Source organism: Chlorocebus sabaeus, chromosome 11 (assembly GCF_047675955.1).
Source record: "Chlorocebus sabaeus isolate Y175 chromosome 11, mChlSab1.0.hap1, whole genome shotgun sequence".
Classification (NCBI taxonomy): Eukaryota; Metazoa; Chordata; class Mammalia; order Primates; family Cercopithecidae; genus Chlorocebus; species Chlorocebus sabaeus.
Genome location: NC_132914.1, coordinates 51,835,184 through 51,971,747, shown reverse-complemented (window position 1 = coordinate 51,971,747; position 136,564 = coordinate 51,835,184). Strand labels below are relative to the sequence as shown.

The 136,564-nt window shown below is 46.8% G+C and overlaps 4 protein-coding genes across 14 annotated transcripts in view; 3 read left to right on the top strand and 1 right to left on the bottom strand.

Annotated features, from left to right (window-relative positions):
- Positions 1-16,781: 16,781 nt before the first annotated feature.
- Positions 16,782-25,680, top strand: NFE2 (nuclear factor, erythroid 2). 3 transcript variants are annotated; one of them, XM_073020837.1, is made up of 4 exons: positions 16,782-16,997; positions 19,292-19,503; positions 22,459-22,628; positions 24,406-25,680. In XM_073020837.1, the coding sequence occupies exons 3-4, from the start codon at positions 22,515-22,517 to the stop codon at positions 25,411-25,413; spliced, it is 1,122 nt and encodes a 373-aa protein (XP_072876938.1). In that variant the 5' UTR covers positions 16,782-16,997; positions 19,292-19,503; positions 22,459-22,514; the 3' UTR covers positions 25,414-25,680. The 3 variants fall into 3 exon arrangements, with proteins under 3 accessions (XP_072876938.1, XP_008001701.1, XP_008001702.1); XM_008003510.3 differs by lacking the exon at positions 19,292-19,503; XM_008003511.3 differs by lacking the exons at positions 16,782-16,997; positions 19,292-19,503 and adding an exon at positions 21,391-22,215.
- A 5,427-nt stretch (positions 25,681-31,107) lies between these two features.
- HNRNPA1 (heterogeneous nuclear ribonucleoprotein A1) lies at positions 31,108-37,554 on the bottom strand. 4 transcript variants are annotated; one of them, XR_012094506.1, is made up of 12 exons: positions 37,426-37,554; positions 36,745-36,861; positions 36,312-36,458; positions 35,931-36,141; positions 35,751-35,843; positions 35,572-35,664; positions 35,363-35,437; positions 35,002-35,157; positions 34,265-34,420; positions 33,906-33,965; positions 31,485-31,555; positions 31,108-31,259 (listed from the first exon to the last, which is right to left on the bottom strand). XR_012094506.1 is itself a non-coding variant. In XM_073020838.1 (11 exons), the coding sequence occupies exons 1-10, from the start codon at positions 37,438-37,440 to the stop codon at positions 33,910-33,912; spliced, it is 1,119 nt and encodes a 372-aa protein (XP_072876939.1). In that variant the 5' UTR covers positions 37,441-37,554; the 3' UTR covers positions 32,966-33,674; positions 33,906-33,909. The 4 variants fall into 4 exon arrangements, 2 of the variants coding, with proteins under 2 accessions (XP_072876939.1, XP_072876940.1); XR_012094507.1 differs by lacking the exon at positions 35,002-35,157; XM_073020838.1 differs by lacking the exons at positions 31,108-31,259; positions 31,485-31,555 and adding an exon at positions 32,966-33,674.
- Positions 37,555-38,102: 548 nt separating this feature from the next.
- CBX5 (chromobox 5) lies at positions 38,103-81,750 on the top strand. 4 transcript variants are annotated; one of them, XM_008003506.3, is made up of 5 exons: positions 38,103-38,243; positions 63,617-63,795; positions 71,862-72,048; positions 77,459-77,559; positions 81,464-81,750. In XM_008003506.3, exons 2-5 carry the CDS (start codon positions 63,659-63,661, stop codon positions 81,612-81,614), a joined length of 576 nt encoding a protein of 191 aa, XP_008001697.1. In that variant the 5' UTR covers positions 38,103-38,243; positions 63,617-63,658; the 3' UTR covers positions 81,615-81,750. The 4 variants fall into 4 exon arrangements, with proteins under 4 accessions (XP_008001697.1, XP_008001698.1, XP_008001700.1 ...); XM_008003507.3 differs by lacking the exon at positions 38,103-38,243 and adding an exon at positions 61,704-61,807; XM_008003509.3 differs by lacking the exon at positions 38,103-38,243 and adding an exon at positions 62,026-62,046.
- A 53,672-nt stretch (positions 81,751-135,422) lies between these two features.
- The window catches only part of SMUG1 (single-strand-selective monofunctional uracil-DNA glycosylase 1), a 9,316-nt gene continuing 8,174 nt past the window's right edge, over positions 135,423-136,564 (top strand). For 2 of the 3 annotated variants that reach the window (XM_008003500.3, XM_008003497.3), the window contains exon 1: positions 135,423-135,491. The gene's annotated coding sequence lies outside the window, so the exon portion shown is untranslated. Of the gene's footprint in view, positions 135,492-136,024 lie in introns of those variants that run through there. The other variant, XM_008003498.3, reaches the window with a different exon arrangement.

Sequence of the window (136,564 nt, the reverse complement as noted above, 5' to 3'; positions counted from 1 at the left end):
GAAAATAAAATAAAATAAAATAAAATTTCTTTGTAGAGATGGACTCTTGCTTTGTTGCCCAGGATGATCTTGAAATCCTGATCTCAAGTGATCCTCCTTCCTTGGGCTTCCAAGCACTGGGATCACAGGCGTGAGCCACTGCACCAGGCCCTGTGTTTAACTTCTTGAGGAACTACCAAATTATTTTCCACAGTGGCTGCACCATTTTACATTCCCAACAACAATGTTTGAGGATTCTGATTTCTCCTCTCCACATCCTCACCAACACATGGTATTTTCTGAGTTTTTTGGTTTTGTATTTTCTTTACGACCATCCTAGTGGTGTTTGTAAACCATGATGTCTCATGGTTTTGATTTGCATTTCCCTAAGGACCAGTGATTTTTTTTTTCGCTCTGTCCTCCAGGCTGGAGTGCAGTGGCATGATCTCGGCCCACTGCAAGCTCCGCCTCCCGGGTTCACGCCATTCTCCTGCTTCAGCCTCCGGAGTAGCTGGGACTACAGGCGCCCGCCACCACTCCTGGCTAATTTTTTGTATTTTTAGTAGAGATGGGGTTTCACCGTGTTAGCCAGGATGGTCTTGATCTCCTGACCTCGTGACCCACTCACCTCGGCCTCCCAAAGTGCTGGGATTACAGGTGTGAGCCACCGCGCCTAGCTCCCTAATGACTAATGATTTGCACATCTTTTCATATGTTTGCCTATTTGCATATCTTTTTTTTTTTTTTGCGACGGAGTTTTGTTCTTGTTGCCCAGGCTGGAGTGCAATGGTGCAATCTTGGCTCACGGCAACCTCCGCCTCCCAGATTCAAGCAATTCTCCTGCCTCAGCCTTCCGAGTAGCTAGGATTACAGGCATGCACCACCATGCCTGGCTAATTTTGTATTTTTAGTAGAGGTGGAGTTTCACCATGTTGGTAAGGCTGGTCTCGAACTCCCGACCTCAGGTGATCTGCCCACCTCAGGTGATCTGCCCACCTCGGCCTCCCAAAGTGCTGGGATTACAGGCATGAGCCACCGCGCCCGGGCTTTTTTTTGTTTTTTGGTTTTTTTTTTGAGACAGAGTCTCACCCTGTTGCCAGGCTGGAGTACAGTGGCACAATCTCAGCTCACTGCAACCTCCGACTCCCTGGTTCAAGCAATTCTCCTGCCTCAGCCTCTCCAGTAGCTCGGATTACAGGCACGTGCCACCATGCCCAGCTAACTTTTGTATTTTAGTAGAGACGGGATTTCACCTTGTTGGCCAGGATGGTCTTGATCTCTTGACCTTGTGATCTGCCCACATTGGCCTCCCAAAGTGCTGGGATTATAGGCATGAGCCACCATGCCCAGCCTTGTATATCTTTTTTTGAGAAATGTCTATTCAAGTCCTTTATTCACTTTTAAGTAGATTATTGTAGTTTTAAGAGTTCTTTGTATATTCTGGATACTGGATCCTTATCAGGTACAAAAATTGCAATTATTTTCTTCTATTCTGTAGGTTTATGGAAGCAATTTTTAAATGATTAATTTGACAGCTGTGTGTGCAGAAAGGATTTGAAAAGACAGAAAGCAGAAAGACCAACTAGGAATTCATTGCAGTTCTTCAGGTTACAATGGACACAAAACAGTAACAGTAAGAAAACGTCCCCCAAAGATTGTGCGCAAGTGAAATTAGGAAAAATCAGCTGAGCATGGTGGTATGTACCTGCAGTCCCAGTTTCTTGGGAGGCTGAAGTCGAAGGATCACTTGAGCCTGGGAGTTAAAGTCTTCAGTGAGCCATGATCATGACACTGCACTGCAGCCTGGGCAACAGAATGAGGCCCTATCTCAAAAAAAAAAAAAACAAAAAATTGGAAAACTCAAAGTATAACAGATGGTTTTGTACTTTGTAGAAGTAGCAAATAATCTGGTGTAGTTTCAGGAAAGCATAATTCTATCAACATATCTAAAGTTCTAGCAACCTAATCACTCAAAGTAAAATGGCTGGAGGCCTAACACAATTAAATTCTAACCCAATCAATTATAATAACATGACTGAAGGGAATATAAACAGAATCAATTATGTTAACTTGGCTAGAGCTGAAACCCAATCAATTGAATTGTACCTTGTCTTCATAGAAAGGGGAGTAAGGAAGTACTCTGCAAAGAATTCCCACCCCTAAAATTGTCATTATTTCTCCAGTGACATTTAGGAAAGAAGATTACCCATTTGTCCAACACAAATGAATGTCTTATATCTGTATAAAGAAGATGTATGTTTATTAGTCATTAAAATTATCCAACTAGGGTGAGCTCAGTGGCTCATGCCTGTAATCCTAGCACTTTGGGAGGCCGAGGAGGGTGGATTACCTGAGGTCAGGAGTTCGAGACCAGCCTGGCCAACATGGCAAAACCCTGTCTCTACCAAAAATACAAAAATTAACCAAGAGTGGTGGCAGGCGCCTATAATCCCAGCTACTTGGAAGGCTGAGGCAGGAGAATCGCTTGAACCTGAGAGGTGGAGGTTACAGTGAACCAAGATCACACCACTGCACTCCAGCCTGGGTGACAGCAAAACTCCATCTCAAAAAAATAAAATAAAATTATCCAACTAATTCCACTTGTTCACTAAGCAGCCTTCTAATGATCAAACTTGTCTTCCAAAATAGTCAACCATTTTGATTAGCCAATAAGATTGTCTAGGCCACTGGAAGTTTTTTTTCTCTATTTCTTAATAACAAAATTTAAAAGTGGTACAGATGGCTGGGTGTGGTGGCTCACGCCTGTAATCCCAGCACTTTGGGAGGCCAAGGCGAGTGAACCATGAGGTCAGGAGATCGAGACCATCCTGGCTAACATGGTGAAATCCCGTCTCTACTAAAAATACAAAAAATTAGCTGGGTGTGGTGGCATGTGCTTGTAATCCCAGCTACTCAGGAGGCTGAGGCAGGAGAATCGCTTGAACCCGGGAGGTGGAGGTAACAGTGAGCTGAGATCACGCCACTGCACTCCAGCCTGGGCAACAGAGCGAGACTCCATCTCAAAAAAAGAAAAAAAAGTGGTACAGAGAGGTTGTTTGGTTCCTCTTTCTTTCTCTCTCTTCTTTCCTTTCTTTCTTTCTCTTTCTTTCTTTCTTTCTTTCTTTCTTTCTTTCTTTCTTTCTTTCTTTCTTTCTTTCTTTCTTTTTCTTTCTTTCCTTCCTTCCTTCCTTCGTTTCCTTCTTTCTTTCTTTCCTCCCTCCCTTTCTTTTTCTTTCTTTCCTTCCTTCCTCTCTTTCTTTCTCTCTCTCTGCCCCACCCTCTCTCTTTTTGAGACAGAGTCTCTCGCTGTCTGTCACCCAGACTGGAGTGCGGTGGTGCAATCACAGCTCACTGCAACCTCAGCCTCCCAGGTTCAAGTGATTTTCAGTTTGAAAATAGATAAATATTTCCTAAGTAGCTAAGACTACAGGTATGCACCACCATGCACAGCTAATTTTTGTATTTTTAGTAGAGACAAAGTTTCACCATGTTGCCTGGACTGGTCTCAAACTCCCAGCCTCAAGTGATCCACCTGCCTTGGCCTCCCAAACTGCTGTTATTACAGGCCCGAACCACCGTGCCCAGCCAGGCCACTGGAAGTTTTATGTAGAAATATGTAAATTAACCATGTGGCTTATATGTTACACTCTTCTAAGTTTGGTCAGCATAAGTGAGTTCTTCCAAGATGAATTAATTGACCAAAATTGACATGTGCATTCAAGCCAAAGCTTGAATGTTTTCTTTTCTTTCTTTCTTTCTTTTTTTTTTGAGACAGGGTTTTACTCTGTTGCCCAGGCTGGAGTGCAGTGATGCGATCTCGGCTCACTGCAACCTCGACCGCCTTGATTCAAGGGATTCTTCCACCTCAGCCTCCCTACTAGCTAGGACTATAGGCACACACCACCGCATCTGGCCAATTTTAGTATTTTTTGGTAGAGATGGGGTTTCACCATGTTGGCCAGGTTGATCTCAAAGTCCTGATCTCAGGTGATCCATCCACCTCGGCCTCCCAAAGTGCTGGGATTACAGGCGTAAGCCAGCATGCCCAGCCTGAATGGTCTTAGAAAAAAAAAAAACTTAGCAATGTTTCTTTTTTCTTTTTTCTTTTTTTTGAGACAGAGTCTCGCTCTGTCACCCAGGCTGGAGTGCAGTGGCACAATCTCGGCTCACTGCAAACTCTGCCTCCCAGGTTCGCACCATTCTCCTGCCTCAGCCTCCTCAGTAGCTGGGACTACAGACGCCCGCCACCACGCCCGGCTAATTTTTTCATATTTTTAGTAGAGACAGGGTTTCACCATGTTAGCCAGGATGGTCTCAATCTCCTGACCTCGTGATCCACCCGCCTCGACCTCCAAAAGTGCTGGGATTACAGGCGTAAGCCACTGCGCCTGGCCTAAAGTTAGCAATGTTTCTATCCTTGATAGTGTAATCAACCCAGGTGTGGAAGGAACCTTGTTTCATATGCTCAGAAGAGACAGTGAGAGGAATTTTTTGTTTGGTTTTTCCATTCTGCAGTGGAAGCAGACTCAGAAAAGCAATGCAAATTGCCTAGGGCCACACAATTCAATTAGATAAGGCTCTAAACACTAACTCCCAACCCAGGGCTTGCTTTGGCTCTTACTATAGCAATCATAGATTGCTTCTACTCCAGCCACTGCGTAATAGGAAACAGCACAGTGGTCATCACAGCAGAGTTGGGGCAACTACAGCTGTTGACCTGGAGATGTGGGCGAATCCTCTCCACAAAATCAGGTCTTGGGGAGACAAGAGAAGGGTGACATCGTGTTTTTTTTTTTTTTTTTTTTGAGACTGAGTTTTGCTCTTGTTGCTCAGGCTCGAGTGCAATGGTGCAATCTCGGCTCACTGCAACCACTGCCTCCTGGGTTCAAACGATTCTCCTGCCTCAACCTCCTGAGTAGCTGGGATTACAGGCATGTGCCACCATGCCAGGCTAATTTTGTATTTTTAGTAGAGACGGGGTTTCTCCATGTTGGTCAGGCTGGTCTCAAACTCCCAATCTCAGGTGATCGCCCACCTTGGCCTCCCAAAGTGCTGGGATTACAGGCGTAAGCCACCATGCCCAGCATCTTTTTTTTTTTTTTTTTTTCTAAGACAAAAACACCTCTGTTGTCTAGGCTGGAGTGCAGCCTCAACCTCCTGGGCTCAAGTGATCCTCGCACTTCAGCCTCTAAGTAGCTGGGACTATAGGTGTGCGCCACCACAGATGGCTAATTTTTAAATTTTTTTGTAGAGACAAGGTCTCACTATGTTTCCCAAGTTGGTCTCAAACTCTTGGCCTCAAGCAATTCTTTTGCCTCAGCCTCCCAAAGTGCTAGGATTACAGGCGTAAGCCACCACACCCAGTCGTGGCATCTAACTTAACAACGGTCTGGTTTTGTCTCTGAGGTGTAGGAGGTATCTCCCCAACATATGACTGTGATGAAAATTAAGACCACAAAAAGGAAGATTCCTAGGGTTATGTAGTTGCAACCTTCATCCAGTAGGTTGGAGTGCTACCTGGATGAACTATTTAGACTGCCACCTAAAGATCCACCTCTACCTCTTAATTACTTTATCAACCTTCCTTAGGACTACATCAAACATAGTAACCTGCATAGAGAACATTGCTGGGGGCAGAATTGAATGTTAGCTATGCACTCAGAGGAATCCAATTTTTTTCATCCCTTCACAGAGCTGTGAGAGGATGACTTTCCTTAGGAAGAGGGATATTTCTTTCTTTCTTTCTTTCTTTCTTTCTTTTTTTTTTTTTTTTGAGAGAGGGTCTCATTCTGTCGCCCAGGCTGGAGTGCAGTGGCAAGATCTCAGCTCACTGCAATCTCTGCCTCCCAAGTTCAAGTGATTCTCCTGCTTCAGACTCCTGAGTAGCTGGGATTACAGGCGTACACCACCACGCCTGGCTCATTTTTGTATTTTTAGTAGACACAGGGTTTCACCATGTTGACCAGGCTGGTGTCGAACTCTTGACCTCAGGTGAGCCACCCGCCTAGGCCTCTCAAAGTGCTGGGATTACAGACGTGAGCCACTGTGCCCGGCTGCCTTCTTTCACCTTGATAAGGTAGAAGACCACACATGTGGGAATAGATACAAGTAAACTGGTGGATTTGGTATTCTAAAAAATGAGGCAGTCTCATCTAATTGCATCTATTTTATCAATGAAACACGAAGCAAGATCATCTGCTGAGAGTGAAGTGGAGGTGGTATTGGAGATGTTAGAAGAGAGAAGGTGTGAAACAATCATTATGCAGGGTAGAAAAGATAATTTACCAGGGAAATATAGAATTATTTGGGAGTGTTGAGTTTTAGGGGTATTATTTTTTATTTATTATTTATTTATTTATTTATTTTTGAGACAGAGTCTTGCTCTGTCACCCAAACTGGAGTGCAGTGGCACAATCTCGGCTCACTGCATCCTCTGCTTCCCAGGTTCACGCTATTATCCTGCCTCAGCCTCCCAAATAGCTGGGATTATGGGCACGCGCCACCACGCCCAGCTAATTTTTGTATTTTTAGTAGAGACGGGGTTTCACCATGTTTTCCAAGCTGGTCTCTAACTCCTGATCTCAAGTGATCTGCCTGCCTCAGCCTCCCAAATTGCTGGGATTACAGGCGTGAGCCACCGCACCCATTAAATTTAAAGTGATGCTAGTTAGCCAGATTCTGAGATTTTCTCCTTCAATATTCAGCTACCTAGGTATATATATGGAGAAGCTGAATTGTTGGATTTAACTAGAATTGGATTTTTTTCCAGAAGTTCTATGGAGGGCAAGAGGGACAAAGAAGTTAACAATGTCTGCAAGTTTATAGTTCTGGATGTGAAGGGGAGTGAGTGGATTATTTAAAAAATAAAAGGCCAGGCACAGTGACTCACACCTGTAATCCCAACATTTTGGAAGGCCAGGGTTGGGGGATTGCTTGAGTCTGGGAGTCTGAGGCCAGCCTGGGCATCATAGTGAAGCCTGGTGTGGTGGCACGCACTTGTAGTCTCAGCTACTTGGGAGGCTGGGGTGGGAAGATCACTTGAGCCCAAGAGTTTGAGGTTGTAGTGAGCTATGATAGCACTACTACATTCCAGCTTAGGAGTCAAACCCAGACTCTAAAAAAAATAAAAAAACTGGGGCCAGCCTCGGTGGCTCACACCTGTAATCCCAGCACTTTGGGAGGCTGAGGCGGGAGCATCACCTGAGGTCGGGAGTTTGAGACTAGCCTGGCCAACATGGTAAAACCCCGTCTCTACTAAAAATAGAGAAAAATTAGCCAGGCATGGTGAGGGGCACCTGTAATCCCAACTACTCGGGAGGCTGAGGCAGGAGAATCGCTTGAACCCAGGAGATGGAGGTTGCTGTGAGCCAAGATCATGCCATTGTACTCGAGACTGGGCAACAAGAGTGAAACTCCATCTCAAAATATAATAATAATAAGCCGGGCACGGTGGCTCACACCTGTAATCCCAGCACTTTGGGAAACCGAGGAGGGCAGATCATACGAGGTCAGGAGATCAAGACCATCCTGGCTAACACGGTGAAACAACGTCTCTACTAAAAATACAAAAATGTAGCTGGGCGTGGTGGCGGGCGCCTGTAGTCCCAGCTACTCTGGAGGCTGAGGCAGGAGAATGGCATGAAGCCGGGAGGCGGAGCTTTCAGTAAGCCGAGATCACACTACTGCACTCCAGCCTGGGGGACAGAGTGAGACTTCATCTCAAATAATAATAATAATAATAAAATAATAATAATAATAATAATTTATTATTTTTTTTTATACAGGGTCTCTCTCTGTTGCCCAGTCTGGAGTGCAGCGGCATGATCACAGCTTACTACAACCTTGACCTCCTAGGCTCAAACAATCCTCCCACTGCAGCCTTCTGAGTAGCTGGGACTACAGTTGCATGCAGCCACACCTAGCTAATTAAAAAGAATTTTTTTTTTTTTTTGTAGAAGAACCCTTTTGTAGAAGGGTCCCACGATATTTCACAGGCTGGTCTCAACTACTGAGCTCAAGAGATCCTCCTGCCTTGACCTCTCAAAGTGCTGGGATTACAGGCATGGGCCACCCTACCTGGCCTCAACTTTTATTTAAATTCAGAGGGTACAGGTTTGTCATATGGGTATATGGCATGACACTGAAGTTTGGGGTATGAATGATCCTGTCACCTAGGTAATGAGGATAGTACCCAATAGGTAGTTTTTCAGCCCTCCCTGCCATCAGTGGTCCTGAGTGTCCATTGTTCCCATCTTCAGAGCCAAGATTTGAGTGCTGGCATTTCTGACTCTGAAACTCATGCTCTTAGCCATTGTACTATGGTGCCTGAGACAAATTTTGTTCAATATCGTTTTTACCAGTGGCATGATTTCGGCTCACTGCAACCTCTCTCTTCCCGGTTCAAGCGATTCTTCCGCCTCAGCCTCCTGAGTAGCTGGTATTACAGGTGCGTGCCACTACACCCGGCTAATTTTTGTATTTTTAGTAGAGACAGGGTTTCCCCATGTTGGCCAGGCTGGTCTCAAACTCCTGACCTCAAGTGATCCGCTCACCTCAGCCTCCCAAAGTGCTGGGATTACAGGTGTGAGCCAATGTGCCTGGCCTATTTTATTTTTTTGAATAAAAAAAAAAAATTTTACCGTTTTATCGTTATACTATTATAGGATGGTATAATGAAACACAAAATCATGTGGTCCAAATAGAAAAATATTTAAATGAGGCTATTAATTCTCTGGTACATATAATTGCAGAATAACTTAGAAAAGAGGAATATGGCCAGGTGTGGTGGCTCACGCCTGTAATCCCAGCACTTTGGGAGGCCAAGGCAGGTAGATCACCTGAGGTCAGGAGTTTGAGACCAGCCTGGCCAACGTGGTGAAACCCCGTCTCTACAAAAATTGATCGGGCACGGTGGCTCACTCCTGTAATCCCAGCACTTTGGGAGGCCGAGGCAGGTGAATCACAAGGTCAGGAGTTCAAGACCAGCCTGGCCAAGATGGTGAAACCCCCTCTCTACTAAAAATACAAAAAATTAGCCAGGCATGGTGGTGGGTGCCTGTAATCCCAGCTACTCAGGCGGCTGAGGCGGAGAATTGCTTGAACCCAGGAGGCAGAGGTTGCAGTGAGTTAAGATTACGCCACTGCACTCCAGCCTGGACGACAAGAGTGATACTGTGTCTCAAAAAAAAAAAAAAGAGAGAGAGAGAGAGAAAGAAATTAAAGAGGACTATGTGTATGTGCGAAAGTAGCCAGAAAGAGTGTTGTAGACCTAGAGCTTGAAATGAACTCTCCTTGGAGAGTAGATTATAAGAAGGGAACCAACATTAATGTATTTCCTGTATAAGCACTGTATGTGCATTGCTTCATCTGATCCCTTTCACAACCTGTGATGGAAACTCTGTTCTCCCTCATTACCAAGGGGAAACTGAGGTTCAAAGGAGGTTAGATAATTTGCCCAGGTCCACAGTGCTAGGTTCTGAGCTGAGACTCAAACCCAGATCTCTCGTCTACTCCATACTGCCTTAGATTGGTAGAAAGGGCCAAGGAAGGCATTCCAGGTAGAGGGGAGCAGCAGGGGCAAAGATGGAGGTCTGGAATGAGAAGAATGCCTGTGAAAAGAAGTTAGTAAACGGCCAGGGATCTGGCCTTCCATCCTCTAAGGAGGAGCAAAGGGTGGGAGGACTTCCTAGGCAGTTCCACCCACTTTAGAGGGTTGCAACAGTGTGAGGTGGGGCGGAGGTTCTGGGGTTCCTGGAAGGTGACTGAAGCCCATAAGCCTGGCACTGCGCCCATGGCGTGGCTGGAACTAGCCCCGCCCAGTAGTGCTGGGATGGGAGAGCCATGGCCTGCAGGCTAGTTCCTGGAAGTCTAGCCCCCATTCCTCCCCACCAACACTGGTGCAGCCTAGCTCTTGCTCTCCCCCACAATCAGGCTCTTCTCTGGCTTCAGTTTGTCCCAAGCATCTCTCTACCAGAGTCTGACCTCCAGATAGGGCATTCGAAGTTCCTCAAGCCCTTGGGTCACTCTGGCCTCCAGGTATCTAAGCTTTCATCTAATAAGTAACAGACTAATTTTTGTATTTATCCCATTTTATTTTCCTAACAACTTCACTAAGTTGGCATTCTCATCATTGTCTCCATTTTCCAAGTGAGGAAATAAAGCTCAGAAGCTTTGGGTTGGCCGGACTTGGTGGCCCACACCTGTAATCCCTGCACTTTGGGAGGCTGAGGCGGGTGGCTCACCTGAGGTCAGGTGTTAGAGACCAGCCTGATAAATATGATAAAACCGCATCTCTACTAAAAAAAATACAGAAAATTATTTGGGCATGTTGGTGCGCACCTATAATCCCAGCTACTCAGGAGGCTGAGGCAGGAGAATCGCTTGAACCCAGGAGGTGGAGGTTGCAGTGAGCTGAGATCAGCCATTGCACTCCAGCCTGGCAGCAAGAGCAAAACTCTGTCTAAAACAAACAAACAAACAAACAAACAAAAAAAAAACCAGAAAGATTGGGTTACCCAAGTCTATACAGCCAGTAAATACCAGGACCCAAGCCCAAGTTTGTTTGTTTGTTTGTTTGTTTGTTTGTTTAGAGATAGGGTCTTGCTCTGTCACCTAGGCTGGAGTACAGTGGTTGGAGTACAGTTCACTGTAACCTCAAACTCCTGGGCTCAAGTGATCCTCCTGGCTCAGCCTCCTGAGTACCTGGCACTACAGGTTCAAGCCACCACACTCCACACGAAGCCCAAGCCTTTTTTTTGTTTTGTTTTGTTTTTGAGACAGAGTCTTGCTCTGTTGCCCAGGTTGGAGTGCAGTCGCACTATCTCGGCTCACTGCAACCTCCATCTCTTGGGTTCAAGCAATTCTCCTGCCTCAGCCTCCCAAGTAGCTGGGACCACAGGTGCCCACCACCACATCCAGCCAATTTTTGTATTTTTATTAGAGACAGGGTTTCGCCATGTTGGCCAGGTTGGTCTCAAACTCCTGACTTCAAGTTATCCACCTGCCTCGGCCTCCCAAAGTGCTGAGATTACAGGCATGAACCACCATGCCCAGTCCCCAAGTCTTTTTATTTCTTTTCTTTTTTTTTTTTTTTTTTTTCTTGAGGCGGAGTCTCACTCTGTCTCCCAGGCTGGAGTGCAGTGGCACGATCTCAGCTCACTGCAAGCTCCCCCTTCCGGGTTCATGCCATTCTCCTGCCTCAGTCTCCTCAGTAGCTGGGACTACAGGCGCCCGCCACTATGCCCGGCTATTTTTTTTGTATTTTTAATAGAGACAGGGTTCCACCGTGTTAGCCAGAATGGTCTCGATCTCCTGACCTCGTGATCTGCCCACCTCGGCCTCCCAAAATGCTGGGATTACAGGCGTAAGCCACTGCGCCCGGCCTTTTTATTTCATTTTATTTATTTATTTATGAAATGAAATATTGCTCTGTCACCCAGGCTGGAGCGCAGTGGCACGATCTCGGCTCACTGCAACCTCTGTCTTCCTGGTTGAAGCTATTCTGCCTCAGCCTTCTGAGTAGCTGGTATTACAGGTGCGTGCCACTACACCCGGCTAATTTTTGTATTTTTAGTAGAGATGGGGTTTCACCATGTTGGCCAGGCTGGTCTCAAACTCCTGACCTCAAGTGATCCGCTCACCTCAGCCTCCCAAAGTGCTGGGATTACAGGTGTGAGCCAACACGCCCGGCCTATTTTATTTTTTTGAGACGAGGTTTTGCTCCATCACCCAGGCTGGAGTGCACTGGCACAATCACAGCTCACTGCAGCCTCAACCTCCCGGGCTCAAGCCATCCTTTCACCTCAGCCTCCTGAGTAGCTAGGAGTACAGGTGCACGCCATCATGCCCGGCTAATTTTTTTTTTTTTTTTTGAGACAGAGTCTTGCTCTGTCCCCCTGGCTGGAGTGCAGTGGCACTATCTCGACTCACTGCAAGCTCCACCTCCCGGGATCATGCCATTCTCCTGCCTCAGCCTCCCGAGTAGCTGGGACTACAGGTCGGCTAATTTTTTAAAATTTTTTGTAGAACCAAGGTCCCACTATGTTGCCCAGGCTAGTCTCAAACTCCTAGGCTCAAGTGATTCTCCTGCCTCAGCCTCCCAAACTGCTGGGATTAGAGGTGTGAGCCACCGTGCCCAGCCTCAAGCCCATGTGTTAAGACTCAAGATCTATTATGTACCACAAAACTACTTCTCTTTCTAGATTTAGAATTAAGCCCCAGGCCAACATGGTGAAACCCCGTCTCTACTAAAAATACAAAAATTAGCTGGGCGTGGTGGCAGGTGCCTGTAATCCCAGCTACTTGGGAAGCTGAGGCAGGAGAATCGCTTGAAACTGGGAGACAGAGGCTGTAGTGAGCCGAGATCGCGCCATTGCACTTCAGCCTGGGTGACAGAGTGAGACTCCATCTCAAAATAATAATAATAATGATAATAATAATAAATAAAGTAGAATGAAGCCCCAGGGATTATTTCTTCTGGACTATGCTAGGCTTATCTATCAGCCTTCATCCATTTTGGTGTTAGTACTAGGCTCTGCTAAAGGGCATAACTCTTAGATGCCAGGGTATGGGAACCTCAGTCACATCCAACTCCCTTGAAAGCCCCAAACCCTTTTGTCCTGAGAATGGGCTTCAGTCTCCCCTTAATTCCTGAGTCAGTTGTCTAAAAATTCTTATCTGAGGAAAGAAACCTCCTCAAAGACTTTTTAAAATCCTGTCCTTACCCAAACTGGAACACAAGGAACAATGAGTTAGATGCTTTAGGAAATCTAGTCCACCATCTGAGCCTCGGTGTATAACAGGGCCCTCCGCTACTTTAGTAAGAGGGGCCTCATTATTCCCTTGGTCCCAGACCCCTCCACCACCACCACCAACCACTGGGGTAACCGCCCGGCTCTGCTGCCTAGGATAACGCCCAGCCCTCCCCTTGCCCCCTGTGGCTGCCTCCCCTTTCCGTCTGTTGAGAGAGGAAGCCAGGGGGTGGTGGGTGCAACCCTGCAGGGCACTGATAAAGGGCCAGCCCTGCCCCCGCCCTCTGGGGCCACTGCGGTCAGACCAGCAGGCAAGCAGGCAAGGCAGCCAGCTCCCTCTGGGACCCATGGCCCTCCCCTGGTTCCACCTCTACACACCCCGCCCTTCTCGGGAAGCTGGTTGCATAACTCAGTGGGGTGTTTGGCAACATTGCTTGTGGCTTGACCTGCTGCTGCTGGTGGTGTACACACACGTTATGAGGGTGAGGGTAGGGGTCGGTTGACCAGGTGTGACAAGAAGTCAATCTTTTAGGGAGTTAGTTAGCAGTATACGTGGAGAATGATAAAATAGTAAAGATATGTGGCCATGGTTTTCTCCATATCGTATTCCATCTCTGCTACCTTTGATGAAGTGGGAGAGTCTTGATAGGAAAACCTTAGACATCCCTGCTTTAACAAGTCATAGGCACTGTCCAACCCATTCAGGCTGGCTCCTAATGCTTTGCAATTTGTAAATCAAAGGAGACTTGAGGTAGAAGGGTGTTTGGTCTGGATTTCACGAATCTGAGAGGAAGGGGCTAAGGAACCATCCCTTCCTTTGAAGCCTGTAAAGGGTGTTCTGAGGCAGGACACAGCCTGAGAACCACAGTGAAGTCCCCTTTTTCTGTAGGAGAGGAGTGAGGGTGAGATGGGAGAGACATCTCCACCTAGCCAGTCCCCTTAGTAAAGGAAGGCTGTCTCTTCACTTAGAACACCCTACTTGACTATGTCTGTCCCCTCAAATAAGTAGTAGATGACCTCAAACACTTCTATGAATCCCTATTGTTTATAGGATAAAGTATACTCTCCCTAGATTGACTCTCAAGACATTGTATAATTTAGCCCCTGTCAAATTTTCCAGGCTTATCTTCTCCTACTTCCCATCTCATACGCCAACCTAGTAAACCCAAAGTATTGCTCTGTATTTTATGCCTCCATGCCTTCACATCTTTGCTTGGAATACTCTTTTCCCCTTCTGTGCCTGGAAAATTCTTAGCTTTTCTCCACAGCCTAACTTAATTGTCATCTCCTCTGTAAAGCCCTCCTTGAATTTCACTTGGCAGAATTTATTTCCTCTTCTGCTCCATAGCACTGTATATACACCTTTATTTTTTTAATTCAATTTTTTTTTTTTTTTTTTTTTAGCTAGAGTTTCGCTCTGTCACCCAGGTTGGAGTGCAGTGGCACGATCTCAGCTCACTGCAACCTCTGCCTCCTGGGTTCAAGCGATTCTCTTGTCTCAGCCTCCTGAGTAGCTGGAATTACAAGCACATGCTACCACACCTGGCTAATTTTTGTATTTTTAGTAGAGATGGGGTTTCACCATGTTGGTTAGACTGGTCTTGAACTCCTGACCTCAGGTGATCTGCCTGCCTCGGCCTCCCAAAGTGTTGGTATTATAGGCGTGAGCCACCGCATCTGGCCTATTTTATTTTATTATATACACCTTATTAATGTAATTCCCTGACTAGACTTGACTGAGGATACAGACTCTCTTGCTCATCTTTGTGTTCCTGGGATGTGAAACATAGTAGACACTCAACAAATATTTGTTGAATGAATGAATGATGAGCCTTGTGTTATCCATAATTGTCTATGCAACACCAGTATCCTGAACTGATAATTCTTTTTTTTTTTTTTTTTTTTTTTGAGACGGAGTCTTGCTCTGTCGCCCAGGCTGGGGTGCAGTGGCCGGATCTCAGCTCACTGCAAGCTCCGCCTCCTGGGTTTACACCATTCTCCTGCCTCAGCCTCCCTAGTAGCTGGGACTACAGGCGCCCGCCACCTCGCCCGGCTAGTTTTTTGTATTTTTTAGTAGAGATGGGATTTCACCGTGTTAGCCAGGATGGTCTCGAACTCCTGACCTCGTGATCCACCCATCTCGGCCTCCCAAAGTGCTGGGATTACAGGCTTGAGCCACCACGCCCGGCCTCTGAACTGATAATTCTTATTCAGTAAATGTTTGTTGACTATCTGTAACCTGATATCATTATATAGTCAGCCACAAATGTGACTGTTACCATTCTTCATCCCCTCCAAGTGGCCCAAATAAGTATGCAAATGAGAGAATTATATCTGAGAGCCTACCTATGTGACCCAGATTCATGCCCAAGTCTCAAGAGATTCTGAACCCACATGTAACATGCAATGAAGTCATTGGATTGCCTCCTGTCCTACCTTGATCATGCATGTGCAGTCATGATCTACTGGAATAGGGATGGAATTCAGAGCATTTAACCACAGGTTTGGCATGGGCATTGGCCAATTCCAGCACAAGCAGGCAGCACAGGAGACTCCTTATGGTACTAGCATTGCCTCTGTACTTCCATGGTTGTGTTGCTGGGTTGTTGGGGATCTTAGAGGAGAACTAGGCTACTGGTGGAGTCGTGGGGGACACTTAGAGGGCTCACAGCAGCTGCCCTTTATCAAGTAGGACAGAACATTTTCATTATTTTAACAGTAAACGCAATTCCATCAGAGCATGCTTGTTGAATGCCAGTCCTGCCTCAGAGTGGCACCTATCCGCTTCCCCAGTCTTCAGATGTTTCTAATTTAACTTGAACACCGTAAGAAGAAAAAATGTAAGCTGCAGATGTCAGCATTGAAGCCAGACATATAGAGCTGAAAGCCATTACAAATCAGGAGGAAGAAAGGCTCTTTTCTCATAGTCTCTGAAGAAAGATGGGTTTGACCTGGGGCTTTGGTTGTGTAGCTTGGAGGCAAAAAGATGAATAAGTGGGCTGGGTGAGGTGGCTCATGCCTGTAATCCTAGCACTTTGGGAGGCCAAGGTGGGAGGATTGCTTGAGCCCAAGAATTCAACACCAGCCAAGGCAATATAGTGAGACACCACTTCTACAAAAAAAAAAAAAAAAGAAAAAAAAATTAGCTGGGCACGGTGGCACTGACCTATAGAACCAGCTACTTGGGAGGCTGAGGTGGGAGGATTGCTTAAGCCTGGGAGTTTGAGACTGTAGTAAAACATGTTCACACCACTACACTCCAGCCTGGGAGACAGAGTGAGCTCCTTTCTGGGGAAAAAAAAAAAAAAGATAAGGGTACTTACTGGCCTAACAGAGTTGGGTGCCATGTGGCTGGGGTGCTTTGCCTGGGAGAAAGGAGGACAAAGGACATCTGGGGTCCCCTTTAAGGGAGGTGAATAATCTCCTTGCTGGGCGGCCCCCCACCTAACTCCCCTCACACACTGACAAAAACCTGGCCAAGAAAGAGGCCTTTGTCCTAGGACATCTGAGGCTGAGGGGGGAGGGGAGAAGGCTACAGGTGAAAGGACACATCAAAGCAGCCAGCTGCCCCTCCTCCTCCAAATAGTTCCCCTGCCCTTGTTCCCAGAGTCCAGGTTTTCCTTAAATGAAGGCTATGCCCTAAACGTCCACCTGCCTAGACAGCTGGTAAGCTAGACACCTGGTCCTTACCTTCAGTTGCCTTCCACCTTGATATGACTCAGTTTCCCCGTCCCTAGGAAAGCCATGAGGACACAAGGCGACGACAACCTGTATAAAGTTTAAAAGTCACGTTCGAGGGGATCATCAAGTTGGAATTCATCAAACGCATGGGAGAAACACAGACCTGGCTGGACTCCTGGGCTGAAAACAGGGCTGTGAGAGGCTTGGAGCCATGTGTGCCCCCGCTGGCCAGGAGCAAGGTGGGGGCGGGGTGTGGGCAGAAACCACATCAGGCTCAAGTTTCCTCTCTTGGCCGAAAGGGGCAGGAGGAGAGGACAGCCACGGGGAAAGGGGAGGGTTGGAGGAAGGACTGAGAACTCAGGCCGAGGGTTTCAGACGCTGGTGCGCCTGCTTGGGGCTCCTGTGCTCAGCCCAGCCTGAGCCTCCATACTCAAGGCTCAGCAATGGCCCGGGGGCGGGGCGCGGTCCTCGCAAATTCTCAAAGGTAGCCGGGATCCTCGTCCAGCAGTGTCAGCTCAGGCTCAGCCTCCCCAGAGACAACACCGGGAGCCTCATCTCTCTCCTCACTCCGCTGGGACTCTGCCACAGGTGCCTGAAAGGCAGGGTGGGTGGGGAGGATTCCAGTGGTATCTGAGGGGCAGGCTGGGGGGGTGAAGGAGGTGAGGGGGGAAAATAACCAACTTTCAGTATGTTCTTAGGAGACCTCAGACTTTTAGATCGCCCCTGGTTTAGGAATCTGATATATTTGGGAGCTCCTCTAGGAGAAGACCTAAATGGTTTCTTGGGTGCTCTGGGATCCTTGGGGTGGAGGCTGTGAATGGGGACCAGAGAGTGGTCTCCCGAGGCAAGGCACCGCTGAGGGACTGGGAAGTAGCCAGGAGGAATCCTTCAACTGGTGGGCTACCCTGGGGGAACCAACAGACTACCCTTTCCCCAACTCCATTCCATTACTCTGCCCTGTCTAGGCAGCTGAGAAGGTTTGGGGAAAGCTGAGGAATTGGAAACACTGGATATCTGTACCTCTGAGAAGCATTGCAAGGTGGGGCGGTTGGATGGGAGATTGCCTCTGGGTTCTTGCCTCCCTTGCCATTTCTCTTCTCTGTGCCCAGGGGCAGTAGAGATCAGCTGGACCTGGAGGGAGAAGGAAGGCATCCCAACCCCAGCATAGTTGCTTCTAACTGGAACTCTTGGCTGCTTGGGAAATAGGGGCTTGGGAAGCAGTGGAAGAGAAGAGAGGAGGTATCAGAACTGCTGGGGTTGGGCTCCCCTAGACATCGGCACCAAAGGACTGGAGTTTGGGGTCCAGGGATGAAGTGACAGGATAGCAGAAACTTGTCCCCCTCTCCTTTGTTCTCACACATTTGTTTGAGTCATGCATGTCCCCAGGGCACTGAGCTCACTATACTCAAATCTCTCTCCCTCCTTTTTTTCCCCTTCATTCTGTCTCACCTCTGTGTGCGTCTCTCTCTTTGGGAGTTCTCCCTAATCTTTCTAATAAGTTGCTTACCTGCCAACCCATATCCCATGTTTTACTAATCCCTCCTCATCCTTTCACTGCACCTATTGACACATGGAGAGGTGAGGTGGTCAAATAAGCCTCCGAAAAGGGATCCTGACGCAAGCCCCCTCTCATTGTTCCCCCTTGTTAAGGAAGTTAAGAGCCCTGGGGCAGCAGCCAAGGCCAAATGTATTCCTCTCTCCATTATCCCTCTCCAAATGGTCCTCACTCTGTATTCCTAAGCATGAATCTCCAATATCATTCTGTGAGTACTTAGGGATTGTGATAAAAATCTTTCTGGGTAGGACCACCAGGATAAGAGTAAGGAGGATGGACTTCAGTCCCTGGTGACAACCCCATTTCTACCTAATCCACAATGTTGGGGAGTAAGAGAAGGAACAGACAACCCAGTGGGAGTAAGATGGTTGTGTGACCTCAAAATGAAAGCTGAACTAAAGTGGGAGCTTCTTATTGTAAAAGAAAGGGAACACAGGGAAGCCCACTTCACTTTCCCAGTATCTCCTCAGTTTCTATACCCTCTATGGTGTTCTCTTTGATCCATCTCCCTGATCTATCCCACTGCCTGCCAGCTCTGCTGTCCTCTGAAAGGTAGGCTCTGGAGACCCAGAGGGACCTATGTCTGGTGTATAGAACACCACCCGTTCTTGAGTGTCTAGGGAAAAGCATCCTGTTCCACCTGCCACCTGGTACAAACTTGCTACTGCACCCAAAAGCTGGTTGGAATGGATCCAGAGGTTCTCCTCAACTCTCTCCCCTCCAAACTCCTGCCTCTCCTTGCTCCCCCATCCTTTTTTTTTTTTTTTTTTTTTTTTTTTTGAGACAGAGTCTTACGCTGTTGCCCAGGCTGGAGTGTAGTGGCATGATCTCAGCTCATCGTAACTTCTACCTCCCGGGTTTAAGCAATTCTCATGCTTCAGCCTCCTGAATAGCTAGGATTACAGGTGTGCACCACCAGACCTGGATAATTTTGTATTTTTAGTAGAGATGGGATTTTGCCATGTTGGCCAGGCTAGTCTCAAATTCCTGACCTCAGGTGATCCACCCACCTCGGCCTCCCAAAATGCTAAGATTACAGGCGTGAGCCACCACACCCGGTCACTAAGGCACTTTAAAATGCTGATTCCTGGGTCAATGAATTAAATTCAGTAGATTTGAAGTGGCTTTCAGGAATCTGTGTTTTTACATGTAGCCCAGGTGAATGTGGCACACAATGAAGTTTGTGACTCCCTGAGCTAGATGCAACCTACAGCCTTTCACAGCAATTGGTTTCTAGTCCTGTCTCCATTTAGGGAAGGGACTGAATGAGAAGCAATTTGCCCAAGGTCATGTATCCTTTTTTTTTTTTTTTTTTTTTTTGTTTCAGAGTTTCACTCTTGTTGGCCAGGCTGGAGTGCAATGGCATGATCTCGGCTCACCGTAAAACCTTGCCTCCCTGGTTCAAGTGATTCTCCTGCCTCAGCCTCCCAAGTAGCTGGGATTACAGGCATATACCACCATGCCCGGCTAATTTTGTATTTTTAGTAGAGACAGGGTTTATCCATGTTGGTCAGGCTGGTCTTGAACTCCCTACCTCAGGTAATCCTCCCACCTCCTCCCAAAGTACTGGGATTACAGGCGTGAGCCACCTGGCAAGGTCATGTATCTCAAGTGCCAGAGAACCTAGGTCTCCTGCCTCCTAGGGCAGGACCTTTGTACTGCACCTTAGAGTCAGATCCAAGAAGATAAAAGGAGAGACAATTGCGGGGTGGGGTGGGGTGAGTGAAGAACTATGAAGCAAGAGTCATTGTCTCTGCCCCCTAAACCCCTTCTCCATTCACTTTGCCTTTGGGCAATTTCCGCCAGAACCTGGGTGGAGGAGGGTGGGGTTCCGGTGTTGAAATGGCATCCTGGACAGACATAAACACCCCACCCACTCTGCCCACTGGCAGAGTTGCCTACACCAACTCCCATCTCTGGGGATGGCAATAAAACAAGCGGATGGAGGCAAGGCAAGAGCTAGGGGAGATACTCTTTTAAAAGCATCATTTGTAGTTCCTACTAATTTTGTCGTAAGTTGAAGATTCCAAATTAAATTGCTGTGCTGGGCCACCCTTGTGGTGAGTGGTCTAAGGTCATGCAATTTGAGATCATACAATCCTATCCTCTGTCCTTCTTTTTCTTTTCTTTTTTTTTTTTGAGACAGAGTCTTGCTCTGTCGCCCAGGCTGGAGTGCAGTGGTGCGATCTCAGCTCACTGCAACCTCCACCTCCCGTGTTCCAGCAATTCTCCTTGTCTCAGCCTCCCAAGTAACTGGGATTACAGATGCCCACCAACATGCCTGACCAATATTTGTATTTTTAGGAGAGATGGGGGTTTCACCATGTTGGCCAGGCTTGTCTCAAACTCCTGACCTCAGGTGATCCACCTGCCTCGGCCTCCCAATGTGCTAGGATTAGAGGTGTGAGCCACCGCACCTGGCCTTTTTTTTTTTTTTTTTTTTGAGACAGGGTCTTGCTCTGTCACCCAGGCTCGAGTGTGGTGGCACAATCATGGCTCACTGCAGCCTTGACCTTTCAGGTTCGAGTGATCCTCTCACCTCAGCCTCCTGAGTAGCTGGGACCACAGACGTGTGCCACTATGCCTAGCTAATTTCTGCATTTTTAGTGGAGATGGGTTTTTACCATGTTTCTCAGGCTGATCTCAAACTCCTGGGCTCAGGCGATGCTCCCACCTCGGCCTCCCAAAGTGCTTCCCCTCTCCCACGTCTCCTTCATCCTAGCCTGCTTCCCTTTAATAATATGGCAGGGTATGTCTGTGTGCGTGCACATACACACAACGTGTGACCGTAGAGATCAGGAAGACCTTGCCAAATCTACTTGGAGTCTCTTGCTGACGGCAGGGAAAACAGATGCAAGGAAGGTGGGTGTCAGGGAATAGGGAGGTAGCATGAGGAGAGGGACTGACAGAGAGAAGATAAGGACATGGGTGAGGGTGTGCTGAGAATTCTAAGCTATCCAAGCAGAAAGAGACCTCCAAGGTCAATTTGTCCAACTCCCTGGTTTTACAAATGAGGAAACAGAGGCCCAGAGAAGTGAGATGGCTTGCTCAACATCACACTGCTGCTTTGTGGCAGAGCTGCAACTAGAACCCAGGTCAAAAGAAAAGGGACTGGATGGCAGTGTGTATTCAAGGCTCTAGAGGGACATTGCCCAGAAGGAGAAAGAGAGACTGACACTCCACAGAAAGAACTGATGAATGTAGATTTCCAATAGAGGTTTGGAGTATGAAGATACAGGGGCAGGAGGGGAAGGTGCCTAGAAGAAATTATAGTCAAGTGGAGTCAGGTTCTAGACCTCATCCTGCTATTATTTATCAGTTTCGGTCTCAGCTTCTGATGTACCTTTAGAATCTTTGTGAAAACCAGTCTTTTTTTTTTTTTTTTTTTTTTTTTGAGACAGAATCTAACTCTGTCACCCAGGCTGGAGTGCAGTGGCGCGATCTCAGCTCACTGCAACCTCCACCTCCTGGGTTCAAGTGATTCCCCTGCCTCAGCCTCCTAAGTAGCTGGGACTACAGACATGTACCACCCCATCACACCTAGCTAATTTTTGTATTTTTAGTAGAGACGGGGTTTCACTATGTTGGCCAGGCTGGTCTCGAACTCCTGACCTCAGGTGATTGCCTGCCTTGGCCTCCCAAAGTGCTGGGATTAGAGGCCTGAGCCACTGCACCTGGTGAAAACCAATCTTATAAACTAAACTTGCAACATCAAGCTTAGTTCTTAACAAGTGCTTACTAAGGTTGTTGTATTACCTCAGAAGAGGAAAGACTTCTAGTTGTATGGGTTAAGGTATGGCCCAAATGACCCTGTGAGGACACAGGACAGAGGTCCAGTGTCTCCAGAGCCCATTCCTTCTGTGCCTCTGCCGCCTGCAGCTGATAAACCTCTTATCTTGCCCAGGCAGGGAAGCCCAGGGCCAGGATAGGAGGAGAGGGCAGAGCTGCTATCAACCACCAGGCCTGGGCCATATCTTCGAGAGGAGGAGGGGCTGTCTGCTTGGCTCTTTCCACAACATGCTCTTGAGGATCCTGAAGCATATACTGTCATCATCTTGGAAAGAAAAGGCTGAGAACTTAAAACTGAGGACAGAGGAGGAAAGCAGGGTGACCCCTGATGTTGCCCTAGAAAATGAAAAACAAAATACAGGAAAACAGAGAAACAGAAGATCTGACTCTGCCCTTAGCCAGGAAAACAGTTTGGGGGAGTGAAAAGTAGGGGAAAGAGTGGGCATTTTGCCTGGAAAAAAGGTAAAGACCTTCTGTGCTACCAAAGGAACTGACTGTAGCCATAGTTGGCAAGGTGGAGATCACACCACAGGAAAAGATTTTCCGTCTTAAGGGATTGGTTGATGAGTCCAGCATGAGTGAGGATGGGGAGGAGGCAGTCTCTCCTTCCCTCAGGGGAAGCTGGAGGGAGCCCCTCCAAGGAGGTAGTGCAAACTTGCTGATCCTAGCAGGTGTAGCTCTAACACCTCTTTTCCTTTGACACAGGTTTCCAGAGCCATCTGGGCTTTCCAGGAACCTGGACCAGACTCTGGCCCAGTAGGATGTCCCCGTGTCCTCCCCAGCAGAGCAGGAACAGGGTGATACAGCTGTCCACTTCAGAGCTAGGAGAGATGGAACTGACTTGGCAAGAGATCATGTCCATCACTGAGCTGCAGGTGAGTAAGGGCGGGATAGGGTGGGGAGAGCGTGTGTCAGACAAGAGAGAAGCAGGGAGTTGACCTGGACTGAGGCAGAGGGCGGGAGCAAGCAGGGCTCAGGGCTGCTCATGCTTCAGGCACTGGGAAAGGAAGAACTGGGAAAGATCTGGATGGAAGACACTGAGGAACACTGAGGAGGAGGAGTGGAGGAGCAGTGGTGGGGAGGGAATGATCTGATAGGGAGTGTATGCTCTCTCAGCAGCCACTTGACTCACATCTCTCTCTATCCCACCTCCTGCTCTCCTTCCCTTGCTCACCTTCTTCTCTTCTGACATGCCTCTCAGATCCTGCCATCTTCTTCCGTCATTACCTCTGCCTGCCCTTGGCAACTGGGTCCGTTTACTCCAGGTAGCAGAGCAGTAGTTCAGGGGCCTCAGGAAGGGGAGTTGGACTATGCCAGGGTCCTCTCCTCCTGCTACTTGGACAAAGGGGTGTCTGTTGGCTTAACAATGATGCCTTTGTCCCCACCTGGGCTGGAGCAGGGTGGCTCCCCGATGTGGGTTGGGGGCCTTGTTTCTAGCACGTTCTCTACTTCTCACTGCACCTGGGCAGGGACAGAGGGACTGAAGAGGAGACGGCAGAGTTTGTGCTCTTAGTCCCCAGTCCACCCCCTTTTACTGCCCTGCTACCATGCCTAGCACCCTCAGGATCTGCCCTAGGCCCTCTTCCCACACAGCAGCTCCCTCTGCTGGGCATCCGGGGCATGACCAGGATCTGAACTTGACCCTTTGACCCTAGATAACTGCAGCAGGAAAGGGTTCTGAGGGGTCATCTTGAATAACAAGGCTTTGACTTCCTGAAGGAAATAAAGGAACATGAGCCATTTCTTTTTTTTTTTTTTTTTTTTTTTTTTTTTGAGATGGAGTCTCGCTCTGGCGCCCAGGCTGGAGTACAGTGGCACGATCTTGGCTTACTGCGAGCTCTGCCTCCCAGGTCATTCTCCTGCCTCAGCCTCCCGAGTAGCTGGGACTACAGGCACCTGCCACCACACCCGGCTAATTTTTTTGTATTTTTAGTAGAGACAGCGGGTTTCATTGTGTTAGCCAGGATGGGCTCCATCTGACCTCGTGATCTGCCCGCGTTGACCTCCCAAAATGCTGGGATTATAGGCCTGAGCCACCACGCCTGGACGAACATGAGCCATTTCCACCCAGTAAGAGCTTTTCCAAGGAGAGTTCATAATTGTTCCAGTGTTAGGTAGACTTTTCTGCAGTCCAACCTCAGTGACTTCCATTCTTGCTAAAGCTGCGTTTTTCATTTTTTCTTTTTTTGAGATGGAGTCTTGCTCTGTCGCCTAGGCTGGAGTATAGTGGCACCATCTTGGCTCACTTAAATCTCCATCTCCAGGGTTCAAGCAGTTCTCCTGCCTCAGCCTCCCAAGTAGCTGGGATTACAGGCGTTCACCACCATGCCCGGCTAATTTTTGTAGTTTTAGCAGAGATGGGGTTTCACCATGTTGTCCAGGCTGGTCTCGAACTCCTGACCTCAGGTGATCTGCCACCTTGGCCTCCCATAGTGTTGGGATTACAGGCGTGAGCCACCGCTCCTGGCCTTAAGCTGCATTATTCTTGGAACAACCGTATCAGAACTTTGCAAGAAGCTTCCAATGATTATGGCAACTTTGTTTCCTTGTTACTATCTCACTGGGTCTTTCAGAAGAATCCAGCTTGGTCCTGAGAGAGTGTTGGTTTTTCTTCCTTAGTCTGTCTCCAAATCTCTGTGTCTTTCCTTGCAGGGTCTAAATGCTCCAAGTGAGCCATCGTTTGAGCCCCAAGCCCCAGCCTCATACCTTGGACCTCCACCACACACAACTTACTGCCCCTGCTCAATCCACCCAGATGCTGGCTTCCCACTTCCTCCACCACCTTATGAGCTCCCAGCATCTACATCCCATGTCCCAGATGCCCCATACTCCTATGGCAACATGGCCATACCAGTCTCCAAGCCACTGAGCCTCTCAGGCCTGCTCAGTGAGCCACTCCAAGATCCCTTAGCTCTCCTGGACATTGGGCTGCCAGTGGGGCCACCTAAGCCCCAAGAAGACCCAGAATCCGACTCAGGATTATCCCTCAACTATAGTGATGCTGAATCTCTTGAGCTGGAGGGGACAGAGGCTGGTCGGCGGCGCAGCGAGTATGTGGAGATGTACCCGGTGGAGTACCCCTACTCACTCATGCCCAACTCCTTGGCCCACTCCAACTATACCTTGCCAGCTGCTGAGACCCCCTTGGCCTTAGAGCCTGCCTCAGGCCCTGTGCGGGCTAAGCCGACTGCACGGGGGGAGGCAGGGAGTCGGGATGAACGTCGGGCCTTGGCCATGAAGATTCCTTTTCCTACGGACAAGATCGTCAACTTGCCGGTAGATGATTTTAATGAGCTATTGGCGAGGTACCCGCTGACAGAGAGCCAGCTGGCGCTAGTCCGGGACATCCGACGACGGGGCAAAAACAAGGTGGCAGCCCAGAACTGCCGCAAGAGGAAGCTGGAAACCATCGTGCAGCTGGAGCGGGAGCTGGAGCGGCTAAGCAATGAACGGGAGCGGCTTCTCAGGGCCCGCGGGGAGGCAGACCGGACCCTGGAGGTCATGCGCCAACAGCTGACAGAGCTGTATCGTGACATTTTCCAGCACCTTCGGGATGAATCAGGCAACAGCTACTCTCCTGAAGAGTACGCGCTGCAACAGGCTGCCGATGGGACCATCTTCCTGGTGCCCCGGGGGACCAAGATGGAGGCCACAGACTGAGCTGGCCTAGAGGGGTGGAACTGGTGATGGGATTTCCTTCATTCCCTTCTGATAAAGGTACTCCCCAACCCTGAGACCCAGAAGGAGCTGAGTTCTCTAGACCAGAAGAGGATGACAATGGGAACGGGTGTTTGGAAGTTCCAAGGTGTGTTCAAAGAGGCTTGCTTTGACGAAGGGCTGGCATCTGTCTTCCCTGACTCAGCTTCTCAGGTCTTCAGCCTCCACCTCGTCTAAGCTTTGGTCTATAAAGTGCGCTACAGAAATAGCCTTTTACTGTGTCTTCCTTCTTGAGGGAGGGTGATGAAGCTGAGATAACTATCTGTTTGAATCTTACCACGTTCATTTCATTCCCCCCAGAGCTCTGTATGAGAGGTACCATAAAATTTGGGCTTGAGGCTGGGCGTGGTGGCTCACGCCTGTAATCCCAGCACTTTGGGAGGCCGAGGTGGGCAGATCACTCCTCGTGAGGTCAGGAGTTCAAGACCAGCCTGGCCAACATGGTGAAACCCCATCTCTACTAAAAATACAAAAATTAGCTGGGCATGGTGGCGCACGCCTGTAATCCCAGCCACTCAGGAGGCTGAGGCAGGAGAATCACTAGAATTCGGGAGGCAGAGGTTGCAGTGAGCCGAGATTGTGCCACTGAACTCCAGCCTGGGCGACAGAGCAAGACTCCATCTAAAAAAAAAAAAAAAAAAAAAAAAAATATTGGGCTTGAGCAGTACGGGGATCTACCACCTTCACCTCCTTTTCAGAGTAAGGGGCCATGGATGATCTGAAGAACCCCACACTCCCTGGTGGTGCCTTATTTGTAGAGCTTGGAGAGCTGCCCAAACTGGCTAAACACCCTATGCAAAGGTTCCTGATGTTTACATCTCTTTTCTCTCAATCCTCCCAGCACAAAAAAGCCCAGAATGCCCATAGGCCTTTCTTTTTTTCTTCCCCTCCTGCTTGCCTCTCAGCCTGGGTCCTAATATGCCAGAGTTCTCTCAGAAGATTGAATGGGCTATTCTTGGCTGGAATTTATACATCAAAATTTCAGAAGATTTCACACCCAAGCTTTGGTAAAAGTCACTCCACAGTGGAGTAAAATATTCATTCTTGTGAAACGTTTTCTCTGGTTATGTTAGACAAATACTACCCAGATCTTTTCCTTTTTGAGAGACAGTTTCACTCTTGTCGCCCAGGCTGGAGTGCAATGGCGCGATCTCCGCTCACTGCAACCTCCGCCTCCCAGGTTCAAGCGATTCTCCTGCCTCAGCCTCCCGAGTAGCTGGAATTACAGGCATGTGCCACCATGCCCGTCTAATTTTGTATTTTTAGTAGAGATGGGGGTTTCTGCATGTTGGTCAGGCTGGTCTTGAACTCCTGACCTCAGGTGATCTGCCCGCCTCAGCCTCCTAAAGTGCTGGGATTACAGGAGTGAGCCACTGCACCCAGCCAACACTACCCAATTCCTGTTTTGGGGCCCTCCTTTTCTAGATCCTTAAAGATCTTGTTTGTTTGCTTTCTTTGAGATGGAGTTATGCTCTTGTTGCCCATGCTGGAGTGCAATGGTGTGATCTCAGCTCATCACAACCTCTGCCTCCCGGGTTCAAGTGATTCTCCTGCCTCAGTCTCCCAAGTAGCTGGGATTACAGGCATCCACCACCACACCCAGCTAATTTTGCATTTTTAGTAGAGACAGGGTTTCTCCATGTTGGTCAAGCTGGTTTTGAATTCCTGACCTCAGGTGTTCTGCCTGCCTCGGCCTTCCAAAGTGCTGAGATTACAGGCGTGAGCCACCGTGCTTGGGTTTTTTGTTTTTTTTGAGACAGAGTCTCACTCTGTCGCCCAGATTAGAATGCAGTGCTGCGATCTCGGCTCACTGCAACCTCAATCTCCACCTTCTTTGCCTCAGCCTCCCGAGTAGCTGGGATTACAGGTGTCTGCTACCATGCCTGGCTATTGTTTGTATTTTTAGTAGAGATGGGGTTTCACCCTGTTGGCCAGGCTAGTCTCGAACTCCTGACCTCAAATTATCCACCTGCCTTGGCCTCCCAAAGTGTTGGGATTACAGGCATGAGCCACCATGCGTGGCCTAGATATTTTTTATTAGTCTATTTTGTTTCTTCTTGAAACAGAATATAATTGACTAAGTTTCAGATTCCTTAGCCATATCAGTTAAAGTCCAGTCAAACCTCCCTGATATGACACAATCTCCTTGCTTGGAGTTGTATGGTCTCCAATATTCCCAGTCACTGAGTTACACAGCTAGCTTCTTCAGAATATTTTACGTTTACTTTTTATTCAATTTTACTAGCTCCATTCCAACATTAAAACCTTACATCCAAGTTCTGATCTAGACACCACAGGCTGAGGTGGGAGGACTGCTTGAGCCCAGGAGCTTGAGACTAGCCTGGACAACATAGGGAGACCCTACAAAAGAAAAAAATAATAAAAAATAAAAATTAGTGGGTGGGTACAGTGGCATATGCCTGTGGTCCCAGCTATGTTGGAAGCTGAGGTGAGAGGATTGCTTGAGCCTGAGAGTTTGAAGCTACAGTGAGCCATGATGATGCCACCGTACTCCAGCCTGGGCAACCGAGTGAGACTGTCTCAAACCAAAATGGGCACCACAGATACTGAGACCTAAAAGCAGCACAGTGATTAGGGAGATATGGAACGTGGTCTCTAGCCTAAGTTTAGGGAATGAAAACAACTTGAAGCGCTTCCTATTTTTTTTATTTTTTATTTTTTGAGATGGAATCTCACTCTGTTGCCCAGGCTTGAGTGCAGTGGGCTGATCTCGGCCCACTGTAACCTCAACCTCCCAGGCTCAATCAGTCTTCCCGCCTCAGCCTTCTGAGTAGCTAGGACTAAAGGTACATGCCACCACGCCTGGCAAATATTTGTATTTTTAGTAGGGACGGGGTTTCGCCATGTTGGTCAGGCTGGTCTTGAACTCCTGGGCTTAAGCAATCTGCACACCTCAGCCTTCCAAAGTGCTATCACAGTCACGAGCCATCCAATGTTTCCACATTGTTTTTCTCTTGTTTTTTGTTTTGTTTTTTGAGACAGCGTCTTTCGCTCTGTTGCCCAGGCTGGAGGGCAGCAGCAGGATCTTGGCTGACTGCAACCTCCACCTCCCAGGTTCAAGCGATTCTCTTGCCTCAGCCTCCCAAATAGCTGGGATTACAGGCACCTGCCACCACGCCCAGCTAATTTTTGCATTTTTAGTAGAGATGGTTTTCACCATGTTGGCCAGGCTGGTTTCGAACTCCTGACCTCAAGTGACCCTCCCGCCTAGGCCTCCCCAAGTGCTGGGATTACAGATGTGAGCCACTGCGCCTGGCAATGTTTCCACATTTCTTTTTTTTTTTTTTTGAGACGGAGTCTCGCTCTGTTGCCCAGGCTAGAGTGTAGTGGCATGATCTCAGCTCACTGCAACGTCTGCCTCCCAGGTTCAAGTGATTCTCCTGCAGCCTCCAGAGTAGCTGGGATTACAGGCGCGCGCCACCACGCCCTGCTAATCTTTGTATTTTTTGGGGGGTGGGGGGACAGTCTCACTCTGTCACCCAGGCTGGAGGGCAGTAGTGTGATCTCGGCTCACTGCAACCTCCAACTCACCGGTTCAAGCAATTCTTCTGCCTCAGCCTCCTGAGTAGCTGAGACTACAGGCACGCGCCGCCACACCCGGCTAATTTTTTTTGTATTTTTTAGTACAGACGGGGTTTCACCATGTTGCCCAGGTTGGTTTTGAACTCCTGAGCTCAGGCAATCTGCCCGCCTTGGCCTCCCAAAGTGTTAGGATTACAGGCATGAGCCACTGTGCTCGGCCAATTTTTGTATTTTTAGTAGAGATGGGGTTTCACTATGTTGGCCAGGCTGGTCTCAAACTCCTGACATCGTGATCCACCCGCCTCGGCCTCCCGAAGTGTTGGGATTACAGGCATGAGCCACTGCACCCAGCCATTTTGTCTCCCCATTTCAAGTTGCAAAGGACAGGGGCTTGGGCTAGCTGTTCAGAAATTTAATTAGTTCACCTAAGAGATGTCAGGTACAGACAATCCCCGTGCTCTCATGAAAATCACTAGTTAAGACCATCTCATACACACGCGCACACACACGTTTGGTATGCTGACCTAAACAAGGTGGAACATAAGTTTGAAAATAGAGCAGCCTGGGTTACATGGTCAAGTGGTTGCAGGAACTTGGGACAGGATTTTACCTTGAGCCTATTTCCTGATTCAGAAAATATGGAATTTACTTTTCACAATCCCATATAATGAAGTATGTAGCAAAGCACATGGAATGAAACAATGTTTCTCTTCAATAGGCATGCTTTTAGGAAACTACTACCCTCCAGTTGCCCTTTCCCTTCAAGGAAATCTGATTGTCCACAATAAAACCTCTAGTAAATGCCAAGTCACAAACTGAGACCCTGACATTACTTCCAAGTACCACAAGGCTGATGGAACTTAGTCCCACATAGTTATTTCAAAACAGCATGGGTGTTAAGAGGCAAAAATTTCCCAATAATTCAACCTCCACTTTTGTTAGGTTCAAAACTGAGGCTGGATAAACTTTCCTTGAAAATATCAGAAAAATGCCGGGCGCGGTGGTTCAAGCCTGTAATCCCAGCACTTTGGGAGGCCGAGACGGGCGGATCACGAGGTCAGAAGATCGAGACCATCCTGGCTAAACCGGTGAAACCCCGTCTCTACTAAAAAAAAATATGAAAAACTAGCCGGGCAAGATGGCAGGCACCTGTAGTCCCAGCTACTCGGGAGGCTGAGGCAGGAGAATGGCGTAAACCCAGGAGATCCGGCCACTGCACTCCAGCCGGGGCGACAGAGCGAGACTCCGTCTCAAAAAAAAAAAAAAAAAAAAAAAAAAAAAAGTATCAGAAAAATTTAAGTGGCCAGGCACAGTGGCTCACAGTTCTAATCTCAGCACTTTAGGAGGCTGAGGTGGGCGGATCACCTAAGGCCAGGAGTTCAAGACCAGCCTGGGCAACATGGTGAAACGCTGTCTGTTAAAAATACAATTAGCTGGGCACCTCTAGTCCCACCTACATGGGAAGTTGAGTCAGAATTGCTTTAACCCAGGAGGCAGAGGTTGCAGTGAGCAAAGATTGTCACTGTACTCCAGTCTGGGTGACAGAGGGACACTTCATCTCAAACACACACACAGAAAAACCTAAGCATTTGCTAGAGGATACAATTATTGCTTCCAAAATAGCCCTTACATTTTTAGGCTCACTATCTTTGAGAGGCTAAGTCTTGCCTCCCATTCAGTTTACTTTCTTACTCCTGGCTTGATAATTCTACTTTAGTATGAGACAGCTGGCCAATAAACCCAACTTGTTTGCCAAAGATGAAATCCATTATGTCCTTCTGCAACAGATGGTGAGCATAAGTCCCAATAGAGACCTACTGAGCTCAATGGCAGTGCTACAACTTGATTTTCCCTTGCCAGGGGAGCTAGAAAAAGGACATGCTCAATTGGATCAACAGTAAAGTTTACTTATTATGATGAGCCAAAAATTACTCCAGCAGTGAAAACCCATTTCTATTTTCATTAAACCATAAAGCTGAATGGGATGAATCTAAATATAGCAATTCACATTGTAATCAACCATATCCTCTCTAACCTGAATTTCAACATGTTATTAACCATAGATATCACAAAGGAGGACAAAACAAGCAGAAATAAGTTAAATACAGTTTATTTAAAAAAAAACACAAAACACAAAAAACCCCATTTACAAAATGGAATTTGAGCTGTAGAACAGCTCATGTCAACTGCATGGCAGTGATTAACGAAGCACAGTGGCTCAGATAAAGGTCTTCACAAGGACGTTCCTGCAAAAGGCAAAAGAGGTTATAAAGTATTTATATAAACAGAGGTGAATGACTACACAATTATATCCATTGTCACTACTGGGAATACCTGGTTGTACCAGTAACTTTTTGCAATTGGATGAGATTACAAAATGTTTTGTTTTGAGGTACAGCTTGTCCTTCTCCCTTTTTACTTTGGGAACGCAGGGCATTCTTTTGCTGACCACTAACTTGTAAAAAACTTACCTTTCTGCCACGAACTTGGACAGGTGAGTTTCTGTTTTTAAGAGCTGATAAGACTAGTAGCAGACTCCTCCCTAGAAAAGTAAACAGCCTTTAGAAGTAGCTCTCTTCTAAGACCAAGTCCCATCTCAAGCTAAACCCCCCATACCTCCCATTAATAGCCCACCCATCCCCCCACCATATGGGGAAGAGTCTATTACTTTGAGCCGTTACTTTAAGGAAATGGGTCAAAGGAAGATAAATAAAAGGGTAAAAATTTATATTCACAGTACAAATAATGTGCTCACTTCCTTCAACTGGGAGCCACCAATAGGGTGTCAATTTAAAATAATTCATCTCCAGAAAAACCAAGTTCAGCTTAACTGGACTAGTTTTGGCTCAATATATTAAGAAAAATGTTTAACAGAAAACTGGACTTTAAGCAACTATATGGATGTAAGTAAAATCTGTTCTTACCTACCCGCATAGCAATAAAACCTTTCCTCCTGGTTCTGACTGCTAGTCCTAAGAGTCAGGTGTGCCTTACTCTTGTCTGCCTCCTTCCTTGCGATGATCACTGAAATTTCACTCCCTCCTAGCTTTCATGGAGCGTGCCGTGGCCTGCCCCTGGCTTATCTGTACTCCACATACCACAAGTGTCTACTCTCAGCTGTAGAGTGTCTGAGCTCGGAGCCATTCGCGCTATACTTGCTAGCAGTTCCTAGTAGCTGAACATCTCTCCTGGATCTTTAAAGGCATTGTCACGAATCCTGAGGTATCTGCAAACTCCCTCAATAGTTAAGGTTCCACCTGCTATTGCAAACTCAGCCAGTATCATGGACTATCACCCATGCTTTCCCACCCACCACCACCTCCCACCCACCTCCCACCACCCTCCTCCCCAAACTTCCAACACACCCATGGGATGGAATGAATATACAGTACTATTGATAAACAAATCTCTATGCTACTAGGTACAATAGCACTGAAATTGAGAGCACCAAAGGTAAGGCTCAAAAGAATCTATGTACAAATAACACATTATTGGATATTAACTGTTAAAGGTTTAGAAATCATTTTCTATACAATTAACATTTTAGGTAGATTGTGTGACCTTGTGCCATAAGGGAAACTGCAGTTAACATGAAATTACGTAGAAAAATTTAGTTTCTATCGGTATGGTTTTCATCTCCAAATTAGTATAGTTAACTGATAAAACCTCTGAAGGCCCACCCAACCAGAACCCAGTCAAACTGCAGTTTTCCTTTAATGTAAGCCTATCTTTATGTTCATTAAAATACTTTCTGATATTGCTTATTTTTAAAAGGCCTCCCAAACACTTCAAATCTGTGGATTTATGGAGCGGCATTAGCCAGCAGCTAGTTTCTATTCCCTGGCAGAGCTTTGAACTTGAATTGTGATAGAAGCATTCAACATCATCAAGGGGAGTGGGTAGGGAAAGTCCAAATCTCTGCCAGTCCCAAATCCATACAGTTGTCATTTCATTCAAGAGAATTAAATCGTTTATTGATTACACATGATAATGGATGATACACAAGCTTCATTCCCATCTATAATTTTATCTGGTACCATTATTCAATTTAGATATATTGCATAGGATGTGCCAACAATCACTTTTATAACCAATAATTCCATGATTTTGCTTGGGTAATCCCTTTTAACGGTGAACTTCAGGTCACAACAGTAACTATCAGTTCAACTACACCAAGGTTTCCGAAGACAATGGCTTCTCCACCCAAGCAGGTTGTATATAAATTCCAAATAGAACCTGGCATCACCCTGAAGGAATTCTAACTTCACACTGTTGGGGAAGTTTACCAAGATGGCTTCAGAGTAGACTAACTTTACACAGCACATTAAAAAAAAGACATTTATTCAGCGTCACGATCAGACTATTACATTTAGCAATCAACAGCATGGGTGCAAAAAAAAAAAAAAAATCTACATTAAAACCCTTTGTTGGAATGCTTTACACTTTCCACAGAACAGAAACTAAAATAACCTGTTATACAATTAGTCACAAATACAGTCCTCGAGTTTTTTGCCCATACACATGAGTATTTGTCTAAAACATGTCTTCTTTGTAGCAGCTAGGCCCTGCCACCACTGTGCTTGGCTGAGTTCACAAATCTGTTGTAACCTGTAGCTTCCCTGTCACTTCTCTGGCTCTCCTCTCCTGCTAAGCTTTGTTTCCTGTTGAACAATATGGAATAAAGTTGTTAATCTAAACATATTAAGACTCAAGGCTACAATCCAATATCAAGTTTGCTTCCCACAAATTTTGCTGATCTGAATATTAACTTTATATCCACAATTACTGCAATTATAATGTTAACTATGTTGCACTGCTCAGCTACATTAGGGTTATTGGGTTCATCAGCAATTTAAAAAATTATGTCCACACACAAAAAGGTGCTTACTTACCTAATTAAAATCTTCTGCCACTGCCATAGCTACTGCTGCTGCTGGAACCGCCATAGCCACCTGAAGAGTACAATTTTTCTTTTGAAGTTTCAAAGTGCCAACAGTAACACAATGTTTTCATAGTTGAGATAATAAAAGTTAAATTCAAGTGTCTGGCCATTTAAAAATGGCCCCTACTCCAAAGGAGGTGGTAAAGCAGTCCCATGATTTTTAAAATTTGTCATCAAATTATCACTTTCTGAAGGTTCTAAACTGTAAACGTTTTGCTGCCTAGACATAACAGTTAAAGGGCTTTCTTCCCAGCAGTAGCTACAGATACAACTCTTTTGACATGATCCCAAATTACACAGATACCATACCTTGGTTTCGTGGTTTTGCAAAGTATTGGCCTCCACCGCCATAGGGGCCAGAGCTTCTGCCTCCAAAATTTCCTCCCTTCATGGGTCCAAAATTTGAAGACTGATTGTTGTAATTGCCAAAATCATTGTAGCTTCCACCACCTCCAAAATTGCTTCCTATGAATGGGAAAGAGGGCCTTCGTCTGTTACCTGAGGATGATGCTAGTTTCCAATTCTGTTTAGTGGTCAGAATAAAATAAGGTTGAGTTATCTATCTGCCTTCCTTTCTCCCAAACTATGGTGACTCCAATCTTTGCATTTCATTCTCTGGGAAAGGCATTCAGTTGAATAATCCAGTAATAAAAAGAAAACTGGCCTAACTCACCATGACATAAAATAAAGAGATTTTCATAGTGGCTCAAGCATATTCTCCAGCCTTGAAGGCCTTGATGGATCCAGGGCCACGGCAAGCAGAAGTATCTTGGATACATCAACTAAGCGCCTAAGGTCCCAAAGGAGTTAAGATACTAAATCCTTCTATGATACTAATCTAACTCAAAGACAATACTATCCACTTATCTCTACTAATTGGGAGTGAGGCGGCCCCAGCTTAAAGCTAGGAGGAGGTAGCATAGCAAGCCCATTTGTTTTTAATATGCCATGCAGTGTACCACACAATGCTTTAACAGCACCAGAACCCAAGCTCTAAAAGGCTAATCTAGCTGTCACACCAAGTACTTGGATCACTGGATACCTACCACTACCACCGCCAAAGCCGCCTCCGCCTCCGTTGTTATAGCTGTCATAGCTGCCACTCCCGCCATAGCCACTGCCCTGGTTTCCATAACCCTGTCCACCACTTCCATAGCCTCTGCTTCCTCCAGAGTAACCAGGGCCGCCTCCTCCATAACCACCTACAAGAATACAATTCTTCTCAATAAGACAAAAGTATTTGACAATGAAAACGTGTGCAAGTGTAATGGCTGAAGGCCTGCTCACAGCATGCGTGTTATGGGCAAGATTGAGTTTGTCATGCACCAGAATTTTAGTCTCTTATCAACCTACTCTAAAGATCCAGGTTGCCAGGATTTTTTCTCTACTTAGTCCTAAAAAACTTACCATCATTACCAAATCCATTATAGCCATCCCCACTGCCACCATATCCACCACCACCACGGCTGCCACCAAAGCCACCTGGAAGAAAAAGTTTCAAGTTTTACGTATGACTTGCACTGAAAATGACATTCTGAATGCACTTCCCACACTGTAAAATCTACATAGCAAAGACGGTGTGAAGTCAGAACTACATGTACATAAACCATACATACCACGACCACTGAAGTTTCCTCCACGACCGAAGTTGTCATTCCCACCGAAACCACCTCCACGACCACCACCAAAGTTTCCAGAGCCACTTCGACCTTAAGAAATGAAGTTTAAGCATTAAATCATTAATACTGAAGTAACTCAAAGTTACCTTTAAGGTTTAATTAAGCAACAAGCATACCTCTTTGGCTGGATGAAGCACTAGCCATCTCTTGCTTTGACAGGGCTTTCCTAACTTCACAGTTGTGGCCATTCACAGTATGGTATTTCTGAACTAAAAAAATGTAAATACATGGTCTCAGGGTTTAGAATGCCACATGGATTGTGGAACCCTTACTAAATGCCACTATCGGATACTTACTGACAATCTTATCCACGGAGTCATGGTCGTCAAAGGTTACAAAGGCAAAGCCCCTTTTCTTGCCACTGCCTCGGTCAGTCATGATTTCAATCACTTCAATTTTCCCATACTGTTCAAAATAATCTCTTAGGTGATGTTCTTCAGTGTCTTCTTTAATGCCACCAACAAATATCTTTTTCACAGTTAAGTGGGCCCCTGGTCTTTGAGAGTCCTAATAGGAGGAAAACCACAGGTTTAGATTAGCAAACCCTATATTCAATCAAAAATTGTTCTGGTAAGTTTAGAAAACTCCTGAATCTTAAGTCCATAGCAGCACATCTCTGAATGAGTTGAAGGGGGAAAAAAAAAACAACAAAAAAAAACCAACACAAAACAACTCACTTCTCTTGAGACAGCTCTCTTTGGTTCCACAACTCTTCCGTCCACCTTGTGTGGCCTTGCATTCATAGCTGCATCCACCTCCTCCACAGTGGCATATGTGACAAACCCAAAGCCCCTGGAACGCTTGGTGTTTGGATCTCTCATTACCTGAGAACAGTGTTAATTTATGTAACAAAGTCTGACCGCAGAAGCTTTTGTCATTTTAACTTTGAATAGGGCAATAGGAAACTTTATACCAGCCTTTTATAAAAAGCGGTCCAGTTTCCCACTACCCTAGATTTAACAAGTAGCTTTTAAAATCAAAGCAGAATGTTCCTTTGTCGACAAAGCTCTAACCATAATGCTACTAACAACTTTCATAAGCATTCAGAGAGAACTGCACCAAGATATGCCAAGGAAATCGGCTATTTTACTGCTTTGTCCCAATTCTTACCACACAGTCCGTGAGCGTTCCCCATTGCTCAAAATGGCTCCTCAGGCTCTCATCGGTTGTTTCAAAGCTCAACCCTCCAATGAAGAGCTTCCTCAGCTGTTCGGGCTCTTTAGGAGACTGGAGTGGGGGAAGGGGGAAGTGTTAAATGGACTACAACACGAAACAATTTCCATCAAGGAAAAGAAAAACTAGACACCAACTGTGTACCTAGCACTTATTGTTTGTTCAGGTCGCAACAAGCCACGTGCTTCTCCCCACCAAGGGAGGCAGTATGCTGGGGGTTGGGACTGCTGGGAAATCGCAAGCGCATGCGTCTCTAGCCGTCTTCGACGCACGCGCAACAAAGGCTTGGGCGGGAGGGGTGCATCTCCATAATGGGACTAACCGCTCTTCAGAAATCTCGCTCACCAAGGCAAGGTTTAAAAAAAGACAAAGATCCTATGTGCCTAAGAATTTTGCTACGAGTAGCGAGTCCCGCGTGATAACTCATGGTTGGCGAAGAGCGGCCTCATGGCGATCAAGAGGACAAAATGGCGACTTGAACTTTGGGAGGGGTAGGCCTTGGCAGCGACCGAAGTTAACTGTAGAATCGGCTGGTGCAAGAAACGAAACCAAGCCGCATCTTACCGATTCAGGAAAGGGAGACGAAAAAATTCAAGTTGGAAAGCTCGCCTAACTCACCTCTGACTTAGACATGACGGCAGGGAGAAGAGAGACTTTAACGATGCTTCTTCGGCGGCGTCCACGGGCAGAAAGGAGCAAGCTGACGAACGTATCTGCCAGCCTACCTTCGGCCTCTCTTTTTTACCCCGCCTCCTCGCTTTCGGCATTGGTAGACTCCGCCCTGGAACAGCTCTGATTGGACATTTGAAATCGCTTCCCCTTGCTATTGGCCTGTGGTGCCACATTGCTGTGTAACGTCATTCTTTTGGGCGTTCTACGTGTCTCCACCCCTTGGAGTCAATTGGTTCTCGAGTAATATTATTGTTAACCAGTCTGATTGGCCAACCGACCAATCATTCATGTTTGAATCTACCTGGGGTGTTTAACGCCTTTTTAATCTTCCACGCGTAAATATTACAGTCAAGTCGCTTGGCAAAGCATGATTAACACTATGTATTAGAAAAGCAGTTAGCCAGGAGGTCACAGTTTTTTTGCAAAGAACGCTTGTTGACCGCACGTGTAGCAAAATGGCGAATTTTGCGCAGGCGCATTAAGAAGTTCCACCTGCCTCTGGGAACACGTGAAATGGCGGGCAGGACTAGGCAGTGAACCTACGGCGCCTGCGTGTTGGCGGGAGTTGGTCCTAGCTTTGCGCATGCGCAGTGGGCGGAGAAAAAAGGTCCGGTCCCAGGATTGGTTGCGCAGGCGCAAGGAAGGATCCGTTTTGGCGGGCGGTTGGCGTTGCGCAGAAGGCGGCGGCGGTGGTGGCTAGTGGTGCGGCCTCACCAAACAGGAACAGGGCAGACGTTAGCGTGAGTGATCACTCTCAATCCCGGGTAAGTGGCAGACAGTCTTATCTACCCATAGTAGGTCTTGAACTGACTCCATTTGGGCCCGTTATTGTGTGAAATGAATGGACCGCGGGGTGGGGGATAGTCAAGGGGCAGCGGTGGATCGGGTCAACCAATAGAAGAACAGGGGGCGGGATGTTTTAATCCCTGTAGGTTCTTTGGAGCAGTGCAGCCGAAGACTTTGACTGGCTTGTGTATAGACCAATTGGGTATGCCTTGAGCTGCCGACTGATCGGCCCTTGGGCCATCGGAATGTGGGAGATGGGTTTTCCCCTTCTGAGCAGCGTCTCACTGAGCCAGTGAGCAGGAAGCGCGCGGTAGGTTGGGCTTCTCCTGGAGGCAGCGGTTTGACTCCAATGGGGAATGCGGGATCGGGCGGTTAAACGGATGGAACGAATCTGGAGCCAGTAGACGGACAGCCTAAGGAAAGCGCTGGGACCAGTCGTCCAATCGGCTCTCCAAAAGAGAGAGGTCTTCGATTTGGGGTTGTGAGGAAGGGGAGTCGGTGCCTGTAATGGCGTGTGAGGATGAATGTTTTATCCACAGTGACTTTTCTAATGTTCTAACGGAGCCTTTAGGCCTCAGTCCCATACACCTCCCTGAAAGCCTAAGCTTCCTCCTGTATTCCTCGACTTGAGCATTTTTTCCCCGCCTCCTCACCACTTGAGGTTTGGGGAACAGAGGAGGTTTTTGTTTGTTTTTTTATAATACTTTCAGAAGTCGCTTCTTTAGGAAGACTGTTAAAATGTTAGAACGAATAGGAGAAATCTCTATATGCTGATAGTGCATATTTCCACGAACAATATGTTTGTAGGTCCATAGAAAAGTTTTCGAAAGCTACACACCAAAGTGTGTCAGTCCTAGGGACACAGTAGGATCGAGGCAGGCTGGTTCTTTAATGTTTAAAACTTTGCAAGATTAATGATTTGTGATTAAAATTAAATAAAAAATGAAGTCAATTGTTTTGTGTTTCTAATCATAATTACATACTTACCACCCTTTTTCTGATTTATATAATCCATGTGCCCAGTGCTTTTATTTTAGTCTCTTTCTCCCGGGAACTTTCCCTCTCATACATTTCCTTTCTTTACACCATTAAAGATATCCTAAAACCCCTCTTTTTGATGTTCATTTGAGGATATCTGACTTTGGATTAAAAAAGAAACGCTTAAAGAGGGTAATATTTAGGGTTCTGGGGACAGAAGACTCATCCATCACCTGGATTATTCCTTGCCTTTTAATTAGATTTCCTTCGAAGTGTGTTTTACATGCAGTCTATCTCCTTTTGGTAATGCCCACTCTGCTTATTCCAGGATCTTTTGGAGAAATAAATAAATTTTGATAACATTGGCTGTATCAGAGTCTTACTGCTTTATTCAATAATTCAGGATCAAGGGAAAATACTTAAATACTGAAAATCAACTACCTATGAAGTACACTTATGACTAGAGACCTTTCCGACTTTATACCAAAAACAAACGATTTTAATAGCAGTTTATGAACAGAGGAAAAATTTCCGTGTTCTCTGGCACTAGCAAAAGGACAAAGTATTTACATATAATTTATACCTGGTTTTAAACCTATTTGTAGGTATGGTAGTAATGGGGTTGCTGAGCTTCTGAGAACTAAAGTGATACTGGTTAAGGGTATCTGTCCTAGATTTATTTAGGTTTGAAAGGAATACACTCTTAACCTATAGCAAGATTTCTCAGCATTAGCACCGTTGATATTTTGAGGCAGATAATAATTCTTTGTTAAGGGTATTTGGGGTGTTCTGTGCATAGTAAAATATTTAGCACAATCCCTGGCTTCTACCCATTGTATGCCAGTAACATCGCACCTCTCGCCACATCCCCATTTGTGACAATCAGATTGTTAACAGACATTGCCAAATGTCCGGAGGGGTAGGGATCGGGGATAAAATCTCCCTCGGTTGAAAATCATTCTTCCAAGATTCTGGAGTAGGCAGGGCACAGTTTCATGTTCCTGTAGTCCCAGCTACTCTGGAAGCTGAGGCAGGAGGCTTGAGCTCAGGTGGTCAAGGCTGCAGTGTGAAATGATTATGCCTGTGAATAGCCACTGCACTCGTCTGGGCAGCACAACAAGATCCCATTGCTAAAAAATAAAAATAAAATGTTAGAGTTTATTATTTTTTCAAAATCCATTATTTTACCAATTGGAAAATAGGTAAAAGTGAGAGAAGATGGTTGAAGTGTTTAGGGAGTGGCCTTTGGTAAATGGATCGCTAAATCCTGATGTTTATCTCCTTAGATACAGAATTGATCATTGTTCCATTTGATAAAAGGAAATTTTTATTAAAATTTTTACCACTTGATCTGGTGCCAGTGGCTCACGTCTGTAATCCCAGCACTTTGGGAGGCTGAAGTGGGCGGATCACTTGAGGCCAGGAGTTTGAGACCAGCCTGGCCAACATGGTGAAACCCGTCTCTACTAAAAACACAAAAATTGGGCCGGGCGCAGTGGCTCATGTCTGTAATCCCAGCCCTTTGGGCGGCCGAGGCGGGTGGATCACTTGAGGTCAGGAGTTCAAGACCAGCCTGGCCAGCATCGTGAAACCCCGTCTCTACTGAAAATACAAAAAAATTAAGCGGGAGTGGTGGCAGGTACCTCTAATTCCAGCTACTCGGGAGGCGGAGACAGAATTGCTTGAACCCGGGAAGCGGAGGTTGCAGTGAGCAGAAATTGCACCACTGCACTCCAGCCTGGGTAACAGAGCGAGACTCCGTCTCAAAACAAAAAACAAAAAACCCCACAAAAATTAGCCAGGCATAGTGGTGGGCGCCTGTAATCCCAGCTACTCAGGAACCTGAGATGGGAGAACCGCTTCAACCCCGAGGCAGAGGTTGCAGTGAGCCGAGATCGTGCCACTGCACCCCAGCCTGGGCAACAGAGTGAGACCTTGTCTCAGGAAAAAAGAAATATTTACCGTTTTTTGCAACTTAAACTTATACATATGATTGATTGCATCTTGTCCTTGTTTGGCTTCCTAAAATAACGGCAAATATGTTTTTGAAGAAGGTAGACTTTGCCTCACATCCGTCTTTTTCACTTGATTCTAGCTAGCCTCTTTACTGGGATTCTTTTGGATCCACGTTTCAAAACTTTTGACTTCAATAAGAAATATATTTTACAGTAATCCTGTACACACATTGAAACAGATTTCACTAAACAAACAAATGTGCAGAGCACTCTGATACTCTTGTCTGCAGTATACTATTTCATTGTCTTAAGAAAGCAGTCAATTTCCACCGAACTGATTTCGCAGCTGTTCATAGACCCAGAGTTTTGGGGGAAAAAAGACTGCTGATCTGAACAATAGGTCACCAAATCATGCCACCTTTGATTACTTTCTGAGTCAGTTCCTTCCATCTCCAGCCCCATCCCCGTGTACAGATGGTCCCTTACTTGTGATATTTCGACTTAAGATTTTTTCACTTTTACAATGGTGTGGAAAGCAACTTCCTTTCAGTAGAAACCACACTTCAAGTATCCACATAACCATTCTGTTTTTCACTTTCGGTACAGTAATCAACCAATTACATGAGATATTCAACACTTTATTATAAAATAGGCTTTGTGTTAGGTGATTTTGTCCAACAGTAGGCTAATGTAAGTATTCCGAACACAGTTAAGAGTAGGCTAGGCTAAGCTATGATGTTCAGTAGGAACAGCTTAGGTGTAGGAAATGAATGTTCAATTTTTCGTATTTTCAACCTGTAAGTCAAGGAGTATCTAAACAGATTAAGCAGTGACCTGTTACTTGGTGTTTTTACTCATGTGTTTTACTTTGAAAGATTATAGGAGGCAAGCCGAGACTTTCTAGTTTGGTGTGCAAGTGAAAATTGCTTGTTTTATTGTGAAGTCTCACAGTGCTTAAAGAGAGAAAACAATAAAAATATTGCAAAATCTCTCACAATGTGATAGGGTTTTTTTTGTTTGTTTGTTTGTTTGTTTTGAGACGGAGTCTCGCTGTTGTTGCCCAGTCTGGGGTTCAACGGCGCGATCTTGCCTCACCTCAACCTCTGCCTCCCGGGTTCAAGCGATTCTTCTGCCCCATCCTCCTGAGTAGCTGGGATTACAGACGTGTGCCACCACGCCCTACTAATTTTTAGTAGAGACAGGATTTCTCCATGTTGGTCAGGCTGGCCTCGAACTCCTGACCTTAGGTGATCCGCTTGCCTTGGCTTCCCATAGTGCTGAGATTACAAGCGTGAGCCACTGTGCCCAGCCTCTAATGTGATAATTAATAGATATGATGAACTTTTCTCTCTGGTGGTGAAATTTTAGTGGGTAATTTTTCATTGAAATTCTGGGAATCTCACAGAGTTAGAAATCCTAACTTCCAGTGTGATATGTGTTGGGCCTCCAATTACAAAAGTTACAGCATTTGTGCTTAGAACTTAGAGCCATACCGGCCGGGTGCAGTGGTTCATGCCTGTAATCCCAGCACTTTGGGAGGCCGAGGCAGGCGGATCATGAGTTCAGGAGACTGAGACTATCCTGGCTAACATGGTGAAACCCCATCTCTACTAAAAATACAAAAAATTAGCCAGACGTGGTGGCGGGTGCCTATAGTCCCAGCTACTCTGGAGGCTGAGGCAGGAGAGTTGCTGAACCTGGGAGGCGGAGGTTGCAGCAAGCCGAGACTCAGCACCACAGCACTCCAGCCTGGATGACAGAGCAAGACTCTCAAAAAAAAAGAACAACTTAGAGATATACCTAACCATTGCAACCAAATCTAAAAGGAGTGTTTACTATAAAGGGGAATATATTTTTTCACTGTTCTGTCTGAAAACTAGTAAGTGGAAAGCTTCAATTTGGGTAGTAGGTAAGCAGGGTGATAGTTGGGGAAAGAAGGAGTGAGCCTACTTTTGAAGCGGCTAGATTTGTATATGGCTGGGGAAATGCTGGAGATTCTCAGAGCCTTTAACAATACTCTAGAAAAGAGAAAGGTTTGGTATCGGTACAAAGATTTTTGAGGAAGACCAAGTATTTTTTTGCTTCTATTGAGGTTTGTTTGTTTTTGAGACAGTCTCACTCTGTTGCCCAGGCTGGAGTGCAGTGGCGTGATCTTGGCTCACTGCAACCTCTGTCTCCCAGGTTCAAGCGATCCTCCTGCCTCAGCCTCCCGAGTAGCTGGGATTACAGGCATGTGCCATCATGCCTGGCTAATTTTTTTGTATTTTTAGTAGAGAGAGGTTTTCACCGTGTTAGCCAGGATGGTCTCGATCTACTGACCTCGTGATCCAACTGCCTCGGCCCCCTAAAGTGTTGGGACTACAGGCGCTAGCCGCTGTGCCGAGCTCTATTGAGGTCTTTAACAGCATAGCATGATTTCTGTATCTTATTGATATAGCCCATTTAATTAATAACTGTCATGGTAAAGCATTTCTAGTCTTTATTTTGTCGTTTTACTTAGATTGTTTTTATTTCCATTCACCTTACATGAAACTGGGCCTAAAGCTATGTTTTGGATATTGATTTTAAAAGTAATAAATTACAACATGAGATACCACTTGACTCAGTATGGCTGTTTACATATCTGCTATTCGTGAACTTGGACTCTGGGCAATCATCTTTTTCTCCTGACATAAACTTTTATTTTTCTTCCTTGCTTATAGAGAATGATTTTAACTGATCATTGTACTAATAGGAAGGAGTCCAGGTCATCCTGAGAAGAGTTCGCTTGTCCAGAGTCCAAGATGCAGATTTGTTGGATTTCTGTAAGCCACTCGAAGCCACATATTCATTTCTGATGACAGCTTTACACTTGTGCTGGAAGAACACCCACTGTGACAACTGCTGCCTATGTTTAGTCTGTCCAGGAGCTCTACCAACTAGCATGTTTGCAGAAAAACCTACACTGTTCCTGTTAGCAGCTATGTAAATATTAGATCTTTCTGAGTTTCTTCTCAGATCTGCCAATTTCTTTGGGGCAAATTGTATCCTGCAGTTGCCTCAATTTACCCTTTGAAAATGAGGGATTAAAGGTTTTAGACATTCTTTGGGTTATCTGAAACACAATTCTTTTTGGATCAGTAATGTTTTATATATGTCTACTTTATGATTTTTAAAATTTTATTCCCCCTGTGTATTAGTTTCCTGTGGCTGCTGTAACAAATTACCACAGACTTGGTGGTTTAAAACAAGAGGAGTTTATTCTTCTCACAATTTTGGAGCCCAGAAGTCTACAATCAAGATATTGAGGCCCTTTTGGAGGCTGTAGGAGAGACTGTGTTCTTTGCCTGTTTTAGCTTCTGATTATGGTCAGCATTCCTTGGCATGTCTCTCTGTTCTGTTTTCACATTGTCTTCTCTCTTGAGTACTTGCATCAGAACTCTCCCTCTACCTCTGTATTATAAGGATACGTATGATTGCAAATAAGAAACCACTTGGATGAACCAGGATAAATTTATCCTCTCCTATCTTTTAATTCAACCTGAGAGAGCAGATTTAAAATACATTTTATTCCTAAAGTGGCAGGTCCCTGAAAAAAAAATGTAGATTCATGTTTATTTTATTTTGAGACAGTGTCTCGCTTTGTCGCCCAGTCTGGAGTGCATTGGTGCGATCCCGGCTTACTGTAACCTTCGCCTCCCAGATTCAAGCTATTCTCCTGCATCAGCCTCCTGAGTAGCTGGGATTACAGGTGCCCAGCCAATTTGTGTATTTTTTTTTTTTTTTGAGACGGAGTCTCGCTCTGTCACCCAGGCTGGAGTGCAGTGGCTGGATCTCAGCTCACTGCAAGCTCCGCCTCACGGGTTTTTCGCCATTCTCCTGTCTCAGCCTCCTGAGCAGCTGGGACTACAGGCGGCCGCCACCTTGCCTGGCTAGTTTTTTGTATTTTTTTTAGTAGAGACAGGGTTTCACCGTGTTAGCCAGGATGGTCTTGATCTCCTGACCTCGCGATCTGCCTGTCTCGGCCTCCCAAAGTGCTGGGATTACAGGCTTGAGCCACTGCGCCCGGCGATCAATTTGTGTATTTTTAATAGAGATGGGATTTTACCATTGTGGCCAGGCTGGTCTCAAACCCCTGATCTCAGGTGATCCGCCTGCCTCAGCCTCCCAAAGTGCTGGGATTACAGGCATGAGTCACCACGCCTGGCCAGATTCATCTTTTAATCACATCTTTTGCTATATAAAGTAACATTTACAGGTTCAAGGGGTTAAGATATGAATCTCTGTTGGGAGAGGGCCATCATTCAGACCACTACACATTGGTTCCCTAACCTCTACCCAAATAGATTTGACCTAATTCAGAAAAGATGATTATTTTTAAAGAAAGAGGGGCAAGTGAAAAAAGGCTCAGAAACCTGGGTTCTTGTCCTACCTCTGCCATTATCTAATGGTGTAACCATGGGTGAGCCATCTGCCCTTTTTAGTCCTTAGTTTCTTCATCTTATAGGGAAGGAGTTGGATAGGTGATCATTAACAAGCCTTCTAGACCTTAGACTTTATGAAGTGACTCCTAAGTCATCTTGGAGTTTGCTTTTTAAGTCAATAATTTTTTTTTTTTTGAGTCGGAGTGTCGCTGTGTCGCCCAGGCTGGAGTGCAGTGGCGTGATCTCGGCTCACTGCAGCCTCCGCCTACCGGGCTCATGCCATTCTCCTGCCTCAGCCTCCCAAGTAGCTGGGACTACAGGCGCCCGCCAACACGCCCAGCTAATTTTTTTTGTATTTTTAGTAGAGACGGGGTTTCACTGTGTTCGCCAGGATGGTCTCGATCTGATCTAGTGATCCGCCCGCCTCGGCCTCCCAAAGTGCTGGGATTACAGGCATGAGCCACCGCACCCGGCCTTAAGTCAGTAATTTTAAATGTGAATCAAAACATTACAAATTACAACGTTTTGTGTCAGTGTAGTCCTGTTCTTGCCTAGGACTTGAAGGATGGAAGACCGAGCTGTTGGCTGACTGTTAACTCCTTGGGGTATTAACACAGGATAACCTGTATTTGTTAGCTGTGTGCTTAAGCCTTTCTAAAGAAAAGGTTTTCTACAAGGGATGTAATAGACTATCTGGGACATTTTTTCTATATTTCTAGGGAGGCTATAGATTGTGTAGCCTGGATTTTCTTTCCAGTAGTAGTAGTTCATCAAAATTAAACACTGACAAATTTTTTTCTACCTGAAACTAGGTTATAGAGAGAGTAAAAATTTTCACTTGCAGTCTTATTCTTCATACTCACTGAATGCCTGTTCCATCCTGTTTCATTACTAGGAAGGACACTAGATAAAGCCCTGAGCTTGAGATGGTGTACTTGAAAGGACTGAAGATCAGGTTTTATAAGACACTCGTTATTTATTTCTTCTGTGGTGAGGAGGAACTAAATTGGATTCAAGTATTTTTCTGATAGTAATCTATGTTTCTTAGAATAAAGCAAGTTCATATCTGAGCCAGAGGGCATAATTATGTCAGAATAAAATATAATTATGTCGGAATAAAATGCCCTGTACTAAAGAGGTCAACTAACAGGCTGGGAAATCTTAAGTTTTGTTTTTAAGGCAAATCCTTGAACTCTCTGTGCCTCGTTTCTCATCCCTAAATCTGTGCACCTCACCTCACTGTGAGTTGTGGAGGGTAATATACTGCTAATTTGTTCAGTATTTCACAACAATAAATTATGCCTAAGATCTGATAAAACATAGCAAACCTCATTTATATGAATAGAGATAAGCATAGATAAGACTTACAGATAATAAAGAAAATTCATTAAAATTTTTTTAACTTCCTTGATTATTAAACATTTTTCCTTCTGTTTCCTATATATTTTCCAAAGTATTTTCTTATTATTTTTCCATGATAGACTTACGAAATAGGGCAAATAACAAACACCAGGTTATGTAATAAATGAATAAATCCATCAAGTGGATATAACAATTCTAAATGTCCTACAAGCTAATAATAAAGCTTCAACATACACAAAGGAAAACAGAAATGAAGTAACAAGGCAGGCGCGGTGACTTACGCCTGTAATCCCAGCACTTTGGGAGGCTGAGGTTGGTGGACTTCTTGAGGTCAGGAGTTCCAGACAAGCCTGGCCAACATGGCGAAACCTTGTCTACTAAAAATACAAAAATTATCTGGGCATAGTGGCATGCGCTTATAATTAATCCCAACTACTCGGGAGGTTGAGGCAGGAGAATCGCTTGAACCTGGGAGGCGGAGGTTGCACTGACCTGAGGTTGCACCACTGCATTCCAGCCTGGGTGACAGAGCAAGACTCCGTCTGAAAAAAAAAAAAAAAAAAAGGAAATAACAGACATCTGCAATATATTTGGAAATTTCAGTGCCTCTCAGTAACTGATAAAACAGACGAAATCAGTAAGGAAACAGAAGACTTGAACAACACTGCCAATAATCTGATATAATTGACATTTATAGAATAGTACAAGCAACAACAGAATACATATGCTTTTCAAGTGCACATGGAACATTTACACAGTTTATCTTCTGGGTCAATAAGTCTCAAATTCGAAAGGATTCAATCATAAAGGTTTTTAAAAAAAAATTTAAACAGGGTCTTGTTCTGTCACCCAAGCTGGAGTTCAGTGGCACAATCATAACTCACTTCAGCCTGAAACTCCTGGGCTCAAGTGATCCTCCTGCCTCAGCCTTCAGAAAAGCTGGGACCACTGGCATGTGCCACCATGCTTAGCCCCCCTACCCTTTTTTTTTTTTTTCTGGTAGAGACAGGGTCTTGTTATGTTGCCCAGATTGATGTCAGACTCCTGGGCTCAAGTGATCCTCTCATCTCAACTTCCCAAAGTGCTGGGATTACAGGCATGAGCCACTGTGCCTGGCCGAGGTATGTTTCTTTCCTGATCATAGTGCAATTAAATAAGAAATCAGTAACAAAGATATCAAGAAAAATCCCTAAATATGGTGAAACTACACAACACACTTCAAAGTAACCCACCTACAAAGAGGAAATTGCAAAGAAAACTAAAATATACTTGGAACTGAATGAAAATGAAAAGACGATATATCAAAACTTTTAGGATGAGGCTGGGTGCTGTGACTGATTCCTGTAAACCCAACACTTTGAGAAGCTGAGACAAGAGGATCACTCGAGCCCAGGAGTTCATGACCAGCCTGGGCAACATAGTGAGACCTAGTTTCTAGAAAAAACAAAAAAGTATCCAGGAGTGGTGGCTCGCCAGTAGTCCCAGCTACTTGGAAGGCTGAGGTGGGAAGCTCAGTGGAGCTTGGGAGATCAAGGCTACATTGAGCTGTGATCCTGCCACTGCACTTGAGCCTGGGTGACAGAGACCCTATCTCAAAAACAAAACAAAAAAAACTTGTGGGATGCAGTTAAGACAGCGCTTAAAGGGAAATTGATAGCATTAAGTACTTTAACAACAAAAGCAGGTGACTGACAGGTTTGGCCCTATGAACCTAGAAAAAGAACAAATTAAATCCAAAGTAAACAAGAAAATAGTAATGATAAAAGCAGCGATTATTGGGATATAGAACAACAGAGAATATCAGTAAAATGGAAAGTTCTTTGAAAAGATGAATAAAATTGATAAATCAGGAAAAAAGATACTAATTGCCAATATTAGGAAATAAGGAATATCACTACTGATCCTACAGATAAAAGTAATAAGGGAATATTTTGAAAAACGATACAGGCTGGGCACGGTGGCTCAAGCCTGTAATCCCAGCACTTTGGGAGGCAGGGATGGGCGGATCATGAGTTCAGGAGATCCGAGACCATCCTGGCTAACACGGTGAAACCCCGTCTCTACTAAAAAAAAAAATACAAAAAAAAAAAACTAGCCGGGCGAGTTGGCGGGCGCTTGTAGTCCCGGCTACTCGGGAGGCTAAGGCAGGAGAATGGCGTAAACCCAGGAGGTGGAGCTTGCAGTGAGCTGAGATCCGGCCACTGCAGTCCAGCCTGGGTGACAGAGTGAAACTCCGTCTCAAAAAAAAAAAAAAAAGAAAAATGGTATGAATACATTCAATATCTTAGTTGAAGTTAGAAACTTCCTTGAAGACAGACTACCAAAACTCACTTAAATACAGAACCTTGGGTGGGCATGGAGGTTTACACATGTAATCTCAACATTTTGAGAGGCCAAGAGTTCCAGACCAGCCTAGGAAACATAATGAGACCTCTCTACAGGAAAAAATAAGAAAACTTCTGAACCTTACTAGTCCTATCTCTGTTAAGGAAAAGGAATTTGTAGATACAAATCATCCCACAAAGAAAACGCCAGGCACGGGCCAAGCACAATGGCTCGTGCCTGTAATCCCAGAACTTTGGGAGGCTGAGGCAGGTGGATCATGAGGTCAGGAGTTCAAGACCAGCCTGGCTAGCATGGTGAAGCCCCGTCTGTACTAAAAATACAAAAATTAGCCAGGCATGGTGGTGTGCTCCTGAGTCTCAGCTACTTGGGAGGCTGAGGCAGGAGAATTGCTTGAACCCCGGAGGCAGAGGGGTGCAGTGAGCTGAGATTGCACCACTGCACTCCAGCCTAGACGACAGAGCAAGACTCTGTCTCAAAAGAAAAAGAAAACTCTGAGCCCAGATGGCTTCACTGAAGAATTTTACCAAACTTTTTAGGAAGAAATACCAATTTTATACAAACTCTTCCAGAAAACAGAAGCAGGAACGCTTATCAAAACATATATTTATTTATTTTGAGACAGAGCCTCGCTCTGTCACCCAGGCTGGAGTGCAGTGGTGCAATCTCGACTCTCTGCAACTTCCGCCTCCTGTGGGGTTCAAGCAATTCTCCTGCCTCAGCCTCCTGAGTATCTGGGACTACAGGCACATGCCACCATGCTGGGCTAATGTTTTGTAGTTTTAGTAGAGACAGACTTTCACCAGGTTAGCCAGGATGGTCTGTTTTTCCCCACCGTGACACGCCCACCTCAGCCTCCCAAAGTGCTGGGATTACAGGTGTGAGCCACCACGCCTGGCCCAAAACAGTTATTTTTAACTTCATCTACTGTCAGACATTTGACTTCTATTTGCTTTATATTTTTCAGAGTATTTTCTTGTTTTTCCCACAACAGAGGTTTAAGTAGGGCTAATAACTAATACCCATGAGAGTTAATGAAATTGTCCAACTTGACCTTCTAATGATCTAGTTGGGTTAAGACCCACATGTACTTACTCCTGTCCTGATCTTTCCACTATTGACAAGTTACCTTTTTTGTTTTTTTTGTTTTTTTTTTTGAGGCAGTCTTGCTCTGTAGCCCAGGCCATAGTGCAGTGGCGCGATCTCGGCTCGCTGCAAGCTCTGCCTCCCAGGTTCACGCCATTCTCCTGCCTCAGCCTCCCGAGCAGCTGGGACTACAGGCGCCCGCCAGCACCACGCCCGGCAAGTTTTTTATATTTTTAGTAGAGACGGGGTTTCACTGTATTAGTCAGGATGGTCTCGATCTTCTGACCTCGTGATTCGCCCGCCTCGGCTTCCCAAAGTGTTGGGATTACAGGCATGAGCCACCGCGCCCGGCGACAAGTTACCTTTTACCTTTTCTGTAACAACCTTTGGAGGAGGTGGTAACTTGACCAAGGAGGAATTCAAAAATCCTCGCCTTAAAATTGAAAACTGGAATAGATTCTGTGCTCATGCAATGCTTGACACTTTTTAGGCCCTCAATAAATATCCCATAATCAACCAATTTTAGAACAAGGATCAGAATTACTGTATTAATCATGTTTTTGGCATAGGATTTGAATTGGGAATGTAGTTGGAAACTGGACAAAAAAGGGAGTCGGAAACATCTTATGTAACACATCAAAACACTCAATTGAAGAGCTGGGTGGTCTGAGATTACCCATCCCTTTAGCCATTTATCTGATGCCTTTCTTTGCATTTAACTATCAATATAGCTGAAGTGTAGAGCATACTTTTATGATATTGTGGCATAGTAACTCAACTTAAATGTCAATAGAGATACTTGAAAAGACCTGCAAGGTTCGATAACTTCTGGTATGGGTTTGTTTCTCCTGTCATCACCCATTATGTATTTTTTTTAAACAGCTTTTAAATTCCCACAGAGAGAAATTGGTCAAGATCATAATACATGGCCCAGGAGCAGCCAAGGATACCCTTGTATTTTTTTTGTTGTTTGTTTGTTTGAGATGAAGTCTAGCTCTGTTGCCCAGGCTGGATTGCAATGGTGCAATCTCAGTTCACTGTAACCTCCGTCTCCCGGGTTCAAGCGATTCTCCTGCCTCAGCCTCCTGAGTAGCTGGGATTACAGGTGCCCACCACCACGCCTGAGTAATTTTTGTATTTTTAGTAGAGATGGGGTTTCGCCATGTTGGCTAGGCTGTTCTCGAACTCCTGGCTTCAAGTGATCCACCTGCCTCCCAAAGTGCTGGGATTATAGGCATGAGCCACCATGCCCAGCCAAATGTCTTCTTTAAACTGATGCTAAGAAAACAAATTGTCAGCTGGACGCTGTGGCTCACGCCTGTAATCCCAGCACTTTGGGAGGTCGAGGTGGGTGGGTCACAAGGTCAGGAGATCGAGACCATCCTGGCTAACACTGTGAAACCCCGTCTCTACTAAAAATACAAAAAATTAGCCAGGCATGGTGGCAGGCACCTGTAATCCCAGCTACTCGGGAGGCTGAGGCAGGAGAATGGCATGAACCCAGGACATGGAGCTTGCAGTGAGCTGAGATCGTGCCACTGCACTCGGGCCTGGGCGACAGAGCTAGACTCCGTCTCAAAAAAAAAAAAAAAATTTGCCTGACTTAACACAGGTTCTTTGTTAAAATGGATGATTTGGGCCGGGCGCAGTGGCTCAAGCCTGTAATCCCAGCACTTTGGGACGCCGAGATGGGCGGATCACGAGGTCAGGAGATCGAGACCATCCTGGCTAACACGGTGAAACTCTGTCTCTACCAAAAAATACAAAAAAACTAGCCGGGCGAGGTGGCGGGCGCCAACAGTCCTGGCTACTCAGGAGGCTGAGGCAGGAGAATGGCGTAAACGCGGGAGACGGAGCTTGCAGTGAGCTGAGATCTGGCCACTGCACTCCAGCCTGGGTGACAGAGTGAGACTCCGTCTCAAAAAAAAAAAAAAAAAGGATGATTTGTTGAAATGACCTGAAGGAGCCTTTGTAACCCTTAAGCTATTGAGGTCTAAAATCTGCAAGCTAGATAATGCCATGGTAAGGACTGAGTCTTAATTTTATGATAAATATTTGGAAAATGCTTTGTCACCATAATTTTATTTGGGAATGAGCATTTTCAGTTTTCTTTTAATCCTTCCATATTTTGTGAACATGATCTGCCAAAGTGGTATGTATAAATCTAAGATTCATGATAATGTACTCAAATGTTGCTCTTACCCATTTTCCTCAACATTTATTTATGATGGTATTGCCAGGTTATTTGTGAAAGGTGACGAGGTCTCCAAATTCATGTTTCATTACGCTTGAGAGGAGTGGATGTGAGATTAACACCCACCTGAGAGTGTGGTGCCTTGAGATGAGTTCAGTACATTTCCAAGGATAGAGTTGTTGGAAAACACCATCTGGAAGGCATTTTCCCATGGTGGTGCCAAATTCTGCTTTCTCATAAATCTTGAAACAATTGGATATTTAACCTCTTGCCCAGTGTTGGGTTTAGGTGTAACCTAGCTAAATTTAAAGAAAACTGATACTTTTTTTTAAATAGGGCAACATCTTATTCTATAAAATAGAATGCGTGTTTCTGAAAACTGGTAGTTGAGAGAGGAAATTCAGTGGATTTTAATAAGGGTGAAAAAAAAGAAAATCCAGTATAAAATGATGAGATATCAAACAAGAATTTTTGTGTTACTACTAAATTCACCAGTTTACCAGACTGATACATTCAAGCAATTTTGAAAATTGAGTCTTGTAACCCACATTCATTTATAATATGTTGGTAATCAGAGCTGGGGGGACATACAACCAAATGGAACTTATAGGGGCAGCCTTTATCGCCATTTAGAATGTGTATATATACAATTATTATTTTACATATTGGGGAGGTCCCCCTATGTTTGCTCATGCTGGTCTTGAACTCTGGGCCCAAGCTGTGATCCTGCCTCAACCTCCCAAATTGTTGGGATTATAGGTGTAAGCCATGGCACCCAGCCAAGTATATGTTTTTGTTTTTGTTTTTGTTTTTTGAGACAGAATCTGGCTCTCTTGCCCAGGCTGGAGTGCAGTGGTGCGATCTCGGCTCACTGCAAGCTCTGCCTCCCAGGTTCATGCCATTCTCCTGCCTCAGCCTCCCGAGTAGCCGGAACTACAGGCGCCTGCCACCATGCCTGGTTAATTTTTTTGTATTTTTAGTAGAGATGGTTTCACTGTGTTAGCCAGGATGGTCCTGATCTCCTGACCTCGTGATTCATCTGCCTTGGCCTCCCAAAGTGCTGGGATTACAGGCGTGAGCCACCGCGCCCAGCCAAGTATACTTTTTTTTGTTTTGTTTTGTTTTTTTGAGACGGAGTCTCGCTCTTTCTCCTGCCTCAGCCTCCCGAGTAGCTGGGACTACAGGCCACCTCGCCCGGCTAGTTTTTTGTATGTTTTTTAGTAGAGGCGGGGTTTCACCGGGTTAGCCAGGATGGTCTCGATCTCCTGACCTCATGATCCGCCCGTCTTGGCCTCCCAAAGTGCTGGGATTACAGGCTTGAGCTACCGCGCCTGGCCGGTTTTTTTTTTTTTTTTTTTTGTGAGGTGAAGTCTGGCTCTGTCGCCCAGGCTGGAGTGCAGTGGTGGGATCTCAACTCACTGCAACCTCTGCTTCCCAGGTTTCAGCAATTCTCCTGCCTCAGCCTCCCAAGTAGCTAGGATTACAGGTGCCCACCACGATGCCTGGCTAATTTTTGTGTTTTTAGTAGAGATGTGGTTTCGCCATGTTGGCCAGGCTGGTCTCGAACTCTTAACCTCAAGTGATCTGCCTCCCAAAGTGCTGGGATTACAGGGTGAGCCACCGCGCCCAGCTGTTTTTAATCTAAGAGAACAAAAGGCTCTTTACTCCCATGCTCACTGTAGCAGGAGTTTTTGCCTGATTATTATTTTTTTTTTTGAGATGGAGTCTTGCTCTGTCGCCCAGGGTGGAGTGCAGTGCATGATCTAGTTCACAGCAAGCTTTGCCTCCTGGGTTCACGCCATTCTCCTGCCTCAGCCTCCCGAGTAACTGGGACTACAGACGTCCGCCACCACGCCAGGCTAATTTTTTGTATTTTTAGTAGAGACGGAGTTTCACCATTTTAGCCAGGATGGTCTCGATCTCCTGACCTCGTGACCCGCCTGCCTCGACCTCCCAAAGTGCTGGGATTACAGGATTGAGCCACCACGCCAAGCCTGATTTTTTGTTTTGAGACAAGAGTCTGCCTCTGTTGCCCAGGCTGGAGTTCAGTGGCACCATCTCCACTCACTGCAGCCTCTGCCTCCCTGGCTCAAGCACTTCTTCTGCCTAAGCCTCCTGAGTAGCTGGGATTATGGGTGTGCACTGCCTTACCTGGCTAATTTTTGTGTTTTTAGTAGAGATCGTGTTTCACCATGTTGGCCACGCTGGTCTTGAACTCCTGAAGTCAAGTGATCTGCCTGCCTCAGCCTCCCAAAGCGCTGAGATTACAGCCATGAGCCATTGTGCCCAGCCTCTTGGCCTGATTTTTAAAAGATCATGAACTAGAGCTGTGCTAGCCAATGGGAGAACATTTCTTCCCTCCGTGCTGTCTTCTGTTAATAAAGTTTGTGTTGTCTGTATGTGGCTTGTTAATGATGGGGTGTTAACGACCATAGTTAATCTTTCTCTTCAACTCTTTCCTAATCTAGTCTCTTAAACAGACATTTAAAAAGCTTTTAACTCCTCTTGAATTGGGTGCTCATGGGCTTTTGGTGGAGGTGGAGTGATAGTTATCAGCCCATTTAACAAAACCTGAGACAGCCAGGAAAGCTGTAATGTGAATCTCTGTGCTATGTTTTTGTTAAAATGCCACATGGCTAATACTTTAGAAATCATAAATCCACTGCAAGAAAACATCTTTATAGAGGATATTTTAGTTTTATGCTGTTTGTGTTAAATACCTAAGACCATCAGTACTTCAAGCTCCGTAAAGAGCAAGGAACATAGAGCAGATTAAAATGTTTCTGTAAGTTTGGTTTGTTTTCATTTGTTTTATTTGCTGCAATAAGGCTATATAGAGGATGCCTTGAAGACTGCTGTAGCTGACAATTTAATCTTCACCTAAGTCACTGTCTCCCTAAGGGCCTTAAGGAGAAGTGGGAATTTCACAAGTCTGGGCCAACTGCAACCACTCATCAATGGCATATTTAATTAATCCATGTGATAGGGAGCTTTGCATATGTACTCTCCTCTGCTCTTTAACCCTGGCTTACTTCCTAAAGGATTTTGCCTTGTTAGGGGGCTTATAGAATTTATGTTGAAACTCTAAAATGGAGAGCACATTGATTATGCATCTTGACATTTGGTTTGATTACTATATTTAAATAATTCAGTGGGTAGTTCAGCGAGGTAGCTTACCAATTGGCTTTCTTTTTCTTTGTTTTTTTTTTTTTTTTTTTGAGATGGAGTTTCACTCTTGTCTCCCAGGCTAGAGTGCAATGGCGCAATCTTGGCTCACAGAAACTCCGCCTCCCAGGTTTAAGCGATTCTCCTACCTCAGCCTCCCCAGTAGCTGGGATTACAGGCACCTGCCACCACACCTGGCTAATTTTTGTATTTTTAGTAGAGACGGGGTTTCGCCATGTTGGCCAGCCTGGTCTCAAACTCCCGACCTCAGGTGATCCACCCGTCTTGGCCTCCCAAAGTGCTGGGATTACAGGCGTGAGCCACTGCGCCCGGCTGGCTTTCATTCTTAATAAAAAGAAAGCTTAGTGAAAGATCTAGAATTATGTGTACTTTTGCTCATAAGTGATGATGAAAATAAAATGGCTATAACAAGATGTAAGAAAAGCCACCGGAATTGGTACTGAGTTGTAGTGACTGCTTTGTGGGGGTAAGGCAGGAGGATTACTTCAGCCCAGGAGTTTGAGACCAGCTTGGGCAACACAGTGAGACTGCATCTCACCAAAAAAATAAAAAAATGTAGCCAGGCATGGTGGTGTGCCCCTGTGGTCCCAGCTACTCAGGAGGCTGAGGTGAGAGGATTGCTTCAGCCCAGGAGTTTGAGGCTGCAATGAACTGTCCGCGTCACTGCACTACAGCCTGAACAACAGAACAAGACCCTGTCTCAAATGACTGGAGGGATGAGAGTAGAGCCTAAACTGGACAAAGCAGATACCAGGGACCCTATGTGGGTTGTTCCAGGATTAAATGGTCAATGCCAAGGGCTAACCATTACCTTTTTTTTTTTTTTTTTTTTTTTAATATATTGAGATGGAGTCTCGCACTGTCGCCCAGGCTGGAGTGCAGTGGTGCGATCTCGGCTCACTGCAAGCTCCACCTCCTGGGTTCACGCCATTCTCTTGCCTCAGCCTCTGGAGTAGCCGGGACTACAGGCGCCCGCCACCATGCCCGGTTAATTTTTTTGTATTTTTAGTAGAGACGGTTTCACTGTGTTAGCCAGGATGGTCTTGATCTCCTGACCTCATGATTCGCCTGCCTCGGCCTCCCAAAGTGTTGGGATTACAGGCGTGAGACACTGTGCCCAGCCTTTTTTTTTTTTTTTTTTTTTTTTTTGAGACGGAGTCTCGCTCTGTCGCCCAGGCTGGAGTGCAGTGGCCGGATCTCAGCTCACTGCAAGCTCCGCCTCCCGGGTTTACGCCATTCTCCTGCCTCAGCCTCCCGAGTAGCTGGGACTACAGGCGCCCGCCACCTCGCCCAGCTAGTTTTTTTGTATTTTTTAGTAGAGATGGGGTTTCACCGTGTTCGCCAGGATGGTCTCGATCTCCTGACCTCGTGATCCGCCCGTCTCGGCCTCCCAAAGTGCTGGGATTACAGGCTTGAGCCACCGCGCCCGGCTTTTTTTTTTTTTTTTTTTTTTTGAGATGGAGTCTTGCCCTGTTGTCCAGGCTGGAGTGCAGTGGTGCCATCTCAGCTCACTGGAACCTCCATCTCCCAGTTTAAGCGATTCTCCCGCCTCAGCCTTCTGAGTAGCTGGGATTACAGGTGCATAACTGCCTCAGCCTCCTGTGTAGCTGGGATTACACCACGCCTGACTAATTTTTGTGTGTCTTTAGTATAGACGGGGTTTCACCATATTGACCAGGCTGGTCTTGAACTCCTGACCTCATGATCCACCTGCCTCGGCCTCCCATAGTGCTGGGATTATAGGCAGGAGCCACTGTGCCCGGCCTACCTCTTGTTTTTCTGGGTTGCCCGAGCTTGCTTGTGATGCCCTCTCTGTAATTGCTGGGAGCTGATTTTTTTTTTTTTTTTTTTTTGAGACGAAGTTTCGCCCTTGTTGCCCAGGCTGGAGTGCAATGGCTCAATCTTGGCTCACTGCAACTTCCACCTTCTGGGTTCAAGCGATTCTCCTGCCCCAGCCTCCCGAGTAGCTGGGATTACAGGCGCCTGCCACCATGCCTGGCTAATTTTTGTATTTTTAGTAGAGACAGGGTTTCACCATGTTGGCCAGGTTGGTCTGGAACTCCTGACCTCAGGAGATCTGCCCACCTCAGCCTCCCAAAGTGCTGGGATTACAGGCGTGAGCCACCGCACCCAGCCTCTTTTCTCATCTCTATGGGCCTTAGGTGCTGTAATCTATCTATAGTTACTGGGTAGCTTTACCAGATAGTTCCTATCTATATTTAAGAGAGAAGGCTGAGAGCAATTATTCCTGAAAGACTCTAGAAATTTGAGAAGCTGCTCACCCTTTCCCTTGGAGATTTCCACAAGGATAAGGTTGTGTTCAGAGGCTCACCTTCTTTTCGTCTGTCATCGTATTGGGATTCTACCTTAATCACTCCATCATCCTGCCAACCATGTCTCATTTCTCATGCTGGAAAGCTCCCTCCCCCTAAGCTCAGTGTGAACCACCAGTCTTGATGCTTTATCTGGTCCAGGCTCTAGCCCTTAAATTGTTTGACTGGCTTTGTGTTTCATTTGACCCTAATACTCTGGGTCGCACTGTCTAAAAGAGAATTATGTCCCCTCCAATGTCTGAGTGCATTTCTCATTTCTTACTGCTGCTCCTGAGCAGATCTGTAACTTCAAGGTTAAGATACGACACATTCCATCAGAAGTATGTCGTCATCCTTGCCGGCTTCTGATCTGTGACTGTCCAGGAGATTTACAAGACAATTGCATGCCATCCTTTAAAGAATATTATGGTTGGACTCTGACTCCTGGCATCAGGCCTAATTTGATTTGTCAGTGGTTACAAAACGCATTTCCCAAAAAGAAAAGGACCTCAGTCCATGTGCCCTTTAGGCAGTTCTTAAGAGTGGAAAGGAGGGAATTGAACTCAGTCTTTTATTTCCTGATGTTTTGTGGGGAGGGGTGGACACCAGAATATTTTTGTCTCTTTCCTCTTTAAATTCACTTTTCTTTCTCTGAAAGATTTCACCAAAATGTTAGTATTGCTGTCATTCTTTCCTGTTCCTTATTCTTTCACAGAGTTACTATTAGTCTTTTCATTCTGCCATCTTTAAAGTTTGTCTGAGTTTTAAGGAATAAATATTTTGCCTTCGAGAGAGAACATACCTACCCTGTTCTCTGAAGGTTTATTCGTTTTCCAGTGCCTAGTTAACAAAGACACTGTTCCTCATTTTCTTGCTATCTACTAATGTGTTGAGCTGCAGGAGTTACTGCATGTGATTTGGTTTACTAGCTTAGGAATTTGGAAGGTCACATATTTTCTTCTGCTGTTGTATTCAGCCCTGACATATTTCTACAGAAGGTTCTCTTTGGGGGACTTAATAGATCTTTGGTTTCAACATAAACTCACTTTTTCCCTAGGAGGTAGGTAGGGCGGGTAGTACAGATTTATTTAGCCTGTTTAAATGATGCCGGGGTCAGATGGAAAATTTATTTACTCAAGATCACACATGGCAAGTTAATCAGAGTCAGGATCCTGTTTAAATGTTTGGTATTGTTTTCATATCCCTTAATTATGAAAAGTTTAAAACAAAAGGTAAGAAGAGTTGAAAAATGCAGTTTTTATTTTTTTTTATTTTTTTGAGACGGAGTCTCGCTCTGTCGCCGGGGCTAGAGTGCAGTGGCCGGATCTCAGCTCACTGCAAGCTCCGCCTCCCGGGTTTACGCCATTCTCCTGCCTCAGCCTCCCCAGTAGCTGGGACTACAGGCACCCGCCACCTCGCCCAGCTAGTTTTTTGTATTTTTTTTTTTTAGTAGATACGGGGTTTCACCGTGTTAGCCAGGATGGTCTCGATCTCCTGACCTCGTGATCCACCCGTCTCGGCCTCCCAAAGTGCTGGGATTACAGGCTTGAGCCACCGTGCCTGGCCGAAAAATGCAGTTTTTAATCGGAGGTTTCCTGATGATCCATTCCAATTTGAGGAAATCTTTTGTAATTAAAAAATTTCTGGACGGGCGCGGTGGCTCATGCCTGTAATCCCAGCACTTTGGGAGGCCGAGGCGGGTGGATCACGAGATCAGGAAATCGAGACCATCCTGGCCAACGTGATGAAACCCCATCTCTACTAAAAATAACAAAAATTAGCTGGGCGTGGTGGCACATGCCTGTAATCCCAGCTACTTGGGAGGCTGAGGCAGGAGAGTCCTTTGAACCAGGGAGCTGGAGGTTGCAGTGAGCCGAGATGGAGCCACAGCACTCTAGCCTGGTGACAAAGCGAGACTCCGTCTCAAAAAAAAAAAAAAAAAAAAAATTTCTCCTTTGGTCTTACACCCTATGGTTTCTTCTGTTTGACAGCCAAAATAGTCACCATTCTATGCTTCTTCTCAACTGCGTTCTTTCTTATTTGTTTTTTTTGAGACAGAGTTTCGCTCTTGTTGCCCAGGCTGGAGTGCAGTTGTGCAATCTTGGCTCACTGCAACCTCTGCCTCCCAGGTTCAAGCGCTTCTCCTGCCTTAGCCTCCCAAGTAGCTGTGATTACAGGCATGTGCTACTATGCCTGGCCAATTTTTGTATTTTTAGTAGAGATGGGGTTTCACCATGTTGGTCAGGCTGGTCTCGAACTCCTGACCTCCCGTAATCCATCCGCTTTGGCTTCCCAAAGTGCTGGGATTACAGGTGTGGGCCACCGTGCTTGGCTCAACTGAGTTCTTTGCTTTTGATTGTCCCTTTTTCTTACTCTCCTATGGCAGCCACTTCTGGCTTTAAAGTTCCCATATCTATAAAGCAGAGTAGTTTTGAAGCTCTCAAAAATGTTCTTTAGAGCCAGAAGAATGGAAAACTTATAGTATTTCAAGTCTCTGTATGTCTTTTTTATTTATCCCAGTTCTCCTTTTCTCAAGAATTGGGACATACTGATACAGAGAGTTGTACATTAATAACGTATCAGGTGATGAATAATTATTTTAAAATCTGTTTCATAACATTATAGAACAACCTAGAAGTGGTTTTAATTTATCAACCATTAGGTTGTGGCAGAACCGCTCTCCTGTTTTTTTTTTTTTAAACTTCTTAGGAATTTTTTTCCACCTAAATTTATTTTATTTTATTTTTTTGAGACAGTCTCACTCTTGTTGCCCAGGCTGGAGTGCAGTGGCACGATCTTGGCTCACTGCAACCTCCGCCTCCCGGGTTCAAGCGATTCTCCTCCCTCAGCCCCCTGAGTAACTGGGACTATATGCGCCTGCCACTGCGCCTGGTTAATTTTTTTGTATTTTTAGTAGAGATGGGGTTTCACCATGTTGGTCGGGCTAGTCTTGAACACCTGACCTCAAATGATTGCCCTGCCCTGTCCTCCCAAAGTTGTGGGATTGCAGGCATGAGCCACTGCGCCAGGCGCTCCATCTGTAATTTTAGTTAAAAGATTTTTTTTTTTGGGTTGTTGTTTTGGTAGTGCTTCATGTCTTTGGATTTTATCTCTAGTAATCACCCCAAAGAAGGAAAGTTATATAGTGTCTTTAAAATACTTCCCTTCCCCTGTTTCCTGTTATTTTTCTCCTCAAGCAATTTTAATTAACTGTTCTGTGACAGATGGTAAAATGGGGTTGCCCAAAGTGCTCTGGTGGGCTGTATTAAGTGATGGGTGGTTTGTACTGATCGTGTTGTAGAAGGATCGAGCCTTTCCCCTCCCCCCTTCAGTTGAGCTGTAATCTTGTTAGATGATCTTAAAATGCTATTGATTAATTTACAGTGCTGTTAGAGGAATAAGCATAAATACTGGATTTAAAACCTAAGAAGTAATTCCCTTGAGCTCTGAATGCCTTATCCTTGAGGCCAAGAGAGGTACCTTCCAACTTCTCCACCCAGTCTTCACTGAAAAGGAAAGTTAAGCCTTTTAACTTTTCCATTTGCTTCTCCCCCTTAGTGTAGTACTGCTGCCAGTTGCTATGGCAACGGACTGGGACAGCTGCGCAGTGGCGCCCAGGCAGCTGGGTGGGGGTGGGGGAGCTGCCAGCCCGCCAAGACCCAGACCTGGGAGGGGAGGCCCCTCCTGTTAGCCCAGAGGGAAAGAAAGAACTGGGGCGATCCGGTAGGTAAAGGAGGGAACCCCCATTCATTTTCTACCTTTGGGGCTCCTCTTCTGCATGAAGGTATAAAGGGAGATTTTCCTTTTCTCTCCCTCAAAATGAAGAACACATGTAAATCCTTGTTTTTCCTGGTGAGGCAGGGGAGGCCATAGCCACAATGCTTAACTGCATGCATCTAACATGGGGCTGGTTTTAACCCCAGCGCTCTGACCTAAACTGCTCAGCTCCCGGAAATTCCAAGGTGAGTGGGGGTGGGGGTGGGGTACTCTCCCTGGAATATGACATTTCCTGTCTCTGGTGAGGTTGGAGGCTGTTTCATTTTAAATAAACCACATAAGATATTTTCTTGAAGCTTAGGACTCTTCTAAATTCATGGAAAAATTATTTTAACCCCCCCGCACCTACATTTTCCTATTACTACCAAACAGAGTATTTTAATAAAAACTTAGTCTTATAGGGCAGTAATGGGTATAGGCAGTGTTTTAGGTGGGCAGACCTATTGCTAATAAGTTCTGGGGATATGGTTTCCAACTATATATTCTTGTAATAATTTTTAAAATTTTGCTAATTTGAAGTGAATTGATAATTGCCACTTTTTATGTGACTTGAACATCATTGTGAGATTAGTAGTGGGCCCTCCCTGACCCAGTGGTTTTCTGGTCAGGGTGGAAATATTTAGAGAGTGCTGATAAACATCTTTAAAGATTACAGGAAAACAATAATGGAGTTCAGCTAAGAAAACAATTTCTGCTACTCTGTAATCCAGACTGTAGGCGCCATTTAGCATGGTTAAGGAAGAATTCTTAAAAATGATTGTGGAAGAGCAACATGGGAATTTTTAAAACTAGATTCTCTGTTGAGTACCCCCTGGTGTGCATATTTCTGAGCTTAACTCAATTTCCATTTGTGTTTCCTTGCTTCAGCTTTCCTTGGGCCTATGAATGGTTCCTCTGTATTTTGAGGAGGCTTCATGTTGATGCTGAGTCTGGGGCCAGACTTCTTTTTCCTCCTCCTCTTCCTTTGGCCCTGAGTCAACTTCAGTTAAGAGGAGAGGTACCTTCTTAACTATTTGGATTAGTTGCATCTTGGGAATTACTCAACAATCTAGTGACTAATTTTGAATTTTAGGACTGAAAATTTTTTTCTTCTTTCTGCCTCCCTCCCATACCCAAATTAGCTTTCTAAAAAGGAAGCTTAGTGTGTTTGAGATGTCAGCCTTGCTTTTGTGAGCTGATGGATGCTCTGAAGGGACAAGCTCAATTTGTTTAAGGGAAATGTACCAAGTCACTGAAAATGTGGTGAAAGATGCCTGAGCAAGCTTTTTTTTTGTGCTGGTGAGAGACTGGGCAAGATGCTCAGAGCACAGAAAACTCATATTTTAGTGGCTTTTCTTTTTTCATTTTTATAAAGACCCTTATTCACCTTGGAGAAAAAAGTTTTAATTTTATCTTGGTTCATTTAACTGAAGATTTTGCACATTTCTGTTTGAGTTCCTGGCTTGTAAATAGTTATAAACATAGCCAGGAATAACATACCACACTACTTGTCTTTTGGAATCTGAAATAGAAGAGTTAGACAATTGCGCCTTCTAATAATTTTGGTCTCTTTAGCCGAAGAGAAGGTTGTGGTTGAGGAAGTGAAGACTGATTCATTTTTAAATTAAATTCTTAGGACTCATCTGTAGAATGATTTGAGACTCAAGAGCAGGGCACATGGCAACTTGGTGTTATCCCCTTTTCGTCCCATCAAGAGGAGACAAAGTTTTTAACTCTTCACATGGATTCTAACTATTTTGTCCTTTGCCTTTACAGGGACCCGGTGGCCTTAGTATTTCAGGTGGAACGGTGTGCGACATGGGAAAGAAAACCAAGCGGACAGCTGACAGTTCTTCTTCAGAGGATGAGGAGGAGTACGTTGTGGAGAAGGTGCTAGACAGGCGTGTAGTTAAGGGACAAGTGGAATATCTACTGAAGTGGAAAGGCTTTTCTGAGTAAGTTCCTTTTTTTCCCCAGGCTTTGGTACTCTGTAGAGATAGACATCTTTGGTTTATTTCCTTAGGAATCATGAGCATCTTTGTCTTTTTCTTCCCCCTCCCGCACTCTTCCTAAGAGTTAGAAGACACAGCAGTAAACAAAACAAAATCTCCCCGCTTGTGGAGCTTATGTGCTAATGATACGGCTTTTGAAAGGCAGTATAATGAATTGGTTAGGAGCACAGACTCGGGAGTCAGATTGCCTGGATCTAGATTCTAACTCCACCACTTATGATACAAACTGGATAGCCTTGGCTAATTTCCTTAACCATTTTATCTCCTTAGTGGAATAAGGATAAACAGTAGTGCTTATAAGGCCAGGCGCGGTGGCTTGTACTCTAATCTCAGCACTTTGGGAGGCTGAGGCGGGCAGATCACCTGAGGTCAGGAGTTTGAGACCCGCCTGGCCAACATGGCGAAACCCCATCTACTAAAAATAAAAAAATTAGCTAGGTATGGTGGCGGGCAGCTGTAATCCCAGCTACTGGGGAGGCTGAGGTAGGAGAATCACTTGAACTCAGGAGGCAGAGGTTGCAGTGAGCCAGGATTGTGCCACTGCACTCCAGCCTGGGTGACTGTGTTTTTAGTAGAGGCAGGGTTTTGCCGTGTTGCTCAGGCTGGTCTGGAACTTCCAGGCTCAAGTGAGCCATCTGCCTTGGCCTCCCAAAGTGCTGGGATTACAGGTGTGAGCCACCGTGCCCGGCTGTGAAATTAATTTTAATAATATTTTATTTAACCTAGTATATGAAAAATACTATTTCAGCGTTAATCAGTACAAAAGTTATTAACGAAATTTTGTGTGTGTGTGTGCTAAGACTTGAAAATCTGGGATATATTTTACACTTTATAGTGCATCTCCATTCAAACTAGCTGCATTTCAAATAGGCAGATGTGGCTAGTGGTTACCATATTGGATGGCACAGCTCTGTAGTATAGGACGTAAATACACTGAAAGATACAGTGGTTTACCAATACTTTTGGATAAAGGCTATGTGTCAAGAACCTTTGAAACATACGGGAGGTTATTTCATTACATGATCAAGGTTTCTCATCTGGAGAATTATTGGCGTGTAGGTGGGATCATTCACGCATTTTGCAGGATGCTTAGCATCTCTAGCACCCAGAGTGCAAGTATGGGGTAGCACAACAATCAGAAGATGCCCTCTTTCTAGAGAGGAGTGGTATCATGGCTTCCACTAGTGATGAGAACTATTGAGTTTGAGAGACCTCTAGAGCACTAACAGATAGGAACTAAAGTAACACCTGAAGATTTTGAAGATGTTTATTGGGCCCATTGAATCACCACTGGAAATATTTGGGGTATTTGAAAGATACTTGAAACTCTTTCTCTGTCATTGAGCTACTGGTGCCGTACCATAGATGAAAGGGGGAAAGATAAGGTTTGGGGTAGACAAATTAAACATTGGTCCTTACTTTTTCAGAAATGCCCTGGATTTCATAAAAGACTGCAACAAATCAGCATTGTCTATAACTGAATGCCTACTTTGTGCTAGACAATGATCAGATTCTACCTCTCGTGCTTTTTTTGATTCTCATAAAAGCATTTAGAGTCCAGGCGTGGTGGTGTGTGCCTGTAGTCCCAGCTACTAGGGAGGCTGAAGTGGGAGGATTGCTTGAGTCCAGGAGTTCTGGGCTATAGTGCACTAAATGGATCAGGTGTCTGCATTAAGTTTGGCATCAATATAGTGACCTCCCAGGAGTGAGGGACCACCAGGTTGCCTAAGGAGGAGTGAACCAGAGCAGGTCAGAACTCCTGTTCTGAGCATTAGTGAGATCAGGCCTATGAATAGCCACTGCACTACTGTCTGGTTAACATAGCAAGACCCTGCCTCTTCAAAAACTTTAATTTTTTTTAATTTAAATTTTTACATATTTTTATCTTTAAAATAGAGACAGGGTCTCACTGTGTTGCCCAGGCTGGTCTCGCACTCTTGGGTTCAACCAATCTGCCTGCCTTGGCCTCTCGAAGTGCTGGGATTATAGGTGTGAATCACTGTCCCTGGCCAACCCAGGCTCTTTTTAAATCATACTATGTTGTCTTTTGGGTGGAAACCAAAGTAGAAGCAGCAGTGCCAAAGTGTTAGGAAAAGGGATAATCCCCTTATAGGACTGGCTTTCCTAGCTTTCAACAGACTCCTCCCAACCCCCAAGTCTGTTCAGCTTGTGTAATAGTGTTGGTACACCTTTCAATATTGGTATGTTAATTTCCTCTGGAATGGTAAACTATGTGGTATGTGGGTTTTGGGGAAAGTTACTGTGTGAGGAATTTTTTTTTTTGACCTTTTTTTTTTTTTTTTTTTTTTTTTTTGAGATGGAGTCTCACTCTGTCGCCCAGGCTAGAGTGCAGTGGCGCGATCTCAGCTCACTGCAAGCTCTGCCGCCTCCCAGGTTCACGCCATTCTCCTGCCTCAGCCTCCCTAGAAGCTGGGACTATAGGCGCCCACCACCAGGCCCGGTTAATTTTTTTGTATTTTTAGTAGAGACGGGGTTTCACCGTGTTCGCCAGGATGGTCTCAATCTGACCTCGTGATCTGCCCGCCTCGGCCTCCCAAAGTGCTAGGATTACAAGCGTGAGCCACCGCATCCGGCCGACTTTTTTTTTTTTTTTTTTTTTTGAGACAAGAGTTTCGCTCTTATTGCCCAGGCTAGAGTGTAATGGCGTGATCTTGGCTCACCGTAACCTCCCTCTCCTGGGTTCAAACGATTCTCCTGCCTTAGCCTCCGCCAATTAGATGGGATTACAGGTGCCTGCCACCACGCCCATCTAATTTTTGTATTTTTAGTAGAGATGGGGTTTCACCATGTTGGCCAGGCTGGTCTCGAACTCCTGACCTCAGGTGATCCACCTGCTTCCACCTCCCAAAGTGCTGGGATTAGAGACGTGAGCCACCGTGCCCGGCCGAGGAATTTTTTTTCTGCTGCGAGAAGGGACATAAAGGAGAAGCTTTCCCATATTAGCTCAAATGATTTAGAAATAAATTTTGTCTCAATTTTGTGTTCCTTTTGTAGAAACTTGTTTAGGTCGAGAGTAAATAGCTCAGATTTTTCCATCTTTCTGCTTTCTACTTGAGTCAGGTTATTATGGCATGTGTTCAAATCATTCCCATCTGAAGAAACCTTATTATTATTATTTTTTTTGAGATGGAGTTTCACTCTTGTTGCCCAGGCTGGAGTGCAATGGCTCGAACTCAGCTCACCACAACCTCCTTCCTCCCGGGTTCAAGCGATTCTCCTGCCTCAACCTCCCGAGTAGCTGAGATTACAGGAAGGCGGCACTATGCCTGGCTAATTTAGTATTTTTAGTAGAGATGGGGTTTCTCCATGTTGGTCAGGCTGGTCTCAAACTCCCGACCTCAGATGATCTGCCTGAATCGACCTTCCAAAGTGCTGGGATTATAGGCATGAGCCACCGCGCCCAACAAGAAACCTTATTTAAAACAAAGGCTGGGCGCAGTGGCTCACGCCTGTAATCCCAGCACTTTGGGAGGCCAAGACAGGCAGATCAGTTGAGGTCAGGAGTTCGAGACCAGCCTGGTCAACAGGAGGAAACCCCATGTTGGGCGAAATTAGCTGGGTGTGGTGGTGGGTACCTGTAATCCCAGCTACCCGGGATGCTGGGACAGGAGAATCACTTGAACCCAGGAGGCGGAGGTTGCAGTGAGGCGAAATCGTGCCATTGCACTCCAGCCTGGGTGACAAGAGCAAAACTCCATCTCAAAAAATAGTAAAAAATAGGCCGGGTGCTGTGGCTCATGCCTGTAATCCCAGCACTTTGGGAGGTTGAGGCGGGTGGATCACGAGGTCAGGAAATCAAGACCATCTTGGATAACATGGTGAAACCTCGTCCCTACTAAAAATACAAAAAAATTAGCCGGGCATGGTGGCGGGCTCCTGTAAGCCCCAGCTACTCGGGAGGCTGAGGTAGGAGAATGGCGTGAACCTGGGAGGCGGAGCTTGCAGTGAGCTGAGATCACACCACCGCACTCCAACCTGGGCGACAGAGCCAGACTCCATCTCAAAAAAAAAAAAAAAAGAAAAAAACATAATAAAAAATAATAAATAAATAAAACCAACAAACAAAATACCCAAGATGGGCTGAGTGTGGTAGCTCACTCCTGTAACACCAGCACTTTGGGAGGCCAAGGCAGGAGGACCGCTTGAGCCCAGGAGTTTGAGATCAGCCTAGGCAACATAGTGAGACCCCATCTCTACCCCCAAAAAAAAAAGTAGCTAGGCATGGTGGTGCGCTGCTATAGTCCCAGCTACTTGGAATTCTGAGGCGGGAGGATCACTTGAGCCTGGGAGGTCAAGGCTGCAGTGAGTCGTGATCATGCCACTGCATTCCAGACTGGGTGACAGGGTGGAGGCATTGTCTCAAAAAAAAAAAAAAAATCTAAAAAAAATGAGTAACAGTTATTTAAGATTATAAACTGGCAGCGCATATATATTATTCTTAATTTTTGAAACAGAGTATTGCTCTGTTGCCCAGGCTGGAGTGCAGTGGCACGATCTTGGCTCGCTGCAAGCTCCGCCTCCCGGGTTCACGCCATTCTCTCACTTCAGCCTCCCGAGTAGCTGGGACTGCAGGCGCCCGCCACCACACCTGGCTAATTTTTTGTATTTTCAGTAGAGATGGGGTTTCACCGTGTTAGCCAGGATGGTCTCGATATCCTGACCTCTTGATCTGCCTGCCTTGGCCTCCCAAAGTGCTGGGATTACAGGCATGAGCCACCGTGCCTGGCCGCATAATTTATTATTTATTAAGTTGTCCTTTCCAGGAGTTGCACAGATGATTGTATGTGTGAAATCATGCTGTTTTTGCCACTTTGAAACCAGAATTCAAATTTGGGTTTTTATTTTTAAGAATTATTTATTTATTTATTTTCTTTTTTTTTTTTTTGAGATGAAGTCTCACTCTGTCGCCTAGGCTTGAGTGCAGTGGCGCGATCTCGGCTCACTGCAGCCTCTGTCTCCTGGGTTCAAGCAGTTCTCCTGCCTGGCCTCCCGAGTAGCTGAGACTATAGGCACGCGCCACCATGTCTGGCTAATTTTTATATTTTTAGTATAGACGGGGTTTCACCATGTTAGCCAGGATGGTCTCCATCTCCTGATCTCGTGATCTGCTCGCCTTGGTCTCCCAAAGTGCTGGGATTATAGGCATGAGCTACCTCGCCTGGCCTATTTTTTATTTTTTGAGACGGAGTCTTGCTCTGTCGCCCAGGATGGTGTGCAGTGGCGTGATCTCAGTTCACTGCAGCCTCCCCCTCCTGGGTTCAAGTGATTCTCCCGCCTCAGCCTTCTGAATAGCTGGGACTACAGGTGTGCACCACCAGTCCTGGCTAATTTTTGTATTTTTAGTAGAGATAGGGTTTCATCATGTTGGCCAGGCTGGTCTCAAACTCCTGACCACAGGTGATCTGCCCACGTTGGCCTCCCAAAGTGCTGGGATTACAGGCATGAGCCACCGTGCCTAGCCAGCAAAGTTTTTTTTTTTTTTGAAAGGAAGTCTTGCTCTGTCACCCAGACTGGAGTGCACTGGTGCAGTCTCGGCTCACTGCAACCTGCAACCTCCACCTCCCAGGTTCAAGTGATTCTCCTGCCTCAGCTTCCCAGGTAGCTGGGATTACAGGTGTGCACCACAACACCCAGATAATTTTTTGTTTTTTGTTTTGTTTTGTTTTGAGATGGAGTCTCATGTGTCACCCAGGCTGGAGTGCAGTGGCCTGATCTTGGCTCACTGCAACCTCTGCCTCGTGAGTTCAGGTGATTCTCCTGCCTTAGCCTCCTGAGTAGCTGGGACTACAGGCATGTGCCACCATGCCTGGTTAATTTTTGTAGTTTTTGTAGAGATGGGGTTTCACCGTGTTAGCCAGGATGGTCTCGAACTCCCAACTTTGTTATCCGCATGCCTCAGCCTCCCAAAGTGCTGGGATTACAGGCGTGAGCCATCGCGCCCAGCCATGATTTTGGCAGTTTTAGTAGAGACAGGGTTTCACCACTTTGGCCAGGCTGGTCTGGAACTCCTGACCTGAGGTGATCCACCCCCTTCAGCCTCCCAAAGTACTGGGATTACATGCATGAGCCACCGTGCCTGGCTGAAATTTGGGTTTTTAAACAGCTTTATCGAGGTATAAACACCATAAAATTCACCCATCGAAATTGTACAATTCAGGCTGGATACGGTGGCCACTCAAATTCCAGCACTTTGAGTGGCCGAGGCAGGCGGATCACTTGAGGTCAGGAGTTCAAAACCAGCCTGGCCAACGTGGTGAAACCCCGTCTCTACTAAAAATACAAAAATTGGTGGCACACGCCTGTAATCCCAGTTACCGGGGAGGCTGAGGCCAGAGAATCGCTTGAACCCGGAGGTTGCAGTGAGCTGGTATCACACCACTACACTCCAGCCTGCAAGACAGAGTGAGACTCCCATCTTAAAAAAAAACAAATTGTACAAATTCAGTGATTTTCTTTTTTGTTTGTTTGTTTTTTTTTTTGAGACAGTATCTTACTCTGTTACCCAGGTGGGAGTACAGTGGTACTGTCACGGTTCACTGCAGCCTCAGCCTTCTGGGCTCAAGGGATCCTCTCATTTCAGCCTCCCAAGTAGCTGGGACTACAGGTGCAAGCCACCATGCCTGAGTAATTTTTAAAGTTTCTGTGGAGACAGAGTCTTGCTGTGTTGCTTAGGCCGGTCTTGAACTGGTGGGCTCAAGTGATTTCCTCACCTTGGCCTCCCAAAGTGCTGAGATTATAGGCGTGAGCCACTGCGTCCAGCCCAATTAAATGATTTTTTTTTTTTTTTTTTTTTTTTGTGATAGTGTCTCACTCTGTTGCCCAGACTGGTTTAATCTTGGCTCACTACAACCTCAGCCTCCCAGATTCAAGCAGTTCTCATGTCCTAGCCTCCTGAGTAGCTGGGACTGCAGGTGTGCACCACCAAGCCCAGCTAATTTTTGTATTTTTAGTGGAGTCAGGGTTTTGCAGTATTGACCAGGCTTGTCTTGAACTCCTGAGTGCCTCCCAAAGTGCTGGGATTACAGGCGTTAGCCTCTGTGCCTGGCTCCAATTAAATGATTTGTAGTAAATTTATAGAGCTATGCAACCACCACTGTGATCCAGGTTTAGAACATTTTCGTGTCCCCCAAAATTAATTCTCTTGATTCCCGTTTGTAGTTAATTACAACTCCCTCAGCCCCAGGCAATCACTGATCTGCTTTTTTTTTTTTTTTTTTTTTTTTAAGACAGAGTATGGCTTTTTCGCCCAGGCAGGAGTGTAGTGGCGCAATCTCAGCTCACTGCAGCCTCCCCTTCCTGGGCTCAAGCGATTCTCCTGCCTCAGCCTCCCAAGTAGCTGGGACTACAGGTGTGTACCGCCATACCAAGCTATTTTTTTTATTTTTAGTAGAGGCACGGTTTCACTGTGTTGGCCAGGCTGGTCTCAAACTCCTGACCTCAAGTGATCTGCCTGCCTTGGTCTCCCAGAGTGCTGGGATTACAGGTGTGAGCCACCGTGCCTGGCTGATCTGCTTTTTGTCTCTATAACTGTCTTTCTCAGACATTTCATATAAATGGAATTAAACAATATGTAGTATCTTGTGTCTTATTTCTTTCACTTAGTATAATGTTTTTGAGTTTCTTCCAAGTTGTAGCATGTTTTAGTATTTTATTTTTGTTGAATAATATTCCTTTGTATGGATATACCACATTTTGTTTTTCCATGTCACTATCCATTGATGAACATTTGAATTTGTTTTCTGTTTTTGACTGTTAAAATGCTGCTGTAAACAATTGTAAATAAGTCTTTGTGTGGGCCTTTTTTTTTTTTTTTTTGATTTTTCCTGGGTAGAAATCTAGGATCAAATTTGTTATCTTCTTTAAAGCGTAGGGTTTCTCTGTGCTTTTTGTCTGAATGTCCTCTTTGAAATAAGGCATTGGATATTTTTCCTCATTCTTTACTCCCCCCCCCCCTTTTTTTTTTTAATTTTCCCATTTTTCTTACCCAGGGAGCACAATACTTGGGAACCTGAGAAAAACTTGGATTGCCCTGAGCTAATTTCTGAATTTATGAAAAAGTATAAGAAGATGAAGGAGGGTGAAAATAATAAACCCAGGGAGAAGTCAGAAAGTAACAAGAGGAAATCCAATTTCTCAAACAGTGCCGATGATATCAAATCCAAAAAAAAGAGAGAGGTAAGCTTCCTTTCCCTTTTTCCCCACAAACTATTCTTTTGCCACCAAAATAATAATAATAATACATAGAAGTATCATATTTTGGTTATTTCTGTTGTAAGGATGGACGTATGAGGTAAATTGTTGAACAAAAGAGCTTCCAGGGAGGTATGTTGATTACAGCTCCCTCTCCTGGCTAAGTGAGAAATGTAATTTGTGGCCACTGAATTGTATTAAGGTGGCAAAATTAAATCTTTGTAAACTGTTAAATCACTCCTCTGCCTTCTCCATAAGTAGAGGACTTAGTTATCTTAGAGAAAGAGGATCATTGGTGAATTTTTTAAGAATAGAAAGGGGCTTTGAAATGTTTTGTTTTGAGACAGAGTCTTGCTCTGTTGCCCAGGCTGGAGTGCAGTGACTCTATCTCAGCTCACTGCAATCTCCGCCTCCTGGCTTCAAGCGATTCTCCTGCCTCAGTAGTAGCTGGGATTATAGGCGCACACCACCACGCCCGGCTGATTTTTGTATTTTTAGTAGAGACAGGGTTTCACCATGTTGGTCAGGCTAGTCTTGAACTCCTGACCTCGTGATCTGCCTGCCTTGGGCTCCGAAAGTGTTGAGATTACAGACATGAGCCACCATGCCCGGCCGGGGCTTTGAAACGTTTACCATGTCACTTCCTTTTTTCTTTTTTCTTTTTTTTTGGCGACAGAGTATCTCTCTGTCACCCAGGCTAGAGTGCAATAGTATGATCTTGGCTCACTGGAATCTCCACCTCCTGGGTTCAAGTGATTCTCCTGCCTCAGCCTCCCAAGTAGGTGAGATTACAGGCACACGCCACCGTGCCTGGCTAATTTTTTGTATCTTTAGTAGAGACAGGGTTTCACCACGTTGGCTGGGCTGGTCTCAAACCCCTGACCTTGTGAGCCACCCGCCTTGTCCTCCCAAAGTGCTGGGATTATAGACATGAGCCACTGTACCTGGCCCTTTTTTTTGTTCCAGTGATAGCATTTGCTTTCAATCGTTGATAATCTTTTTTTGCAGTGAAAATCATATAATATACAATTAAATATTTTATTTATTTTTATTTATTTATTTTTTTTGAGATAGAGTCTTGCTCTGTCACCCAGGCTGGAGTGCAGGGGCATGATCTCAGCTTACTGCAACCTTCACCTCCTGGGTTCAAGCAATTCTCCTGTCTCAGCCTCCTGAGTAGTTGGAATTACAGGCATGTACCACCACAGCCAGCTAATTTTTGTATTTTTATTTTTATTTTTTATTTATTTATTTTTTTGAGATGGAGTTTCACTCTTGTTGCCCAGGCTGGAGTTCAATGGCATGATCTTGGCTCACCGCACCCTCCGTCTCCTGGGTTCAAGTGATTCTCCTACCTCAGCCTTCCAGAGTAGCTGGGATTACAGGCATGCACCACCATGCCCAGCTAGTTTTGTATTTTTAGTAGAGAGGGTGTTTCTCCACGTTGGTCAAGCTGGTCTTGAACTCCGGAACTCAGGTGATCCACCTGCCTTGGCCTCCCAAAGTGCTGGGATTACAGGTGTGAGCCACTGCGCCTGGCTCAGTTAACAATTTTAAAGTGTACAGTTCAGTGGCATTTATATTCTCTCGATCTATTAGTTCTACGTACTTGACATACAAAATTAATTTTTGTCTTTTGAATCTTCTTCAGTTTGGGAAGTGTATTTATGAAATTTTGGTTTGATTTAGTTGCTTTAATCCTTCTGATCTTTAGCTCTCAAGTAAGTAGAATAAGCACTGTTATTGCCTCTCTCTTTTTTCATCTGTGTGTGGACGCATAAATACACACACTCTTCCATCTCCACCCGCCCCCAGCTTCCACTCCTTTCATTTATTTCAAGGTTATGAAGCCTTTTGTGGTGAAGGATGTATCATACACTTTACATTTAATAAAAGCATAAGTCTACTTCGGAATCTTCCAGCCTTCCAGAGTAGCAGCCACAATCATCCCTATTTATCTTCATTGTAATTAGATATATACCTTTCTAGAACATTAGTTCTCAACCCTGTCTACACATTATAATCACCTGGGGGGTACGTTAAAAAAATTTCTAGTGCCTAAGATGCACCCCAGACCAGTAAAATTAGAATTTTTTTTTTTTTTTTTTTTTTTTTTAGACAGAGTCTTGCTTTGTCGCCCAGCCTGGAGTGCAGTGGCACGATCTCACTGCAACCTCTGCCTCCTGGGTTCAAGCGATTCTCCTGCTTCAGCCTTCCTAGTAGCTGGGACTACAGGCACATGCCACCACACCTGGCTAATTTTTTGTATTTTTAGTAGAGACGGGGTTTCACCATGTTAGACAGAATGGTCCCAATCTCCTGACCTGGTGATCCAACCGCCTCGGCCTCCCAAAGTGCTGTGATTACAGGCGTGAGCCACCATGCCTGGCCTCTGTCATTTTTAAAAAGGAGCTGTCTGAATAATCTGGCTTAGAAGCACTGGCCAGTGCAGAGAGTTTTGTTCTTAGGCCAGGTTCTGAAGCTGCCGACCTTGAAAACAACCCCCATATGTCCCTTACATTATAATGTTCATTTGGGGCCCCTGATAGCATTCTTAGCAGTACTGGCTGCTGTCAGGTAGACAGCTGGGATGATAGGTGATTGTATGTTTTAAAGGTACAGGAGGGGATTGTGTATCTTTTTTAAGACTCCTGGAGAAGAAATTTGTTAGTTTGCGTTATGCCTGATTTAAGATTACTGCCTGTATGATGATTTTAGCATTTTCTTCGCCCCGGCTCCTTTTCAGCAGCTTGAACATTTTTCTTCCATTTGCCTTCCCTTCCCTCCCTATGTAGCAAACTGTTTTCAGTTGCCAGTTATGATTTACAACTTAGTCCATGTGCCAGCATTCCAGCTGTGAGCAGCTGTGTGAACATCTGGGAACTTCTTCCCCGTAAGCGCCCCTAAAAGAGGCTATGTTTTTAAAAGTCAGTATCTCTCATTGATCCATGCATGGAATTTCCTTCCAATTGTGGATTTTGGTATCTTTGGGGACCACCCAGACCCCAAATGCTTTGTATGTCTCAGAGGAAAGCAAGTGAACATAAGATCAAAGATATTTTATTATGAAAATCAGGCAGTAGATATTTAGTTCATTTGGGCACCTCTAAATCTTTTTTTTGTGTTGTCACTGGAGAGGCTAACATTATCTTCCATAATAAAGTTTTAAAAAATTCCCTAGTTTAGGCCGGGTGTGGTGGCTCACACCTGTAATCCCAGCACTTTGGGAGGCTGAGGCATGTGGGTCACTTGAGGCCAGGAGTTCGAGACCAGTGTGGTCAACATGGTGAAACCCTGTCTCTACTGAAAATACAATAATTAGTCAGGCGTAACTGGGTGTGATGGCTCACGCCTGTAATCTCAGCACTTTTGGGAGGCCGAGGTGGGGTGGATCACCTGAGGCCAGGAGTTTGAGACCAGCCTGGCCAACAAGGTGAGACCCCCGTCTCTACTAAAAATGGAAAAATTAGCCAGGTGCAGTGGCATGCACCTGTAATCCCAACTACTCGGGAAGCTGAGGCAGGAGAATCACTTGAACCTGGCAGGCGGAGGCTGCAGTGAGCTGAGATTGCGCCACTGCACTTTAGCCTAGGCAACAGAGGGAGACTGTCTCAAAAAAAAAAAAAAAAATTACCTGGCTTGTATAAAATTTTGTTTTGGCTCTCATCAGTGTTATTACACCTGGATTAGAACCTGTGCTCCTTGTCTAGATTGTATTATTGCATTTAGACCAAGTTTCAATACTCATCTCATCAATTATCAAATTTTCTTCTTTCTGTCTTAAGAGACAGGTTCTCACTATGTTGCCCACCATGGAGCAAGTGGCATGATCATAGCTCACTGCAGCCTCGAACTCCTGGGCCCAAGGGATCCTCCCACCTCAGCCTCCTGAGTTGGAGTAGCACACTTCAGGTGTGCACCACTGTGCCCAGCTAATTTACAGAGACAGTTGCCTATGCTGGTCTCCAACTTCCAGTCTCAAGCAATCCTCCTGTCTCAGCCTCCCAAAGTGATGGGATTACAGGCATGAGTCACTGCACCAAGCCAGTTTTTTGTTTTTGTTTTCTTTTTTGTTTTTGTTTTCAATCACAGTCCAGTTGTGCCTTCTAATGCTAGCAGTCATCTACATCCAGAGGGGATAGGCACTGACCAGGGCCTTCTGTCCAACCAAGCATATAGGTATTGGTGTTTGTGATCTCTGAAATTTTGCTATTTAATAGTATTGGCCTTGCATAATTCTTACCTCTATTCTTTCATAAATATAGGTGACTGTGAAATGTGTTAAAATTATTGGTTAGTGTTAAGGTAAACTAAAAGTCTAAAAAAATAAAGATTGAGAGAGAGGTAGTATATTTGAAGTTCAGAAGATGAAAAGATATAGTTAGGGTAAACAGGGTATTCTTTAACATTTCAGAAGCTTATTTACAATATTAAGGAGATTCCAAGTGAGTGGGATTAGAGGAATTCATAGATGTTGACTCCAGAGTATCTTTTTTTTTTTTTTTTTTTTTTTTTTTGAGACGGAGTCTTGCTGTGTTGCCTAGGCTGAAATTCTGTGGTGTGATCTCTGCTCACTGCAATCTCCGCATCCCAGGTTCAAGCAATTCTCCTGCCTTAGTCTCCCGAGTAATTGGGGTTACAGGCACCTGCCACCACGCCTGGCTATGTTTTTGTATTTTTAGTAGAGATGGGGTTTCACCGTGTTGGCCAGGCTGGTTTTGAACTCCTGAGCTTGTGATCCGCCCACCTTGGCCTCCCAAAGTGCTGGGATTATAGGCGTGAGCCACCATACCTGGCTGACTCCAGAATATCTTATAGGACATTAGAGACTTGTAGGGTTCACCTCCAATCTTCTGGAGGAATTCCAGGAAAGATAATCACATCTTTTTTTTTTTTTTTTTGAGATGGAGTCTCGCTCTGTCGCCCAGGCTGGAGTGCAGTGGCCGGATCTCAGCTCACTGCAAGCTCCACCTCCCGGGTTCACGCCATTCTCCTGCCTCAGCCTCCCGAGTAGCTGGGACTACAGGCGTCCGCCATCTCGCCCGGCTAGTTTTTTGTATTTTTTAGTAGAGACGGAGTTTCACTGTGTTAGCCAGGATGGTCTCGATCTCCTGACCTCGTGATCCGCCTGTCTCGGCCTCCCAAAGTGCTGGGATTACAGGCATGAGCTACCGTGCCTGGCCGATAATCACATCTTACAAAAATATCTCTTGGCATCACTGTCACTTCATTGTCACTGTCAGTACTTAGTATTAAGTTCTAAAAATTTTTCTGAATTGGTGACAGAAATGATATCAGGAGATATTAACTTAGGTTGTGTTTTGTTGAGCCTAGAAACAGGGAGTTTCTTTACTCTTTCCACAAGCTGTAACCTTTCTTTGTCTTCTATTTATAGCAGAGCAATGATATCGCTCGGGGCTTTGAGAGAGGACTGGAACCAGAAAAGATCATTGGGGCAACAGATTCCTGTGGTGATTTAATGTTCCTAATGAAATGGTGAGAGAGATTTGGCTTCATGTTACAATTGTGTTTCTTTGCCAGTGACTTGAATTTGTGCAGAAGATAGGGTGGCAAGACTGCGTATTCCCAAACCATGAATTTTCAATGTCAGAGATTTTTTTTTTTTGAAATAGTATTTCACTCTTTGTTGCCCAGGCTGGAGTGCAGTGGCGCGATCTCACTCAGCTCACTGCAACCTCCGCCTCCCGGGTTCAAGTGATTCTCCTGTCTCAGCCTCCCAAGTAGCTAGGATTAGAGGCGCCCACCACCATGCCTGGCTAACTTTTGTATTTTAATTAATTAATTAATTAATTAATTTTGAGGCAGAGTCTTGCTCTTGTTGCCCAGGCTGGAGTGCAATGGTGCGATCTTGGCTCACCGCAACCTCCGCCTCCGGGTTCGAGCAGTTCTCCTGCTTCAGACTCCCAAGTAGCTGGGATTACAGGTATGCACCGCCATGCCTGGCTAATTTTATATTTTTAGTAGAGACAGGGTTTCTCTTTGTTGTTCAGGCTGGTCTCGAACTCCCGACCTCAGGTAATCTGCCTGCCTTGGCCTCCCAAAGTGCTGGGATTAAGGCATGAGCCACTGTGCCCGGCCCATTTTTGTATTTTTAGTAGAGACGGGATTTTGCTGTGTTAGCCAGGCTGGTCTTGAACTCCTGGAATATCAAGAGATCCTTGCTGATACCAATTATTGGTGTTAAATGGGAATTATGCTTCAGAATGGCTTGCTATTAAGCCAAATTATATTAGATTACATATCAGAAAAAAAGGTAAATTTGAGGTAGAAAATATGTAAAGGTTGGGTGTAGTGGCTCACACCTGTAATCCCCACACTTTGGGTGGTCAAGGCAGGCGGATCGCTTGAGGTCAGGAGTTCGAGGCTAACCTGCTTAATGTGGTGAACCCCCATCTCTACTAAAAATACAAAAATTAGCTGGGCGTGGTGGCGCATGCCTGTAGTCCAGCTACTTGAGAGACTGAGGAAGGAGAATTGCTTGAACCTGGGAGGCGGAGGTTGCAGTGAGCTGAGATCCAGCCATTGCACTCCCGCCTGAGGGACAGAGCGAGACTCCGTCTCTTAAAAAACAAAAAACAAACAAACAAACAAAAAATATATATATATATATAAAAAAATATGACAACCATTTGTTTACACAGTTCTGAATTACATACTGTAAGACTATGGGCCTGTGACCCTGGGCTAGACATCAAATGAGGCTTTCTGCCATCCCTGAGGGCCAAACCTGCTGAATAATGTCTGAAAGAGAAAAATAATCTCAACAAAAAGCATTAAAGCTAATACTGGCCAAAGCACAAGTTATTTCATTCTATAGAGAGAGAATGGCGCTAAGATGAAAAGGAAGTAGTTCTTCTCAATTTGATTTATCTTTTTTTGAGACAGAGTCTGTTTTGCCTGGCGTGTAGTGACGCGAACTTGGCTCACTGCAACCTCCGCCTCCTGGGTTCAAGCGATTCTCCTGCCTCAGCCTTCCAAGTAGCTGGGATTACAGGCACCTACCACCATGCCTGGCTAATTTTTGTATTTTTGGTAGCGATGGGGTTTCGTCATGTTGGTCAGGCTGGTCTTGAACTCCTGACCTCAAGCAATCCGCCTGCCTTGGCCTCCCAAAGTGCTGGGATTACAGGCGTGAACCACTGCGCCCAGCCCTAATTTGATTTCTTAAAGACAGGGTGATTTATGGTGTGGCCCTCACTACCTCTCTGTTTCCAAGTATTCTGGATTTGTGATACATAGAGGGTTTATGTTACAGTGCCACTAAAGAAACATGTTACCTTAAAAGTTATATAATCAAGACCGGGCGTGGTGGCTCACGCCTGTAATCCCAGCACTTTGGGAGGCCGAGACGGGCAGATCACAAGGTCAGGAGATTGAGACCATCCTGGCTAACATGGTGAAACCCCGTCTCTACTAAAAATACAAAAAAAAAGTAGCCGGGCTTGGTGGCAGGCACCTGTAGTCCTAGCTACTCAGAAGGCTGAAGCAGGAGAATGGTGTGAACCCAGGAGGTGGAGCTTACAGTGAGCCAAGATTGCACTACTGCACTCTAGCCTGGGCAACAGAGCGAGAGACTGTCCCCCTGCCCCAAAAAAAGTTATATAATCAAAAGGTTTAATATTTTATCTGATGAGAGTACTGCTGGTAAATTACCCAGAAACCTGTATTGGAAGATTTGCCATATTCAGAAGTAAGGAGCTATATGGACTGCTTGTTTTGTTTTGTTTTTTGAGACAGAGTCTTGCCTTATCACCCAGGCTGGAGTGCAGTGGTACCATCTCGTCTCACTGCAACCTTCACCTCCCAGGTTCAGGCAGTTCTCATCCCCCAACCACCTAAGTAGCTGGGATTATAGGCATGTGCCACCACACCTGGGTAATGTTTATATTTTTAGTAGAGACGGAGTTTCATCATGTTGGCCAGGCTCGTCTCGAACTCCTAAGCTCAAGCAATCCACCTGCCTCAGCTTCCCAAAGTGCTGGGATTACAGGTGTAAGCCACCACCACACCCAGGCTGGACTGCTTTTTAAAAATTTTATTTTAGGCAATGTCTTGCCCTGTCACCCCGGCTGGAGTGCAGTGGCGTGATCACAGCTCACTGCAGCCTTGACCTCCTGAGCTCAAGTTATCTTCCTACCTAGGTCTCCTGAGTAGCTGGGACTACAGGTGCATGCCAACATGGCCTGCTAATTTTTAAAATTTTTTTTGAAGAGACCAGGTTTCCTATGTTGCCCTGGGTTCAAGTGCTTCTCTCACCTCGGCCTCCCAAAGTGCTGGGATTATAGGTATGAGGCACTGCGCCTGGGCTGGACTGCTTTTTCCTACTCAGCCATATGTGGTTACTTACGATTTACATTAACATTAATTAGCTTTTTCCACCATAGTCCATATTTGAGTATCTGCTCCAATAAGGTGGTAATTTTTCTTGTCCACATCTCAGGATAATTTTATTTTGTTTTTTATTATTTATTTATTTTGAGACAGGGTCTCGCTCTGTTGCCCAGGCTGGAGTTCAGTGGTTCAATCTCAGCTCACTGCAACCTCCACCTCCCAAGCCCAAGTGATTCTCCCACCTCAGCCTCCCAAGTAGCTGGGACCACAAGTGTGCACCACCATGCCTAGCTAATTTTTGTATTTTTTGGTAGAGATGGGTTTTGCCATGTTGCCCAGGCTGGTCTCGAGCTCCTGGGCTCAAGCGATCCACCTGCCTCAGCCTCCCAAAGTGCTAGGATTACAGGCATGAGCTACTGTGCCTGGGCTTTTCAGGATAATTTTAATTTTTTAAAAACTGATTTGGAATCATGTTTAAGGAACCATGTGGCTAGATTTTTTTGTTATACTTGGTAGTAGAGGTTGTCTAACTGAGATAATTGAAATTTGTAGTTAAATTTTTATTTGCTTGTTGTTCCAATCCACAGTTCTGACCAGAGGGGTAATGAGTATTTAAACAGACACAAAATGAGGAGGGTTAAGACCCCTTCACTTAGATGATCTGGAAACTGGATTGACCAACCTGTGTATAATTGACTTATGCATAATTAATAGAGCTGAATGTAGGTTTGATTGGGTTCACTCACATGCTTGTATTCACAAATAAAAATTTTGGAAGCAGATTAATATTATTTATCATTCAGCTTTTTAACCTAAGCCTACCATGGTTTACGTCTAAATTCTAGCTACAGACATCTGTTTCTGTATATTAGGTATTAATCCATTTACTTAAATTTCTCCTTGAAAATATTGAAAGGGTCCTTTTCACCTTGAAACCAAGGTGAGGAGGAAATCAAGTCAATTAAATCCATATAATGACATAAACTTACGTCTGGACAGATTCTTTCACTCTTCCTCTCCTTTTAAATCTCATATTATTTCTCTCCAGGAAAGACACAGATGAAGCTGACCTGGTTCTTGCAAAAGAAGCTAACGTGAAATGTCCACAAATTGTGATAGCATTTTATGAAGAGAGACTGACATGGCATGCATATCCTGAGGATGCGGAAAACAAAGAGAAAGAAACAGCAAAGAGCTAAAGGAGGGGATGGTCTCTGTCATTTCTCTTTGTACATAATACATTCACCTCCCTGCCTCCTCTCCCTTCTACCCACCCCTTTCTATCCTAAACACATCCATAAAAAATGTGCTTATCACTGTGCTCCACAGGAGAAATGTTGGTATTGGTTCTTTTGTAACATAACTGATGGTCTGATTAATGATGAGTGTCTCTCTGTGAAGACCAGGCATTTACATACTGAGTGTAATACCCACAATTTTTTTTCCCTTTGCCCTGATCTCTTCCTTCTGCTCCCCTGTGACCTCAAGATGAGTTTTAACTTTTTAATCACCTTAGAGTCTTGATCTTTTCAGGGTTGGTCGATTTTTAGATTGGGGGATTTTGTCACAATGATGTTGAATTTTGGTTTCTTGCTTTGGTTCTTAGAACATGTTGCTGACTAGCTGGCCTTTGTTCTGACATGTTGAGATTGAAAGGATGTTGCCCGTCTGTTAAAAAGCCAATAGCAACTGCCTACCTGTTGGGGCTTTCCCAACCTTGTTCAGCTCTACCCAGGAGAATACAGGGTTTCTGGTGTGGTCTTCTGGGCCACCCTCTGTTGTTCATCCTCACTCATCCTCCCAGAATTACTCCATCCTTTGGAAGATTTGAAATTTTACACTGAAATTTGTCAAGACACTCTTTTTAGCCCCAGGACTTTTGGTCTTGCTTTTAGCACTCTCCACTTCTGCTTCTGTAAAGTGATATCAATTTGTGATAAAATGACAAGATTATTAACTGTGGAGATTTTTAGCTATAGTACATGAGGATGATGGGGTAGGGTACAATTGTCTTTATTATCACATATGGTATGTATGTATGATTTCTTTCCATTCCTCATATTTAGACTGTATATTTATGTAGGTGTGAGTGTTTGCCTGGTGCTTGCTTGTGCCAAGGTGCTAGGCACCCTCTAAGCCTGCCAACTTTTGTGGCCTCCCAAAGCATTCCTGTTACCAAAGAGGCTTCAAACCTGACCCTCACTTCTCAGTGGACCCGAGTTTCCCTTCCATGCCATTATTTTCAGTGGGGAAGTTTTAGAGGTGAGCTGTTGGCCACAATATCAATTTTAAGTATTCATAGCAGTTAAAAGTCTCTTGCATTCTTGGCTCCTGGATTTACCACCAAGAGTCCCCAAAATATTAATGCTCTTCCCTTTTTCTACCCTCAAACTTACAGTTGTATCTTATTTTTTAAAATGAATTTTCATGGCCAGGCACAGTGGCTACCACCTGTAACCCCAGCACTTTGGGAGGCTGAGGCAGGAGAATTGCTTGAAGCCAGAAGTTTGAGACCAGCCTGGGTAATGTAGTGAGACCCCGTCTCTAAAAAATATAAATAAATAAAAATAAAGGCATGTTCCTAAAAGACTATCACCTTGGAAAGTGACAGGCCCTGGCATTATTAGCATGTTGACACAACCTTTTCTCCTTACTCAGCAAAATACTTCCTTTTGGTTTCTTCTTGTGTTGCTATTATATTGAGAAATTTGTCTGATCATATCCTTCTGCCTTTGTCCCCCAAGAAATGCCCTACTTTATCCTTTTATTTTTGTGGTTGAGGAGGGCTAGAGAATCACAATTAGAAGTAAGGAAATAGCAGGGTTTTGAGGACCCTTGTCCCAGCCCCAAAGCTGAGGAAATAAGAATAAATGCTTAATATAGCCTTAATTCTAGAGTGCACCAGCCATGAGGCTGCTTTTCTTGTTGCTTTTGATTTTTAAAACATACAGCTGTCTGGCCAGGAGCATCCACCATTTCTAGATTATTCAGAGTAATGAGGGGAATGGATGGATGCTCCAGTCCACAGATGAGCCACATAATATGCAAATCATACACCCATTCATGGCATTTGTTAACATTGCTTCCCTGCTCAGCTGCTGATGGCATTCTGTGTGCTGATATAAATTATGGCAAAAATTATACTGCATAATTGAGGTGACAGCTGTTGCTGCAGTGACATGACAGACTGGAACAATGAAGCTTTTGGTTTAAGTCAGCTAGGAAAATCCTTCTGAATGGTAATGTGATTGAGCAAGAGCTCATAAACCATACCTCAAGTGGGTGGGAATTTTATCTGTATATTCCTTCTCTCTCTGAAGGAATTAAAGGCCTAGATCAAGTGCTGGATAATTGTCATTTGCTTGTACTTAATCTGATAGGTTTCTAAAAGAAGGAAAGGATGGTCAGGAAACAGATTTATCATAAATGTAGCCAAGGATATCAATTAGGGTAGACAAGAATAGGACAAAAATAGGCCAGAGCTCCTGAGGAGGTGATTTGGGTCTCGATTTGCAGAAAATTGACAGCCTATCCACGTGGCCCAGTGTGTGCCTCCCAGTAGCAGTGGGCATGTAAACTGCAGTGACCACATTTTTAAAACTAAAAATCTAGTATATGGACAAAGAACATGACAATATTTGGTACTGAGATTGGTTCTGAGAAACTTGGGGCACATAGCTGCTGTGGTTATAGGTAATATTTAAGACATTCATAACAATCTGATATTCTTTTTACCGAAATAACCCCAGTATCATCTACTACTTATCATCTCTTTAATAGACTTTTGTCTTTCTTGTTTTTGGTTTATTGTACTGAGTGCCACCAAAACAACTTTTGTTCTCTTCCTGCCTACCTGCAGCTGGTTCTATATAGGAATATAGGGAGCTAGAAGCCAATACTGATTTCAGCCCTTAGCACAAAGGAAATCAGATGCCTGCTTCCAGCATTTGTTAGTGTTGAGTAGATGTTCTTGCCCTAGAAGAATTAACAGCCTCAAACAGAAACCTGTTTCATGGAGCTTTCCCCCCTCAGAAGAGTTAATAGTTAAGCGCTAAGCACTCTTAAACACCTAGGTCTCAAATGCTAAAAGTGTATTTTTCCTATGTTTTAGTCCTCTTTCAAGAAATCTTCCTAATCCTTTCAATAATCAGCATTAAAAGATCTTCCTTTCTTCAGAGTTATAGCACAGCTTTGTCCAGTAGAGTCTACCAAGGACAGCTTAGCAGCTTTTTGATCGCTAGGCTAGGCAGATAGCCTTCAAGTTAAAATCAAATGCCGGAAAATCAGCCTACATGGGAGCACCCATTTTAAACCTGGAGAGAACCATGGTGTTTTCTTCTTCAAATAACAATCTTTTTTTTTTTTTCCCCCAGTACTAAAATTTTATTGTCTTTCAGACAACATAATGTTTATTTAAAATTGGAACATACTATCTTCATGCTTTTTCTTTTTTTTTTTTTTTTGAGACAGAGTCTCGCTCTGTTGCCCAGGCTGGAGTGCAGTGGCCAGATCTCAGCTCTCTGCAAGCTCCACCTCCCGGGTTTACGCCATTCTCCTGCCTCAGCCTCCCGAGTAGCTGGGACTACAGGCGCCCGCCACCTCGCCCGGCTAGTTTTTTTTTGTGTTTTTTAGTAGAGACGGGGTTTCACCGTGTTAGCCAGGATGGTCTCTTATCTCCTGACCTCGTGATCCGCCCGTCTCGGCCTCCCAAAGTGCTGGGATTACAGGCTTGAGCCACTGCGCCCGGCCTATCTTCATGCTTTCTAAGCTAAATCTTAATTTAGATTTCACTCCTCAGTAGATCCCAGAGGAGAAGCTATATAGGATCCAGATTCAAATTTAACAGTGTCTTCTACTTCTTTAGTTATGTTTTCTATCAACTCCTGCTGCTTCTTCAAATAAGGGTATTTCTCAGGAGACTCTTCTACTTGTCCACTGACTGTATTTTTTCCTTTTTGATCTGTAGTCCCGGTTAAATGGCTGACGTCCTTCTGTGGATGATTCTTGGAGGTAGTCTCAGAATTCCAAGGTGATTGTCTTCCTCTTGTCTTTATCCTAATGCATTCACCTCATTTATTTATTTATTTATTTTTAGATGGAGTCTTGCTCTGTCACCAGGCTGGAGTGCAGTGGCACAATCTTGGCTTACTGCACCCTCCACCTCCTGGGTTCAAGCGATTCTCCTGCCTCCGACTCCCTAGTAGCTGGGACTACAGGTATGCGCCACCATGCCCAGCTAATTTTTGTATTTTTGGTAGAGGTGGGGTTTTACCATGTTTGCCAGGATGGTCTCGATCTCCTGACCTCATGATCCACCCACCTTGGCCTCCCAAAGTGCTGGGATTACAGGCATGAGCCACTGTGCCTGGCCACCTGTATTAATTTTTGTGCCCAAAAATAAAATTGTCATTATTTGTTTGCTCTCATGGGGCACTTTCAGTAATATAATTTTTTTAAAATTCTAGTTGCCCGCTTTGTTGATCCTTCCTTTGTAATACCAGACTTTGCTAAAGACTTGAGGTGTGGTTTCAGAATAGGGTCAGGTGATGGGAAGGCAGGATGAGAAAAGCCCTGGACTTGCATGTTTGAGAAGGCTTCCAACCACATCTTCACTCAGACTCTAGGTCGGAATTCCTGTCCCCAAAACAAGCTTCTGTTTTTTTTGTTCACAATGCTATATTTGCTTCTAAATTTTTCCTGAATTGCTGAGAAGCAGTCATTAGCTTTGTTAAGTTTGGTTTGGGGACATTGTTGGTATCAAAATCGAAGTCTTCATTTGATGTAGGCTATAAATCATCAATAACTGGTTACTGGAAAGCTTGACTACCATCCACTGGGTTGCTATTTTGAGAAGGATTTTTGGGTATCTTTTCTTCTTTATAATCTGCAATTAGTTGATGATTGCTTTCTAGTTTATCAACTGCATTTATATTTGCTTTTCTGTTTACTAAAAATCCATTATTTGCTGGCACCCCCCACCCCACTTACAGCAAGTAAAAGTGGTCTGAGGTTATCCTTGTTTTTCTTCACGGTTTGCCATGTGTGAAAGCAGTTTTCCTGCTATTGATATATTCTCATTATAGACAGAATAGTGGAGAACAGTGTTGCCATGGACAACAATCCAGTTTTGGTCTGACCTGGGGAGCATTTGGACTTGTGGTGCTTCTAACACTTAAAAGTCTAGATGGTTCTTGACTGTCCCCCAGCCATACCGCATACTACTTTGTGCATTCTACTTTGTGTCATTAATGAAGGATTGGTCATGTCCCTGTAACTTAGGCATTTATTATTCTTAACTCTTCGTTCCTGTTCTGTAGCCACCCTGCATATGTCCAGGCCAAGCCACAGGGCATTGGGGAAGGTTTTTGGGATTTTCATATTGAGATTTTATTGAATCTGTAGTTTACCCCAGCTTTCCTAAGATACAGTGAGGGGTTGGAGGGATCTGTGTTTGGCCTGGGGAGCAGTTGTCTCTACCTTAAGGTTATATTTTGAGGGCATAAAATACTATTTTGCAATGTCATGAGAACCCCAGTAGATCTGAAATGTGGAAATGGTTTCTCACAATTTAAAGGAAAAACTCACTTTGCACCCATGATCCCATCCTTTTGGTTGAGATTTTAGAATAAAAATTATAGTGTTGAGATCCGTACTTTTGTAATCAGACCACCAAGCATGCCTGTGGCAAGGCAGAGAGGAAAGGTCTAGAGCTAGTATATTGCAGTTTCAAGCTACCTTTACCTACTAATCATAAAAATTATGTTTTCAAAAGTAGATAATACTAGCCTTACACCCAAAAACATGTTCTGAATTAGATGCCCCCCTCACCCAATTTTTATTAAGCTTTCTAAATTCCAGCCACATTGCTGTACATCAACATTGGTTTCATTCAGCAGACATTTTTTTGGCCTGAAGATACAAAGTTCAGAAAGAGGCCATCCCTGCCCTCAAATAACTTTCATAGTGGTGTGTGATGAACTGACCATTAATAGTTTAAGTGCTTACAAGCTATGTTTCTGTTAAAAAAAATAGCTTGGTATAATAAATGCTATCTATAAACCAATACACATTTCTGACTTGGGGGCAGAGACAGACTGGCTGATGTTCTGTAGTTTGTAGCCCTAGAGTAAGAAGTTGACATTAATTTTGGCTTATATGTGGAAAAGACCTATAACATTGGGTGAACTGAGCCAGCTGGCCATAGAACACAAGAACATATTCCAGGAAATAAATATAGCTGAGGGTTGGAAATGCTGTTATTACCGAGAAAGAACAGGTGAGTTGGGATTGAGAACTCCTGATTTTCATCCCTGGTTTAGATTCTTGGCCACAGTAGTGGTAGAGTTAATCTTTGCTTGTGGAAAGTGTTAAGTGTGTTGCAGATTCAGTTGTGTTACATTATTGTGGGTTCTATAACAACATATTCCTCATGGACACTTCACCAGAGTTGCTCACACTTTTTTCAATTTCTCATCCCTTTTGGAGGAATGAACATGAGACTGCCTTTAATCCTAAAACAGGGACATGCTCTCCAATGACGAAATTTTCTAAAGAGAAGGCTTGGAGCACATCTGTTAATACCTGAGCATCTACTCTGAGCAGAGCAGTTTTATTCAATACTGAAGAGAGGGTGATTTCTAAGCAGAGAATTGTATCACTTATGTGGAAACCTTTCCCAGAAATACATATACCTTGTATATTAAATCCGAGTCTCAGATTTAATCATCGAAGCCTAGCTGGGTTAAGAAACAGTCTGATCTGGCCAGGTGCAGTGGCTCACGCCTGTAATCCCAGCACGTTGGGAGGCTGAGGTGGGCAGATCATGAGGTCAGGAGATTGAGACTATCCTGGCTAACACGGTGAAACCCGGTCTCTACTAAAAATACAAAAAATTAGCTGGGCGTGGTGGCAGGCACCTGTAGTCCCAGCTACTCTGGAGGCTGAGGCAGGAGAATGGTGTGAAGCCGGGAGGTGGAGCTTGCAGTGAGCCGAGATCGCTCCATTGCACTCCAGCCTGGGCGACAGAGCGAGACTTAGTCTAAAAAAAAAAAAAAAAAAAAGAAAGAAAAGAGAAACAGTCTGATTGTAAAGATGTTGTTGATTCTGACCCATGGGTGACCACAAGAAAAAGATATTTCTGCCTGGATAATTGAGAGTTGACTAATTTTGGAAGTCAGAATTCCCAGGAATTAGAGTAACTGTTCTGGAAAGTTAAAGTGTGAAGTTTTTTAGATAATTTCATAAAAAAATTCTGGTTTCTTTTTGCTTGTGCTGACTTTCTTGGATTTTAATCTACCTCATCTTGTCTTTTTAGAGTTACTTCAACTTGTCACTTTAACATTGTGCTTGACTTTGGTTGTTTTCTATGATGGAATTTTTTGGATTCATTGACAGCGTGTTCTCTTGCCTTTTCATTCTGATCCTCATTTCGTCTAACATCATCTCATATGGCTCCTCTGTCAAGAGAAATATTTTAAAATAGTTTAAAGTCTTGTTTTATGGAAAGAAAGTGATTCCTCCAATGCTATTTGTTTCTGAGGTCAGTAAGAGGAATTAAGGCAGTGGGGGAGGGAATGAATCCTGCACTGGAGGCAAAAGCTGACAAGGAAAGAGCCATTAATTAAGACAATTTCAAAGTCAACTGATTGTGATCATTAATGTCACAATAGATCAAAACCTAATTATCACAGCCTAGGTAAGAGCCATCAGTATTAATCGGAAAATCTAATAGGAAACTATTATCAAGAAATTAGGCCAAATTGAATGCAATGAACTTTTTATCTTGCCATTCTCTGTTTTTTTGTGATGTCCCCTGGCATTGGCAGGTGTGACCCTAACAGTCGATTCAAGGCCAAGTGGCCAGTTTGTCAACCTTTTTTAGGGATTTCTTTTTATTTTTAGGAATTCCAAACAGTTAACCTAAACTGTGATTGCCAAAAGATCAATCTTGAACTTTCTTAGCACCTGTACCTGTTTAATGTGATCAGCTATCAGTGAGAAAAAAAAAAAATCTGTTTAGGTCTTGGAATGGTTCCTGTACGTAGAATATCCATATTGAGCCTTTTTTTTTTTTTTTTTTTTTGAGATGGAGTCTTGCTCTTTTGCCCAGGCTGGAGTGCAGTGGCATGAGCTCGGCTCACTGCATCCTCCGCCTCCCGGGTTCAAGCAGTTCTCTGCCTCAGCCTCCCGAGCAGCTGGGATTACAGGTGCCTGCTACCACACCTGGCTAATTTTTGTATTTTTAGTAGAGATGGGGTTCACCATCTTGGCCGTGCTGGTCTTGAACTCCTGACCTTGTGATCCATTCACCCACCTCGGCCACTCAAAGTGCTGGGATTACAGGCGTGAGCCACCGCACCCGGCTACAGCATCTTTATTACAGCTCACTGCAGCCTCAATCTTCTGGGCTTAAATTATCCTCCTGCCTCAGTCTCCCAAGTAGCTGGGACTACAGGTGCACACCGCGGTGCCTGGCTAATTTTATTATTTTAAAAAATTTTTTGTAGACACAGAGTCTCCCTGTGTTGCCCAGGCTGGTCTCCAACTCCTGGGCTCAAGTGATCCACCCGCCTCAGCCTCCCAAAGTGCTGGGATTACAGGCATGAGCCACTGCACCCGGCTCCTAGTGAACATTTTACTGTGTGTGTTGATAAATCATCTTTTGAGCTTCTGTTGTATGTGGGGACTTGCTACACTGGCTGCTGTGAAGACGTATGGAAGAAAGGAGAGGCTTTCTGCCTAGAAATTCTTTGAGAACACCAGGAAAGACAATTGAATCATGTCACAACACTCTTAAGGCTCAAGTCAGTGTTTTCTGGTTTCCAGTAGCTTTAGGACTGGATTATTTTAAACCAGGGCTGATGGTGAGTTTGGTGTCTGTCTCATGTCCCCCTCACTCCCCACCTCCTCAGTTTAAGATAAGAGACATAATGATTTCTACCAGAATCCAAAGTAAATCCAAAGGGGAAGAAAAGACATACTGTTTTTTCTTCTACCTTTTTTTTTTTATTAAAGAGTTACGTCTCTGGCAGGAGGAAAGAATACAAGAGTCTATATGATTAGTTAGAGAGAATATTTTCATCCCCTCTCCCTGAATAGGAAAGCAGGGGTCACCATGTGTATCCTTACCCTTGAGGTGTTTTTGAAGATGCTGCAACTCCTGAAGTAGAGCTGAGGCAGAAAGGTTGGAAAAATGCTGCCCTCTGGGTATTGTGGGGAGGGATGTGACATAGTAAGAGGGTGTTTTGTGGTGGTAGGATTCCCACGCCACCAACCTTGCAGCTTTGTAAGAGCGCTACCAAGAACCACCACTGGGGAAATGGTTCTTATTCATTGTTTCTGTTGGAATGTGGTCTTGCTTTCTGGATTTTAGGAATTCAAGTTACTCAATATAAAACTTTGAGAAATCAGTGTGACTTAGTCCTTCACCTCCTAATATAAAGTGAATATTTCTTTACAAAAGAATTCATGTCCTTAAAGATATTTTATTTTCAAAACATCTGTAACATGACTTTCAGAAGCAGTTCATTTTTCCAAGATTCCTCACATTATACTAGATAAATAATAGGCCCTCAGTTAATACTCTTGGGTTATTGAATTAATCTAGTTTGCAGAATGAGGTGTACCTGCCAACTTCCCTCTGCTTCCAAGTGTACTCTGAGAAGTAAAATGCTCTGGGAAATGGAACAAGAATTGAGTGGATGCTGACTCTGTGTGCCCACCTCCTCAACTGAGATTCATAATGGCTGACCTTGGGCAAGTCACTTCTTTCAATGCCTCAGTTCCCCATCTGTCAAATGGGGGTAATAATACTGACCTACCTCACAGGGGTGGTGTTGTGAGGCATTGTAAATCAAAGTTAATAGAATACTTCAGGGTCCTCTGTGGAGGATGTCTTGAGCCGGAGTTTAAGCCTGACACACAGGCTTTCATCCTCACTGAGCTGTCTCCAAGTCTGGAACTACTTAGTGACTCGGCAAATTCTCTGCCCCCCACCCCTCATCAAAGCTGCTAGTTCAGATGTTGACAGTGTTTTCATGAATGTTAGAATCTTGTAGTCCAGACTTTCTTAGGATGTTGTTGGGGAAGGCACTTAGGATTTTCTGTGTTTTGCATTCACAGAGGAAGGCCATTTCAGATTCAAGAGCATTGGATTAGGGAATCGTGAGGCAGAGATGCTACTGCTTATTTCTCTCTGCAGGTTGGGGATTAAAGTTCCATTCCCCATGGGTTTGAAGCAGACTCAGACTGTCTCAGGATCAAAGCAACCCTCAGTGGTTTTGATTTATGTCATTGCTTACCACTCCCCAAACTGATCCCAGGACAGCTGGGTCACTGTACCCCTTTGTGGTATCTGTACCTGGGCCTCTCCTTTCTCATAGGGACCAGCTGATTCAATAAATGTGACCACCTTGTTTCCACCCCCAAAAAAAGCTACATTGGAATTATTTTTCCTAGAAATGTGTGTAACACTCAGAATTGGGCATTGATCCTTAAAGCTTCATCCGATTCACTGTATTCAGCATCTGTCATCTCTTTCTCAGTGTCTGCAGTCTGAACCTAACCTTGACCTTTTTTCCCTCTGGTTTGAGAAAACTTTGGACACTATTTCTACTTGCCCAGGTGTGGGCTCAAGAGCCTTACTCTTTCCATCTCAGTTTAGGGGTGCAGCCAGCTCCTCTTCCCAATAGGGCTCTTTCTCCTTTTCCTCTCCTTGGCCCTAGATTTGTAATCCATGAAAAAGCACAAGGTCCTGGCTCCTTGCGGTCACATTCTGGTTCTCTGTGTTTTGTGGACTCTGTTCTCACTGTTCACCCAGCACTAGCAGTACCAGATGGTTTTGTGGAGTCCTGGGGAATGGAGAGAGCACAGTCTGATGCCCTGCCAAGGAGCCAGGAATTGACTTGCCCATGGTCCGCTGGCTTTCCCACCACTTCCTACAGGATGGGATCTAAGAGACTCAGGAGCTGGGTTTCTTTCAGCACTCTGTACTGTCCCAAGTAGCAAACAAATCACTTTGTAGCCAGATTTCTGAATGGAAATGAGAAATTGAATTCTCCATGAACTTTTAGGTTTATGGGGGAGTTTTGATTGTGTTTCTTGGTTTTATTTCAGCCAAACATGTCTGCTTTTGATTTTTTTAAAAAAACTATAAGTGGTCTATATATATGTTCCCCTTTTAAATGTAAATGTTTAAAAAGTAAGCATTTATGTGTTTCCATAACTGACATCTGATGCAGACCTCATTCTCTCCCCCTCTTCTACCCTCCTCTTTTCCCTCTTTTCATACTCTTGTATTGGTTCTAATAAATGGTTGCTTTTCAAATATGGATTCTGAGTGGTGGTTTACAGATCTGGGTCTTACACCCCTTAGTTTAATTTGGGCCCTGGAGTGTCAGCTCAATTTCTGAAAGAGCAACAAGACTTGGAGAACATGGGCTTCTTTTCTAAGGATTACTGGTCTCTGACTTCCTACAAATAACCACAGGGTGGCGCAAGCCTGAGGAAATAAGATAACACATATCTTGTTTCCTACTCTTATTTCCTTAACTGGTTTAGTGTGTACCTTTCCTGGTTTCCATGCTCTTGTGTGCTCCTAATGGTTCAGAGAATAAATATTAGCCTTCAGCAACCTGGGGATCCCTAGAAGAGTCATCTCATGGCTATTAGAACTTATGGAATACCACATCAAGCAAATGCAATCTAAATCAGGTTTGAAAATACATGAATCTGTAAACTTTGTATTTTATCTTTCTGATTTGCTTCGCAAATACCAAAGAAACTTCTCTGAGGACCGAAGGCTTGTGGGTCAGGAACATGGTGTGAGGTCAGTTGGAAGTTAGGAGGAGGAAAGTATGTAGATAATCAAGAAATTAAAAATATAAGCCTGATGTCCTGAATTTAATGGAGATAGGCAGAAACTCACAGAAGAGAGAAGTGAGGAAGATGAAGGGGTCCTCCAACCCAGACATCCTCTCTGACGTGAGGCCTCTGGAGCTGAGCGCTTGTTTCTACCATCTCTTATCTGCAATTCTCCCCTCTTGTTTTCCTTTCTTGCTGAGTTATGGGGTCTCCCCAGTCTAATCTCGTAAAGTCTTATGAAGACATCTGTAGGTTGGCTGGCTTAATGGTCCATGACCTCATAAACATGGGACAGGAGAGCCATTTGGTCCACTTCAGAGCCAGACCCTTCTGGACATTATTTATTTCCTACCACGGAAGCCTGAGACTGCTTGCCCTCTTCCCTTTCGATCTCTTTCTTGCTCTCTAAACATCATGTCACTTTGTCTCTGTCTCAGGCCCACTGGAAAGCACAACTCCAAGGTTTTGACACCCACATTCCTATTCCTAAACAACTATGTCTTGGTTTTTGTTTCCCTTCAGAGAGGGACTGTGCCTGCATGGCACTCATTCAGATGGGCTCATCATTGCTCATAGCTCTCCTTCCAGGAATCTTGCCTCAGTGTCCTGGAGAAGTCAGGAACTGGGCAATTTTGCCCCTCCTTTTGTCTTCGTTAAAGAGCTTCAGAGCTTGTGAAATCAGTGCCGCACTGGGCCTGGGGAAAATGGAGGATCACTGTGTGAGAATCTCCTTCACTGGATCACTGAGCACACAGTTCTATGGGTTTTTTTTGTTGTTTGTTTGTTTTAAAACGGAGTCTCACTCTGTTGCCCAGGCTGGAGTGCAGTGGCGTAATCTTGGCTCACTGCAACCTCCACCTCCCAGGTTCAAGCTATTCTCCTGCCTCAACCTCCTGAGACTGGGACTACAGGCGCCCACCACCATGCCTGGCTAATTTTTCTTTTGCTTTGTTTTGTTCGAGATGGAGTCTTGCTCTTGTTGCCTAGGCTGGAGTGCAATGGCACGATTTCGACTCACTGCAACCTCCGCCTCCTGGGTTCAAGCGATTCTCCTGCCTCAGCCTCCTGAGTAGCTAGGATTACAGGTGTGAGCCACTGCACCCAGCCTAATTTTTTGTTTGTTTGTTTGTTTGTTTTTCAGTAGAGATGGGGTTTCCCCATGTTGACAAGGCTGGTCTCAAACTCCTGACCTTAAGTGATCTGCCCGCCTTGGCCTCCCAAAGTGTTGGGATTACAGGTGTGAGCCATAGCGCCTGACCTGAACACACAGTTCTAAACCGCTCTGTTAGAGTCAGCAGCCCTCAGCCTCTGGTCTTTGGAAGTAAGTGTGAGCTGGGGGTGAGAGCCCCAGTACTGAGGGCTGCTGAACATGAGTGTGTGCAGAGGAGAGCCCATTATATCCTGTGGACACACCAAGGTGCTCTCCAAGCCTTGTGAGTGACTTGTGCGTCTGTGTTGGGGAACAGGAAGACAAGGTGAAAGCTGGAGGCCAATTGGTGTGTGTGGGCATGCCACACAGGCCTTGCGGGGGTTCTGCTGTTCAGGCTGAGATGCAGTAGCCACTGTGAGAATACCCCAAGAACTCACCTGCTTAAAGTTACAAGAAGATGAAGACAGATGAAGGGAAGGGTCTGATTCTTAGCTCTTTGGCTCCTTGGCCTTTTTTCCTCTTCCCTGTTGCTCTCCTGCTTTCCCCTCCACCTCTGCAGCTGTAACATCTTGCTTTCCAGGTGCTGACTCCCTCCTTTCTCTTAGCTTCTGCCTTTATTTGTGAGGCTGTATTTTTTATGGTTCCCCTCTTTGTCTACTGTATCGTGTGTATTTTTCTCTTTGTCTTCTTTTCTTCCTTTTCTAGTCTCTCCAGCCCATGTTCTCAACATCCCTTTTAAATTCCATAAGCAACCTCAATTTAGACATTTAATTTTAACCCCATCAAATTATTATCTTTCGTATAACAATCTGGGACTCTTTGTGAGCTCTTACTGCCCCATGCTGCCTCTGGAAACAGGTGCTTCTGTTTATGTGTAGAATGTGATGCCCCCTCCCACACTGGGAGAGGTGATGCTGGCTCAATAGCTTCATGCCTCCTCTCAGCAAAGCCTTGTTTGATCATTTGGTTATGAGCCAAGGAGGGAGGAAGAGACGCTGAGAATTGAGCTTGCTGATATATTTGGGGGCTGCTGAGATGAAAAGGTTTAGGGTTATTATTGTACCCTTTCCTGTTCATTCCTCTTTCTGCTGCTGCTGTCTTCTGGAGAAGGAAGCTGGTGGGAAGCTGAGGTATTGACCACAGCTGCTGCAGCTTATGAAATTCTTACAAAATTAGCTACTAGGGAGGCTGAGGCAGGAGAATCGCTTGAACCCGGGAGGCAGAGATCGCCGTGAGCCGAGATCGCACCACTGCACTCCAGCCTCGGCAAGAAGAGCGAAACTCTGCCTCAAAAAAAAAAAAAAAAAGAAAAGAAAAAATTAGAAATTCTGCTTCTACATGTGCAGGAAGGGTAGGGGTGGGGATAGGGGGTGGAGATGGGGATGAGGTAGGAGGGCCCTTGCCTTTGCTGTGTAGGAAGGAATGGGATGGGCCATGCAGCACTTACTTCTGCAGCCTGCTTCCCCTTTGCTTCTCCCCGCTCCACTCCACACTATAATCCTTTGCTTCTGTACATTTCAGCTATTCCTAGTAGAAGCCAGGACAGCCCAGCTCCTAGACGCCTGGGCCTGTCCTCTGTCACATACCCCCTTGCTCTAGTTCCTGCCTTACCCTTCTAGTCCTATTTGCGCATGGAGCTGGGAGATAGGATGGGGCTGCCAAAGTGCTCCCAGGAGAGAGCAGGGCTGGGGCTCCCTGCTGCTCAAGGGTGTGGTGCAGCCACGTCTTGCTTTTGGAGCAGGCCACAGGATGCTTCCTCCCTGTGTTTTTTCTGCCCTTCCAATTTCCCTCTCCCTGACCTTTTCACTGTTCATTGTCCTTTCTAGTTACTGTATTTTCCTTTTTATCATCTTCTCAGTTCTTTCCATTTTCCTCTCCCGTTTTTTGTTGTTTTATTTTCTTGATACTGAGTCTCGCTCTTATTGCCCAGACTGGAGTGCAATGGTACGATATCGGCTCACTGCAACTTCCGCCTCCTGGATTCAAGTGATTTTCCTACCTCAATCTCCTGAGTAGCTGGGATTACAGGTGTCCACTACTACGCCTGACTAGTTTTTGTATTTTTAGTAGAGATGGGGTTTCGCCATGTTTGCCAGACTGTTCTCAAACTCCTGACTTCCGGTGATCTGCCCACCTCGGACTCCCAAAGTGCTGGGATTACAGGTGTGAGCCACTGCATCCGGCCCCTGTTTCTTTATTTTCATGTGTCAGAGAGTACAGAGCTAATAAGGGGGAGTGAGGGAAAGGTTTAAGATGGGCCGGGCGTGGTGACTCAAGCCTGTTAATGCCAGCACTTTGGGAGGCCGAGACGGGCGGATCACGAGGTCAGGAGATCGAGACCATCCTGGCTAACACGGTGAAACCCCGTCTCTACTAAAAAAAATACAAAACTAGCCGGGCGTGGTGGCGGGCGCCTGTAGTCCCAGTTACTCGGGAGGCTGAGGCAGGAGAATGGCATAAATCCGGGAGGCGGAGCTTGCAGTGAGCTGAGATCCGGCCACTGCACTCCAGCCTGGGCAACAGAGCGAGACTCCGTCTCAAAAAAAAAAAAAAAAAAAAAAAAAAAAGGTTTAAGATGGAAAGAAAAGTATAGATGGTTTTTCCTCATTTCCTTTGGAAATGTGGGGGAGCAGGGAGACTACCATCTTTCTCTTCCTGAGAACTGGAGCATCTCTCCATCCCCAGCACTCTTGAGTCTCTCAGCAATGATGTTTAAAACAGGGATTCATTATCTTGAAAAATAGTTCCAATTCTAATTTTTTGTGTGTGACTGTGATTACATATTTGTGAGAGAGAACACAGTCAGTTATCTGTGTGGTATATTTCTGTTAAAAACTTAAAGATGATCACTTTTGAGAATTTTATAACCCTCCTTGACATGATTGGAGCCATCTGGTTGTTGCAAGAAGACTGGAAACTACTGATCTCCAGTGTCCTACTAAACCAATTGGGTCCTTATTTCTGTCTGAAATTTTTGCTGCCTTATTTAGCATGGGAATGAAAACTTTCTTTGGGGATCTCCTATTGTCTCATTCATCAGCCTAAGGGATCATGGGGCAGGTAGAAACCATTTGCCTGATTCCTCTCCCCACCAACCCCACCACCCACTGCCCAACCCCACAAAAGACAGGCCCAGCCTGCCTGTAGAGGGAGGTGAGGAACAGTGCCTGGACTCAGAGATTGAATCTCTCATTCCCACCCTTTGCTTCTCCCCATACGTCTTACACTCAAAACACAGAAGAGGGGTGTTTGGAGACCCAACTTATAAGCTTGGATAGAGGAGGTGGAAGAGAGAGAGGCATAAGGTTGTCCCTGTGAAAAACTAGGAGACTGTAGGATAAAATGAAAATGGATAGCCAGGGATGGTGGCTTAATCCTGTAATCCCAGCAGTTTGGGAAGCTGAGGCAGGAGGATCACTTGAGTCCAGGAGTTTGAGGTTACACTTATCTATGATGGCGCCACTGCCCTTGGCCTAGGCGACAAAAGCAAGATGCGGTCTCCAAAAAAAAAAAAAAGAAAAAAAGTGGGGATGAAGGAGTTGGAAAAATAGATGTTGTGCAGGGGACATGTATGCATCACAACACAGATGCTAGGAATGTAGAAGCTCATGAAAGGGGCAAGTGAGGCCCTCTGAGGCTGTGTATCCTCTACCTCCAGGCAGTATCTTCACTCAAACAGATGGCTGGAACTTCACTTCTGAAGACCTCTGGGCAATGAATCAATTTAGCATCCACTCTCATGTGTTCTCAGAATAATCTTTGCTCTGGACTGTATCACCTTCCTGAAAATCTGAGAAATACCCTAATATGGGGATTTGGAGGACCTGGAATCCCAACGCTTTAATTCCCAAGCCTGTTTTAGGTGGTCCCAGGAAGGGAATGAGAAGTGGGTGTGTATAAAAGAGGGAAGTTGAGGGGATGGCGGTGCAGGAAGCTGCAGGTAAGGATTCCCCAATCCTCACTAGAGATTTCAATTGAATAACTGTTGCTATCTTCAAAGAAGAGATGGGACAAACAGCCCCCTTTACTCCACAAGGAAATGGCAGGTCTGTGTGTATATGAGTTGGAAGGCTATATTCATTTGAATATAACTCTGAATACATTTGTTCTCATTTGAATATATTGAATTTCACTGAGTCCAAGTTGAGTCACTTTAATGAAGGGGAAGCAATGGCCTAAATAATTCAAGGCAGTAGATAATCCCCAAATCATTTATGAATGTGATTGAAAGACACTTGGAAGGGGCTCTGGAAGGTGCTTTGTGGACTTCTCTGGGCCAAAAGGAAGAAATAATTAATGGAGGCAAATGAAAAGCTACTCTTAGACCTGTACCAGAATAGCTGTACAGACCCCATGGTATTGGAAGAGCAACAAGCAGGTTGGAAGTCTGAGGGCACATAGAGAGTTGCAGTTATGTATGGATTGAGAAAAACTAGGAAACAATAAGCTCACAACTGACATCACTCCCAAATTAACCAATATAACAGCTCGGAACAGCCCAGGCACTGGGCAGAATCCTTGGATAAGAATTGAAGTCTGGCTTTGTTATTCACAGGTTGAGTAATTTATTTTATTTATTTTATTTTATTTTTTTGAGACAGAGTCTCATTCTGTCGCCCAGGCTGGAGTGCAGTGGCACAACCTCGGCTCACTGCAAGCTCCACCTCCCAGGTTCACGCCATTCTTCCGCCTCAGCCTCCCTGAGTAGCTGGGACTGCAGGTGCCCACCACCACGCCCGGCTAATTTTTTGTATTTTTAGTAGAGACCAGGTTTCACCATTCACAGGATGGTCTCGATCTCCTGACCTTGTGATCTGCCCGCCTCAGCCTCCCAAAGTGCTGGGATTACAGGCATGAGCCACTGAGCCTGGCAGGTTGAGTAATATTGGCTAAATTAATTCCCCTCTCTGGATATCAGTTTCCTAAGGGGACTCAACTCAAATATGGGATGATTATTTCATTTTTCACAAAGTATTTTATCTTTTTATTGTAATCATAGCAAAAAATTGATAAAAGTAGACACTGGGAAAACTATAATCCTATGATGTTAATATGACATTTTTCCATTTGCGTGCTTGACCAGATTTTTGTCCATATGAAACAAAATCCCATTTTTACATAGTGTGTGTACCATTTTGTATTATTATTTTCTAAGATAGGGTCTCACTCTGTCTCTCAGGCTGCAGTGCAATGGCATGATCACAGCTCACTGCAGCCTCGACCTCCCATACTCAAGTGGTCTTTCCACATCCTGGACTAAGCCTCCCTCCCAAGTAGCTGGGACTACAGATGCATGCCACCATGCCCTGCTGTTTTTTTTTTCTAAGAGATGGGGCCACCCTGGCTGGGCGCAGTGGCTGACGCCTGTAATCCCAGCACTTTGGGAGGCTGAGGCGGGCGAATCACAAGGTCAGGAGATCGAGACCATCCTGGCTAACACAGTGAAACCCCGTCTCTACTACAAATATAAAAAACTAACTGGAAACTCTTCAAATGCAGACCCTTCAAAGTCTGCCCCAGGCCTGCCTTTACTGCATTTTCCTCCACTTCTATTCTCCTTATCCCTCCCAGCATTTCACAGAACTATGCTCCACGCCCCAACACGCTGGTCTCTTGGATTTCAATGCCTCTGCCCCCACAATCCACTCTGCATAGTTTGGTTTCTTCCTCCCTGATGCCTTCATGGGTTCCTTCAAGTAAAATTACTCATTCTGTCTTTGGTGCTTTCACTAACTCTTATGCCTCATCTGTATTATAAAATAAACTGTGAATTCCTGTGGACCGAGTTCATTTCTACTTCATCTCTGGATCTTCAATTCCTGGCTGAGTGTGTAGCACATAGCAGATGCTTATAAAATAATTGTGAGATGAATCAATGGTCAAGTCATTGTTCCCACTTGCTTCAATTTCACCAAAGTTGTCATTGTCACCACTGATCAGTACCCTTACTGTTATCATCATTAACTTGATCATGATCACACTTCCGTCATGGTCACTATTATTAACTCCATTGACCACACCACCTCATCATTTACAGCAACAAAAAAAAGAACCTTTATTAAACATCTGTTCCTAGAGGATAGTATGCAAAAAGCTTTTAATGGAGGTACATGTCATCCCTGCCTTCCAGCGCTCATAGTCTAAAACATCGTTTGTGCTGGGAAATGGTCATTATAGACTTTCTGAAGGATGACCAGTGAACAAGAAAGTAAAAATTATTTAAAGAATGACATGAGGCCAGGTGTGGTGGCTCATCCCTATAATATCAGCGCTTTGGGAGGTTGGGGTGGGAAGATTGCTTGAGGCCAGGAGTTTGAGACCAGCCCGGGCAACTAGCAAGACATCTTTACAAAAAATTAAAAAATTTGCTGGTTGTTTTGGTGCACACCTATAGTCCTAGCTACTTGGGAGGCTGAGGTGAGAGGATCACTTGAGCTCAAGAGGTTGAGGCTGCAGTGAGCCCAGATCATACTACTGCACTCCAGCCTAAGTGTCTATCCCCTACCCCACCAAAAAAGACAGACATGATATGACATTTAGAGAGGCATCATGGAATCCCCAGCCCTCTCACCTCCTACTTGGACTTGTCTCCATCATCACCCACAGTATGAAACTCACCAAAAACACTAATAATGGTTAGGAAGACTTCACTGCCCAGACTTTCTGGCCAGTCCCAGCCCCAGCTCCATAGTCTTTCCTTCTGCCTTCCTGCTTTCTCCATGAGACTGTCTTGGTCTAGATATCCTTATCAGTGAGTCTGATCACAGCAATAAGATTGCACAGTATGCCCCTTGAAGCACCAGAAGTTTTTGGTTTCTGAGTTTGGCATCTCTAAAAGGTGGCTCATAAATCACTTATGCCCTTGTGGTGCCTCAGGCCTGTGAAGCACAGATGACAGTGGAATTGGAGAGAGATGGTGGTGGAGAGTTGTTGCTGGTGGTGGTTGCTACAGAGGAAAGCATTTGGGATGGAAAGAGGACAGGATTTCTAGAGGGTGAGAAGGATGGGAAGAAACCAAGCCCCAGAGGAAAAAGGGGAGAGGAAATGTAAGTAGAAAGGGTGGGTGCATAAAAGGAGAGGAATAGAAAAGGCAGTAAAAAGGCAGGAATGATGTGAGGTATGGTAGGCAGTGAGAGAAAAGATGCTATGTGAGAGAGAGAGCCACTTGAGTGTGTCCAGGCATCTCCTGGGCACCACAGTGTGAACGAAAGGTGAGATAAGAGTCTCAGCAGGGAAATTCACCAAACCCTCCTGTTTGTAGGATGGGAAGTGAGAAGGCTGGGGATTCCAAAGGTGCCCAGCGTCTGGGATGGCACACACACACCAGCCTCCTATAAGGTAATTGAGTTTTCTGTTGTTTCACTCAGAAAAGAGGCATGGTGGGAGTGGTAGCCTTATATTAATATCAGTTCCCTCAATGTTGGGCACACCCATGAGTGATGTGAAGCTGGGTCCAGACTGTATCTCTTGGTGCGGTAGGACTTGGCACCTGTAGCCAAGGGGGAGTTAGGGTTAAGGGTGATAGATCTTTGTCATTAGTTCAAGGGGTTAAGAAGACCAGAAATACGGCTAGTATGAGGGAGGCTCTGGCCTGAGCAGAGATAGGGTGAAGCCTGGATGGAGTGAGAGGGAACAATATTGGATCAGAGCAAAGTGGAGCTTTCCGTGAAATGAATGCATGTATACCTCACAATTCTGAGAGGAAATTGAGCCCAGGAGAAGGCTTTGAGCAGCCCAAAACGTCACAGTTGTCCCTAGGACTGGAACTCAGGTCTGTCTTCCTGAGCAGACTGTGTTCTGTTCTCAGAAGCTTTGGCTGTGCTCCTCCCAATCCTGGGATGCACACTTAGGGCACAACTGACCATAATTAAGGGCAGGCTGGACAGTTAGGAGGCCTGGACACTTTTTTTCCCTTTCTTTTTTGAGATGGAGTGGCACTATCTCGGCTCACTGCAACCTCCACCTCCTGGTTTCAAGAGATCCTCCTGCCTCAGCCTCCCGAGTAGCTGGGATTACAGACGTGGGCAACCATGCCCAGTTAATTTTTGTATTTGTAGTAGAGACGAGGTTTCCCCATGTTGGCCAAACTTGTCTCAAACTCCTGACCTCAAGCGATCCGTCCGCCTCGGCCTCCCAAAGTGCTGGGATTACAGGCGTGAGCCACCGAGCCCAGCTGGACATTTGTTATAAAATGACAAAGGGAACACAAAACCAGAGAAGACAGGAAGCACTGGCGGAGGTGGGGTTTGCACACCAAGACCTATCTGGGAGAAGACGGTGGGGACAGGGGAGGGATGTTCAGGCTAGGGCTCAATACTCAGAGGAAAGTCCAGAAGGGTCCTTGCTTCGAGTCCCTTTAGGCAGCCTGAGGTGATTTGGGGGGGTTTGTGCTGCCCCCTGGTAGCCACTGTGGGAATAGCACTGAGAATCATGCTCAGCCGACGAACCGGTGTGAACCCCATCCTACAGGATGAATTCTTGCTGTCTCATACTTTCTTGCAGAATGCATGCTGGTAAAATTCCTTAAGCCTCTTGGCCAGGATTGTTAGTGCTCTCCTTCCCGGGGCAAGGGAGTGAGATGGAACCTCATGTCATCTGTCTGGAATCTCAAGACATGTAGTAAGCATTTTATGTACTATTCTCACTCCATTATTACAAAGTCCCTATTAAGTAGTCACTGTTATTCCCATTTTAAGGTGAGGAAACAGCCTTCGAGGGAGGCAGTTACTTCTCCAAGATCATGCAGCGCCAGAGTTTGAACCTCAGTCTCTTGGCTCGGAGTCCAGTGCTTTTTCACGGCATCCGCTCTCCACTCATAATCCCCCTGGTTTCTCACCTCTCACAATCTTGGGCCAAGATGCGTAAGGACCCAAAAAGTACCAAGAGGAGGGGCTCTCCCATGGGCTCGCAGATGACATGTAAACAACGCTGCTTGGGATCACCAGAGCCCTGGGTATCTATGTGTGCTTGAAATAATCAAGGCCTCACTCATTTATTCAGTATTTGAGTATCTCCTGGGCTTCAGACTTTGTGCCCAGAAGTGGGATACAGCAAAGAACAGACATGTTCTCTGTCTTCAGTGAGAGAGCTCACAATTTGGTAAGTGCAACTGACCAAATGTTTTTGCAGTAAGTGCTAATAGATGTCATTATCAATTGCCATGGGTGAGAGGAATCGCGGAGGTCTTTCCAAAGGAAAGCATATCTGAGCATTGATTTTCAAAGAATGTGTCTGTCAAGCAGACAAGAGGACAGAAGAGCAGTCGAGGTGGAAGCAAGGTGCAGGTAAGTCCAGGCAGAGTGAGAGAGCTCATGAGGAGCTTAGGGACCCTCAGAGCAGTTTCGTGTAACTGAAGCGCTGGCTGTTGTGTGCCTGAGTCTGGCCATGATGCAGAAGATAAGGCTAGAGAACGGGGATGCTGACAGAATGTGAGGGGCTTTCTTTGGCAAGGGTGAACAATATAAGCTTTATTCTGCAAGCCTGGGAGTCCAGAGTTTTCAGCTGTTGACCTCCATTAGACCAATTTTTTAGCAAGGTAACCCCAGAGGCAGGACTACCACCTAGGAGGCAATGCACCAGTTCTGGCAGGAAAATCCCACCAGAAGCCCCTGGTCCAAGGCGTCATGTAAGGATGAGCGCATTCAGGAGACATTGACCAAGTCGAATCCAAGAGAAATGGAGGAACCAGAATCTGAGATTGCAGGCTTGGCCTGCGCCAGTGCGAGACAGACATGCCGGAAGGTGGCGCGAGCCGGGGGAGCCGCGCTCCGGCGGTTACTCACTCAGGGAGGCGTGAGAACGCGCCAGTACCCGGGGAGTGAACAGCCGTGGCGGAGGCGCGCAGGGAGAACGCCTGCCCCGCGTGGGGCCTGCTCGCCCGGAGGCGCCAGCCGCGAATATATGGCCCAAAGCCGAATGCAGTTGTGCGCAGCTGGGTATGCAAATGTACGCAAATCCGTGCTGCCCGGCCTGGGCTAAGTTGCGAGCGGAGTCAAAGGGTGGGGGAAGCGGCACAGCATTGCTACTGTTCTTCCGCTCCCAGAGGAGTTCAGACGCAGTGCGGGAGGGGATGCAGGGGGAACAAATGCATCTTCCCTGTCCTGACCGTCCCACCTCAGGACCGTGACAATCTATTGGGACAAACGTGGGTTCCCTCCATGTCCTCAATGACCTTGTTCCCCCACGCCCTCAGCCCCATCCTGCGTAAGATGCGTGCAGGGGGAAGGGCCCTGGCACCCAGAATACCTGAGCCCCTGTTGGTCCTTCACTACGAGCGGGAATGAGCCGCAGGGTGGGTAGATGATCCCACACCCGACCCGGTCTCCCATAATTACCCCTCCCCACAGCCAGGGAAGGGGTCGTCCGGAAGATCTGATTTATTTCATCTCTTCATTGTGACCCGTCCTTCTGCCTCCCATCCGCTTCTTGAGAAGTCCCTCCAGAAGTCTAACCATAGTCACACTTGCTATTGTTTCTGTTTTATTTTTCCGGGTGGTTTAGTGAGAAGACTATTCCCAAAGTCCCAAAGGTTGGGTTCTGAGGGTGTGGGCATCAACTTCCGCCCCCTCTCCCCCACCCAAGGACCAAGGAATAAGTCCCTACCCAAGGCACGAACTGGAAGGGAGTCTGGGCTGTCATCTCCCGGCTCTGGCTTTTTTCTTTTCTTTTTTTTTTTTCCCCTTGCCGACTCTTCCCTCAATGGCCACAAGGGGTCTTCCTTGCGCTAAGAATGGGAAATCCGGCGTTAGGTTTGAGCGCTGGGAGGGTGGGGCGCCTAGCGAGGCTTCCTCTCCACGGTTTGCGAGCGCGGAGACCTGCAGGCGTCCCACCTCCCCACCCCTCCTCGGTGGCTTCATTCAGTCGCAGACGACTTCAGCTCTCTCACCCCACGCTCCAGACTGGAGATTGGTATTTCAGGATCTCCTGCTCCTTCACCTAAGCCTATGGAGCAACCAGAGGACTGTGAGCCGAGACAAGAATTCGGGCCAGACATACAGTAGGCGCTCAATAAATGCTTTTCAGATGAATGACAATGTGGCGGTGTCCTGTTCAGAAGCTTGGGAAGGGAGGAGACGACTCGGGTGAGTTGAGCAGGACACCCCTCCTCCCAAAGCAAGAGGGTGCCAAGAGGCGGCTCAACTGCCTAGGAGGGAAACTGAAGCCATCTGTGGGACTTACATATTGATACAGCAGGGGAGGTCCTGAAGTGACAGGGGCAATTAGAAGGGAGGGGTTAGCCCATCAGAAAGCTGTCGTGGATTGATCTGACGTCGGAAGGCGGGAAAAACGGAAGATCCAGGCCCCTAAAGGGAAGCCTTGTTAGAACGGGGAAATGGGATGTGAGCGTGGAAAAGGGGCTGGAGATTTGGATTGTTTAGCTCAGAGAAGGAAAGTTAAGGCAACCCCTTTCTCCTGTGAGGGCAGAACTTGTTAGGTTTAGCTGAAGCTGCAGCAGGAGGAACGGCGGTCAGACCCCAGGAAGGACTTCCCCGTTGGAGTTAGACATGGGGGCAGAGGGTGAAGGGGTGATGACGTCGTTCCTGGGGTGGGAGGTGAGTTACCTGAAACCGTCTTATAATGGGAACCCGTCAGGGGTGGTGGGGGCGGGAGATACAGTTAAGGGTTAGATGCCGTGGGTGGAAGCTTAGGTGAAGTCGGCTGCCCTTCCCCCAAGGAAGCGGCTGCAGGACCCGAGAGGTGGGAGGTTCCTGACCAGGTGCTCTCACGCTCACTGCCCACCTGGAAGGACACCTGGGTGGCCCTGCCACACGCCCCCACCCAGGGCTTGCAGGAAGTCCTTCCCCAGCCGGATGGGGCGAGGTGTGTTTGGATGAACCGTAGCCTCGGGCTGCACCCGGTGACCTCCTCGAAGACCCTCACACAGGCTCCCTTGGCAACTCGCCAGTCCCATCCCCTAGCTTTGGCGCATTCAGGGCCGCTCCTGAAATGTCCTCCCTGCAACCCTAGAAAAGGCTCCTCTGGGAAGCTTGCCCTGCTCTCGCCAGCCTGGTCAGAAATCCTGTGGTTCTTTTACTTTGTTTCTCTGGGTGACTTGGGTGAGCAGGAACCACACCTTGATTAGCACATAGTAGGGATACCAAATAAAGTTTTGGCTGGAGGCCTGGTTTAAATCTTGCACTGTTCTGGTCGTGTGACCTCGATTTGAAGCCCCATGTGCTGATCCGTGAAATGGGTACTTCTGTCTTGCTCACTTCTTGGGCTTTTTTTTGTTTTGTTTTTGAGACAGAGTTTTGCTCTTGTAGTCCAGGCTGGAGTGCAATGGCACGGTCTCAGCTCACTGCAACCTCTGCCTCCCAGGTTCAAGCGATCCTCCTGCCTCAGCCTCCGAAGTAGCTGGGATTACAGGTGCGTGCCACCACGCCCAGCCAATTTTTGTATTTTTAGTAGAGACAGGGGTTTCACCATGTTGGCCAGGCTGGTCTCAAACTCCTGACCTCAGGTGATCTACCCGTCCCGGGCTCCCAAAGTGCTGGGATTACAGGCGTGAGCCACCGCGCCCGGCCTTCTTAGGCTATTTAAAGGACTGTGTGCCTGAAATAACGAAAGGGAAAGCATTTTGTTTTATGCAAATACAGGCCATGCAGACACCCGTGTGCTCAGGGGTGGGTACACCCACATTCACACAGGTTGAATCTCTTGGAGTGGCTAGGTCGGCGTCTCTTGATTTTGCAGTCAAGCAAAAGCTGGAGACGGTAGGCAAGAGGGCCAGCTAGGGAGAGCTAGCTGTCAGATGCCAGAGAGGGAACCCAAGAATGCGAGGGGTGGTCCCCAGAACTGGCTAACCTAGACCCAGGATCTCATTCTCCAGGGCGGGATCCCAGTTCCCTGGAGGATTCTGGGTACAGGCCAGTGGGCCTGGACCCTGGCGCAGAAACACAGGACCGAAGACCTCGCTATGGGAGCCCCGAGTCGGGGCTGCCCGGCAGAGGGCGCCCAGGCTGGCTCGGGCACAGCCCTCTTTGGGTGCGGCCCACCTCCTGTTGCGCCCTCTGCGGGCCAACAGGGACACTATCGCGCTGTCTGTCTTCTGTGGCCACAAAATGGGCGGGGTTCTGCTTATTCAGGGTCTCTTGGCCACGCCTCTCCTGCAGAAGCCTCCTGCATCCTGGACCCTGGAACTCCCAGCCATGCCTGGCTCTATCTCCTCCACGCTTCAACTCCTTGTGGAGAAGGGAGCGCCTCTCCATCCCTCAAAAGGTGAATCCAAGTACCAGGTTTCCTGCCCAGCTCAGCTCCACACTCAAGCTCCACTGGGAAGGATGATGAGAATAATCCCCCAGCAGCGTCATGCTTAGGGTATCTTTTTTTTTTTTTTTTTTTTGAGATGGAGTCTCGCTGTGTCTCCCAGGCTGGAGTGCGGTGGCACGATCTCAGCTGACTGCAAGCTCCGCCTTCCGGGTTCATGCCATTCTCCTGCCTCAGCCTCCCCAGTAGCTGGGACTACAGGTGTCTGTCACCACGCCCGGCTAATTTTTTTTTGTATTCTTAGTAGAGACGGAGTTTCACCGTGTTAGCCAGGATGGTCTTGATCTCCTGACTTCGTGATCCCCCCACCTCGGCCTCCCCAAAGTGCTGGGATTACAGGCGTGAGCCACCGCGTCCGGCCAGGGTATCTTTATATCCAGATTATGGAGGTTTAAAATTCAGCCTGCCTGCTCCCAGCTCCCTGGCCACTGTCTCGTCCCAGCCTGTCAGTCCTTCAAGGATGTCTTAGCTTGGGCATGTTCCAGCCTTCTCATTGGACCCCCTGCCTACCGTCTCTCCTCTCCACTTACCAAAATTATCTTTCTAAAACACAAATTGGCTGGGCGCGGTGGCTCAAATCCTAACACTCTGGGAGGCCGAGGTGGGCGGATCACTTGAGGTCAGGAGTAGGAGACCGGCCTGTCAATATGGCGAAACGCTGTCTCTACTAAAAATACAAGTTAGCTGGGCATGGTGGCCTGCGCCTGTAATCCCAGCTACTCGGGAAGCTGAGGCAGGAGAATTGCTTGAACCTGGGAGGCGGAGGTTGCAATGAGCCGAGATGGCACCATTGCACTTCAGCCTGGGTGACAGAGCCAGACTCCGTCTCAAACAAAACAAAATAAAAGCAATAACAAAAACCACAAATCAGTGTAGGTCACTATTTTACTTTAATCTCCAGTAGATCCCCATTGCCTAGGAGAAAAGGTCCAGACTCCTTCTTAGCTCATCTCCATCTTCTATGTTTGGCCAAATCTAAGCCTCTGATCTCATCAGATCACCTCTTTGCCTACTCGAAATTCTCCAAACACATCCTGCTCCCTTTCCTTTTCCTTTCCTTTCCTTTCCTTTCCTTTCCTTTCCTTTCCTTTCCTTTCCTTTCCTTTCCTTTCCTTTCCTTTCCTTTCCTCTTTCCTTTTTTGACAGGGTCTTGATCTGTCACTCAGGCTGGAGTGCAGTGGTGTGATCTCAGCTCAATGCAGCCTCAACCTCTGGGTCTCAAGCCATCCTCCTGCCTCAGTCTTCCTAGTAGCCAGGACTACAGATGTGCTCCACTGTGCCTAGCTAATCACATCCTGGATTTTGGTCTTTATTTGGTAAATTTCTACTCATTCCTCAAGGCCTAGTTCAAATATCCCCTTGCTGGGCATTCTTTTCTCTAACATCCCCAGGAAGCATGTTTCTGTGCCCCCATGGACTTCTTTGTACTCACCTCTTTTTTATGACATTTATGCTGGGGCATTATCTGTTCACAAATTGGTTCCCCGCCCCACCCCCACCCCCACCACTAGAAGTTGAGCATCGCTAGGTCCGAGTCTGATTCTTATCCATCCTTGTACATACTGGGAATCCAATCTAGAGCTGCTTGGCCAAGGACCCACTGGTGCCTCAGCCCCAGATTGGAAGAAGTGGTGTCTCATGTCTGCCCCTGGGCCTAGAACATGGCAGAAATGCCTCTGCCTGTTCAAACACTGACTGGACAAGACAGTTAACTCATTCCCTCGCTCCTGGGGTGAGCCTCTGCTTCCCTCGTTTCTTTCCAGGAGATCAGCCATCCTTTCTTTCTCCTTGCTGTTTGCTCCCTTCCCTGCTAGGGGGCAGGTACTCCAGACCCTCTGGGTTCTGGGAACCTAAATTTAAGTCTGATCCAGAGGTTTATTTCTTAAGAGCTCAGAAACCGATGGTAGGGGAGGCTTCTCCCCTCTGCACAGTCCCAAAGATTCCCCACTGATTCCTGGACCCCACTGCAAGTCAGCCTCCCCCACCCCCAGAATTTACCTAGTCCTTGCTTGTCTAGCCTGCGGCTTGGGGGCAAAATCATAAATTTGGGAGACAAGAGGCGAGATAAAGATCATTTGTTGAAAATGATGTCATCAATCATTTGCTGGGGAGAAGACATCTAAGAATTCCCCAAACCTGGGTGCTCAGATGCACCCCCTCAAGCTCCCTGTTATGCTCCCCTACCCCAATGTCCCTGGCCTCCCTGGTCAGCTGTTTTCCTGGGCTTGAGGTTGCCTGGTCATTTTTGTTTCATTTTTTTCCAGCCTGCATTCTCAGAAAGCCCTCAGGCCCTTTCCTACCTTGGGTGGGTCTCAGGATGGAGAAGTTCATCCCCCACCCTTCCCAGCCCACACTAATGATCATATTTCTGAAAGAGCCTGGAGGGGAGATTCCTAAACTCCTAGTTGTAGAGTTTCAGGCTGAGGATGAACAGATAAATAATGGCTTGCCAAATTAATTAATTATTTTATTAGCCTGAGTAATTATTAATCAGGTAATTAATCACCCAGTTGTGCACTATGAATAGTAATTATGTGGTTGGGGGTGGGGGACGACAGTGGTGGAGCAAGTTATGATTTTAAGGTCTGGCAATGTATGGACCTTATCTTGGTCCTAGGAAGATTTTGGAGGATTTATGGGCTCCATCTCCCCCCTCAGCCTCACACCCATGCTTAGAGATTAGGAACAGAATGGGATCTACCTGGATCCTTTTGCAAAGGCAGACATCAATTTCATCCTTCCCCTCTTGACTTCCAGAGTTCAGAAGGATGGAGGACATGGAGGCAGGGATGTGTACATGGAGATGAAAGGAAAGTGAAGAGAACGTGCACTTTTGTGTGTGTGTGTGCAAGTGTGTGTATGTGAGTGTGTGGTGTGTGTGTGAATGTGTGTGAGTGTGTGTGTGTTGGGTGTGTGAATGTGTGTATGTCAGTGTGTGAGTGTGAGTGCCTGAATGTGTGAGCGTGTGTGTGAGAGTGTGTGAATGTGTGTGAGTGTGCGTGTGTGTGTACCAGGGTGAGACTGAGACAGAAGCAATTCCTAAATGTGCCAGATGTCTCCACAGCCTCAATTTGGTCATTTGATATAAGAGAGCAATGCTGGGATTCACTAAAAATTTTGCCTTTGAACCTGATGTTTTGGAAGGTAGAGATGCCACCAGAAGCAACGAAAAATAGAGGAGGCTGAGAACAGAGACAGGAGGAAGTGCAAGGCGAGACAGGAAATAAGGGGAAGAGGGAAGGAGGAAAAGTAGAACCGGCTCTTTACTTTTGAACTGACTTCAGTTTTTGTCTTGCTGGGATGGGTGGTGTTCCCTTCCAGGCTTTCTTTTCCACACTCCCCATCCTACTCAGGACCTTCTCTCTTCGGAGATTTGGAGTGGGCTCCACCTTCAGAATCTTTCTCCTTGAGCTATTTCCCAAGACTCTGTCTACTGCCCTGTACGGTTGGAAGGAGGGGAGTGAGGATAAAAAGAGATGGTGAAGTGACGGCAGGTTACACTTGCCCTTGACACCAGGAAATCATTCTGCAAGTCCCACCTCCATGCCTCCTGCTGTTTGGAGATCCCATCAACTCATATCCCTGTGTGGGATCCCTTTGGATAACAGTAAGCTCCTGTCTCTCAAGGTGCCCCTTCCCCCAGACCTCCTTTTCCCTGGGCCAGGTGCTCCAGGTTCCCATCCTTCCCCTGCTCACTTGGGGAGGGTCACTGATCATGCTTTTAAGCCCCCTGAGGCCCTCTGCTCATAGCCCCTTTTACTTTCTGTTTATGGTAAATTTCACCCTTTATTTACAGTGTGTCCTGCTTTGTTTATGACCTGCTTGAGGTCAGTTTTATTTTTGTATCTCCAGTTCCTCTCCCATGCACTGTTTGTTTATGCCTCCTCTTGATGTCCCCTTTGCAGGCTCTTCCCCAAGACCCCACTCTGAGAGGGCGCAGGGGAAGGGGAAGGCCTGGATTTGAAAACTTGGGTCCTGCAACTCCAGGAGATGATTGGGCTAAGGAGGGGGCGGAGGGGTGGCCGTGGTAGCTCCATCTCCTGGGTCTTACATCAAATGACCAAATTGAGGCTGTGGAGAAATAGAAAGATACCTAGGAAGAGGAAGGAACTGGAGGTGGCCCCTAGGTCCTGAGAAGCACTTGCATAAATTGGCCAGGGAAGAGGCCCTCACATGCCCGGTCCCACCTGTTTGGGGCTCAGGCTGCTGTGAGAATATGGAATCTCCACGCTCCTTAGGCCCCAGTCCTTGCAGGGCCTGTCCACTGGGCATCCCTGTTCAGTGTATCCTCTCAGCAGAGCTCTGGGGGCAGGGCAGGGGGTCAGACTCAGGGGCAGCTCCTGACATGACAGAGCCTGCCATGAGATAAACATGGGGCCTGGAACCCAGCCTCTTGTTTGGAATTCTTGGTGGCTGGGGAGGGTGGTGGTATGGGGAGGGAGCAGTTGGTGGGAAAATGAGTGGTACGGGGAGAGCAGACCTCATGGAGGGTCCGTGGGTGCTGAAAGAGGAGACCATAGCCCGGCGCCCTTGACGTCATTCGGGGACTTGTTGCTAATGGCTCTGGGGAAAGGGCTAGCATCCAAAGTCCGTTGAGATTGACTTACCCTCTTATGAAATCACCCAGCACGCACTCTGAGTAAGCACCTGATGGGCACTGGGGAGGGAAGAATGGAGGATGGAAAGAGCTGTGGATTCTCAGCACCTTAGTGTAGCACAGCTACGCTCACAAGGTCTTCCTCTCTGACTTCCACCTCCCTCTGTAAGGGATGGGGGCGTAGAGAAGGTGGAGTGAGAGTGGCTCAGATTTCTTGCTCTTCCCTCCAGAGTCTCCCTGGGAGTTGTTGATCTTCAGCCAGGTTCTGAGCGTTATCTAGAAGACACTCCAGGGAACCAGCTCCAGCTCTGTTGGAGCCTTATCTTGTCTGCAGACAGACTCAATTAACCTCTTCTCGCCCTCAGTGCATGTGTGGAGGGCATCTTCCTCCCATCCCTGGTGGCCCTGCTTTCTTTTTCTTTCTTTCTGTCTTTTTTTTTTTTTTTTTTTTTTGAGACGGAGTCTTGCTCTGTCGCCCGGGCTGGAGTGCAGTGGCCGGATCTCAGCTCACTGCAAGCTCCGCCTCCCGGGTTTACGCCATTCTCCTGCCTCAGCCTCCCGAGTAGCTGGGACTACAGGCACCCGCCACCTCGCCCGGCTAGTTTTTTGTGTTTTTAGTAGAGACGGGGTTTCACCGTGTTAGCCAGGATGGTCTCGATCTCCTGACCTCGTGATCCGCCCGTCTCGGCCTCCCAAAGTGCTGGGATTACAGGCTTGAGCCACCGCGCCCGGCCTCTTTTTTTTTTTTTTTTTTTTTGAGACAGAGAGTCTCATACTGTCGCCCAGGCTGGAGTGCAGTGGCGCGATCTTGGCTCACTGCAAGCTCTGCCTCCTGGGTTCACGCCATTCTCCTGCTTCGGCCTCCTGAGTAGTTGGGACTGCAGGTGCCCACCACCACGCCCGGCTAATTTTTTGTATTTTTTAGTAGAGACGGGGTTTCACCGTGTTAGCCAAGATGGTCTCCATCTCCTGAGCTCGTGATCCACCCGCGTTGGCCTCCCAAAGTGCTGGGATTACAGGCGTGAGCCACTGCGCCCGGCCTGGCCCTCCTTTCTGTATGTCTCTAGAGGCATCCCAGATATTTCTCCATCTCCATGTCCTCCCCCTCCCCAGTATTTCTCAGGCTAGGACACCTCTGGAAAGGAGATGTCTTCTATTTTCTCTTGCTCCTTTCCCCTGAGCTAACCCTACCCTGCATCCCTGCTAAGCCCTTCTTAGGATCTTCCCTTCATCTCTTCTCTTCCATTCATCCTTTCCTTAGAACACAGGCATTCTATGGCCAGGCACAGTGGCTCACTCCTATAATCAATTCCAGCACTTTTGCAGGCCGAGGCTGGTAGATCACTTGAGGTCAGGAGTTCGAGACTAGGCTGGCCAACATGGTAAAACCTGTCTCTACTAAAAATACAATAATTAGCCTGGCGTGGTGGCACGTGCCTGTAATCCCAGCTACTTGGGAGGCTGAGGCAGGAGAATGGCTTGAACCCTGGAGGCGGAGGTTGCAGTGAGCTGAGATCGTGCTGCTGCACTCCAGCCTGAGCGACAAAGTGAAACTCCGTCTCCAAATCAGCAGCAACAACAACAAAAACAAAACACACACACACACAAAACCCAGGCACTCTAGTTCCTGACTCCTACTCCAAAACCTCTCTGGGGCCTATTGTCTATGGTTCTTTTATGGATTTCACAGTGGTACCTCTTCACTTGTCCAAAGCCTCAGCTTTCCAGGCTGCAGAGGGGAGAAGAGTGTGTACTTCTTCCCATTGCCAGCAGAGAGCAACACACACACAAAACCATGCAGAAGGGTTGGGAGGTCAAGAGGCCTGGAGTGGGACCACCCTACTGAGAGGTGGGACAGACGACACTTGCAGCCTAGGGACTGCCTTAGGAGCAGGATAAGCAAAAAATTTCTAGGACCAATAAGTGGGGTGGGAATCTCTAGTTTTTAGCCTTATTTACAAACTCTGTAATAGCTAATAGTATCAGCTACTTTTTTTTTTTTTTTTTTTTGTGAACTGGAGTCTCGCTTGGTTGCCTGGGCTGGAGTGCAGTGGTGCAATCTTGGCTCACTGCAACCTCCGCCTCCTGGGTTCAAGCAATTCTCCTGCTTTAGCCTCCCGAGTAGCTGGGACTATAGGCGCCCACCAACACGCCTGGCTAATTTTTGTATTTTTAGAAGAGATGGGGTTTCACCATGTTGGCCTGGCTGGTCTCGAACTCCTGACCTTAGGTGATCCACCTGCCTTGGCCTCCCAAAGTGCTGCAATTACAGGCGTGAGCCACCATGCCTGGCACAATATCAGCTACAATTTGAGGCAGGCACTTTATATAACACATCAAATTATCAGCCGGACACGGTGGCTCACGCCTGTAATCCCAGGACTTTGGGAGGCCAAGGCAGGTAGATCAGGAGGTCAGGCGTTTGAGACCAGCCTGGCCAACATGATGAAACCCCTAAAAATACAAAAATTAGCTGGGCATGGTGGTGCGCGCCTATAATCCCAGCTACTCGGGAGGCTGAGGCAGGAGAATCGCTTGAACCCGGGAAGCAGAGGTTGCAGTGAGCCAAGATTGGGCCACTGCACTCCAGCCTGGGCAAAAGAGTGAGATGCCATCTGAAAAAAAATTATATATATATATGTGTGTGTGTGTGTGTATGTGTGTGGTATGTGTGTGTATATATATATGTTAAATTATCAAAATAACCATGAGGAACTATTATGTCCATTTTACAGAAGGATAAATTGAGGCCGAGGAAGGTCAAATCATGCTAAATCATGTGCCCAAGATCACACAATCAGGAACTGGCAGAGGTGGGATTCAGTGGTCCTTTCGAGGTGGCTCATGCCTGAGGGAGTTGGCCCCCTCCCTCCCAGTCTGATGTAAGGAGCCTGGAAGGGGCCCTTGTGGCGCCCAGGCAGCCCTCTCCTTCCGGCACCCAGCAGGCTTCAAAGGAGGGGCTGGGAAGCTGGGCGGGGGACCCCTGCCTCCACAAGCCTCCCCCAGCCTGGCCAGATGCCTTTGGGGCCTGGAGACAAGGGGCAGAGAATGGGGCTGTCATAAACAGTGTCCGGCTGCACCATGAGGCTGTAAAACCAGCCCAGCAGAGCTGGAATGTGGAGGGATCTAGGAAGGATTTTTCCGGTGGGTCTGGCCTGATAGCATCTTTGGGGCCTGGGGTCAAAAGGGAGCCCACCTCCCTTCCCTCCCTCTTCCCAGCCATCCTGCTGCCCTCTCCTTTCCCCTTCTCCCACCTCCTTTGCTCCCACTTCTCCCCCCATCTTCCTCCTCTCTTCTAGAGACTTCTGTCATGTTTCTGGAGCTGTGTCTAAGTGTCTCCACCCCTGCTTGGTCTCTCTTGGCCCCTTCCTCTCTGGCAGGTGGTGCAGCACCCACTTGAATCTGTTTGCTGTATAACTTTGGGGCTCCTCTGCTTTGTTCCCCCTCATCTGTAAAATGGGGAATAATGACGCACTTATCTCAGAGGCTAGATGAGGTAAGATCTGTAAAGCACTTAGGACAGTGCCTGACTCATATTAAATACGATCTAATTGTCTGTTAATGTAATAAATATCAGTGTATCTGTTTATTCCAGTTTCTCTTCCCTGCAGAGGGATCTGGGTCAGCTGGTGGGCTTTCCTCTACTTATTCCTTCTCACGACCTTCACTTGGGTCCAGGAGGCGGCTGGTGGTGCGACTCTAAGGACAGGATGAATGCTGGACATCCCACCTCCCACCAGGCCAGGCCCCCAAGTCTAGCTTTGCAGAATCAGGCTGCCATCCCTTCTGTGGCCAGCAGGGGGCAGCAGATGCCCGGACTGTGACCTCCAGGAAGGGGTGTGCGCTCACGTGGCCCTGCTGAAGGCCGAAGACAGCCATGGGAAGGGCCCAGTGGTTGTGTGTCTAGGTTAATTTCCAGGTGCCTCGCTCCTGTCCCTGTGCTTCCATGTGTGAGGATGAGGTGGGGAAGGGGTGTCTTGCCTTGTTACCCATGTTGTGACATGTACAGGGGCAGTTGTGTGTTTTAGAATGTACCAGGACCACCAAATCAGTGTCCTGTGGCCCAAAAGGACTTAGAGATTGTCTAATGGGCCAATCCCCTTATCTTCAGCTGGGGAGGGCAAGGCCCAGGGAGGGCAACGTGCTTGTTCAGGCTTGCACGGTGAGCTTGTGGCCGAGCTTTCAGACGCTTACTGCACCGCTCTTACTGATGTGTGTCTGTGAGTCCATGAGAAGTGGGTGTGTCTGCTGTGCCATACAGAAACCCAGGTCTCAGAACAAGTGCCTGCTTCCTCTGACCCCCACTGCTGAGGCTAACTCCTGGAAGAGGCCTTGTCCTCCCCTTCTCTGGCTTCCTTGTCTCTGCACCAGCCTCTTCTTCATGGCCCAACTGACCAGCTGAATGAAGGATATTCACCTCCTTCCCTAGAATCTAGGTGTCTGGAGACGGGGGGTCTTGTAATAATAGTGAAAGCTGCCGTGATTACTACCGTGGTCAACCTTTGTAGAGTAGTCATTGCCATGCATCAGATCATTTAATTACTTAATCCCACATCAATCTTTCAAGGGAGGCACTCTGGCTATTCTCATTGTATCCATGAGGAAATTGAGGCACAGAAAGGTCGAGGACCTTGTCCAAGACTGCACAGCCAGCAGGCAACCAGGCTGCCCCAACCCAGCGACAAGTACTAAGCAGGATGGATCCCATGTGATGGTGCTAGCCATACCCCCAGTAACCACCTCTGGCTGCTTGTAGAATGCTCAGCATGTGCCCAGCACTTGTCATTTGATCTTGACTGCTCATAATAACCCTGTGGCATATGTTTTATCTTCACTTTGCAGACAAATGAACAGAAGCTCAGCTAGTAAGCAGAAGGGCCAGGTCTCTATCAGAGCTCTGGGGGGCTCTATGGTAAACCCATGCACTTAATCATCCACTGGTCTGGTGCTCTCAAACTTTACATCACCTTAGGACTTGTCAAAATGCAGACTCTAACTCAGTAGGTCTGGGGGCAGGGCCTGAGATGCTGCATTTCCTTTTTCCTTTCCTTTTTTTTTTTTTTTGAGACGGAGTCTTGCTCTGTCGCCCGGGCTGGAGTGCAGTGGTGTGATCTCGGCTCACTGCAACCTCCGCCTCCTGGGTTCACGCCATTCTCCTGCCTTAGCCTCCTGAGTAGCTGGGACTACAGGCGCCCGCCACCACGCCCAGCTAATTTTTTGTATTTTTAGTAGAGACGGGGTTTTACCGTGTTAGCCAGGATGGTCTCGATCTCCTGACCTCGTGATCCGCCCGCCTCGGTCTCCCAAAGTGCTGGGATTACAAGCTTGAGTCACCATGCTCGGCCTCCTTTTTTTTTTTTTTGAGATGGAGTCTCGCTCTTGTCACCGAGGCTGGAGTGCAGTGGCGTGATCTCAGCTCACTGCATCCTCCGCTTCCCGGGTTCAAGTGATTCTCCTGCCTCAGCTTCCCGAGTAGCTGGAATTACAGGGGTGCGCCCCACGCCCAGCTAATTTTTGTATTTTCAGTAGAGATGAGGTCTCACCATCTTGGCCAGGCTGGTCTCGAACTCCTGAACTCATGATCCACCCTCCTCGGCCTCTCAAAGTGCCGGAATTACAGGCGTGAGCCATGGGAGACGCTGCATTTCTGTAAGCTCCTCCAGGAGGTGTGGATGCTGCTGGTGCATGGATGGTGCTTTGAGCACTAAGGGTCTATAGCTTCTTCTAGTCCTCATACAATGGGCTTTCTCTGGACTTCAGTGTCCCCATCTGCAAAACAAGAGGATCCTAGGAGCTCAGATTCTCAGTTTAGCCTTGTTCCATCCCCTCTGTTCCCTCCCTCACAACCTTAGACCATCTCTAAGCACTTGGCATTATGTTCTCTTAGAGGGCCGCGGGCGGACATGACTTTAAAGGCTTTCAAGTATGCTCCCAGTTTCTAACAGAAGGAAAACACAAGGCCCTGGTGGGAGTGGGTCCTTTTTCAAAGTCACAAAGCTCATTAGTAGGTACAGAACTGAAACCCAGATTGCTGACTCCCAGTCAAGCTCTGCACTCCTCCTGAAAGGGCCTTGGGTGCTCCAGGTATCCACAGGGAGGTCCGGATGCTGGTAAGTGGGAGGCCTAAGGGCTCCTATGAGAGGCTGGATGACAAACCATTGTTATGGGCAATAGCTTCAAAGGGGAAATTGAGGCACCTGCAAGAAGGCTGCCCTCCTTTTGTTGGCCCCATCCTGTTTGTCTGGGGTTCTCCCTCCTTCTTCCCCACCTCCTCTGCTTCTTACTGTCTCTACTCTCCCAGCCCTGGCATTTCATCTCATCCCTGTTCTCTGGTTGACTCTGTTCCCAGCCCTCCAGGACTCAGAGTCACGGGTGTGATTTTGAATAGTCATTGACCAGCTTGCGTGGCCAGCTCCACTCTCCCTTTCTCCAGCTCTGTCCGACCTTCCCATGACCTGTGCCTGGCTTTCTTCAGCAGACCTTTAGGGAAGACAACACCCAGAGGCTGACAGAGGGGACCTCCCTGTCTGAGAGGTCCTAGAGCAGGAAAGTGGGTCTCATCCAGGCTGTGGGGATGGACCTTCTGCAGGAGTCAGACTGGATGGGGGCCTCTAGAACCTCATCCCTGCATTCAGCGGCAGCATTCAGATTAGCCTCTCTCCTGCTTTCAGCTGGGAGTGCGGTGGAGGGTTCACAACCCTTGGTCTTTTCACGCCAGTGACACCGTCTGTCCTTCTGGGAGGTCTGCTGGCCTCACATTTACCTGGAGAATGAGCTGCTCGTCAATTCGCTCACCAGGGCAACCACACCACAGAGCAGGCATGCAGAGCCGGGTCCTGCGGCTCTCCTGGTCCCAGGTGGGGCTCAGCTGGCTGAGGAAGAACTGGGAATGAAGGTATCCCAGCTCTCAGCTGGGACTCAGACTGGAGAAAATAGGAGCAAGCAGCTCTCTTCCTGGCCTTTTCCTGGGTACGCTAGGAAAGTTCCTGCCCCGCCCCGCCCCAGGTGGAGGCCCGATAATTGTTCATACCACAAATGCCTACTGAGCCCTGCCTGTGTGTGAGGTGCTCTGATGGCCATCAGAGCTTGAGACCACCTCAGGTCTTGGTGACTGAAAGAGGAGGGCTCTGTCCATGGGCCAGAGAGTGGGAGGGAGGTCCCAGCAGTACCAGACAGAGAGGAAAGCCCAGACAGACCCTCTTCTGGAGTCAGGAGCTGAGGAGACATGGAGGCGGAGTGAGATGCCTCCTTGCCTTCTCTAACTAACCCCCTCCCGCACATGGGGGCGGTCCGGTCTGTAGATGGTGAGCTGGGCAGGTTGCTCTCTCTGCCTCTCCTGGCCTCATTTCTCTTCTTTGAAATATGACAGCATGAGGCTAAGCCAGGAGTTCTCAGGAGATGACTTAGAAGCACCTGGGAACATTACAATTCTGATTCCTCAGCCCCTCTAATCTAAGTGCTCTGAGGTCCTGGGGTCAGTACCTAGCATTTGTTCCTCTAAGCCCTGCCTGATTCTAATGGGCAGCCAGATGATGGGTAGTGGAGGCGGAAGGCTGGAGGACCTCCTACAACCCCTCCTGAAGGCTAAGGGGGCACCCAGGGTCCTTCCTGCTCTGCCAGACCGCAGTCTGGGGGAAGCCGCTGTGCTTGAGTTTTTATAGTGCTAGGCACTGAGCAGCGTTCACTTAGACTCCAGACAGGCACTTATTATCCCCATCGTGGGAAGGAAACTGAAGCCCAGAAAGGTAAGTGGAACAACCCTGAGCTTTTTATTTATCTATTTTTAATTTTCATTTATTTATTTATTTTTATTTTTTGAGCTGGAGTTTCGCGCTTGTCACCTAACCTGGAGTACAATGGCGCGATCTCAGCTCACTGCAACTTCTGCCTCCTGGATTCAAGCAATTCCCCTGCCTCAGCCTCCTGAGTCACGGAGATTAGAGGTGCCTGCCACCATGCCCAGCTAGTTTTTGTATTTTCAGTAGAGATGGGGAGTCCTTATGTTGACCAGGCTGGTCTCAAACTTCTGACCTCAGGTGATCTGCCTGCCTCGGCTTCCCAAAGTGCTGGGATTACAGGCGTGAGCCACCGCGCCCGGCCAATCCTAAGCTTTTAAAATATTAGGTTCCCACCACTGCAGGTCTGTAGCTTTTTTCTCCACTTTCTCTGTGTTGGTTTCTCTTCTCTTGACAGACAAGGCACTTTCTTTTTCCATCTCCTGCCCTCTTACCTACCTCTTCCTCTCTTCTCTCTCCCTCTAATCTCCAGAGAAGGTGCTTATCAACTCTTTTCTGAGAAGTCCTCCCTGTCGTCTGTCCCAAGTTTCTTCTCCAAGGACAGTCCATATTCCCTGGTCCCCCCTTGTCGGTGGGGAGGAGAGAGCGCCGCGGATATTGCCTCTGACTCACTGCTGTTCCTGGCTCCCCTGGCCTCCTGCTCCCTTCTTCTCATCTATCACTAGTTCTTACCCTTCCTTCCTCTTCAGAATTCTTTGTTTGGTTTCTAACAGAGGCAAAAATCCAGAGTAATGAATTCCCAGAGAGAAATTCTCTCCAATTCCAGCAGGAAGGACTGAGTCTAGATGCCTGGAAAAACTTTCTAATAGCCAAAGTGAGTAGTTCTGAATAAGGGTGTGGATCCAAGGGGTAAGACTGGTCTCTCTCCAGGTTTATAATCCTCTTGTTCTTCCTGGTCCCCCCTTTTCACATGCCCACAAACCCCTGCTAGGGTGACTTTGTGCCCATCCCCTGACCTCTTTGTGAGTACTTCCAGGGGGTCAGAGGTCATGGGCTCCTCAGGGCCACACTGATGCTGAAGGATGGGCTGGGGCACCCAACCACCCTGGCCTTGCCCATTGTCCCTGCTCTGGGCCCTGTGGCCTCACCATCCACTCCAACCATCCCTCATCTTCTCAGGATGGGACTCATGGAGGGTCTGTGTGGGAGATCTGAGGGTGTGCCGGGTGTATCTGTGGAGCCAGCCGTGTGTGTGGCTGTGCATGGAGTGAAGGCATGCCTGGGGGTCTTGGTGTGCCTTTGCCTCAGCCCTTGCCCCAGAGCTCCAGAAGGCCCCTCTGGCCTCCATCCTGCCTCTGGCCCTGGGGTCAGCTGGCAGGTGTGATGAGTTGGTGAGTGCACAAACTTGGGAGAGCCACTGACACTATGAGGTGGGCACACTGACACCTGAGGCTTTCCTGATGTTGCACTGAATGCCCTCAGGTCCCAGGCCAGCTCTGCTGCCCACCATCTGGCTAAATGGTCCCTTACCAACCAGGCCCACCCTTCTGAAAGTAGGAACTGGTGGAGGATTGAAGGGCTGCGTTGGGGACCTTTTGGCTCTTCCTTCTAAGGGCTCCTAGTGTGCCTCCCTCCAGGAGCTCTGGAGTGGTGGGTTTCGAGATGGGCAGAACCTATCAGTCCCAACTGCACCCTCCACTGCAGGTACAGAATTATTCTGTAGTGGGTCAGTTCCTGACCCCTCTCTCCACACCTTTGTTTTTGTTTTTTGTTTTTTGAGATGGCGTCTTGCTCTGTCGCCCAGGCTGGAGTGCAGTGGCACAGTCTCGGCTCACACTGCAAGCTCCGCCTCTCAGGTTCACACCATTCTCCTGCCTCAGCCTCTTGAGTAGCTGGGACTACAGGCGCCCGCCACTATGCCTGGCTAATTTTTTGTATTTTTAGTAGAGACGGAGTTTCACCATGTTAGCCAGGATGGTCTCGATTTCCTGACCTCATGATCTGCCTGCCTCGGCCTCCCAAAGTGCTGGGATTACAGGCGTGAGCCACTGCGCCTGGCCCACACCTTTGTTTTTATTTTAATTATTTTTTTTGAGACAGGGTTTTGCTCTGTCATCAGACTGGAGTGTAGTGGCTTGATTAAGACTCACTGCAGCCTCAACTTCCCAGACTCAAGTGATCCTTCTGCCTTGACCTCCCATGTAGCTAGGATCACAGGTGCACCCACCATGCCTAGCTTTTTTTTTTTTTTTTTTTTGTAGAGATGAGGTCTCACGTTGTTGCTCAAGCTGGTCTTGAACTCTTGGGCTCAAGCAATCCTCCCACCCTGGCCACTCAAAGTGTTGGGATTACAGGAGTTAGCCAGTGCGCCTAGCCTTTATTGAACTCCTGGCCTCAAGTGATCTTCCAGCTTCAGTCTCCCAAAATGCTGAGATTATAAGTGTGAGCCACTGTGCCCAACTCTTCCCATATACTTGAAGAAGGGTTTTTTGCTTTTTTTTTTTTTTTGAGATGGAGTCTCGCTCTATTGCCCAGGCTGGAGTGTAGTGGCATGGTCTTGGCTCACTGCAACCTCTTCCTCCTTGGTTCAGGCAATTCTCCTGCCTCAACTTCCCAAGTAACTGGGATTACAGGTGTGCACCAGTATGCATGGCTAATTTTTGTATTTTTAGTAGAGAGGAGGTTTTGGCCAGGCTGGTCTCAAACTCCTGACTTCAAGCGATCTGCCCGGCTTGGCCTTCTAAAGTGCTGGGATTACAGGTGTGAGCCGTGGCGCCCCGCCTGAAGAGGAGTTTTAAAAATGATTCAAGTTCACGTACAGAACATTATCATTACATTTGGTTCTTTCCACACTTCTTTAAGGTAAAATGGTGGGCCAGGGGGAGTTTTACTTCCTTTTTTTTTTTTTTTTTTTTTTTTGAGACGGAGTCTCTCTCTGTTTCCCAGGCTGGAGTGCGGTGGCGCGATCTCGGCTCACTGCAACCTCTGCCTCCCTGGTTCAAGCAATTCTCCTGCCTCAGCTTCTGAGTAGCTGGGACAGGCATGTGCCACCAAGCCCAGCTAATTTTTGTATTTTTAGTAGAGACGGGGTTTCACTAACCCACTAACCCCGTGTTAGCCAGGATGGTCTCGATATCCTGACCTCGTGATCCGCCCGCCTCGGCCTCCCAAAGTGCTGGGATTACAGGTGTGAGCCACCGTGCCCGGCCTTTTCTTCCTTTTAATGAATGAGGTCACTGAGGCTCTGCGGGGAGGTGTGCCCAGGGTCACTAGCTGGAGAGTGGCAGATTAGGAACTGAATGGGGTTAGCCTGTCTCCTCTTCCAGGGCTCCTTCTGGGCCCTGCTCCTTCCTGACCAGGTGCCCTCAGGGCTGGGGCTGCCGATTTGGCCTCTCACAGAAGGTGGGGCGCTGGTTTCCCTGTCCTCTGCATCAGCAACCCTGGGCCCCAGCTCTAACCACGGGTGTGGTGGTGGGAGGCGGAACTGCCTGTCCTGCCTCTGCGTGGCCACAAGGGGGCTCCAGGACCAGGTTTTTCCTTTTGCTGGCGCTGCAAGGGTTCCCAGCAATCCCAGCACCCTGAGCTTTTCTGGAAGTGCAGGTTATCCTTCTGAAGCTACCACTGAAGGGTCTCTGCCAGGCTGGGAGGCCACCAGAAAGCGCGCAGCCTTTGCGCTTTATAATCCTATTCCAGAAGTACCTCCCTTCTCTCAGCTAGTCCCTCCAGTTGTCTACCCTCCATTTCTACTGCTACAGGCAGGGAGAAATAAGGCTGAGTGAGTCACTCTTCTTTCTTTGCATTACTACTCCCCTACCCAAGGCTTGAAGGGAAGTACTTGTTTTCGTCCCCATTCCCTGACCTTTAGAGCTCAGACTGGTCTCCTGTCACTGCTAAGGGCTGGATAGACAGCAGCAGGAAAGATGTAAGTTAGACATCAGGAAGGACTTCCTGACAGAAAAGGCCATGGGCTGCTGGGTTTGGGTATCTGAGGGAGGCTGAACAAAGGGAAGTTGGCTGTTCATCTGGGGTGAGGCTCTGAGAAAAGTCCTCTGCGCTCCACACCCCACAGCTATACATCCCTGGAGGTGGGTAGTGGGGCCTGGGTACAGTCATTTGCTACTGTGTCTCTCTGAACCTCAGGGAACCACAGATATTGCTGACTCCTTGGGTTTCTGGGATGGGGAGAAGATCTGCATGGGGGCTTTCAAAGGAAAACACCTGAGCCACTCCCTCCCTTGGCTGGTGACCCAAGGCAGAGGAAAGGATGACATGATGGAAGAGTTTTCCACATCTACTTCAATGGGCTTTCAGAGTCCCTGTGAGGTCTTCAGATTCTTAGGTTATCATCAACCTACTGGGCAAGGACTGAGTCATGCGCGTGGGGTGATTCTTGCGGCAGGAGATGACGCTGCGCAGGATATGAAGGAGTCTGGTCCCCTCCATTTTCTACACCTTGACTTTCCAAGTGGGACATGAAATGTCATCTGCCTCTTTTTCCTGTCTGTCTTCAATGCTAAGGGGATCCTGGGGTAGAGGGAAGAGCAGGCCTTTGGAGTCAGACCCTACCTGATGGAGCCGCATGGCAGACCACTCTGTCTCAGTCCCTGCATCAGAAGGGGAGGGTGGAATAAGAACTCCTACTTCCCAGGGCTGTGGAGAGCTTCGGGAGACCACGGATGTGAAAGGGCCTAGTGCGGGGGCGGCGGGGGGGGCGCGGCACAGCACAGCAGGTGCTCCCTGCCCAGACTCCTGTGTTCCTGGAGGAGGGGAGATGTGTCCATTTCCCGGATCGGAACATGGTGGTGGGAATGATACTAAGCCGCAAGGCCAGGATCTCTGCTGGACGTGCTCCAGAGTCAAAAGTTTGGCCTCCTCCTCCCCTGGCTCCTCCTGTTTCCTCCCCTCCCTCTTCCCACAAGACCTTTCTCTGGTTCTTCTTTCTACCCTGCATCCACCTCTTTTCTTCCTTTTTTATGATTCTCCCTTCCTTCTTTTTTCCCCTTTCCCCTTCAGTTCTATTTCCTATTTCCTCTGTTCCCTTCCTTCCTTCCTTCCTTCCTTCCTTCCTTCCTTCCTTCCTTCCTTCCTTCCCTCCCTCCCTCCCTCCCTCCCTCCCTCCTTCCTTTACTAAGCATTAAGTTAGGTGAAAGAGATGATCAAGAGTACTAAGTAATGCACGTGCTGTATCCCCGATCATCTCCTGAGGCATTTTCTTCTCAGTCTTTCTTTCTCACCTCCCCGCTAGGTTGATGCTTCTGTTCTGTGGGCCTGGGATGGGAAGGGAGGTGGTAATAAAATCTGGTTCAATTAAATGTGTGCCTGTATTTGTGTGTATCCTGGGGAGAGAGCTGCACAGCACATGGTGGTCCCTGCCCTTGAAGGACTTGTGGCTGGAGAGGGAGGCTGGGCTACCAGCAGCAGTGTGACAAGTGCTGCCTCAGATGTTTGAATACATTGCTGGGATCTGAAGAAGAACATCAGAAAAGATTTCACAGAGGAGGTAATAGTTGAGATGGGTTTTGAGGGATGAGCCAGAGTTTGCCAGGTTCAGGAGTTCATAGAGATAAAGGCAGTCCTGTCAGAGGGATCACCACAGGCAAAGACATGTTGGTAAGAAAGGGCAAGGAGAATTTAGGGAACTGACAGTAGTTCTGTATGGCTGAAGCCTAGGGAGCTCATGGGAGACTGAAATCCCAATCCAGAAAGGGAGAAACGATGCCCAATGGTCAGCTCACTAGCCATGCGAGAGTGGTCCAGAACAGGGCATTGCTCCCTGCTAAATGAATGGCAAGGGGCGGTGGGAGCTGGGGGTGTTGAGGGGTGTGCCCTGGGCTCTCATGTCCTCCCTACTTGCTGGCTATTCTGCTCTGGGAAACCTACATTAACTGATCCTGGGCCTTGGTTGCCTCATCTATAAAATGAGGATGGTGAAGCCTTATCTCCTGAAGACCTGGTTTCTTCGGGTGCCTTTCAGCATTGAGAGCTATAGGATTATGATTACTTGGAGTTTGTTTACCAGCGAAAGCTTCATGGAAGTGGAGGACTTGGTATTCGGCTTTAAAAGATGGCTAGGCTGGGTGTGGTGGCTCACGCCTGTAATCCCAGCACTTTGGGAGGCCAAGGCAAGTGGATCATGATGTCAGGAGTTCAAGATTAGCCTGGCCAAGATGGTGAAACCCTGTTTCTACTAAAAATACAAAAAAATTAGCGGGGCGTGGTAGAGGGTGCCTGTAATCCCAGCTATTCGGGAGGCTGAGACAGATAATTGCTTGAAACTGGGAGGTGGAGGTTGCAGTGAGCCAAGATCGCACCGTGCACTCCGGCCTGGGTGACAAGAGTGGAACTTCGTCTCAAAAAAAAAAAGGCTAATATTGAGCGAAATTGAGAGGAGTGGGGAAGACTGGGGGGACCATGACAAAGATTGGAGACAGGACAGTACAGGGCATGTCTGGAGGACGGTGTGTCCAGTTGGCTTTTGGGGTTGAGGCTGGCTCTAAGGTAGGAGACGACAGGAACATGCCTTGGGCTGTCAGGAGGTTTGTAAGAGTCAAGGCTCTGGTGCACAATCCCCTCCCCACCCCCAGGCCTCTTGGAACCAGACTGAACTGGGAGCCAGAAACATGCAAATGAGATGCAAACAGCAGGTGACTCACACCACTGCACCCACTGCCTGAGGCCTGTTTTGTGTGGGTTTGAGCCACAGGACAGAGGGTCCTGTACTCTTTACCTTCCCTGCCCGGGCTCCTCTTGCCTTACTGGCTAAGCCTGCTAGATTTTGGGGACCCAGGCCTATCAGCTCTTTCGCTTCCCCAGGCCCAAGAGCTATTCCTTTCCCACCCCTCCCCTGATAGAGCCCTTGCCCCTCCCGTTCATCCCTGGTGGACTGGCTCAGTTCCTGTGGAAGCTTCCCAAAGCCCGCAGGAAGTGTCTGCATTTCTCTAACAAGGAGAGTGAAGAGCAGGCCAGAAAAATGACCTGAGACAGAGGGAGTGACTGGGTTGGGGTCTCAGACAGGGGAGACCAGAAGGTAAGGGACAGTATGTTGAGAGGCCAGAGAAAAACAGAGATTTCCAGGGAAGTGGATAGATGCAAACTCAGTGAGCAAAAAGCGCCCCAGAGACCCTGAGAGACACATTCCAGCAGAGACCCTGAGTGACAGAGACAGACGGAGAGAGCCCTTCTCATGTGTCCAGCCTGGGACATGCCGTACCAGCGCCTCTGTCGGCTTTCTCTCGCCTGTCTGCCTGTCCCTGGCTGACGGTCCCTTTGTCTGTCTAGCTCTTTGTTTGTTTGTCTCTTTGTTTGCCTGCCTCCCTCCTGGTTCCCCCTTTCTTTCCCCTCTGCTGTCTATCTGTCGGTCCAGACTTCTCCGTCTGTCATTGCCCTCTGCCTGTCCACTCTCTATGGAGAGCACACTGTCACTGGGGTCACAGGGCCTGTGTCCTCCTCCTGATCTTGGACAGGTTCCTGCTTTTCCTTCTCCTGATTTTGGGTCTCAATTTCCTCCTTTCTAAGGTGGCCCTACTTTCTGCCTCCTGTCACGTTTAGGAGCCTCAGGAGTGTGGAAGGGTGACTGTATTTATGGTTGCTCAGGCATCCTAACAAAGGGTTTAATGCCTTTGAGGAACAATATTGTTCTTCAACCTTCTAAGGACAAAGCAAGAAGACAATAATGGCTGCAGCATGGAGCACAGTGGTTAGACATTCAGAGGGACTTACTAAAAGGGCAGTGTGGAAAATATTAGAGTAGGCCTGCTAAGAGGTTAAACAACCCCTTTCATAATCTCCTGAGGAGGAGTCCCACGGCAGGAAGATACGCAACAAGCCCTTCCTTAGTCTGTGTGGTCTGAGAAAAAGGCTTTTGATGTTATGAGGCAGCAGAGACTTGCAGGAATCAGTTCTCCTAGGCTTCCACCTGCACTGCCTCTCAGGTGGCTGGGGATTGGGCCCTGAGAGAAAAAGGGTGTGGAGGAAGTGCTATCTATCTCTGCAACTCCACCCTGTTTCCCTGTCACCTTCCCAAGCTGAGGACCACCCCACCCTCGCCCCCCAACAATCCATGAGAGATGGCTGCTGGGGACGGAGTGATGTATGTAATGCAGATAAAATGTCAGCAATTCTAAATGGGTCCGGAGATGCAGCCGTGAGTGCGGGGGGAGGGAGAGAGGGCGGAGCAGGGGGGAGAGAGGAAGGGAAAATGAGATGTGGTCCTTACCAGGGATGGCAGCAGGGACAGACACCCTCCTCCCCCCAGCAAAGGCCAGAGGAGGAGTGGGCCCAGGAGGCAGGAGCCCAAATGAGATTTTGAAGAGGGAGCTGGAGGGTGGGGGGTAGAGGGGAGGAGGAGGCGGGCGGGGGCAGTGGGGCCGGAGCTGCTGATGTATAGCGGTTTCATAACTTCCTCAGTATTAAAGGCAGGTTCATGGGGAGGGCAGCGCCATTAATCACCAGGCTGAATGGGGCTGGGATTTGCTGAGAGGCGTGCTTGCTGTCTGCTGCGCCTGCTCAGCTCAGGGTGGGAGGGGGCAGGCAGGGATATCCCTCCTGAACTAAGGGGTGAGACCCCAGGACGCTATTCTGGGTGTTGAGCAAGTGGGTCCTTGCCTGAAGGGGCGGGGAGCCAGGAGCTGGGGACCCTGGCGGAAGAAAGAGAAGGATGAGGAGGGTTGTGGCAGGGGCTAGGAGAGGAGGGTCAGGGGCTGTGGGGAATGATGGGGGCAGAGGCTAAGAGTACTCTAGGGGAAGAAAACTGGGGAGGGAGGATAGTGCATTTGAACATGAAATTGATCACATGTAAATATAATGCAAATGACATGCAAATGAGCATAGGATTTCTCTGGGTCCACAGCTCAAGCATTCTCTTTCTTGGATTGAGCATTGGGGCCAATTTGCATTCAGTTCTGGGCCCAGTGCCTTGTTTCTTTATTATTCATATTTTCAGAGGGAGAACTCAAATCTCACTTGTTAAGGGAGTGGTGGGGCCAACGTGGGCTGGTCCTCTGGACTTCTTGGAAAAGGGTAAAACATCAGGAAAATCAACATGCTTGAGTGACAGTGAGTGACAGTCAGGGAGCTGAGTGGTAGGACTCCTGGGCTACATGCCTGAATTAATGGGGGTCAAAGAGGCAGAGACTCAACAGTAAGGTAGAAAGGTAGAGAGAACAGACATATCCCCATAGCTTATCTGATAGACTCAGAGCAGATAAGACAAGAATGCATCATGTGTCTTGTGAAGTAGGCACTGTCATCCTTTCTTCCAGGTGAAGAACGAAATGATTAGCCCAAGGTTCACAGAGGTCATGAGCTTCCTAAGGTCACACTGCTGGCAAGTGGCAGACTCCCAGCTCCAAATTTCCTCGAAAGTTCAGTGCTCTTTTCAACCTGCCATAAGAGCATCCTTGAGCTGTGCACTGTGGCTCATGCCTGTAACTTCAGCACTTTGGGAAGCTGAGGTGGGAGGATCACTTGAGCTCAGGAGTTCGAGACCAGCCTGGGCAATATAGTGAGACCCCCGTCTCTACAGAAAAATGTAAAAATTAGCAGGGTGTGGTGGTGCACATCTGTAGTCCCAGCAACTTGGGAGGTTGAGGTGGGAGGATTGCTTGAGTCTGGGAGGTGAAGGTTGCAGTGAGCTAAGATTGTGCCACTGCCCTCCAGCCTAGGCAACACAGTGAGATCTTGTCTCAAAAAAAAAAAAAAAAAAAAAAAAAAAGGCTAGGCACGGTGGCTTACGCCTATAAGCCTTTGGGAGGCCAAGGCAAGTGGATCACTTGAGGTCAGGAGTTCAAGAGCAGCCGGGCCAACATAGTGAAACCCTGTCTCTTCTAAAAATACAAAAATTAGCTGGGCACGGTGGCAGGTGCCTGTAATCCCAGCTACTCAGGAGGCTGAGGCAGGAGAATCCCTTGAACCTGGGAAGCAGAGGTTGCAGTGAGCCGACATTGTGCCACTGCACTCCAGCCTGGGCAACAGAGCAAAACTCCATCTCAAAAAAAAAAAGAGTATGTCCCTCAAAGTGTTGCTGTGAGGATTAAAGGAAACGATCCACATAAAGCACTCAGGGTGGTGTCTGGTGTGGACAAAGCACTCAGTAACGGTTAGTTGTTGTTGTTATCACCCTTATCACTATTCTGAAAGATGTGGAATGGAGGACAGGGACAGGGAGAGGGGGCACCAGAGAGATGAGAGGGGCAGTATGGGTGGGAAGGAAAGGACAGGTTCAAGAGGGCTGCAGGAGCAAGAGAAGGCAAATGACAGAGCCAGGGCCAGAGGCAAGAAAAGTGTCTTTTGGGAACATTGCAGGGGAAGGAGCAGGGCTCAGAAGAATCACCGTAGGTTCAAGTTCCTGCTCTGTGACTGGTTCCCTGGGAGTGCAGGGCAAGGCAGGGCTGGGCCTCGGTGTTGAGTAGGCTGGAAGCTAGGATTGTTGGGTCGTCCTCCCACTTAGTCCCATAGCCACTCTCTCAGACTCATCTTGACTCCTCTTCCTTGTTGCTTAATTTGGCTCAACCTGTGGGAAATGCTCCTCCCATTCTCCAAGTCTCACTTCCATCCTTCCTGCTAAAGGACTTGGGGATAAGTCCCGTTCCCTTGGCTGTCTGTCTGTCTGATGTCTGTGTGGTCCCTCAGGATAATTGCTCTGGACAACTCTAACACCACTCAGATAGATTGTCCAGCCTCCTGGCCCCGACATCTCCCACCACTGCATCAAGCCAAATTACTCAGCCCCCCCAAGCCCCGGGCTCTGGTGAAATCCGATTAGCGAGGAGAGAGCTGCACTGAGCTGACAGCTCCTCCAATAATTGCTTCCCAAGTAAGTGATGCAAATCAGCCCATCCAGCCTATTCCTGCTTCCCTTTTGGGGACCCAGGAGTCCAGGCCCCAGGAGATGGGGGACACCAGAGTTGAGGAGACCTAGACGCTGTCATCTGCCTCCAGTTAAGTGGGCATAATCCATAAAGCTAGGTTGTGGTGCCTTGGGGCTGAGGTGTGGGTATCAGGGTGGCGAGGCTAAGCCAGGGACCCCACTGTCTCTGCATTTCTGTCTTAACTGAGAGGGCGTCACATTGTCACTTTATTCTCACCCCTTGGAGAATAATCCCATTTCCTTGTAAGGTAGATGAAGGCAGAGATATAGAAGATACAGAGACAGCGAGGTGGCTGAACCTGTTGAGAAACAAATCAGGCAGGTGCGGTGGCTTGCACCTATAATCCCAACATTTTGGGAGGCTGAGGTTGGACGATCACGTGAGCCCAGCAGTTCAAGACCAGCCTGAGCAACATAGCAAGATCCTGTCTCTACAAAAAAAAAAAAAAAAAAAAATTAAAAATTAGCTGGGTGTGGTGGTATGCACTTGTAGTGCCAGCTACTGGAGAGGCTGAGGTGGGAAGATTGCTTGAGCCGGGGAGGTCGAGAGTGCAGTGAGCCATGATCATGCCACTGCACTCCAGAGTGAAACCCTGTCCAAAAAAAAAAAAAAAAAAAAAAAAAGACACAAATGGATAAACTCACAGCCTAGCTCCTCTGGCTGTGGGCCCTGCAGATAGTTTTCTCCCCTTGTGAGTCCCCCTCCTCACTAGGCTGAGGAAAAGACATGGAGTGTTAAGTCCCCACAGATGGAATGGGGATGTTTAGGGAAACTGATCAAGCCTGGAGACTTTCATGCGTGTGTCAAGGACATGTCCTTGGGATGCAGTGGCCCTTGCTTAACTTACACATCAAGGAGCCCTTTTCCCTTCCCCAAATCAGGGCACTTTAAAGGGCCTGTTAATGCTTCTTCCATAATGCATTTCCTTCCCACATCTTTATTTCAGGCTCTTTCTTGCTGTGACCTCCTTATCCCAACTCCTGCTGACCTTGGAGACCTGAAGAGTTACTTTCCTTACAATCCTGAACTTCCAACTCCAAACCTAACCCTGCATGCAGGTCACTGTCTTCGTGGAAATCTACAGGGTGAGCTCCCCAGTCTTGTCCACCATGCTTGTGTGTCTGATAGGGCTTCATGGCCTGGATCTTGGCTACTCAGACTAGCATCTGCCTGAGACCCTGGCAGCACAACAGCAATAACTACCCTTTGTGGAGCCCAAATTCCGTATTAAGCACTTAATGTAATTAAGTTATTTAATCATCACAAAAGAAGATAGAGATTACAATGATTATCCCATTTTACAACTGAGATAACTGAGGCACAGAGAAATTAAGTAGCATGCCCAAGGTCACCATGAGTAAGTGGCACAGCTTGGATTCAAATCCAGCAGTCTGATTCCAGAGCCCACAGTCCTGAGGCCTCTGCTATGCTGCCTTCACTCTCCTATGCTCTTGTGATGTTTGTTGGGCTAATCGAGACAGGGCCCAGTGTAGAAGTGGGGAAGGTGGCTACACTGAAAGTTAAACACCAGATCCCCCTTTGGGGCTCCCCAGGTCAGAGACAGTGAGTGGGAGTTGAGCAGGGTGACACTCCGTATCTAGGAAGGGGGAAACATGGCCTTCACCTTCTCCAATTCCGGACCTTCGTTTTCTGCAGTGGGAGGCCCTGCAGCTAGACAGCCCTTCCCGGTTGAGAAGAGGGGAGGTAAGGGAAAGGCTGAAAGATCCGCCTAGAAGCCCAAGTGAGCAGAGTCGGAGCTAGGACCCGAAGAGGCCGATAGATGGCGCTCATGGCCCAACACAGCTCCAGCAGCCCGAGGAAACCAAAGGAAAACAAGTGAGCAGGTTAACCCCTTCCCTCCTGGGCTCAGGACAGAGTTGCTGGCTGGTGGGTATGCAGGGAGCCCTGCCCCAGGCCTGGTGCCTCAACTCTCTAGGCTCTTACCCAGGCGATAATCTGGGTCATCTTCTGTTCCTGCCCAACAAAGCTTTACCCATAAATCATGGTCAGCAGCCTCCTGAAGACTTCCCAGAAGACATGAAGACTAATAAACGGAAGACACTGGTTGGGAGAGCTGCACCCAAGCCCATGTTTCATCTCTTGGGCTCTATCTCTTGAAAGCCTCAGGGTCTCTGTTTCTAAGCACCCCTACTTCAGGAGAGCGCCTCACCTCCATCTTTCCTGGGAGTGACTCACTGGGTGGGGAGGAATAGCATGCATGGACTACAGAGAGAGAAGGCCCCAGGCCCCTCTGGCATTAGCTATAGGGACTCACTGTGGGCTGCCTAAGCCTCAGTTTCTCCTTATATCTGGACTTCCTATCTCTGGGTTCCCTGGGGTGGATGGGCTTATAGGGAAAGAAACAGTTATTCAAGTCTTGTAGGAAGTTGAAATCGGGTGGGGAGGTGGAGGTCCTGGGGGATTTCTGCTTGCCTCTTACTCATTTCACTCATTACTGTTCTGCCAGAAGCTGACTTTGAATGTGGAGGGGTTGCCAAGATGACAAACTAGAACAGAAGTGCTGGGCAAGCAAATGACAGAGGGGTCAGGGCTGGGCAGGAGGGCTGTCCAAGGGATGGTGGAGATCCTGGAATTTTTAAGCAACGAGATGACACCACAATGAGGTCCCCCCACTTATTTTTGGTCAGAAACACAGAAATACATAGATACACAGAGATGGGGGAACTTTTTCTAGAAGCTCAGATCCTCTTATTCCAGTCATTCTAGAGTAAGAAGCAGAAACAGGGAGATGTTCACAGAGGGAGAGAGAGACACACAGATACAGAGAGAAAGCTACACAAGAGACTAGAAATAGAGACAAATTTACATAAGTAGAGAGGGGCAAATAACATAGGCAGAGAGAGACATAGACAGGGAGAGGATCTGGTAAAAATTAAAGCTCAGAAAATTATGGGCTTCATGAGGTGGATGATTAATTCCATTTCCAAAGTCTTGCAAGGGTCAGGGTAGTTTCTCACCTTTGATGTCAGAAGGTCACTGCTCACAGCTCCCTGAAGCTCCTACTGCACCCATTAAGTTTTTGTTGATAGGAGATCAGACAAGTCCTGGGAAGGGGGTAGCATCCTTTTTCTCTCACTTCTTCCTGTTCTGGGGTTTATAGTTCTCCTTCTCTACCACTCACAGGGAGACCTTGCTTCTGTGATTAGAGCCTTGGCTGTGCTAAGGTGTGTGGAGAGTGTGGGGTGGAAGGAATAGAGAAGATAACTAACCTTAGGGGGTTCCCAGTCTAATGAAAGTTTTAGAGTCAGGACACAGAACCAGACCCAGACAGAGCATAAGAACAAAACTAGGAATAGGACAGATTTGGATATAGATATTGGGATAGGGGAATGGGAGGGGAATGGGGGGGAATGGACTGTTAGGTGCAGCCATGGGATTAGGATTGATCACTCTTCCTAGGAAGTCCAAATACTTTGGACTTTCCTGGACAAAATATTTGAGGGAGAAGATTTGGAAGGAAGAGTGGTAGCTAACTTTATGTGTCTACTTGAGTGGGCTAAGGGACACCCAGATAGCCAGAAAAACATTATTTCTGGATATGTCTGTGGAGTGTTTCTGGAAGAGATTCGCATTTGAATTGGTAGACTGAGTTAAGAAGATCACCCTCATTAATGTGGGTGGGAACCATTCAATCCCTTGGGGGCCCAGTAGAACAAAAGGGTGGAGGAAGGCAAATTCTCTTTCTTGGTGAGCTGGGACATCTATTTTACCTGCCTTTGGACATCATTGGAGTTCCTGGTTCTTCGTCCTTCAGGCTCTGGGACTTAGCAGTGAGCCCCCTCCCCTGCTTTGGACTTTCCTGAATTATACCACCTGTTTTTCTGGTTCTTCAGTTTATAGACAGCAGAGCAGGAGACTGTGGGACTTCTTGGCTTCCACAATCCTGTGAGCCAATTCTTGGAATAAATCTCCTCATATAGATAGATATCCTGTTAGTTCTGTTTCTCTGGAAAACTCTTGACTAATACTGAGGTTATAGGGTTGGGCAGATAGCAAGGCAGAGAAAGAAGTCAAAATGGTGACACCCTGGAGATGGGCTTGGACAGTAATGGGGGATGCTCCTTGCTAAAGAGTTGTTAGGAGCTACCAGAAATGTCGTCGTGGATGTTCTATATACAGTAATGGCAGGCTGCAGAGGAGAGGTCCCTTATACCCAGGGTGGCAGGGGGCCTAGAAATGATCTTTAGGTATTGTTAATACCTCAAGTGGATGAGGGATTGGGGATGGTTGAAGTTTCCTGATTTGTAATCCCTTTGGGAAAAATGTGAATGAACTTTTGGAAGGGCGATGCCCTTTAGGGATAGAACTCAGGATTTCCTAGGTACTTACAGGCTCTGGCCTTTCGCTTCTCAAGACTTCCTGATTTAACACTGATGGAAAGATTAAACTACAATTCCCAGCGATGTTTAGAGCTAATTTAGCGCGCCTTCCGGGATTGAGCATTTCCGGCGGAAGTGGCCGCGGGCACGCCAATCTCCTTCCCTAAACAATGTAGACTACGACTCCCACTGTCCTTAGCGCCTGGGGTTGAGTTTGCGGGGGAAAGGAACCGGAAACGGGATGGGGAGCTGGACCAGGTGAGGAAGTAGGAGGCTGGCAACCTCGGACTGTGGGGGAAAGTTGAGGGCTCCCAGGGTTGTCGGGGCTGAGCCGAGAGGGTAGTCAGGATTTCTATGTTTTGGGGTCCGTCTCTCCGTATGGGGTTAGACTCAGTGCAGGGAGAGCCCAGCGTATGAAACCGCCTGGGAGGTCTGCAGGATCAAGGCTTTCCTGCCGTCCAGAGCCAGCGGGCGTCCCCGGAGGTTTTGTATGGTGCCTTAGTAGTCGGCCCCTTGGGAAACAGATGAAATGGTCTTTTTGAATTTATGCTTTATTATTATTTATTTATTTTTCCGAGACGGAGTCTTGCTCTGTCTTCCAAGCTGGAGTGCAATGGCCCTATCTCGGCTCACACTGCAACCTCCGGCTCCCGGGTTCAAGCGATTCTCCTGCCTCAGCCTCCTGAGTAGCTGGAATTACAGGCGCGCGCCACCATGCCCGGCTAATTTTTGTATTTTTAGTAGAGACGGGGTTTCACCATGTTGGTCAGGCTGGTCTCGAACTCTTTTTTTTTTTTTTTTTTTTTTTTTTTTTGAGACAGAGTCTCGCTCTGTCGCCCAGGCTGGAGTGCAGTGGCCGGATCTCAGCTCCCTGCAAGCTCCGCCTCCCGGGTTCACGCCATTCTCCTGCCTCAGCCTCCCGAGTTGGGACTACAGGCGCCCACCACCTCGCCCGGCTAGTTTTTTTTTTTATTTTTTTTTATTTTTTTTATTTTTTTTTAGTAGAGACGGGGTTTCACCGGGTTAGCCAGGATGGTCTCGATCTCCTGACCTCGTGATCCGCCCGTCTCGGCCTCCCAAAGTGCTGGGATTACAGGCTTGAGCCACCGCACCCAGCCTATGCTTTATTAGTATTATTTAGTTTAAGGGTATTTCTTATTGTCCCTTGGACTCCGCTCCAAGGGACAGGGGAGTGCATATGTGTCTTCGATTCCTTCCTCACTTCCCTGATTTGATGTCAGAGAAGTCTGACATCAGTCTGAAGTCTGGCCTTGGCGGTCAGCCTTATCTCTGAGTCCAACTCCACTGCCTTTGTGCTTAATGTAATATGA

Bases quoted from the DNA above. Each gene is read 5' to 3' on its own strand.
- NFE2 (XM_008003510.3), top strand. From the start codon at position 22,515: ATGTCCCCGTGTCCTCCCCAGCAGAGCAGGAACAGGGTGATACAGCTG. The intron at 22,629-24,405 runs GTGAGTAAGGGC...CTTTCCTTGCAG, and splicing joins TGTCCATCACTGAGCTGCAG to GGTCTAAATGCTCCAAGTGA.
- HNRNPA1 (XM_073020838.1), bottom strand. The intron at 35,665-35,750 runs GTATGCTTGTTG...TCATTTCTTAAG, and splicing joins TGCTTCATCCAGCCAAAGAG to GTCGAAGTGGCTCTGGAAAC. The intron at 33,966-34,264 runs GTATGGTATCTG...TGTACTCTTCAG, and splicing joins TGCAAAACCACGAAACCAAG to GTGGCTATGGCGGTTCCAGC.
- CBX5 (XM_008003506.3), top strand. From the start codon at position 63,659: ATGGGAAAGAAAACCAAGCGGACAGCTGACAGTTCTTCTTCAGAGGAT. The intron at 72,049-77,458 runs GTAAGCTTCCTT...TTCTATTTATAG, and splicing joins AATCCAAAAAAAAGAGAGAG to CAGAGCAATGATATCGCTCG. The intron at 77,560-81,463 runs GTGAGAGAGATT...ATTTCTCTCCAG, and splicing joins TTAATGTTCCTAATGAAATG to GAAAGACACAGATGAAGCTG.